Here is a 122,596-nt window from a genome sequence, read left to right on the forward strand (position 1 = left end):
ATTCTTGTGCTGAATCCAAGGGCTTTCTTTGTGCCTTGCAGCTGCCATTCCCGCAGCCTGGTTGTGTCAGATGCGGGGTCATCTTCTTTAGATTCAGTATCTCTCTTGGGAGCACTGCAAAGGATATTGTTAGAGGGCTTATTCCTTCACCCGCTTACTTCCCTGGTCCTTCTCACATGAACAGAGAGCAACAATGCCCGAAGTCCAAAGGTGCAAACAATTCAATGTTTATTGGGGTGAACTTCCAGCAAGCATGATTCCAGTTTCCTTCCTTAGTGTCCCCCTTCCCAGCTCTGACACCACAGAGCCTTACACCTGTGTCCCAGTTCCCATTCCCCCCCTTAGCAAAACATGATTCCAATTTCCCCACCCCCATTCCCCCCCTTACTTCCTGATTGATTGCAGACTATATAGTAAAACTTGAGTTCTGCTTAGCTATACCTTAACCAAACATTTTTCTGAAATTTAACTAACCAATCCTAACATGATCATGTAACATGATTATGTAACCAATTATATCCCACCACCTTAATTAGTTTATACCCAGCAAAATTAATTATACAGCAGACAGAAACAATCACAGAACCAGACAGAGACCATGCAAATAAACAATAGCAAAATGGGAACTATAATGACAAAACAATACAGAAGTGAGGATTTCACAACTACATCTATAAAGACATTAGGGTTTCCCAGCTGTGTCTATTGATAAGTGAGTTCTTACCGAAAAGAAAACTATCAAACTAAACTTCCTTTCACATCCTTTAGGCTCTTCCCTTTCTCTGGAGGTGATAGATCAGATCACCCTTCTAACAGCCCCAGATTGTCTTATTTCAGTGTGACTAGTCTGGAATGTGAGGATGTGACCATACACTTCCTAGCTTACAGATATACGTCCTGTTTTCAGCATCAGCTATCAGGTGGAAGATCCTCATGGACAATGTGACAAATCTGACCATGCAGCTGTGAAGTGACACTTGCTGGGAGAGCTGCGTTGACAGCGTAAGGCCAGAGAGGTTCCAAGTGACTGAGGTTTACAATGCCCTGATGGAACTGGCACAGTTGAGTAAATCCAAAGCCAGAATCCGACCTGAGGCACAAAGCCTGGCAAACTAGATCACTACCTTCAAATTTCTGCTCTCAGTTGTGGTTTGCCACAATATCCTGTTCCAAGTAAACATTGTAAACAAGGCATTACAAACTCAGTCAATGGCCATCGCGACCGCTAATACTTTGATGAGAAGCTGCCTTGATTTCATTGTGGCCTACAGAGACACTGGATTTGAAGATGCCATCACTGCTGCAAAATAAATGGTGGAGAACTTAGGAGTTGGGTCTGTCTTCAAGGAAACTCGTATTCATCGGAGGAAGAGACAGTTTGGTTATGAGGGCGGAGATGAGGTGATGGGAAGCCTGGAAGAAAAAATCAAGAGGGAATTTTTTTGCTTGCTTGCTGACACCCAGGCATCACTGTGGACAGCTCAATGAAAAGCCTCTGCAACACCAGTCAGAAAAGCAAAGCTAGGACGTGTTAAGGCTGCCTAAGGAATGAGTTGGAAATACTGAAAATGTCAATATAGAAATCCTTGATTCACATCCCCGGGAGATCACGTTGAGGTTTAGCTACCCTCTCTCAAATCAATGGGGTGCAGAAACTGAAGTGATTCAGATACAGGCAAGAAAAGCGGTAAGAAGGAGGGAAAGATTTGTGTGTGAGAGGAGAGTGCAGAGACTGGGACCCATTTAGTTGAGAGAAGGGACAGAATAGAGATGTATAAAATAGGACTAGCGTGGAAAAGGAAGATCAGACACTCTGGTTTACCCTAGTTCATAATACAAGAACAAGCAGACAGTCACTGAAACTCAGATTTTTTTTTTAAATACACACACACACACACGCTACAATAATCTATCACAAAATACAATGTAATTCAAAATCTTAAGGAACAGCCAGTTAAATGGAGAATGAGGACAGCCACACTTTGTTAAAAAGGAAAACAGAGAATTAGGAATATAATGAACTCTCATATTTCAGAAAACAAGCCAAACTAGAAGTGAAAAGGGCTAACACACAACTTACACTATGCACAGATTAGTCCATAAGTGTCTCCTCGAGCAGTGGCTCTCAACCTTTCCAGACGACTGTACCCCTTTCAGGAATCTGATTTGTCTTACATACCCCACGTTTCACTTCACTTAAAACCTACTTGCTTATAATATCAGACATAAAAATATAAAAAAAAGTTTCACAGCCACACTATTACTGACAAATTGCTGACTTTCTCATAAATCAATTGGACTATAAATACTGTACTTACATTTCGGTGTACAGTACATAGAGCAGTATAAACAAGTCATTGTCTGTATGAAATTTTAGTTTGTACTGACTTTGCTAGTGCTTTTTATGTAGACTGTTGTAAAACTAGGCAAATAGCTAGATGAATCGTCGTACCTCCTGGAAGACCTCTGCCTACCCCCAGGGGTACATGTACTCCTGGTTGAGAACCACTGTATTAGAGAGCTTTTTGCACCATCTTCTGAAACACCTGGTGCTGAACAGTCAGAGAGAGGACACTGGACCAGACGGACCACTGGTCCGATGTGGTATGGCAATTCACATGCCCCTACCTTTCTCAACTTCAAATGCAGGTTTCTTCTAATGCTATGCAAAGATGTAAAAAAAAGAGTGAAACTTTTTGTAAAAATACATAAACAGAAGACTCACAGTTTTATGACTTCTTGGGTTTATGCCTTGGCTTCTGTTACTGGGCAATGTAACCAACTTTGTGCAGTGCTTGGAAAAATCCTCTGTCCCTCCCAAATGCCAAACTTTCTTCTCTATAACAGAGCAAAGCGTATGTATTGCAGAAGATGGATGATTCTTGGCAGAGCTGAACATTAGAGTGTATCAAAATCAGGCAGGAAGCTTAGAAAAACCTGAAGGGAAAGCCGCTGTGCTACTACTAGAGGCAAGTACTAGGAGATATTGAAGGAGGTTACTGCCTGCTGGGGGAGCATGCAGCTAAGGCTTTGCCTTTATTCTTTGCTAGTTCAACAAATGGATTATGCTGAAACCAGCCATGGTCCTTCCTGGCAGTGACCTAGGAAGGGTTTCTTGTGATAACAAGAGATCTACCCCAGTGACTGGTTTGCTCTTCAGAACGACTCCAATCCCTGTTTTCTCTCCTCTCATCACACTTCCAAGATAAATTGTAAAGGATCTTCACTTCCCAGACATTAAATTAAATTTTCTAAATGGGTAGTTTCTTTAAAATAACCATGCAAAGCCTACTGAAGGGGTGGCAAACTATTGGTCAAGATGCAGACATTTTTTTTCTTGATCTCTAGATCCCAACACTCTGAGAGTGAATGCAGGTGTAGAGGTTCCACGCCCCAGTCTCCCTCCTGAATCTGTGTTTCCTTTGGGTATAAACTTTGACAAGTAAGGTCTTGTCTACATGAAAGACTGTTCTTCCTTAAATTCCCTTCTCTTGTCCCCCCTCGCCCACCCCAGACACAGATTAAAAAAATCCCAAAGAGGAAAAGTTGTACTCAATATTGATCAACCTACCCTCTGTTCAGACTAAGAATTGAGCATCTGTCCTTGGAAGTGAAGACCCTCTTGTTGCAGCTGCACAGGCTTCTGTGTCTTCCAATTCTATGCCTGGACTGCAAACTTGGAATCCTCTGGACAAGTTCATATAGCTCTGTCTACAGACAGACCATGCAGAGCGGTGATCTTTGTCAATGCTTGGACAGGCTTTCAAGGAATACCCAAGCTGTTGCAGGTAGTGGAGTGAGTTGCTCCTGTTGGGGGCACACTTCTTCTGGTGCTAGGAGCCTGTGCTTCTGGAGGTGCTGTCCTTTAATAGTGCTCATGGCCATTAAATCCTTAGCACATATCTCAAAAACAGGTGGCTGTTATTCCCGGAGTCCTGGCCATACTTCTGTTTAGGCAGAGTTCTGATGACCCAAATTCCTCCTATGTCTCACTGGCAGTGATGGGATTTGCTTCCTGGGCTAAATGAAGGTGTTGCCTCAGACTTGGATACAACTGCCTCCTCGGTGTGTTGAGCCCTGGTCTGCCCTCCCTGGCACAAACCCAAGGCAGGTTATATGTAGCTCAAATATCCCTTAACTGGAGAGCTGCAGACACACAGTCCCTGAAGTGACACTGCAGTGATGTCCTGGGGAAGTCTGTGCAGAACCGAACAGCTTCTGGACAACCTCCTCTGAGTGGTTCCCCAGTTGCATACAGGTCTCTTCAGGGCTCAATTCTCACTGGCTCTGCCTGGGCACTGCTGCTGCCTCAGTGGACAGGTGGCATAGAAGATGACCGGGACTTGCTTTGGGTTCATGCTGCAGAATACACACGTGTAAATCTGAGTTCTTGAGTGAGGTCACAGGGCATCTCCTAGCCTTGCCCAAGCAGAACATTTGGGTGGGGCGGGGGAGAGAAAGAATATGCCATTGCGGTGTGGCTCACAGATAACCTTTAGGCTTTTTGTCCTGCATTGCACCCCTGTGCACCAACGATTCCCATGTGCTCTGGTCTAGAAACCCATTGCAAAAGGTGTTAAGATGAAAGCTGCTACCTAAGATCTTAATTGTAACTCCAAGTCTTAACAATCTCTCTTCTCTCCCCCTCCCCCTCGTTTTTAAGCCCAGTGATGGGTGAAATGGCAGCTGTTGCCAACCTAGGTCCTATGCCAAGAGCACCACAATCATCCAGCACTGGCAGGAATAACCAGTGGCAAGAATCGGTGAGCCTGGCACAGCGTGAGCATGTTCAGAGGATGTAGGCTTCTGGTGTCACAAGGGGACTTCTCTCCCTCCAAGAAGAGGGACAGGCTTCTGAATTAAGAAGTCCTTTGCCCTATATCGAAGAACATGGGATTTCACATGAAATCCATTCTCTGCCTCTCTCCACCACCAGTGGCGGATTAATGATTTTGCCGCCCCTAGGCCCAGAAATAATTGCCGCCCGCAGCTCACCTCCACTCCACCTCCTCCCCTGAGCGCACCTCTGGGTCCTGCTTCTCCCCGCTCCCTGCCAGTGCTTGTGCACGAAACAGGTTCACAAAGGGGGGGAACGCAGCGTGCTCAAGAGAGGACGCGGGGCTGGGGCGGGGATTTAGGGAAGGGGACCAATAGGGGCAGAGAGGGGGTGGGGAAGGGGTGGAGTTGGGGCGGGGCTGGGCCGGGGGCAGAGGGTGCAAACCGGCACTGGGGGAAGCAGCCTCTGGCTGCTATTATAAATTTGCCGTCCTAGGCCTTGTTGGCTCAGGCGTTAACACGCCGCTGTCCACCACACTCTTCTACCCTTGCCAAATAAAGGCAGATGGTGGCTGATGCTCCAAGTGGCTTGCTGAAAAGTAAAAAGAAGGGACCTGTAGGCTTCAGTAATGGAGGGGGGTTTTTTGGTGGGGGTGGAGGGGAATGAAGACTATAGACTGGAAAAACATAAGTTCTATGTAATATTTACTTATAACCAAGGAAACTTTGTCTTCATATTACAGTAAAGCCAGAGCTCCAGCTGAGATTAGAGCCCACTGAGCTGGGCTCTTTACCAATAAGTAAGGAGGCAATCCCTTCCCTGAAGCTACTCAGTTTGTCTCACTATGATAAAATACTTTCCTGGTCTTTCTCCTTTTTATATGCAGCATGACCTGTTGGGATGGGGTGAGAACAGTGGTACATGGCTGTCAGTCAAAGCTCACCCCCCCGAAGTGTCCTGCTCAAGGCCTTAGAACTACTTTCCTGAGATTCCTGAAACACAAACCAAAAGCCTGTCTCTGACTGAGAAGCAATTTTTCAGTTAGAAGAAACTGAATCCTCTGTTGCATGGGTGTCTTCCTGTTTAGTGTCCAAATGGTTTATCCCAATCCCGATCCTTCCGTACTGGGAGATGAGCGCACAGAGAGGCTGGTGTCATTTGCTCGGAGAGTGGAAGGGGAGTCGTATGAACAAGCAAACAGCAGGGTAAGTGGTGTTATCTCTGCTACCAGAGCTCCAGAGAGTACAGACCAAACACAGATCTTACTGTATTGGTGACGGCTTAGGCTTGTGTCAAGTCCTCCTCCACTGATCCAGCCCTAATTAGAGTCCTAGTTCGATGAGGCTGCCAGCACTCATACTTAGGCCTGCTCAGTACCATCCAGGTGACACAGTAGCAAAAAACCTCAATTACCACCCCAGTGCCCTTGAACTGGTGATAGCAACAAGGGAGCACTCTGCCAAAAAAGTGTACAAAAATGGCTTCCAGAGTTCCTTAAACCCTATGGCTTGAGCTCAATCTGAAATAGAGCTGTCCTGAGAGCCATGAATGACCAGAGGGTCCCAAAAAAAATGCAAGCTAGTATGTCACAAGGCTTTTTTTAGGGAATGGGGAAGTGAGTGGAAAGCATGTGTCCTTCTCGCTTAGTATCTGCATATGTTCACAGCAAGCAAACTCTCTTCCTGTAGTGCCAGACTTCAATGTCTGCTTTCCTCGCATGCAGTAAAGAATGGATGTTGAAACCTAATTCTTATACCTTAACACAAATAAGAGGCTTTTTTTTTGGTTGCCCTTGCAGGGAATCCATATAGTATCTGACCTTGACTCTCCTTCATTGCAGAATTTAGGGTTGGGACAGCTTCTGTACATGCACAGCATATTGGTAGGGGTTTCTTTAAGCAATCTCATAGACTCATAGATCTTAAAGTCAGAAGGGACCATTACGATCATCTAGTCTGACCTCCTGCACAATGCAGGCCACAGAATCTCACCCACCCTGTCTAATCTACAGGTTCTTTTCCTTTCTCCTCTGTTTCCTTAAATCGGGAGGAATACCACCATCTGCTAACTGAGAAGATCCATGAAATCCACAGACACATATGGGAAGTGCAAGAGAACAGGCTGCTGGGGCAGCAAGGACTTGGTATATTGCCAGCTCCGCAGCAGCAAGGACCTGGCATGGGTCAGCCATAACAAGAATATCTGCTAGTAAGAACAATATGGGTCTTTTGATGTTTCTCGACATATTACAGGGAGTCTAACCAGTTCTCCATACCACCAGAAACTAACATGACTGTCATACATCTGTTGCTAGTTCTAAGCCTAAATAAGACAATAACAGTAGTGCTCATCAAGTGAGATGAGTCTCCTTGCTTGACCTTATTAAATCAGCCTGCTAGCCTGGTAGGATACTTTCACCACTTGTATTCAGGTAGCACCAAGAAGCCCCATTCAGGATTTGGGTGGATCCTACTGTGCTAGAAGCTGTTCAAAGTATGAGACTAGATATGTCACTTCTGGACATCTAAACCATATGCCCTAATTCTTTGGATACCTCTTACTTAAGAGCATTCTGGTATTGGCTGAGAAGAAATGTCCATAAATGAGCACTGATCGTATTGTCTCTCATTCTAGGTCCAATAAAGAACTAGGTCATTGGTGGGGGGGAAAAACTGGTTTGACAAGCCCTTCTGATATATGGGGGGTGTGCTCTTGACAGTACCCAAATAACTTACAACAGAACTAGAACATGGGGAGACCATATCTTATCCATGTTGATGCTGTACCTGATGATTCTGCTCCCTAGCCAGCTGCACAATAAAACTGTATTGTGCCCATAATAAATGAATCCCCAAAGTCTCTGCTATCTGGCTGCCCCTTAAATGTTTCTATATTATACAAGACTAAAGTATCTCCCTGGATCTCTGTCTGAATACTGTGCCGTATGCTTTAAATGGACCCTTGTTAACTCTGGTAATATGAGTGAGGATAATCTACTTAAAATCTGTTCCCCTGCCTGGTAGTGGAGATGGCTTTAAGAACTCTGTATTTCTGTATCCTTGGTAAAACTTGGTTAAAATCCATCTTCAATAGTGGGTAACATTTCCATTCCTCTATTTAAGTATAAATGCAGAATAACATGGCTTAAACTGTATTGTACCTGTTAGTGGCTTCTTATCCATGAGTTTACCCTAATCTTTGACCTAGATATCTGAAGATGCCACCCTTTCAGTAATCCACATGGCTTGACCTGCGTTCCCTCTAGGGGGCCAACCTAGCTTCTATATCAGACACTCTGTCCTTGACATGATGACTCACCTTCTGGATCTGCTGGTGACATAAGCATAGCCTTTGAGTAGCCTTTTCTGAACTGCCTCTCTAGTCTTCCCAAGTGAGCTTTTAGCATCTGGAGCCTAAGGCTCCTTGGTAATGGCATGTAGGAAGCCTAATAGTGCATGGAACCTGCCCATTCAACTCCATAGTATTTGACCATTCTGGCTACTGTAAGAAAGGGGTGTATCCTCCTGTACCAAACTGGAGGGTTTAACTGTGTCTAGCAAAGTTGTTGGCAAATGAGCAGTTTTCCTCCAAGAACTTCTAACTATTCTTTTTGTAATAGGCTTTGTGGAGAGCTGACTGGCACTTCTGGCAGATCCCAACCTCCAGGAAGAACTGTCCGGACTATCATCATCCAAGCTGCCTCGTCTGGACAAGATTAACAAGTGACTACAATTTCTTGGTGTACACTTGGCATGATGGATTCAGATTTTTAAATGCAAAGTAAGAGTCTAACATACTCTGCTTCCCTAGAAGTTTATTTTAATAACTCTTTAATGCTCTTTGACTCTGAACAGCTTGGCAGGCTTCCCCCCACCCACCCACCCCCTTTTTTTTTAAAGGTTTAGGTGACTAGAAATGTGTCCAGGGAAACCTGGATCTGAATCTCTTCTGAATTAAATAGGTGTAACTCCCCTGACTTCAGTGAGTTACATCAATATTGTACTTCTGGTGTAAACTAGAAGAAAACTGCACCAGCACCTCTGGATGTCTCCAGATAACTGCTGTTCCCAGAACCTTTCATTTAAATAATCCCCAAACAACTTCCTGTTACCATTGATGAGGTTCTAGGGTTCTGATTGTAAAATCTTTCCCCTTTGTCTTACCACATACCACCACTCCATTCAGGATGCAACAACCTTGAGACTGTTTTGCTAAGCCCAGGTTCAGAAACTAGCAAAACCCAAAGGTGACTAGAGCAGACACATATGGCCTGCCTCTTAATTTTACTGCCTGAAGAACCAACCACTTGGAAAAGGGGAGAGAAGAGAAACCTTTCACTACCCCCACAGACCGTCTAATATTTTTTCAGCTGGGCTCAAAGTTTAGATCTAAACTTCTGCTCTGGCATTGGCTTGGGATCCAGTCCCACCACCTCTAGCCACCTACATAGGCTCTTAGCCCTGGTCTACACTAGGACTTTAGGTCGAATTTAGCAGCATTAAATCGATGTAAACCTGCACCCGTCCACACGATGAAGCCCTTTATTTCGACTTAAAGGGCTCTTAAAATCGATTTCCTTACTCCACCCCTGACAAGTGGATTAGCGCTTAAATCGGACTTGCCGGGTCGAATTTGGGATACTGTGGACACAATTCGACGGTATTGGCCTCCGGGAGCTATCCCAGAGTGCTCCATTTTGACCGCTCTGGACAGCACTCTCAACTCAGATGCACTGGCCAGGTAGACAGGAAAAGAACCGCGAACTTTTGAATCTCATTTCCTGTTTGGCCAGCGTGGCAAGCTGCAGGTGACCATGCAGAGCTCATCAGCAGAGGTGACCATGATGGAGTCTCAGAATCGCAAAAGAGCTCCAGCATGGACCGAACGGAAGGTACGGGATCTGATCGCTGTATGGGGAGAGGAATCCGTGCTATCAGAACTCCGTTCCAGTTTTCGAAATGCCAAAACCTTTGTCAAAATCTCCCAGGGCATGAAGGACAGAGGCCATAACAGGGACCCGAAGCAGTGCCGCGTGAAACTGAAGGAGCTGAGGCAAGCCTACCAGAAAACCAGAGAGGCAAATGGCCGCTCCGGGTCAGAGCCCCAAACATGCCGCTTCTATGATGAGCTGCATGCCATTTTAGGGGGTTCAGCCACCATTACCCCAGCCGTGTTGTTTGACTCCTTCAATGGAGATGGAGGCAATACGGAAGCAGGTTTTGGGGACGAAGAAGATGATGATGATGACGAGGTTGTAGATAGCTCACAGCAAGCAAGCGGAGAAACCGGTTTTCCCGACAGCCAGGAACTGTTTCTCACCCTGGACCTGGAGCCAGTACCCCCCGAACCCACCCAAGGCTGCCTCCTGGACCCAGCAGGCGGAGAAGGGACCTCCGGTGAGTGTACCTTTTAAAATACTATACATGGTTTAAAAGCAAGCATGTGAAAGGATTACTTTGCCCTGGCATTTGCGGCTCTCCTGGATATACTCCCAAAGCCTTTGCAAAAGGTTTCTGGGGAGGGCAGACTTATTGCGTCCTTCATGGTAGGACACTTTACCACTCCAGGCCAGTAACACGTACTCGGGAATCATTGTACAACAAAGCATTGCAGTGTATGTTTGCTGGCATTCAAGCAACATCCGTTCGTGTGTTATCCTCAGGAGAGTGAGATATAATCCATGGTCACCTGGTTGAAATAGGGTGCTTTTCTTCAGGGGACACTCAGAGGAGCCCATTCCTGCTGGGCTGTTTGCCTGTGGCTGAACAGAAATGTTCCCCGCTGTTAGCCACAGGGAGGGGGGAGGGTTGAGGGGGTAGCCACGCGGTGGGGGGAGGCAAAATGCGACCTTGTAACGAAAGCACATGTGCTATGTATGTAATGTTAACAGCAAGGTTTACCCTGAAAGATTGTAGCCAGTGTTTTATAAAATGTGTCTTTTTAAATACCGCTGTCCCTTTTCTTTTCTCCACCAGCTGCATGTGTTTCAATGATCACAGGATCTTCTCCTTCCCAGAGGCTAGTGAAGATTAGAAAGAAAAAAAAACGCACTCGAGATGAAATGTTCTCCGAGCTCATGCTGTCCTCCCACACTGATAGAGCACAGACGAATGCGTGGAGGCAAATAATGTCAGACTGCAGGAAAGCACAAAATGACCAGGAGGAGAGGTGGCGGGCTGAAGAGAGTAAGTGGCGGGCTGAAGAGAGGGCTGAAGCTCGAATGTGGCGGCAGCGTGATGAGAGGAGGCAGGATTCAATGCTGAGGCTGCTGGAGGACCAAACCAGTATGCTCCAGTGTATGGTTGAGCTGCAGCAAAGGCAGCTGGAGCACAGACTGCCACTACAGCCCCTGTGTAACCAACCGCCCTCCTCCCCAAGTTCCATAGCCTCCACACCCAGACGCCCAAGAACGCGGTGGGGGGGCCACCGGCCAACCAGCCACTCCGCCACAGAGGATTGCCCAAAAAAAAGAAGGCTGTCATTCAATAAATTTTAAAGTTGTAAACTTTTAAAGTGCTGTGCTTAAAGTGCTGTGTGGCATTTTCCTTCCCTCCTCCACCACCCCTCCTGGGCTACCTTGGTAGTCATCCCCCTATTTGTGTGATGAATGAATAAAGAATGCATGAATGTGAAGCAACAATGACTTTATTGCCTCTGCAAGCGGTGATCAAAGGGAGGAGGGGAGGGTGGTTAGCTTACAGGGAAGTAGAGTGAACCAAGGGGCGGGGGGTTTCATCAAGGAGAAACAAAGAGAACTTTCACACCGTAGCCTGGCCAGTCATGAAACTGGTTTTCAAAGCCTCTCTGATGCGTACCGCACCCTCCTGTGCTCTTCTAACCGCCCTGGTGTCTGGCTGCGCGTAACCAGCAGCCAGGCGATTTGCCTCAACCTCCCACCCCACCATAAACGTCTCCCCCTTACTCTCACAGATACTGTGGAGCACACAGCAAGCAGTAATAACAGTGGGAATATTGGTTTCGCTGAGGTCTAAGCGAGTCAGTAAACTGCGCCAGCGCGCCTTTAAACGTCCAAATGCACATTCTACCACCATTCTGCACTTGCTCAGCCTGTAGTTGAACAGCTCCTGACTGCTGTCCAGGCTGCCTGTGTATGGCTTCATGAGCCATGGCATTAAGGGGTAGGCTGGGTCCCCAAGGATACATATAGGCATTTCAACATCACCAACAGTTATTTTCTGGTCTGGGAATAAAGTCCTTTCTTGAAGCTTTTGAAACAGACCAGAGTTCCTGAAGATGCGAGCGTCATGTACCTTTCCCGGCCATCCCACGTTGATGTTGGTGAAACGTCCCTTATGATCCACCAGAGCTTGCAGCACTATTGAAAAGTACCCCTTGCGGTTTATGTACTCGCCGGCTTGGTGCTCCGGTGCCAAGATAGGGATATGGGTTCCGTCTATGGCCCCACCACAGTTAGGGAATCCCATTGCAGCAAAGCCATCCACTATGACCTGCACATTTCCCAGGGTCACTACCCTTGATATCAGCAGATCTTTGATTGCGTGGGCTACTTGCATCACAGCAGCCCCCACAGTAGATTTGCCCACTCCAAATTGATTCCCAACTGACCGGTAGCTGTCTGGCGTTGCAAGCTTCCACAGGGCTATCGCCACTCGCTTCTCAACTGTGAGGGCTGCTCTCATCTTGGTATTCATGCGCTTCAGGGCAGGGGAAAGCAAGTCACAAAGTTCCATGAAAGTGCCCTTACGCATGCGAAAGTTTCGCAGCCACTGGGAATCGTCCCAGACCTGCAACACTATGCGGTCCCACCAGTCTGCACTTGTTTCCCGAGCCCAGAATCGGCGTTCCACAGCATGAACCTGCCCCATTAGCACCATTATGCATGCATTGGCAGGGCCCATGCTTTCAGAGAAATCTGTGTCCATGTCCTGATCACTCACGTGACCGCGCTGACGTCGCCTCCTCGCCCGGTAGCGCTTTGCCAGGTTCTGGTGCTGCATATACTGCTGGATAATGTGTGTGGTGTTTAATGTGCTCCTAATTGCCAAAGTGAGCTGAGCGGACTCCATGCTTGCCTTGGTATGGCGTCCGCACAGAAAAAAGGCTGCGGAATGATTGTCTGCCGTTGCTCTGACGGAGGGAGGGGCGACTGACGACACGGCTTACAGGGTTGGCTTCAGGGGGCTAAAATCCACAAAGGGGGTGGCTTTACATCAAGGAGTAGTTCAGGCAGGACTTCACGGAGGGTTCCAATAAGAAATGGTGCACCTAAGTTATTGTTCTTATTGGAACAAGGAGGTTAGCCTGGCCTCTGATTGATACATGGCTAGATTTACCTCGCTGCACCTTCTCTGTGAGTGACTGCAGTGTGACCTAGAAGAATGAGTCCCCTAGACAGGGGAGAAGGCAAATGAGTACAAAACAAATCTGGTCTATTTTTTGTTTTGATCCACTCCATCTATCTTTTACATCTTTGGCTGGCAGCAGACGGTGCAGAAGGACTGCAAGCCATCCACATCTCATGGCTGCTCGGCAGAAGATGGTACAGTACGACTGCTAGCCATCCTCATCTCTTGCCTGCCCGGCAGAAGATGGCCCAGTACGATTGCTAGCCATCCTCATCTCTTGCCTGCCCGGCAGAAGATGGTACAATACGATTGCTAGCCATCGTCATCTCTTGCCTGCCCGGCAGAAGATGGTACAATACGACTGCTAGCAATCCGTATTGCCTGCCTGCTCACCATTAGACGGTTCAATACGACTGACTGCAGGACTAAAGAGAATGACCTGGTCAAGTCACCAAAAATTTAGTCCCTGCACCCATGTCTGCCCAGGCGCTCCTGATCGACCTCACACAGGCGACCAGGAACACCTCGGACATGACGAGGACGGCTACCAGTCGTACTGTACCATCTGCTGCCAGAAGGCAATGGGTTGCTGCTACTGTGTAGCAATGCCGTACCGCGTCTGCCAGCACCCAGGAGACATACGGTGACGGTTACCTGAGCGGGCTCCATGCTTGCGGTGGTATGGCGTCCGCACAGGTAACTCAGGAAAAAAGGCGCGAAACGATTGTCTGCCCTTGCCTTCACGGAGGGAGGGAGGGAACGGGGGCCGGACAATATGTACCCAGAACCACCCGCGACAATGTTTTAGCCCAATCAGAGTGCTCCATTGTGACTGCTCTGGACAGCACTCTCAACTCAGATGCACGATTGTTTGCCATTGCTCTGACGCAGGGAGGGGCGACTGAGGACACGGCTTACAGGGTTGACTTCACGGAGGGTTCCAATAAGAAATGGTACACCTAAGTTATTGTTCTTATTGGAACAAGGAGGTTAGCGTGGCCTCTGATTGATACATGGCTAGATTTACCTCGCTGCACCTTCTCTGTGAGTGACTGCAGTGTGACCTAGAGGAATGAGTCCCCTAGACAGGGGAGGAGGCAAATGAGTACAAAACAAATCTGGTCTATTTCTTGTTTTGATCCACTCCATCTATCTTTTACATCTTTGGCTGGCAGCAGACGGTGCAGAAGGACATATTGCCTGCCTGCTCACCATAAGACGGTTCAATAGGACTGACTGCCAGACTTAAGAGAATGACCTGGTCAAGTCACTAAAAATTTAGTCCCTGCGCCCATGTCTGCCCAGGCGCTCCTGATCGACCTCACACAGGCGACCAGGAGTACCTCGGACATGACGAGGACGGCTACCAGTTGTATTGTACCGTCTGCTGCCACAAGGCAATGGGTTGCTGCTACTGTGTAGCAATGCTGTACCGCGTCTGCCAACACCCAGGAGACATATGGTGACGGTTACCTGAGCGGGCTCCATGCTTGCGGTGGTATGGCGTCCGCACAGGTAACTCAGGAAAAAAGGCGCGAAATGATTGTCTGCCCTTGCTTTCACGGAGGGAGGGAGGGAGGGAAGGGGGGACTGACGATATGTACCCAGAACCACCCGCGACAATGTTTCAGCCCCATCACGCATTGGGATCTCAACCCAGAATTCCAATGGGCAGCGGAGACTGCGGGAACTGTGGGATAGCTACCCACAGTGCAACGCTCCGGAAGTCGACTCTAGCCTCGGTACTGTGGAAGCACTCCCCCGAGTTAATGCACTTAATGAACTTCTGTGGGGACACACACACTCGAATATATAAAACCGATTTCTAAAAAACCGACTTCTATAAATTCGACCTTATTTGGTAGTGTAGACATACCCTTAGGGTGATGTGTGGTATAACTGCTTAATGCACTGCTGGAATGTACTCAGAAATGTGACTAACAGCTGACATGTACTCTCATACCCTAGAGTAGTATGGTTCGCTGCTTAGGCCAAGCAAAGTGGGAAGGCATGTGGGGTCAAGTGCTGCCCCCCGCAGTCTTCTGCTTGGCTGCTGGGGAGAGGCACAGTAGGAGAAGCGCAGGTAACTTTGGTAGAGGCAGGGAGAGCATGGTGGTCCTGAGGCTGTGTGCAGGGTGGGGGGTGCTTGGGAAGGAGCTGGGAGCAGAGGAGCTGCCTGGAGGAACAGGGGGCTCCAGCTGGGCCCAGAGGCATGAGCTTCCTGCTTCTGTGGCCACAGCCCACCAGGAGCCAATGAGGAATTGGGTGCCCTGGCCTAGGGAGGTGGGGCTGGAAGCTTCTCCCAGAGGAGACACATGGGCTGGTCACATATCCTCCCCTTTACATTGTGCCCTCCTAGGATCAAGAGATGTAGGCAAACCATAGATACTCAAGTCAACTTCAACAGTGTGTGAAACTAATTAATTCAGAGCAGATCAGCTTTGCAATAAGGAGTAACTCGCCCCCCTCCTTTTTGTCCAGCTACAGCTGTCCCTGGTAGGCTGTGGAACTGGAGTATTAGCAACAGGATGCAAGGTGGGGGGAACCTACTTAATTTCTGGCAGATGTTGCCAGTCTCTACTAATTGGAAAATAGTAAAAGCAAAACACTCCAACTTAAAGGGGGTAGAAACCACCTAAGCTTGATTTGTTTGTAGAAATAAATGGGCTACCAACATCTCTTCTCCCCCTCCCCCATCCACCCCCCCCCATTCCATTAATGAAATGGTAACAGTGTGCTATGTCACTTCTACAGTGGGGATTTTCTTTATTAGGAAAAAAGGCCAGTCTCAAATTGTCATTAGGTAACCCCCAGATCACTTAAGGTTTCCCTGATTTGAAGCTGAGTTCAGCAAGACTATAATAAGAATTAATGCTGCACTTTGCATGCATGCCCACTAAAGGGTTTGAAGGAGTAGCTGGGGTGAGATGGACAGATGTCTCAGATGTTCTCCAGTGCCTGTTTTTTTTTTCAAATATATATTTAGCTATTACAGTGGTGGTGGGGGACCCCTCAAAATACAAGGCAGCATAACTCGGCCAGAAACACATGCAGACTCAGAGTACCTGAAACAATAGCTCTGAGGTGTAAACTGCTCATTCATTTCAGTGACTCCAATGATATCCTTCAATGTCAGACTGGTTAATTATTTTACTGTTTTAGCAAATGAAGGGCAAAGGTGGGATTATAAAAATCTATTTAAATCTGTGGTCCCCAACTGTGAGGACAACTCCTTTCCTGCAAAGAAAATTCAAACGACAAGCTGTTACAGATAACTGTAAAAACTTCAGATGTGTAGGACTTTCATAAGCGGGGAGCACCATCTTAGCCACTATGGATGTAGAAGCCCTCTACACCAACATTCCACACAAAGATGGACTACAAGCCGTCAGGAACAGTATACCCGATAATGTCACGGCAAACCTGGTTGCTGAACTTTGTGACTTTGTCCTCACCTATAACTATTTCACATGTGGGGACAATGTATACCTTCAAATCAGCAGCACTGCTATGGGTACCCGCATGGCCCCACAGTATGCCAACATTTTTATGGCTGACTTAGAACAACGCTTCCTAAGTTCTCGTCCCCAGTGCCCCTACTCTACTTGTGCTACATTGATGACATCTTCATCATCTGGACCCATGGAAAAGAAGCCCTTGAGGAATTCCACCATGATTTCAACAATTTCCATCCCACCATCAACCTCAGCCTGGACCAGTCCACACAAGAGATCATTTCCCGGACACTACAGTGCTAATAAGCGATGGTCACATAAACACCACCCTATACCGGAAACCTACTGACCGCTATTCCTACCTACATGCCTGCAGCTTTCATCCAGACCACACCACACGATCCATTGTCTACGGCCAAGCTCTACGATACAACCGCATTTGCTCCAACCCCTCACACAGAGACAAACACCTACAAGATCTCTATCAAGCGTTCTTACAACTACAATACCCACCTGCTGAAGAAGTGAAAAAACAGAATGACAGAGCCAGAAGAGTACCCAGAAGTTACCTGCTACAGGACAGGCCCAACAAAGAAAATAACAGAACGCCACTAGCCATCACCTTCAGCCCCCAACTAAAACTTCTCCAACACATCATCAAGGATCTACAACCTATCCCGAAGGATGAACCATCACTCTCACCGATCTTGGGAGACAGACCAGTCCTTGCATACAGACAGCCCCCGAACCTGAAGCAAATACTCACCAGCAACCACACACCACACAACAGAACCACTAACCCAGGAACCTATCCTTGCAACAAAGCCTGTTGCCAACTGTGTCCACATATCTATTCAGGGGACACCATCATAGGGCCTAATCACATCAGCCACACTATCAGAGGCTCATTCACCTGCACATCTACCAATGTGATATATGCCATCATGTGCCAGCAATGCCGCTCTGCCATGTACATTGGCCAAACTGGACAGTCTCTACATAAAAGAATAAATGGACACAAATCAGATGTCAAGAATTATAACATTCAAAAACCAGTAGGAGAACACTTCAATCTCTCTGGTCGCTCGCTTACAGACCTAAAGGTGGCAATTCTTCAACAAAAAAACTTCAAAAACAGACTCCAAGGAGAGACTGCTGAATTGGAATTAATTTGCAAACTGGATACAATTAACTTAGGCTTGAATAAAGACTGGTCATTACACAAAGTAAAACTATTTCCCCATGTTTATTTCTCCCTCCTCCCCCACTGTTCCTCAGATGTTCTTGTCAACTGCTGGAAATGGCCCACCTTGATTATCACTACAAAAGGTCCCGTCGTCCCCCCCCCCCCCCCCCGGCTGGTAATAGCTCACCTTACCTGATCACTGTCGTTACAGTGTGTATGGTAACACCCATTGTTTCATGTTCTCTGTGTATATAAATCTCCCCACTGTATTTTCCACTGAATGCATCTGGCGAAGTGAGCTGTATGTACCTCACAAAAGCTTATGCTTAAATACATTTGTTTGTCTCTAAGGTGCCACAAGTCCTCCTTTTCCTTTTGCGGATACAGACTAACACGGCTGCTACTCTGAGACCTGTCTTCCTGCAAAGGCTCAATTTTTAAGAGTCAGGACAGGAACTACAGCACTGAGGATGGCTACCACTCTTCTCTGACAGAAAGTTACCCCAATAACCTGCCATCTTCCTATATTTTATGACTGGCTGTATCTCAAGAAAACCAGTGTGCATTAAGGGTGTGCACAGTCCCCAAGTGCTGAGAGAAACAAACAAAAGCCAGGACCAAAAAAGAAGTTGCACTAGGGCCCCCCCCCCAGTGTTCAAAATTCATGACTCATGCTCATCCAAAATCAAGAACTTGGCTTTAAAAATCTTGAGATTATGTAAAATAATTGGGTGTTTTTTATTCGCCTTCTGCTTTTTGAGTCTTCAGGCTGCAGGGGGGTGGTCACAGTGTGACGCTTTCTCCACACTCCCTCTTACTTTAAGGCGGAAACCATCAAACAGCCGCCTGGCTGCAGGCGCTGGGGCTTCAGGAAAAACAGAATTAGCCTGAGAGCGGGCACCAGGACTAGCCCGGCCCCTGGCACGGGAGAGCACCGGGCAGGGTTTCCCGTGGGCTCCAGGGCAGGAGCGATCGCGGCCGGAGGTTCGCGCCTGCCTGCCTGCCTCCCTCCCTCCCTCCCGCGCAGGCCCGCCCCGCCGATGCGAATAGACGGAAGGAGGCTCGGCCTAAGGCACCTCCCCCCACCTAGAGCTGTAGGGAGAATGACGCAGCCGGAAGGACGGACCACGCCTCGGGAGCCACCTGCCTCAGGGGCGGGGCTGTAACCCCCCTCCCCACCCCGTGGCCGCCTTCTGCCAAGCTAATGGGCGCTGCGAACTACAACTCCCAGAATGCCTCGCGGCGGGAGCCGGCGGTTCAGCAATCTCTCCGGGGATTGGCCGGGAGGAAGGGGCCAATAGGCGTTTCTGGTACATGGGGGATGGTGAAGCTAACGCCCTCATGGCTGGCGTGTGACGCCGTGTCGGGGGCGGGTCAGCGAAGGCACCATGTGCCTGATGGCGGCGTCCAGCTGTTAGCCGGGCCGGGTGGGAGCCATGGAGCAGGAGAGGGGCGAGGTGAGCTGAGCTGAGCCGAGCCGAGCCGCGGGGGCCGGACACCGGCCCTAGGAGGGGCAGAGAGATGCTGCAGCCTCCGATCCCTTTGCCTGCCCCGGGACCCGGCCCCCGGACACGGTAGCTCCGGCCTCCCCCGTCTCGCTGCGGGGCTGGCCAGGCAGGCGCTGCCCTGCGGGGCTCCGGGGGCCTTGCGCTGCGGCAGGGTGGGGCTCACCCAGCGTTACAGCGGCGAGGTGCTTTGGGTGAGAAGCCGCCATTCAGAGCCTGCTCCGCCCCGGGGAGGGGCTGGGGAGCCCGTCCCGCCCCCTTTGCGGCCCCCGGCCCGAGGGACCTCGGCCAGCCCGCCCGCCGCAGGGGCTTGGCAGGGATGTGGGCAGCCAGGGAAGGATCCTTCGCAGGGGGTCCCCTGAATTCTGTTCGTAAAAGGGCCTGGTTTGTGGGGCGGTAACGGGCCCCCACCTGCCCGCGGGTAGATCAGGCTCCTTCCGTTGAGGTAACGCAGTCAGTGGTGCCCGGCTCCGGCGTGGGGTGTAGCCGCTGAGCCCCTGGACTTCTTCGCTGCCGGCTTCTGGCTCTGCCCCGTGCCCAGGGCCGTGTGAACAATCTCCTGTTTTCCTGCCACCGCCTCTGCGGGAAACTGTTCAGGTTCGATGGGAGCAGCTGGAAGCTCCCTGTTTTTTAATGGGAGTTGGATCTGCTTACGTACACCAGGACCGAGTCTGTGTCACTGTGCCCCAGCATGTGTCTGGCCGCTCTTGTTTTGAGGCGGGAGGAAGTGGGAAAGCAATATGGAGTGCAGGGATTGAAGGGTGTCTCTTGCCCTAAAAGCTTATGCTACTGCTTTAGCGCCTGGCAGCAATAGAGGACTGGTGGTCTTGAAGTCACCAGTCAGCCTCCAGTGCGACTATTGCTGATCCTACCTTGCTGTGTGCCTCTGTGAACTGATCTCTCCTTATACCTCTACTGTGGCCCTCCTCTCCATCCTTCTGCCACCCCCCACTTTCTGCACTTCTGTGACTATGAATTCTTTTTCTGTGGGAACGCTGAGTCTGATGGGTAAAACATAAAAGAGAACTCACTAAGGGGGTGGGAGTCCTCTTCCCCTCCTCCCCCCACATCCCAAGTGAGTGGGACACACCTGCTCTTGAGTCTGCTAGATAGAATCTTTAGCAGCCACACCAGGTTTCCCCTCCCTAAGCCTTGTGGGACAACCCTGCTGTGCTGAGGCCAGGCTTACTGCATAAGGGTATGTTGAAAATCTTGGGTCTGAAGCATTATTCTCTCCGCTAGCTGACTCCCTTCTGCCGCAAGACGCCATCCTTGAAGCGGATGGAGGAGGAGGACGAGGAGGATGAAGATGATGACGATGACTTGGACTTGTTTGGGGGTTATGATAGCTTCCGGGGTTACAACAGCAGCATGGGCAGTGACAGCAGCTCCTGCCTGGACGAGTCTAGTGATAATGATGTGGCAGATCGTGAAGCTGGGGAGCTGCCCACCTCCCCTCTGCCGCTACATCCACCCACTACAGGCCGATTGATGGAAGACAGCGGCTCCGAGCCAGGTACTATATGCTCTACATACCATAAAGAGGCACAATAGCTAATTAGAAACAGATGTGGACCCATTTGAAAGCAGTACAGCAGTACAGTGCTTCAGGATATGCGTGGTGGTTTAGCTTAATACACATGCCCTGGGAGTGGAACTGCCCAGTGATTGTGTTCTATGCTCTGAGTTCTGTCAAGAGGCTCTCGGGGTTCTGCTGGGGTTAGTCAAGTTAGCTACGCTTTCTGGCGCTGTAACATTGCTGGCCTGAGCTTAGCCCTTGCAGGGTTAATGCCATACCCCCAGCTCTCATTCTGAGTATCTTCCTCTCCCCCAGCTGTGTGTGAAATGTGTGGGATCGTGGGCACAAGGGAAGCTTTCTTTTCGAAGACCAAACGCTTCTGCAGCGTCTCCTGCTCCAGGAGCTACTCCTCAAACTCCAAGAAAGCCAGCATCCTGGCAAGGCTGCAGGTGAGTGACACCCACCCGGTGGTCTCTGGAATCAAAGTGGGACTCGCCTGTAGGGGGAAAGTGTCAACAAGACCATGCTTGCTGGAGGCTTATTGGTACCTCCCTCCCTTCCTTGAGGGACACAAGGGTCCCGCTCTCTACATGGGTGGGAAAAGATGGGGAGGGCAGAACTGCACGGTATCCATGGTGGTTCTGGCTCTTCATGGCCCCGTGAGTGTAGAAGAATGTCATGACCTCTGAAGTCCTTCAGCCAGAGATAGGGAGGTGAGTCTGCACCTTGCCTTCAGGGATACATTATCCCTGTGCCTCTGGATCCCAACCTCATCTTCTTTTTATGCTTCCCCAGGGCAAACCACCTACAAAGAAGGCTAAAGTTCTGCACAAGGCTGCATGGTCTGCCAAAATTGGGGCATTCCTCCATTCCCAGGGGACAGGTCAACTGGCAGATGGAACGCTGACAGGCCAAGATGGTAAGTGCAGGTGGGTGTGGAGAAGAAGGAGCTGGACATTAGACAGGCTGTGTTCTGCATCGTCTTCAGAACCAGCTGACCCTGACACTCTTCTCTTGTGTCCTCCTGCAGCCCTTGTCCTGGGCTTTGACTGGGGAAAGTACCTGCAGGACCATGGTTACAAGGCTGCCCCCGTCAGCTGCTTCAAACACGTGAGTTCTCCTTATTTTCTATGCCTTTCTGCTTGTGTGCAGTGTGTCATGTTACCTGGGCTTATTGGCTTCTTCCTGTGTGCATGAGATGAGTGAGGAAGAGGTGTGGAAGCCACATGGTATAGAAGAGTTGGATATCAGATTCTGTCTCTGCCTCCTGACAGGGGGGGAGTCTGAGCCTTGCTGGTCATGCCGGAATCCTGTGGTGGGAGCATGCTCCGTCCCCAGGAGGAAAATAGGCAGGGATCTTGATGTTACCTGAGATAGAAATGTCATTGAATGACATCAGGGAGGGAGGTGGGACTCTGTCCTCCCGAGTTGTGCTGGAAGGAACCCCAAACTCTTTAGAAATAGAAACCCTGTCTGTCTGTCTTCTCCCCACCACCCCCACTTGAGCTGTGGGTGGTTCTTCGCACAGTGCCTCTAGTTTTTCTGGTATTACTTTGTTCTTCTCACTCCACGGTGATGTCATGGACTAGAGGAAATGGCTGTGCTAGCTGCCATGCTGTCCCCTAGCACACACCACATCCAGACACCACACTACTTGCAGTGCACCAAGGCCACGGCCATCTGGATTAGCTTGCTTTGAGCGAAGCTAACAGCCACTGGTTCCCTGCTATGCCAGTCTACATCAAGACAGGGCCATTGTGGGTGGAGCTTGCCTGTTCTCTTAGCCCCGCTGATGCCAATTGTCCTCTCAATAACTATCCCCATCACGCTTGTCATTGCCTGTGTGATCCACATTCTGCGGCGTAAAACTCTAGTTGGCTGGAATCCACCTGCCCATACAAGTAGCATCACACACCCCCTTACCACGGAGCTCTGTATTCTCACAGCGAGCAACATCATCTGCTTCTGCAACCCAACTGGTTCTACTGCCAGCATGTCTTGGAGGAGACCATCTTACAAGGTTGCTGCCACAGGCCTGAGGCTGATGTGTGGTCTCTGATGCCTGTCTGGGGAGAGGAAGAGGTCTCTGGCCAGCTCAGCCTGGTTTAGTGTATAACTTGGCAACTGAGTTCAGACTGGCCGAGGTGGACATCGCTTGGAGTGTCAGATGGTGCTGTGAGGAGATGGAGGCAGGGAAGATCTAGTAGGATAAGGTTCAGAACACCCTTCCACTCTGCCTGATTTGCTACTAACTAGCATGGAGGCACGTGCAGTGCTTTGTTGAGGGGACTCTAAGAAGGACAGTAGATCCATGGCCTAGCAGGACAAGGAGCTGGACTGAAGCTGCTGGTTGCATTGCCAGCTTTCCACAATGCCAGCTTTCAAGAACCCTGGATCCGGAGAAGACCGCCAAGCTGAGTTGGCAGGACAAGGAATCAGGAGATATGGGGCCCTGTACAGCAGCAGGTATGCACCTTCTTACTGTTTTATGTACTGATTGGGGAAGGGGGGAGGCTGATTTCACAGGGGTGGGGAAAGGGTCTTCTGGATGCTGTTAGTGTATGTAAAAAGGGCAGTTATGACCTTGCATGAGGGTGGAAATACCCATTTTTTTTCCCCCTTCCCTTATTCTAGCAGGGGCCAGTCTCCACTCACATGCCTCTGCAGCTCTTGCCAAATCCCTCATCAGCTCAGCTGTTTTGGTTGCTCTGTCACCTCCCAGACGCTCTACCTGTTTGTGCCCCTCCTTCCTTTTGCCTCATAGGCCTCCGTTCCCAGTCAAGGTGGAGACGCCTGCACAGTGCCTGGCTGAGCCACACTGTGTGGCTGGACTCAACTTGGCAGATCCTTGGGGAGAGAAGGGGAGATTGCAATGTAAAAAGTCTAAAAACAAGAGACTCTAATTGCAGGAAACTACTGGCTGGGCACAATGGCCACAACATTCATGTGACATCATATCCGTCTGCCCCATTTGCAGTGCAGGCTGCTGAACCAGATTGGTGCCTCTATTTACCTGCAGCCTCCCATCAGTCTGCCTTGCTGTTAAAAACCTGGAAAACACTCGGGCATATTTTACTGGCAGAGGTAAGCAAGCAAAAATACAGCCCATGGGTTTGGGATACAGTAATTGCATGGCCTATTCCCAACTGTCTGACAATAAAATCCTCTACATTTATCAGACACCAGCTAGTCTTGGCCCTTGGCTTTTCCCACACCTGGAACATTTTATTTGGAAAATCTCCGAGCAGGTCCTCCAGTCTTGCCATCAAGTATTAGGGCAAGATAGTTTCCCTTCTCCCCCACAAAAGCTCTCACAAAGCTTGGTCCCCTCTCATCTGTGTGAACCACTACTCCAAACTTACCAGCTTTCTCCCTTGCTCTTTAAAATGGCTTATTTCCCTTGACGGGAGTCCCGTCGAGAGATGGTTTGCAGGATCCTTTATGGCCCACAATAAGGATGCTCACAAACATGCCCAGGATCCTTTTTGTCCCACAGTAAGGATGGCACACAACATGTGCTGACAGACATGCCCTGATTGAGTTAAACTAGTGCAAGCCCCATGCGTGGACACCCATTACTTTAAAACTGGCTATCTGTAAGCCAGGGTTATATGGATTTTAGGAGTGTCAACACAGAATTGCACTGAAATAACTGAAGGTGCAATTTAAGCCAATTCAGTTAAACTGGTGCAATTTTGTGTGTAGGCCAGAGATCTAAGTCACCTTTCCTAATTCAGTTAGGATCATTCCTGGCTTTTCTCCCTCTATCGTATTAAGTAGCATCTTCACCCACCCTTAGTCCTAACAGTGGTGTGTGAATACCAATGCCATGTCCTTGCCATCTCTAGTTCCTTCCTGCAAGATACTTTCTTCTTGGACTAGAGTTTGAAACTGAAGTGAAATTATCAATTTTATCATATTGGATGTGCTGTTGCTTTGGCTGTTAACTCTCTCTCTCTCTCTTTATTTCAGTGACCATTGCACCAGTATAGACCTCCCAGAGCAACCTGGGGGGAAGCTGATCAGATCCACTGTGGTGAAAAGGTTCACAGACCTTGGGGACCAGGAGAAGAGCAGACAAGACCTGTTCCTGAACGTGTGCCAGGGTTCTGAATTCATGTATGAGTTTGAGAAGGTGGTTAAAATGAGAGACAAGGGAAGGTTCTGCCAGGAGGACAAGAAAATGAAGCAGAACTCTTTGTGGAATGAGACGTGCAAATGGAAGAGATGGTTCCTAAAGAAAATACCAAATAAACAGTGCTCGGGAGAAAATGGCTGCTATCTTGATGCAACATTAGGCCTCCTGGCCAAGGCTACAGTGTAAATGTGGCTCCAACAAATCACCCACTGTGATCTGTTGCACTGTGCTGTTATGTCTTGATCTTGCAGCTGGCCTATAGCCTTTCATGTTTAATAAAAATCTTCCTGGATAAGAGAGCCTCTGGCTGACTTAGTTCCCCTCCTCGTCTTTAAGTGTAAGTGTAATACTGCACTGAATTATTCCTCTGTACAGTTCCCTCCCCACACCACATCGCTCACCCAAGTGGGAGCTATATACATGCATACAAACAAGGATGTGCTACCTCCACTCCAGCGTTGCATAACCTCTCTTAATTGCAGCAATTGGCTCATCAGTACCCCCCCCAGTGCCTTCTGCCATAAACTTCCACACTGTACACGTGAAGGGCCTCCATCTGTCACCCTTACATTGACAAGTACCTGCACTGACACCAATGGGGCTACTACCTGTGAAAGCTGCTAACCAAGGTGGCAGAGCTGAGCCCTAAGCTCAGGCAGTAATGACTGTAGATCACCTCTGCCACTGAGGGAGAAACTGAACCCCAGTGCAGCAGAGTCCAAGTGCAGAAACTGAATTCCTACCATCCATTAACACTTTGAAGGTGGGTGAATAGAGAGCTTCTATCTCGTACTTCACCCCTTGCATGCAGTACTAATATGAATAACAGCTTCAAATGCAGCAGTGTGCCTGGTCAGCTGCCTGTAGATTCTGCATCTTTGCTACATTGTTCACAGAAGTCACCTCGCTTAGTTTCACATATGTTATGCAGTAAACAGATGTTATAATTGCTATGCTTGTCCCTGTGCTGTCATTGGGTATCTCTGCCTTGCTCTCAGCGCCCCCCCCCCAAAAAAAAAAACAACCCCCCCCCCCAAAAAAAACTCATTCTACCACCTTCCTGCTAAATATATAGCTAAAATGGTATCCTCTGCGTGGGTGTGGTTAGGAGGTGGTTTTGTTAGCCATGGTAAAAATGGCTAGGCACTTAGAATCACAGTGGGGGTGGAGACACCATTCATGTCAATATTTTATTATGGGAATAATTCTCCCTCCCTCTGGTCCATTCTTAAGCTCTAGAATTTTTCCATATTGTGGCATCATGTGCTTTGGGTGGTCTTCCTGTGTACGTGTTCAGATACCTGCTATGCTGCTCCCCTGGGGCTGGTGTCACCATGGGCCAGTGCTCCTCCGACGTACTTGTGGGAGAAGAAGGGCCACGTGATAGCTCCGAAACAATTTGGAAATTGTAATCAAGTCCTTCAGTGATTTCTGGCACATTGGCCACCTTGCTCACGCACCCCTATAACACTGTACTGCCATGCATGCAGCCCATGAAATAGCAACTGTGATAGTAGCCCCTACTGTGGTCTTCGTGACCTCAAACTGGTGTCCAGCTGCATGGTAATTGTCTGGGGTAGCCAGCTTCCATGGAGCAATTGCCTCTTTTTTCTCATGGTGATTAGCACTCTTGTCCTAATGGACTGGCACTGCAGGGTCACAGCTCACCAGCAGTATGGAAAACTCTTCTTTCTCATTCTGAAAATATGCAGTCCCTGCTGCTTGGCCCAGAGCCAGAGAACAACTTGGTGTCATCAGTCTTGTTATGGTCTGGGCGCTAAAGCCATCTTTAGATTTCAAAGTCGGAAGAGTTCAGAGCTTACTGTTTCGGGCTGTGTGAAGACTTACGAAGGCAATTGTGCCTCATTATGCTCAGTTCATGTTGTCATAGTTTCTCTTTACAGCCCTAAGGGCCAGAAAGAACTGGTTTAAATGAAAGCATAGATTGTGAAGCACAGCTCTGTGAGCAAGAGGCAGATTGTGTCGCAAAATATGTGCAGGCTGGATCATAATTACCATTCTCTTCTCTCCTCTCCCGTCATCTCTGCCCCAATCTTGCAGGTGCCGCTGTTTGAGCAGTGGGAGGACGTGATGAAAGGGATGAAGGTGGAGGTGTTGAATAGCGATGCTGTGCTCCCCAGCCGGGTGTACTGGATTGCCTCTGTCATCCAGATTGCAGGTAGGTCTCTTGAGAGGCTTATCAGGAACGACAGGGATTGGCGATAATTGAGGGATGTTTATCAGATCTAAATCTATCTGGCCTGGCCATATGACACTTTAATGGGGCTACGGGAGCCATCCAGGCAGTGAGTGCCGCACCCCCTGCCCTGCCCGCAGCCAGCCCCGTCTCCAGCCAGCCCTGCACCCCCCTTCCCTGCCTGCAGCCAGCCCCTACCTCCAGTCAGCCCCTGCTCTGTTTCCAGCCAGCCCCACACCTCCTTGCCTCCTGCCAACCCCGCACCCTCCTGTCTCCAGCCAGCTCCGCACCCCCTGCCCTGCCCGCAGCCAGCCCTGCACCCCCTGCCTCCAGCTAGCCCTGCCCTACGCCCCTGTCTGCAGCTGGCCCCACGTCCAGTGGTGCCCTGCAGTTCCCAGGGCAGTAACCCTGCACACCTGCTTCAATGAGGGGGGCAGGGAGCAGCTGGGACCCACACATGTGCACACCCTAGGGTGACCAGACAGCGAGTGTGAAAAATCAGGACAGGGGGTGGGGGGTAATAGGAGCCTATATAAGAAAAAGACCCCAAAATCGGGACTGTCCCTATAAAATCGGGACATCTGGTCACCCTAGCACACCCCCAGGGAGTGGCGGGGACCCACACATATGAAACAGAGCTCATTTCTAGTTCAGGCCCATCTTTTTAAAAAAGAACTTTAGGCAGGATTAACATACATCCGTATTTTCCCAGACAGGTCAGGCTTTTTGGTTCTTAAATGGCCGTCTGGGAGGAATTTTTAAAATTTAATCTCCTGGGAAAATACGGACATATGGTAACCCTGTTGGTACAAAAAATACATACTGGGGCACATCCCTTAAATCAGAACTTTTTATAGGGAACTGGTTATTAAGATTTTTGGCAGCTCATCACTGCATCCAGGGGTCTTTGAAAGGGGGAAATGCCAGGAGGGAGAAGAGTTGTTTAGGAGCAATAGATGGAACCTAAACAAGGTAAACCGGCAGGTCTCGTGGAAGGACTTTGTGTTGCTGAGCTCCATTCGTTTTCCAAGGGAAGGGGTGGAAGGTCCTTTCACTTGAGTCACTTGAAGCTAATTTTCATGGAGCACTGGAGAATGTATTGTAGGGAACAAAGTAACCAGAGCAGAGAAAAGATTTAATGCATCTCTTCCCTCTCTTCTTGTCTCCGGCAGGATACAGAGCACTGTTGCGGTACGAAGGCTTTGAGAATGACTCCAGCCATGACTTCTGGTGCAACCTGGGCACAGTGGACATTCACCCCATTGGCTGGTGTGCCATCAACAGCAAAATCCTGGTACCCCCACAGAGTGAGTGCCTGTCGGGTGTCATGCTGTGAGAGGAGATGCCAGTGTTTAATTCCACATATAGCAGTCTTGGTTTCTCTCCTAGCTCCGTCTCACAGTGTCATGTTCGTAATGCTTGGGAATGCAGATCCGCTGCTGTCTTCTGTTATAAAGTGTCCATTTCTCTTGGTCCTCAGAAAGCAACTTCTTGCATTGCTCTCTCTCTCTGCAACTCCCTCTGGTTGACTAGGAGTGGTGCTGGAGGGTGATGGGAGGAATTGTGTCTATCCATCCTCAACTGGAAGGATCACGAAGGGTGCTGGTAAAAGAGCAGAATTCTGGCGTGTGGGGGTGTTCTTTAAATGCTGTTTACATAGTTTGAAATTGACATGTCTTGACTTACACATCTTACTCAGTTGCTTTCCATTTCCACAGCCTATCCCAGCCTTCTCCCTAGGCCCATATTACCTTGGAACAATTTACCAAGGCTCAGGGTGGCTTCTCCATCCCTGATCATCTTTAAATCAAGACTGGATGTTTTTCTAAACTATCTCCTTTAGGAATTATTTTGGGGAAGTTCTATGGCCTGTCTTATGCATGAGGTCAGATTAGAGCAGAGGTTCTCAGCCAGGGGTACGCATACCCCTGGGGGTACACAGAGGTCTTCCAGAGGGGTACATCAACTCATCTAGATATTTGCCTGTTTTACAACAGGCTACATAAAAAGCACTAGCAAAGTCAGTACAAACTAAAAATTTCATACAGACAATCACTTTTTTATAATGCTCTATAGACTGTACACTGAAATGTAAGTACAATATTTATATTCCAATTCATTTATTTTATAATTATATGGTAAAAAGTCAGCAATTTGTCAGTACTAGTGTGGCTGTGACACTTTTGTATTTTTATGTCCGATTTTGTAAGCAAGTTTTTAAGTGAGGTGAAACTTGGGGTACATGAGAAAAATCAGACTCCTGAAAAGGGGTAGTCTGGAAAGGTTGAGAACCACTGGACTAAAGGATCATAATGGTCTCTTCTTGGCTTTGGAATCTATACCGCCTCATGTCCCAATTCAGGCCCTGCTCTGGCAGTCATATCAGCATGGGCAGCCTCTTGCTCCCAAATGGAGCCCCTTTGAAATTAGTGGGGCCCTGCATGGGTGCACAGGTCCATGTGTGTCAATCCAATTGCAGGATTGGGATCTTAGTTTGTAAGTTTTCCAAGGCACAGATCATGTCTTCTAGCTCAGTATCCCACCTCCAACAGACCCTTGGGTTGAAGGGATTTCCTTTTATCTATTCTAAATTTGGTGCCTTTTAATTTTCATGAAGTGCCCCTTGGTTCTTGTGTTAGGGGCTGACTGACCTCCTCTGTACCAGCCACTATTTTAAATAGCACTCTGCTGCCATTTTGTTCTATATTTGTACACCTAACACAATGGGATCCTGATCTGTAACTGGGGCTCCTTGGTGCAAAGATAACAGAAAGAATATTAATGAATTTTCTTCTACTTTCTGTGCCAAATGGTGGCAAAGCTCCGCGAGCTTATCAGAAACCTGACATTCTGCTGGTACATAGCTGCAGTGTGGCTGTGAGTGTGTGAGAGTGAAAGACTAGTGATCATTGGTGTATCTGAATGGGAAGAACATCTTGAATTTAGACCGGCAATTCCTGGAAAGGAGGAAGGGGTCAAATGCATTGTTAACTTTGTGCCCTCATGAAGGTGCAATGGGCAAGTAACATGAGCTGTTATTCTCTGTTTCTGTACAGCCATCCACGCCAAGTACACAGACTGGAGGGGGTACCTCATGAAAAGGCTGGTGGGAGCAAGGACCATCCCTGTGGATTTCCACATCAAGGTAAAGGGGAAGGACAAGTGAAAGGTTCTACCATCCATCCAGCTCACAGATGGAGACACAGCACTGTGGGAGGAGTCTCTCTCTCTTGGTTCAAGCTCTGTTTACCTCTCCTGTTGCTCATTGGCACTGGGAGGGAGAACCAGTATAGTGCAGGGTGGGGGAGGGCATTTTCCTTTAAGGCCTGCTGACACACCTGGAAAGTAGGACAGAATGCTCCTTTGGCAATGTGGGTTCCTTTGACCCAGTCAGCCTGACTGCTTCTCTTTCAGGGCTTAAAAGGATGTTCTTAAACAGTTGAGGCCCAAAATATTGGTGAGGGTTTTGTTTTCCTTTGTGCGCACGCACACAAGTAAATCCTGCTATTCAATGTGAATTGTTTTATTTCAATGAATGAGCTGTTTGTTTTGAATAGAAACATTCTTCTTCACTTTTGGAAGCCCAGCAACACGCTGGGGAATGAGAGAGAGACAAAACTGACGAGACTAGCGTCACTGGCTCTCCTGAAATGCACACAGTCAGTAGCACTGGGTGTGAAAAGATCTTGACAGGCAGGTTTTTTAAATAATCGGAAGGGGTGTTAGTAGATGTGACTCCAGTCAGAGTTGAGCGAGAAGGCAGGCTCCCCCTGCTGGCACGTTTTGAAAAGTTTCTTTCTAAATTTCTGATGGGGAAAATAATACCATGAAATGGCTGGCAGAAAAAGAACTTGACGGGATTCACTTATCTGCAGGATCCAGGGTAGTCAGGGACATTGAACTGGAGACACTGAACTAGAGTCTCCCATGGTTTGAGGCAATTATAATGAAGCTGTTTGTTCATGGGATAATCTGTCAGACCCACTGAGCCGTGGTGGAGACAAGCTCTGGGGAGAGTTGGCAGTGAAGTGCTAAAGAGAGACTGGAATGTTACCGTGTCCAAGGCTTTCCCAGACACAAATATACTTACTCCTCATGCCCAAGTCTGGAGAAAACCTTCTACAAGGCACATGTGGGGTTGTGTCCCCACAGAGATGTTGCTAATGTGCATTTTGCCACATGGCATTAGATCTCACTGCACTCTGAGACCCTGGGCTCTGATAGACCAAGGTGACAGGTACTTTACAGATGCCTTTGAACGTTCTCAAGGATAGGTTGGGTTGGGCCTGATCAAAATTTGGGAGTCCCCCCAAGGAAAAGTGAGGGTGATGCGGGTGACTCAGCGCAGAGTCTCTTAGTCAGTCTGTACAAGTGCTCCAGGATAGTGGTGGGGTTGGAGGGTGTTGCTGGAGGTTCAGTCTTTCTAGGAAGTGTGAAACAAAGGGCCTGATCCCACTCCCCTTGAAGTCAACTGAGAGACTCCAATAAGTTTGTGACCAGAGGTAGCTATGGAAGACCTTATGGCCACTTTCACCAGAAGTGAGGTGTGAGCCCCATGCACTGGCCCAGTTTGGGCTGGAGGCGTTACATTCTGCCAAACTATAATTATAACAGGGATTTCACTAGGACTGGTTATTCAGCCCTTCTTATCTCCAGTTGTGCAGTGGCACGGTTGTTACCCGGGGTTCTTTCAACCCAAAGCTCTCGGTAACTTTTACTCTGTGCGAGGTGGTGTCAGGAAATATATCAGGGGAGACACGGCCGTCCAACCGATAGATGGCTGGCACAAACAGGACAGCACCAGAGTGCCTTTACTTAAAGCTAAACTTTACTTAGTCTCAAGCACTTATACACATGTCTGCAACAGGTTAGTAGAACACCCCCAACCCTTGATAATTACCAAAGCTGAGTGTGGCTCTCGAGTGGCACAACGGCGCCCGTCTGCTAGCGGGGAACACAAAATGCATCCAGAGGGAGAGTCCAGTCCTGAAGAGTCCCCCTACCTCAAACTTTTTCCCCTTATTTATACATTAGTAATAGAATGACATATCCCTTAAAGCAAACTTTTAAGTAAGCAGTTTCAATGGTCAAGCGAGAGGTTCCTTCTGATTATCGATGAACCAGGTGTGGGTTTTTCCAGAGTTTGCAGCCTTGAGGCCCCAATAGACATTCCTGGGGCACATCCTGCTCTTCTAAGATGCACGTATCAGCAACTTCAACACAATTCTTATCAGGAAGGATGCGGGGTCAAGCTGCCCTTTCTGTGGCACCCAAAAAACCCCCTCCCCTCCTGCCTTGGTTGAACGGAGACTGCTGAGTGGCCAATTTACAGCCTGCTGACTTGGCTGCTTTTAGCAGAAAGCCATAGTGGTTTTAGGCACTTTACTGCTTTGCCAAAGTCTCCCTGTACATGGTCTTAGAATGGCTGCTGTGTTCCTCCCTCGAGGTGTCTGTTCCTCCCAGCGCTGACGTGCAGCCAAGTGATCAGCGTGCATGTGGAGAGAGTCGTGTTGTGTAAAGCGTTTGGGGATGAAGGGATCTGAGAGATCCTGTTTGTTTGTTGTCCTTGCAGATGGCAGAAAACATGAAGTACCCATTCCGTCAGGGCATGCGGGTGGAGGTAGTGGACAAGACCCACGTGTCTCGGACGCGCATGGCAGTAGTGGACACAGTGATTGGTGGCCGGCTGAGGCTCCTCTATGAGGATGGGGATAGCGATGATGACTTCTGGTGCCATATGTGGAGCACTCTGATCCACCCAGTGGGCTGGTCACGTAGGGTGGGTCACAACATCAAGAAGACAGGTACAAATCCATGTGGCCTTTCCCGGAACTCTCCCAGCCTGCTGTCGATTGGTTGGTCCCAGAGAGACACTGACACAAGATTAGAGTTGACCCGAGTCCTGGGTTCTCATGGAATGGTTCTGATTCTGACAAGGCCATTCCGTGTCTTGCAAGCTGGGCCAGCTGTCGTAATCACATCACCTGCTTCTAGCGTAGCAGACCAGTGGTTCTGTCTGGCCGTGTAACCTACCCTCTGATATCCATTATGAGATGTTGCAAAGGCCGAACAACGCAGTATAATGCACCTGGCCAATTAAACTCTGCTGCATGTCAGTGGTACAAGTGTGATTTCTTATTCGACTCCCCAAGAGGCAGTCAGTTTCTCCCCCTGAAGTGTGAGTACACTGTACCTTTATGTTAGCCTGCATAGTTACAGATGTTATTAATGGCTATACATTTATTGAGCCTTATGTGGCAAAGCTTGCTGGCCCCTTTAAGAGCATGTGACATTAGGTCATCTCTTTCTGGGGCTTGGCCCTTGAAGGAGAGGAATTTGTGGGCAATACAGTTCCCCAGGGGAGTCCAGGGACCAAGAGGCATCATATGTCCTTGGACTACTCTTCCCATCAGTTCCTAGAATTCTTCTCATTATTATTAAGAGGCAGCCTAGCAGCACCCACTCCTAAAGGGGCCAGCATGCTTTGTTGTGCTTTAAAAAAGAAATCCAGGTTCAGCTTAGGTGTCCTTCCCTTTCTTCTGCTGAGCCCCCAGAGCACATCTCTGCCTGGTTTCCATATATTGTGTATAGAAGTTTATATCCGTGATAAATCTACCATCCTTTGAGTTCAAGGGACCCTTTATTCCCATAATACAGGACATGGTAATACAAAGGGACTGATCCATTTTCCCTTTGTAATTTTGAACATCCCCTTCCAGCCCCCTCTGACTAGCTGGTGCCTTCCTGTTTCTTATCGCTGCTGACCTCCAATCAGATGGTGACTTAGCAGGACTCCCCCTCTGTCACAGTAGATGTCTCATTTCTGCTTCTCTTCCTTGTTTCCCTCCTCTGGCAGAAGAAAAGCGCAGTGACATGGCAAACCATCCCACCTTCCGGAAGATCTACTGTGACGCTGTCCCCTACCTCTTCAAGAAGGTAGGAGAGCTCAGCCCTCGCGCCTTGAGACTGCCATGGCAAAGAAGGGATGAGGGGGGAAGCTTTGCCAGGAGACGGTGGGACCCATCCCGCACTTCGGCACGGCTCTTTGGACTCTAACCCATGTAGATGCTGAGCTCTCTTCTCCCTTGCACCAGCGGAGGAGTGTCTGGCCCACAGAACTCTGCATAGTGGGCTTGTTCGGGGCTGGAATGAGGGGGTTCACTTGCCCTGAGGCTTTGCTTGCTGTGGGGGCTTGGAGCTGGAATGGGGGATGTTTGAGGATGGGGTGGGGGATGTGGTCAGGAGCAGGAGAGGATGTTTGCTCATTCAAGGTCAGGGTGGAGGGACTCAAGGATGCAGACAGGACTAGGGGCTCGGGTGGGGAGTAGCTGAGAGGCTTGAATGGGGGGAGGGCTTGCGCAGGGGTCGGGGGGGGAGGTGTTCCTGCACTTAGATCGGGTGGTGGATGCACAGTAGTCTTCAGCCAAGGGTGGAAGGGGATGCTGACACGAGGCTGGGCTGGACTGAGGGAGCTCAGGTAAGAGGCCTGTGTGCTACAGAGGCTGGGCTGGAAGGAAGGGCTTGCTCCATGGGAGGCTGGGAGGCTTGTTGGCTCTGGGTGGGGGATGGCATTGGCATGGCTGGCTCTTCTGATTGATTGATTGATTTATGGGAGTTTCTCTTTGTTCCATTGGGCTTAGTTTGCCTCTGGTTTTGAATCACATTAGCGCCCCCCTCCCCCTCCAATCGTGTTTCAGTCCTTTGGTTTTCTGCTTTAGGGCAACCTTTCCTTTCCCTTCCCTTCCCCTTCTTCCACCCTGCTGTGCCCCGCCGTGTCTTTGAATCCCCTCTGCACTCAGAGACGGGCCGTGGTCCTGACGGTGACGCCCAGCTTGTCTTTTCCCTGCGGTCTGTTTCAGGTGCGGGCTGTTTACGCTGCGGGTGGCTGGTTCGAGGAAGGCATGAAATTGGAAGCTATTGACCCCCTGAATCTGGGCAACATCTGCGTGGCTACTGTGTGCAAGGTAACCTGGGCTGACGGGGGACAGAGTCGAAGCCTATGACATCCGAGCTTCTGCTCAGCATCCTTAGAGAGCAGGACGAGGTAGGGGGCCTGTCGGGGGCTTGTGAGAGAGGAGGCAGGGCTCTTGTTTTGGGAGGGCTCTGAGGGAGTGAGGCAGCAGGGAAGGAGGTTGGGGTGCTTGTTCAGGGGCCAGCAGGCTGCCCGCAGCTTCAGCAGCTGGGGCACTCAAGGCTGGGGTCAGTTTACAGATGTGTATATGCTGCCTGAGGACAGGTGTGCTTGCCTGCAGCAGGTTGAGTTCCTTGCCAATGCAGCACGTGTGCTATGCTCTTCTCCCACATCCTCTGCCCCTGGATAATCGGAAGGGAGGATCTGCTTTCCCAGAAGACCTCAGCAGCTCCTGGAGGGTGTCAGCGCGGCATACAGAGCGTGGCTTTGAGGAGTAAAGGGATGCAGGGAGTGTTAGGGGAAGCGCTGTGTGTGTTCATACATTCTGCATGGCCTGGCTTCCCAGTCTTGCTTTCTCTCCCCTCACTGCTCGCTCCCTGTGAAGCGCCTTGCATCACTTGGCAGGGCGCTGGGCGATATGATCCCAGGGAGCCTTTTCCTTCTCTAGACTCTAGTCCACTTTGCATAACTTGAGAGGCAGCATCACCGTGGGCTTCCAGTTCTCTCCCAGAAAATCATCGGCTCCCCGTACAACCCGAAGGGGGGGACTTGAAGCAAAAGGCTGACTAGAGATTACAGGAGGGCTCTTTATTTGTCCAGAAAATGTTCCCCTGAAGCCGTGTCTGGCGCGATCCATTTTGAGGGATTGGAACTGGTGGGAACGAATAGGCGACTTTGTTAGCCCTGGCATCATGTGCGCCTGCTATATTTGATAGGCTAAGCAGGGTCGGGCCTGGTTGGTGATTGGATGGGGACACCCAAGGCACAGCAGGGAGTGGTGGTGGTGAGTCAGTGGGTTGTGCTGTTCCCTCTTGAGTCAGTAGTGAACCAGTGACCCAACACTGCCTCGAGGGGGCTCTGTACTGCTGGAGGCACTGTCCTTTGAGATGGAAAACTGAGTTCCTGACCATTTAAGGTTATGGCACTTTTCCCAAGAGTATTGACATCAGCCCTGTGTGCCTGTCAAATTCCATTCCAGGTCACTGAGTCCTGTTGACTAAAACTCCTGCTGCAGTTTCAGCTGGAGAAGCTACCACTCCCCCATCTGTGATACAACATTGGAGTGTATTGCTGTGCATTGTTTAGCACCTACCATGCTCCACCCCAGAGGTGGCTGCATTTCACGAGTGGGGGCATGATCCTCTGATAGACAAACCATAGAGGTCTTGGGGATCTTTCAGAATGAAAGTCTTTAGAGCAAGCTAAGCTGCTCCTCTCATGCTCTCCCCCTCTGTTGTCAGGTCCTGCTGGATGGTTATCTCATGATTGGCATTGATGGGGCAGCATCTGCAGATGGCTCTGATTGGTTCTGTTACCATGCTTCCTCACATGCCATCTTCCCTGTCAACTTCTGCCAGATGAACAACATCGACCTGACCCCTCCAAAAGGTGAGACTCTGAAACCTCCCACCCTGAACTCTAAGGTCACTGGGCTACACATCTCCTAGGGGCACATGATGACACAATTGTGGCTCGGACTGACCAAAATTGTGGGGCCCAGGCCTGCTTGCTTCTTTTTTGAAGAGTCAAGGTTGGTGAGGTTGCAACAGCTGATCCATTCGAACTGGCCTTACTCCCACGCCTTGCTCCAAAGAATGTTTGGTATTTGATGGCTCCTAATCTGAAATAAAATGGAAGTGTGGTCTGAATTTGCTTTCTCTGTCACTGCCAGCGGATTCTAGACCCCCTGGGTTGTCTGATCCAGAAAATGGGGGTCTCCTCCTGCTTTCAACACTGCCCTTGACGTTCCTGGTGGCAGGAGAGAGATCATGCCTAGTAATGTGTTTTAAAGTCCATTTCCTCCTGCATGTGGTTATTGACAGGGGCTGTTCAATTTCAGCTGAGTCCCTGTTGGATAGTTTGTCCACGTCTCAAACCTATTGCACCGCTTGATGCTGTTCCCAATCTGCGCTCAGCAAAGGAGTCCCGGACTGCTGTGCAGTGGCAGAGCGGTGCAGTTCCTCTTATCTTCCTTTGAGCTGCATCCTGGAAGTGCCAGGAGGCTAGTTGTGGAGCCTTGTGAGCTGCTGCTTCTTCCTTGCACTCTCTCTCTTTCTCCCGGCTCTTATGCTCTGTGACCTTTCTACTTTTGCAGGGTATGATGCAAAGAATTTCAATTGGGCAAGTTACCTGGAAAAGACCAAATCAAAAGCTGTGCCAGTGCGGCTCTTCAACATGGTGAGTACCGGCTGGGAGGGGGGCAAGGCAGACACACCAGCTTGGACCCAGCATGCAGGGAGGAGCAAACACACCATGGGAGTTTCTGAGCTGGGCTGTTCTGTGCTCGCGGCTGAAACTATTGGGGCATGCCTGGGAGGTTTCACTGCCGTCAGTGGATGTGTCCTGAGTTCTTTCCCGTGGGCTCCATGAGTAAAGCACTTGGTGGCTGGTGATGAAGGGGTGCTGTCTTTCTCTGAATTTCATAATGGAATGGGCTTTTGATTAGGGTAACTTGCATTTCTTTAAAGCCCACACGGATCTCCAAGCTCGTCGCAGATTGTCCATACAGGGATCAGCCTCCGCACTGAAATGCAGCCCTCTCTGGGAGGGGGAGGCAGGAGTCATTCCACACCAGCAAAATGGCATGATGGTGTCATGGGATAGTGCCACACCTGTCTCACTTCCTCAGTCCCCATGCCTATGCTGGCTCGCTGGGCTCAGTCAGACGTCCTTTGAACCCTGCAAAGCTGTACTCCCCGGTTTAGCATCTGGCCTCTCTGTGGTCAGGCTGAGCTTCGCTGGGGAACGGCGGGGCTTGTGGGCTTTGGGCCTGTTTATATGGGGGTAGCTGAAGTCCCCCGTCGGTATCATGATATGCACTTTGGTGAGAGAAACCAAAGAGGCATCATTGTGCTCTGTCTCCTTTTCTTGAGCTACAGGCATAACCACACTGGTGTATTTGCTTTAGGACTTGGGATTGGCCTGGATGTAACTGGGTTGGGTTTTTCCTCTTCCCAGGACTGTCCAAACCATGGCTTCAAGGCGGGCATGAAGCTGGAAGCAGTGGATTTGATGGAGCCCCGACTCATCTGCGTGGCCACCGTAAAGCGTGTGGTCCACCGCCTCCTCAGCATCCACTTTGATGGCTGGGACAGCGAGTATGACCAGTGGGTGGACTGTGAGTCACCAGATATCTATGCTGTAGGCTGGTGTGAGCTGACGGGTTACCAGCTGCAGCCACCAGTGGCCCCAGGTTGGTGAACGCTGATTGGTTCCTCTGCCCCGATCGTGGTGATGCTGAATTTGGTGGCAGGTTTCTGACCCATTGCTTTGCATGTCCTGCTCTTCTGTGACTTGTGGGGAAGAGAAACCATCTCCCTAGTCCCACATGGACTCCATGTGCCCCTCACGCCCTCTCTCAGCCTGGCTCACTCGCTGACCAGAGGAACCAGATCTGCGTGGTGAGGAGAGAAGACCGGCAGTTTGAGGTGGATTTTAGTCTCTCCTGTCTTCTGTCCCATCAACCAATGGGGGATTGCTCCTGCTGAAATGGGGCATCACACGAGCACTTCCATGCCCCCCTCTAGCTGTACTCTCCTTCTTTCCTTCAAGTACAGTCTTACCCCACCCAATCTTGAAGCAGGTGCAGCTCTGCCCCCCCTCCCTTTCCCAGGCCCTGTGATGTTCTGATGCCCTCAATCTCTAGGATAAGGGGGAACCTCACATGAATGTCACTCCTCTCTTCAACTAGTAGGGGCTGCCACTGCTACACTTCAGATCCCGTCCTTCCATCCCAGAATTGCTAGCTTCATCCCTGCCCTACCCCATCTTCCCTGGTGTACCACTGCGCCCCCAGCTATGCCCAGCCTGTCATGCTCACCCTCACATCCGTACACTTAGCAGCACCACTATACCCAGCTCTTCCCTCTGCTTTTGTGGCAGGCTGGCTCAGGGAGAGGGAGTGGGCTGGTGGATGTGGGTCTTGTATCTGCCTTGTAACATGGCATCCCAGTTATCTGCTGGTGATGGAGCTCAGCTTTCATTTTCCTCTTGTCTTGGTGACAGAGCCTACGACGCCAGTGAAGATCAAGGAGGTGCCGAAGAAGAAGAAGAAACCCTATGGAAAGAAAAGTGAGTGAGAGTTTGATTAGCCCTGCCTCCACATCACCCTTCTTTTCCCCCATTGGCTGGAAACTGTTAAAAAATCCCTCTCAGGTGTGACTAACCGCAGGCAGGAGAGGGGCCTTTTCTGACTCTGGGTACACTTGGTCCAGTGTGTGTTTATAGCTTCATTATTACTCTTTGCATCTCGTCATGCTGCTCTTGCTGAGGAGAGACATGGGCACTGTGTGGGGGGAGGCTGCTAGGCTGTGTCGGTTGGCTGCAATCTAGACTAGGACTGCCTGCCTCTGAGAACGCTTCCAGGTGACTGACACGTTCATCGGCAACGTGCAGCTTCCCCGTTGTCTGTGGATATGATGGAGAGCCCGGCCTGGGTAGCTGGAATCAGTCCATGATGTGAGCTTCTAACAGTTAGTGTTAGGGGATGAGAATGGTTATGGTGATGATCAAGAAGCTAATGGGCTCAGACCATGTTGTTGCTGTGTGTGTGTGTGTGTGAGAGAGACAGAGAACCTAAAATCCACAACCCCACTGTGCTAGGTGCTGTACAAACATAGTAAATGACATTTCCTCTCTCACAGAGCTTATGGTCTAAAAGGCCATAATGCCCTAACTAACAAAATTATACAGACACCAAATACAGGGTCACCCTGCCAGTTTTTCAGGATCTAGGCCCTGAGGATTAAGCAAAGCACTTAACTGAGCTCAGTGGGCCTACTCAGGTACTTATGTGCTTTGCTGAACCACAGCCTTAATGTGTAAGAACTGGCAGCTTGATATTTAGGATGATGGGAAGAGAGGTGGTTATAGCCATCTTCCACTGCCTCTCTTTGGAGTGGGGGGAGTTAACCCCTGCAGAGGCTCCCCACCACTTCAGAGCGAGATGCCACCAGCAACTTGGGAGCGTGTCTGATTGGGAGAAATATCGTGACCTTGCAGCTGATCAGAATGTGTTTTGCTGTTCAAGTGTGCTTAGCCCTGCCCCGTGAAGCTTCTGCCCTGGAAGGTTGAACGCAGTGTTTAGTAAAAGGACAGATTTCCCCAACACTCTTTATTCTTCTTTGTTAAGGGAAAAAGATGTCTGCCAAAACCCGGTCCCTCAAGCAGGCAGCCAAGAAACCAGCTGGCCCAAAAGCAAAGCGAGAAGCAAAAGCTGCAAGCAAGGCCTTACAGGAGCCAGCACCTGATGAGAGTAAGGAGAGGGAGTCACTCCAGCCTGCAGCCCCTCTCCTACATGCTGGGTGCCATTAGCAATCCTGCGGCCTGCTCCCCTTCCTAGCAGACGTGGCATGGGGTCCCTATGGTCTGGGCTGGGGAGACAGCACAGCCAAGACTTAACTGTCTCTTCCGCAGAAAAGGTTCTGGGGGTTTGCATAACGCCATGGCAGTGAAAGCCAAGGGTTCGCGCAGCCCCAGCATACACAGAGCTGCCTCTAAACAAAGGAATTGACTGCTGCCAAATGCAGTGAGCAGCTGTATGTGAGACATGCCTTGCTGCTGAGTCCCGTATCAGCAGGTCCCAGTGGGGATGCGTTTCTGACTGTGTGAGTGAGTGAGAATTTCTCCACAGAGAAAGGTCCCAGAATGACACAGCTGCTTCTGGAGGCTGACTTGCCCTGTTTAGTCCCAGAACAGGTATAGCACCCACAGCATAGGCTTCCCCTGACCTGGAGGGATAAGATGGGAGGTCACTCTGTGTTCTGCTCCCTTCTTGTTCTCTGCTGAGGCTGCCAGTAAGAGGGGCCAATTGGGCTGGTATTTGTATGTGATGTGGGCACCTGCTCGTTGGGAAATGGGACTGATGGGACCCCCAAAGCATTTGTCACTGGGTGTCCATATGAACAGAGTGGGCCCCATGGAGCTGTTGACACCAACTGTTAATGAAGCTTTCTGGGTGGACTGATTTATCCTCTTTCTGTCTCTCAATAGTTATCACTGTGCAAGTAAAAGAGGAAACTATCGACCCGTCAGCAGTGGAATTCGCAGCCCCAGAGCTTCCCATTCTGATAAGCAGCATAAAGCAGGAGGTAGAGGACTAATCTCTGATCCCTCAGGTGGGATCTCCTGGCCTTGAGCAAGGATGTGCACTGCACTCTGGGGAAGCCCCAAGTAAAGCTGTGCAGGAGACAAGAAGGGGTGTCGTTCCTTTGGGCTGGGCACTCCCAAAATGTCACAAAACTCCCCTTTATCCTCGCAAAAGAACAGTCCCCAGTGTCTGCAAGCTCCATTTTGGGGTTTTTTTTTTAAACCCCAGGTCACAGCTTCCAGAAAAGGCACCAAACTTTGAAAGCAATATGGCTCATGGCTGATGGGCTGGAGTCTGAGGGTGGATTCCTGAGTCTGGGAAATCCTATTAGCCCACAGACATGACTCTTTCTGAGCTCTGTAGGAAGCTGCTGCTGCAGTGTGGAGAATGACAGCATTTCAGGCAGGTGTCTGGAGCCTGCGATCTGTGATCTGAGAAGCATTGAAATTGCAGAACCACAACCACTGTATGCGGTCTCAGGGAGAGCAAGTAAGTCAGGAACATGGCTGCTGTCGCTAGGGGAACAACCAGGATGTGCTCATCCCTCTCTCTCATCCTCTCTGTGACATGGACCTGGAACCAAAGAGGGCTCTAGAGAGCAGCTGGGAAATGGAGGAGATAGAAAACAAGTTACAGGAAGGAATTTCTCTCTTGGTTTTACTCATAAATTAATTTTTTCACCTGCTGTGAGATGAGCTAAATCTTATCCAGCCCAGACAAAGACAGTAGGGTATTTATGTTGGCTCTTTCCCCCCTCCAAGACGCACAATGCTGCTGGATTATTATTATTTTTTTATAATCCCAGAGTAAATTCCACCAATGAAATGTACCATAATGCTCTGTAAATAAAATGTAATAGAAGGTCAAAGACTCGTCTGTTGGATTCGGAAACGACAAAATGCCTGCTCCGATCAAGAGGTGAGAGGGGAAGTCTGAACACGAAAGCAGTAAGGAGGGTGTGGTTGTGGTGGTTGTATTCTAGCCCTCATGTACCCACCTCTGCTTGTTTGTAAGATCTGCAAAGAGCAAGTGCCAGCTGCTAGCAACATGGCACAGTCGGGGAGGCTCCTTGTCAGCCGCTGTGGTAGAATTGCTTTCTAGGACTCTGAAAGGGTCCCCTAAGTCAAGTCCTCAATCATGGCAACGTGAAGGATGTGCATGTACACCCAGCAAATGGAGCCGCCAGCTAGGATGGAGTGTGTGCAGGGGAGGTGAATTTTGCCGGGCACCAGTTGGCACAGAACTGTTTGTTCCTGCGGCTTTAATCTCTCCCCCTCCCATGCTGAGCTCTGACTTTCATACAAGTCGATGGTCAGGTGGGCAGTAATAGATCTTCTAGCTCCTTTGTCCAGCGAATTTTTTTCAGGGGGCTCTGGCTCTTTCCTTAAGCTGTCAACTAACTTTCAACCCCCATATTTATATAACTGCTTTCCTGGAAATTGTTCCTAATTTGAATAAAATACTTTTCATGTAAAAAAAATTCTGCGTTTCCCCGATGTGTTGGGAAACCCAAACACAGCAGCACTGGGCTAGTGCGTAAGAATGGGCCAGTGAAGGCCAATTTCACTTTTGTTTGACCATCTAGTTTGATGAGTGAAATGCAAAAGGCAGAAACTCTGTCGGCGGTGATTAACATGCTACCTTTTAAACATTCTTTTATTTTTAATCCTCTGAAGGTGTCCGTGATACAGGTAAGAACTGTGTTTGCTCTCATGTCATTTAAGTATATGATACAGGAGAATAAGATAGTGGAGAATACTGTTTCAACATGATTTTCACTTCCACTTAGAGTCCTTGGATGCTCTTGAATCATCTCTAAGGTTCCCTTTTCTGCTCTGGGGGCAGGGCATTTTGGAGTGTTTTGCTCTTCCTTTTGCCCTCACAAGCTGGCTGTCTGCTACAGGAAGCAATGGTAGGAATGGCAGGACCCTGCATCCTGACTTAGGCCCTGCCTACACTAGACAGAGAGGTTGTGACTGAAAGACATTTTCAAAACATGACCTATTTCCCAAGTCGAGACAGGGCCTTTAGTGCAAGAAAAGGGTTCTGAATCCCCCCTCCCACCATTGGAAAGGGTGCCAGGCATGGCAGATGTATTTTATTGGTCATGCTGCATTCAGGCACCAGCCTCTCATACTGTAATGGACAAATATGCTGGATTGAGCACTTCTTGTTGGGGCTGCAGAGGTGTTAAACTCCAGCCCCAGGGGAAGTGTATTATTGAGGTTTGTTTTTCCTCTGAACTGGAATATTAGCTGTGAGCAAAGGGACTGGAGCAAGCCCTCTGGGATAACACACCTGCCATTTCTCCTCACAGCAATTCAGAGAGCCCATGCAGCATGTGATACTGAAGGGACATGACTCTTTGAAGTGCTGGGGAATGACAAGGCCAGTCCTTTCCTGCCACTCTCTTGCAGTATGATACATCCATATGGTGTAGGCCAGGGGTGGGCAAACTTTTTGGCCTGAGGGCCACATCGTGTTTCGGAAATTGTATGGAGGGCTGGTTAGGGGAGGCTGTGCTGGACTGTGCCGCCGCCCCCTATCTGCCCCCCCCCTTGCGTCTCGCCCCCTGACGGCTCCCCTCTGGGACTCCTGCCCCATCCAACCCCCCCTGTTCCCTGATGGCCCCCCCAGGACCCCTACCCCATCCACACACACAGCCCCGCTCCCTGTCCCCTGACCGCCCCCGGAACCCCTGCCCCTGACTGCTCCCTGCTGCCCCATCCAACCTCCCCTCCTTCCTGACTGCCCCCCTGGACCACTGCCCCATCCAACGACCCCTTCTCCCTGTCCCCTGACTGCCCCCAGAACCCCTGCCCTTGACTGTCCCCCACCGGCCCCATCCAACCCCCCCTCTCCTTTCTGACTGCCCCTCCGGGACCCCTGCCCCCATTCAACACCCCCCCCATTCCCCACCCTCTGACCGCCCTGACCCCATCCACATCCCTTCCCCCTGACCACCAACCCCAAACTCCCCTGCCCTCTATCCAACCCCCCCCGCTCCCTGCCCCCTTACCGCACAGCACAGAGCACTGGTGGCTGGCAGCGCTACAGCCACGCTGCCCAGAGCGGTGCGCCGGTGGAGTGTAGTAAATTGCTCTCCGAAACTGCGACCAGCAGCACCGTCCTGCACGGAGCCGTTTAATACACGACGCGCTGAGGCTGCGGGGGAGGGGGAACAGCCTCCCAGGCCAGGAGCTCAGGGGCCGGGTGTGGCCCGCGGGCCGTAGTTTGCCCGCCTCTGGTGTAGGCTCTTAGCATTCTGTTGCTGTAAGCGAACTAGAGAATGAGCGCGCGTGCACACACACACACACAGCCTCAAGTCACTTACACAAACAGATGTGAAAAGAAAAGGGGTACTTGTGGCACCTTAGAGACTAACCAATTTATTTGAGCATAAGCTTTTGTGAGCTACAGCTCACTTCATCGGATGCATGCAGTGGAAAGTTTAGAAGATTAGGCTTGAATAGAGACTGGGAGTGGGTTAGTCTGGGAATAGAGACTGGGAGTTTGTGTGTGGGGGGGGGGGGGGTGAGAAAACCTGGATTTGTGCTGGAAATGGCCCAACTTGATTATCATACACATTGTAAGGAGAGTGATCACTTTAGATAAGCTATTGCCAGCAGGAGAGTGGGGTGGGAGGAGGTATTTTTTCATGCTTTGTGTGTATATAATAAGATCTTCTAAACTTTCCACAGTATGCATCCGATGAAGTGAGCTGTAGCTCACGAAAGCTTATGCTCAAATAAATTGGTTAGTCTCTAAGGTGCCACAAGTACTCCTTTTCTTTTTGTGAATACAGACTAACATGGCTGTTACTCTGAAACAGATGTGAAACGCTTTTGCTGTCCTGAGCAGCCCTCTGCCTCTTCCCTGTCTGGGGGAGTAGCCCTGTGATTCTTGCATGGCAAAAGGCAAACCGAGATAGCTAAGGAAGGGCATGTCTACATTACCCACTGGATCAATGGGCAGCGATCGATCCAGCGAGGGTCGATTTATCGCGTCTAGTCTAGACGCGATAAATCAACTGCCGCGCGCTCTCCGGTCGACTCCGGTTCTCCACCAGAGACTCCGCAAGCGGAGTCGATGGGGGAGCATCAACGGTCGATTTACTGCAGTGAAGACACCACGGTAAGTAGATCTAAGTACGCCGACTTCAGCTACGTTCTTCACGTAGCTGAAGTTGCGTAACTTAAATCGATTCCTCCCGTCCCCCCCAGGGTAGACCAGGCCGAAGTTTAGGTCCCTGCAGAATTCCTTGTAACCGATCAACACTTTCTCCAGTTCCCTAGAACATTTCAGTCTGCACGAACAAAGTCTAGAGGTCAAATTCTCAGCCGGTGTAAATCAGCATAACTCAAGGCCAGCTACACCAATATAAACCAACCAAAGGTCTGGCCCTAGGTGTTGAAACGATACATGAAACTTGGGGATGAGTTTGCTATTGCAAAGAATTGTGGGTAACTGACACCACCACCCCCCCACAGGAAACTAGATGGCACCAATCCTTAAAAGTCACTGCTTTTAAGTGTGTTTTGAAATGGGAGGGGGCAGAAGGGGAGGCGCTGAATATGTCCAACTGCTGCCTGCACTGGAAAGGATCAGTGATATCTATATCATGGATAAATGTAGCTTCTCCAACAGCGTGTAGCTAGCCACACTGGCTACAGAAAGAAGAGGAGGACTTGTGGCACCTTAGAGACTAACCAATTGATTTGAGCATAAGCTTTCGTGAGCTACAGCTCACTTCGGATGAAGTGAGCTGTAGCTCACGAAAGCTTATGCTCAAATCAATTGGTTAGTCTCTAAGGTGCCACAAGTCCTCCTTTTCTTTTTGCGAATACAGACTAACACTGCTGCTACTCTGAAAATTGGCTACAGAGCCTTTCTTCCTGAAGGGGCAGCAGAGAGCATTGCCACCTCGCTCAATGTAGACCAGGCACCAGCTAGTGTGCTGTGAGGGGGACCTACACACTGCAGTGTGGCTTCCTCTTTTCTGGAGAGAGGGGAGATTCTGCAGCCCCTTCATGTAAAATAAAATAGGGGCTTTTCTGAACAAAAATAAATAATACACTCAGTACAGTAGCCCCCTGTGCTGTTTATTTTGAGGTTTAGATCCATAAATGTTCTGTTTGCTGCCGATGTTTGTATTAATGACGCAGACCTGCAGGGTAGCAGTGTGAGGGGGAGATTTGGGGACTTGGGCAGGGAGACAGTTGGAGCTGTTGACACCTGGGAAGGTGCAGGGGGCGGTCGGGGATTTGCTGGACTTTTCTTCTGAAACCTTCAGCAGTGGAACAGCTAGCAATGTTGGCATTTCAACAGTCATCTCAAGGTTTGAGACCTGACTCTCCATTGAGATCAATGGGGTGTGTTTTACCCCCCAAAGCTATTGTTCCAGGGTTTCTGCAGACTCACAAAGTCAATACTGCATGTGTTACGCTTGGTTTGTGTTTCCAGTGTTACCTGCTCAACCAGGCGGGCTAGAAATGTATTGGTTTTGACTGAAAGCTCCAATTCTGCAGCAAGGGCTGGCCACTGAATCAGAGATGACATGAAACCCTGTCTGTGGACAGCTGATTGTTCCCCCACCACTAAAAATCAGCCACCTCTGGGGTGAAACATAATGCACAGTAGCACTACGCGGCGCTTTAGGGCAGGAAGAGAACAGTAACACGTTCCCCTGAAACTGCAAGAGGAACTTAGGGAGGCAAAATGGAACTGTTCAAGCTACAATTTGGCACAGAAGCGGGAGGGTGGGAGGGGATGCTCCCTCATTGAAAAGCACCATAGGATTGTCAGAAGGAACTCCCACATCTGCTTTTTCCTCTCAATGCGATTTCCTCTTTGAATTCCCTCCCCCTGCAACACACACTACACACATACATCCCTTCCAGCCCCCACCCTGCCAGAACCCCGGAGCTCAATCTCCCATAGCTGCGGTCAATGGAATTGCTCCTTTCTGCTGGGCAATGGAAATCTCACTGCAATGTGGATAAAAGCCCGTTAAAGCTTCTCTCTCACTAAGCTGCTTCCTACTAGCTGGTCAAGTGCCTCCACAGCCACCTGCTGCTGATAGACACTTTAGCCACTGCAATGTGGCCACTTCCTCCTTATGCTTTGCTCTTCTTGGCGCCTCTGGCTTGGGCTTTTCCTGACCTCTTTTCCTTGCTGGGATTTCTTTCTGTTTTGATTTTGGCCTTGACTTTGTCTGGATGGGCCCTTCTGGATTTCTCCATACCCCAGCCTGGGCAGCTTTTGAAGACAGCAGAAAGCTTGATCTTCTGCCCGCGGACTTCTGCAGGGGACCCACAGGTGGCTCCCACACGCAGGTTCAGTTTGTCAATCCATCTGAAAACGGGGCAAGAGACAGAGGAAGGAGACGAGAAAAACTCCAGGTGGACTTAGCAAATTACGGGCACAAATGGCTGTGCTGACAAACCAGGGCATTTGCTCTCTGTTAACAAGTTCAAAGGGAGTTTGGGGCGGGCTTGACCACCCTGGAGAGTGACGCCCTCTGAGTTCCCCTGGAACGGGGACAGCTCAGGCAGGGCACTTCAGTCTCCCCACATGTGCAAACAGTTTGGAAAGTTTTAACACCCCAAAAAGGCAGTTGTGTAGAGTAAGAATCACAGCTGCAGTCACCCCAGCCAGGACATATTTCAGGGGTTCTGAATCCTCAGACTTCAGGGTATAAGGTGAGCAGCAACTGAGGTCGTGAAGAAATACATGCCAGGCTACAGCCCAATGAGGCGCATTATGTGCCATTTACACCTCCCTTGGAAGCATCAAGCGTTGGGAATTGGGTGAGACAGGCAACCAGAGGACCTATGGTCTTTTCTGATCTGCCAGTTCCTTTGCTTTTCCTCTTTGCCCTCATTTGCCCATATGCCTCAGTAATACTGTGGAGCGCTCCCCTCTAGGCAGGAGGGCCCAGATCCTCAATGGTATTTAGGCACCTAAGTCCCATGGATTTCAATGTTCCCATGGATTAGCCTCCCTGCTAAGACTGGCAGCAAGGTTGCAAATTGGTGCCTGTTGCAATGATATTTTCAGTGGCGTGAACACCTCCCTAGCAGGAACTGAGCAGAGATCCACACCCTCCTATCAGTCAGACCCAGCCAGGCTGCTGGACCTAAACAGTGACTCACCTGCGCAGTGGGAGGAGCTGGCAGTCGCAGTGGAAGGGGATGTCTCTCAGGTTGATGACCTCCAGCCCTGTGAAGCTGCACAAGTCAGGCACGTTATGCATGTTGTTGTTGTCCAGGTACAGACTCTTCATCCTGGGACCCAGTCCAGCAAAGGCCCTTGAGGAAAGCTGCAAATGATGAGATGGGGCTGATGAGTCAAAGGAAAACAGCCGTGGATGATTTTAATAGGCAGTTAAATATCTGCATGCACTTTCTGATTGTGTGTGTGTGTTAAATAACTCTCATTGGTTCCTGTCTCTACTGTGAATGGGGCTTGTGTTACTGTCACTTTGTATCAATACTTCCCAGCAGGCAGTTCAGTTTGATGACATAATTTGTGACAAAGGAAGAGCAGGAGCTCATTGTGAGAGAAGCAAATACTTTCACAGTTACTGTGTAAAGTGAGTTCTCTGTCTTTATTGGTTAATGTAATTGTGGTACTGAATATTTAGTGCTAAATATTAATTCCCTTAAATAGCTCTGTAAGCTTTTACCTCCTTCACATATTGAAATGTTGCACTTTGTGTCTCTTAAGTAACCTGCATCAGACTCAAGTTGGCAGTGTCCTATCTAATTTTACATTATGTTCTGGACTGTAAACTCTTTGGAGCAGGGAATTTCACCTGTTCTGTGTTTGAAAGTGCAGGGTAAATGTACGGTGTTATATAAATATGTGCAATTTTTAATAGCTATATTTAACATCCTTTTCAATTTGATATTTTGTTCTTTTTGGCAACTGGATGTGTTACGCTTAGTATAGCTTTTCACTTTGACTCAGGTGTTCCTTTAACTAATGGCAAGACACTGAACTGAGCAGATTGTAGGGGCTTTTTCAGTCCCTGGTTAGCTGATTGTCATCTTATTTTTTATCTCAGTTTAAACAGCACCAGTCCAACAAAGCATGTAAGCATGTGCTTAACTTTAAGCATATGAGCAGTGCCATTTTCAAGGCTGCTACTCGTGTTTAAGTGCTTAGTTGGGTCAGAGCCGTAGAGTACGTGCTTTCTACTTGCAAGACTTTGTGGATCCAATTCCCCGTTTTAATTTAATCCCTGTGGCAGAGATTGTCAGCCTCTGTGACAATCACAAAGGGAAAAGCCCACTCCACTTTCCCACCTCTGGTTTTCAGGTTTGGTTCAGTCTCTCGTGCTCAGGATGGTCTCTAGATTCCAGGAGCACCTCAGTGACCATCATTCCTGCAGCACTTCCTTTGAGAGGCTGTGAAAACCAGCACGGAGGATTCTGGGGTCATGCATGAAGTGGGATTCGGTACAAGTAGCTGAACAAGGGTTTCATGCTATGGAAAACTAATGAGACCCCTTTACTTTACATAACCAGTTTCGGTTTCATTTTGGGGACCCCAGGATGTACCCAAATTTCCATTGAAAGGGAAAGAAGAATTTGGCAGGGACGTGTTCCACTTTCTTCTCTACAAGCAAGAGAAACTCTGGGCTCTGCGCTGGCCTCGTTCTGGGTTTTGTGCGTAAAACCGATCAGGATGGTTGAATGGCCAGGCAATCTCCCTGGACCCAAGTTTGGTGCTCTCCTTCCCCAGGGCTGGGAGTTGCTGTGAAAGCAATGTGGGAGGCCCCGGATGCAGCCTTGTTGAGCCTGAAAGGAGCCTTGGCTGGCAGGAGGATGGTGGCAGTTTGGGGTGCTTGAGAGGAGAGAGAAACAGGTGAGTAGCAGACGGGAATCCCTCAGAATTGCTCTTCACAGGACAAGAAGAAATATTGACAAATTGGAGGAAAGAGAAATATCAGTTATTAGGACCCTGGGGGGAGGAGCTTAGGGCACGATCTACAGCCCATTGAAAGAAACAGGAATCTTTCTATTGACTATCAATTTCTATTGGCTTTGGATCAAGCCCTTAATGAGGACAGATTAAAGAAACAAAGAGCCCGTAACCTGGCTGGGCAATGATGTGGGGGAGATCTGGCACCTGTGAAAGGTGCAATTGCCAAGGAGGGGGAGAGAGGGACTGTTTAGGGCAGGCTGAGGGGGCATAATCACTAGGAGTAACAGGATGAAACTGAACAAAGGTGCAATTCAGGCTAAATATCGGGAAGCTTTTCTTCCAAGAGAGGTCTGAGGCTGAGCAATCGTCTCCCAAGGGAAGTGGTGCAAGCCCCAGTGTTGGGGCCATTGCCTTGGGTTGGAAACCCCTTCATTTGGTCCAGACGAAACACTGGATCATGCTACAGGGAAGCTCTCTGCAGTGGGAACAGGGAGGAGAGGTGACTGAACAGTAACTTGTATAGTAGGATTCAGCTTTAGCAGGCTGGGGCACTCGCCCATCTCCCTCCCTCCTTCCCTCCCTCTCACCTGTTCTAGCCCCATATTATCCAGATACAGGTGCAGCAGGGACCTGGCTACTGGGAGGAAGGCTCCATCCCCAATATACTGGATGGGATTCTTGGACAGCTTCAGCTCAGTAAGGGCAGGCAAACCCCGGAGGGACCTGGTGGGCACTTCCTGCAAAAGGTTCTCATCCAGGTGCAGCTTCTCTAGCATCTTGGCGGGGCTCAGGGCTCTGGGGGACACACGAGTGATGCGGTTCCCACTCAGGTAGACCCAGCGTAGCTGCCCTGTCCCAGCCAGGTCATCGTCTGACAGCTGGCTGATGGAGTTATGCTGCAAGTGGAGGGAGAAGAGGTTGGGCAGGCGGCTGAAGGCCCCGGTGGGCATCTGAGTGAACCTGTTATGGTCCAGGTACAAGTAGCTGAGCTGGGGGGCCCCATCAAAGGCATCAGCATCTATGGCAGCGATGTTGTTGTTAGACAGGTAGAGGTAGACCAGCTTCTTTAAGCCCTGGAAGGCACCCAGCTGCAGTTCTGTGATTTTGCAGTTTTGCAGGTGGAGTGAGACCAGCTCCTTCAAGCCAGGGAAGGATCCCTTGGGTATGGAGCGGAACTCATTTTGGCGCAGGTCCAGGAGCTGGGTGTTGCCAGGGAACCCCTTGGGGATCTTCCGGAGGCCTCTGTTCTCGCAGTTGCTGTGTTGGAAATCAGGGGAGCAGGCGCAGCCTTTTGGACACCTCGTCTTAGCATCTCCCTCTGGCTCCCTCCTGCGGGTGGCTGGGCTGGGGAGCTGCTCCTCGTCTGGGGCATGGCCCCCACATTTCATATCAATGGACCTCAGCGACTCCAGCTGCTCACCCCTGAAGGCACCAGGACCTGCACATGGCACATCGGCCTGGATCCTCGCTTTCTCCATCCACTCTTTGAAGGGCCGCATGTAGCAAGTGCAAACTATGGGGTTCCCTGTTAAGTTGATTTTCTTCAGGTGGGCGGCTTCTGTCAGCGGCTGCAGCACCTGCAGCTGGTTGTTGTGGAGGTCGACTGTGTGCAGCAGGGGGCTCTTCACGAAGGCTTTGTGTGAGACATCCTGCAGGGCCATGTTGTCCAAGAACAGCTGCTTCAGTGAAGCCATCTCAATGGCCTCCTCGCTGATGTAGGTGACAGGGTTGTGTCCCAGGTCCAGCCGTGTGGTATCTGACAGCCTCGACAGGGCTTCTGTGGGCAGGGACTGCAGTTCGTTGTGGTCCAGGCTCAACCTCCTCAGGGTAGGCAACCCAGCAAAGGCCTCCGTGGCTATGACATGAAGTGCATTATGGGACAGGCGGAGCCACTTGATCAGCTGCAGACCCTGGAAGACCATATCCGGCAGGTAGACCAGGAAGTTCTCGCCAAGGTTGAGGAAGTTGAGGAAGCCCAGTTGGCTGAAAGCCCCTGGCTTTATCTCTTCTATGCGGTTCTTCTCCAGGATGAGCTGCTGAAGAGAAGACAGCCCATCCAGGGACTCCTGGTAGATGAAGGCTATACTGTTGGAAGCCAGGTTGAGGTAAATCAGTCGTCCTAGTCCCCTGAAAGCTCCTTCCTCAATACTCTCCACATTGCATCGCTGCAGGTTTAAGTGGGTGAGGTATGGGATAGGGAGGAAAGCTCCTCCAGGGATGACTTTTATGTTGTTGCCCCAGAGATCCAGTTTTTGGGTGACCTGTTGATTACACAAGCATCAGTCACTGAAGATGGAATCCACAACCTCTCCTAGCCTTCTGCAGCAGAGTGACTGGCTGTCCCTGTCCTCCCTGCAGTCGTTATCGCTGTGATCTGGCCAGATCTCACAAGCAGGCTTATGCCTGGTCAGTACTTAGAAGAGACACTTCCCAGAGGACCTCCAGTCTGCTGCAGAAAGCTGTGTTGGGGTCTCAATAGTGACTGTTTGTCCTGCTGAACCAGGCTTCCTGCGGCGCGGCAATCGCTAGCATCCTGCGTGAGCCGTAGTTCAGTACGGACTCAGAGGGGACAGTGCCTCCTACCCCAGCACCACCTTCCTGCAGCCATCTGGGTTCCCCTTGTTCCCTTATTTCACCACCTGGCTCTGCTTTAGCTTTTAAGGTCTGTAACAATCACCACCTCGTAGGGGCCTGACTGTGTATTGCCCAGAAAATATTGTAACGGTTTTTTTGTCTTGATAAGATGAGTTATTTTTATGCTGTTGTTCGGTAGAAGAGCTGACCCTGGGCAGACCAGCTCATCTTGCAAACTGCCCTGCAGGTGGCTCGACCCCCACCCCACCCCCTTCAGATTTTCACAGCGACGGCATTGAAAGGCTGTGAGGTTACTGCACAGATCTTTTGGGAACCCAGATATCTGCACGAGGTGAACCACACCGGCCTGCGTCTTGTCCCGCCTCCTCTCCCCTGTCCTGCAGCGGCCTGTGTGGCTCCGTGCTGTGCCGGGAGAGAGCGGCTCAGGCTGGCTGCCCTGATGCCCCGGGGGTGAGGAGCGTTGCGACAGGCCGCGACGGTGGTGGCAGCGGCGGGAAGTGTGTGTGGAGGTGGGGGGGGGGGGGCAGTGTAAGGGCACTTCGTGCTGTGTTTGCCTCTGTCTCCTCCCTGCCCTCGCTGTGCCCAGTGACTGACCTGTGGGACGGTGATGGGCACCTCCGTCAGGTTCTTGTTCAGGCACGTGACGTGGTGCTTTATGTTATCGCAGATGCAGATCCGTGGGCAGCGCTCGGCAGCCGCTCTCCTGGCTTGGAAGAGAGCTGACACCAGGAGGAGGCCCAGGGAACCCCACATCCTGGAAAGCAGCTACAGGTGAGAGAGAGAAAGGGAAGAGGCACCCCAATCAGACAGAGACGTGCATTCCCACAGTGCTTCTCGTCCCCATGGACCCTAAATGCTCCGCAGGCTGCGTCCCTTGGGATTGAGGGGGATTGTGGCAGCTGTTTCACGGTGCATTGCAGTGCTACAGCCCCTTTGAGAGACAGGGAAGGGGATAGTGTAACGAAGGGAAAGTGCAGTGGGAAGTTTAGATTACTTAGGTATGAACCTAGTTTTAAACATGTGAGTTGTCCCATTGAACTCAATGGGAGCTGGATTAATTCTGTTTCCATTCTTGAACTCAAGGGGTTGGGGCTACTCCTCACATGCTTAAAGCTAAACACATGCTTACATGCTTCACTGGATCAGGGCTTTAGAGGGCAGAGCAACATCAGCTAAATCACCAGTACCTCCTCCTGCAACACTTGGACTTTCCTTGGAGGTTTCCTTTCCAAGTACGGACCAGGTCCAACCTGCTTCAGTTTGTGAGATCAGATATAATCTCACTCCAAGGCAGAGTGGCTAAAGGACAACACCGGTGCTGCCAGAAAAGGAGTGGAGAGCATTCTGCAGACACAAGAGCATGTGCTAATGTGAATGTGACAACACGCATTACTGTTGCCATATACCCCAAGAGAAGGAGGGTACCGTAGGGCGCTGCGGTAACTCGTCGCCATTCTGAGCCAATCACCCTAGCAATAGCGCTGCTCCAGTGCATCCTTGCTTGTACCGCAACTTCCAGTTGGTAGCTGAGTGCTTTAGAAATGCTAATTAGCTTAGCCTCACACCACGCCTGGTAGGCAGATCTGTAATGTCTCCTCATTTTACAGAGGGGTAACATCAACATCATCATCATCATTATTTATTTTATTTTATTTTTTTTTTTTTATTTTCAAGTGCCCCAAAGGTGCAAGGTACTTCCCCATAACAAGTAAAAGGCATGATCCCTGCTCCAGCGAGTTTGACATCTGTATTGGAGAGGACACACCAAGGGAGGGATCAGAAGAAGGCAACAACGGGAGGTGAACATGTCAGGAGGACAAGGTTTTCCATAATAAGATCAGGTGGTTTGGAAGTGAGGTCTGGACCCATCTGGATGGCTCATCCAAGCTGATTCTGTGTTTGGTTTGTTACTTCCACCTTGTTTCCCCATAGACTTTCTGGCAGAGGTGGGTTCTTAGGAAAGGCTTGGATGAGGTGAAAGGAGGTGAGCTTGGCGACTGTGTCGTGGGGGGTGCCCCAGTCATAAGGGTCAGCAGGGAAGAAGTAATGGGGATGGAGGTGTTTGTGAGAGGCTGGCTGCACTGGCAAAGCAGGTTGGATGTGGAAGTGGGAAATGCGGGAGGAGACCATGTCTGAGAGGCCGGGCTTAGGAGCAAAGACAAGAAGTTTGTATTTGATGTTCAGGGTGGTGGGAAGCCAGTGAAGTGACTCAGTGGGAGGTGATGTGATTGGAGCAATTAGCGAGAGAGAGGTGGTTTTGGCAGCAGCATTTTCAGATGGATCAGAAGTGGTCACGGTTGATTGACCGAAGAGGGCTGAGGACAAGTGACTTGATCCTCAGGGCAGAAAGGAAAGTGCTGTGTATTTGAAATATTGTGATGGAATGAGTGACAGGAATAAGTAATGGCCTGGATATTTGGGGAGAAGGAGAGACAGGAGCCACAGCTGTCATCCAGGTTATGGGCCAGGATGATGCAAGAGATGGTGGTTGTGTCAGCTGTAACCTGGAACAAAGTCAGTGAAGATGTTTGGCAGGGGAGACAGTAAAGCTTGTTTTGGGCCATGCTGAACTTGAATTGACCATGAACTGCCCAAGAGGAGCTGTTGGAGAGTCAATGAGAGAGCGGTCCACAGCAGAAAACTATATCTGAAAGTCATCAGCACACAGGTGACAGCTAAACCTCTGCAAACAGATGAGGTCACCCAGTGATGGGATAGAGAGGGCAAAGAGGAGAGGACCCAAGATGAAGTGCTAGGGAACGTCCATAGAGAAGTGGGAAAGGAGGGGGGAAGAGCCACCAGAGATGCAGAAGGAGAACCAAGCGAGGTGAGAGTCACAGGTCGATGGCAGCAGAAAGGTCAAGGAGGATGAGGATGGAGGATAGGCTTGAGATAAAGCCAGGAAGAAGCCACTAGAGACGTTGGAGAGATGAGAAGTAAGGCCTGGAAAGGTTTAAATGACTCTCCTGTGGTCACAGAGTCAGTGGCAGAGCAGCCCAATGACCCAGGGGCCTCACTCCTGGCCCTGAGCCTGCCCAGAGCCCCGTCCATCCTGCCGGGGTAACGCAGGACAGGAAGAAGCCAAGGCTTCATGAGGCAGTGAATCCGCTCTGAGTGCTGGAGACGTGGCACGCCCTGGGCCGAGGCCTTCGAGCTGCTGTTTTAGCGAATTAGTGTAAGCTAAGAATGTGGCTAGAAGCAAAATGGGCAGCGTTAGCAAAGGCTCTTTGAATGGTCAGTGGAGTGGCAAAAATGTATGTGGGAGAATCCAGAGCTGGGGGAGGGGGTGGGGGGAATCTCACGGGCGAGAATAGCAAATATCAGCGTTCACAGCTCCATCTGCAGCAGGGCTCCCACCATTGCAAACCCCAGTGGAGCTGAGCTGAGCGTAGACCAGGCCCATGCTGGTGAATCTCTTGAGCCAGGGTCAGTGCTGGCTTTCCATCCACTGTTATGTTAACGCACTTCCCTTCTGCCCTTCTGTGTCAATCCTGTGCCCCCACAAACAGCGCTGCTGAGCCTGTCCTCCAGCACGCCGGGCTATTCCACGCCTGGGGATCCCACTTACTCTGCTAACGTGCCTCACTCCTGGCCTGCAGCATCGCCTGTCCTGGGCCCCACATGGCACTGCCCCTCCTGCAACAGCCCCAGCTATCCCAGCCCTGGGCACCACACAGCCCTGCTGGCTCACCTCAGCGCTGAGCAGCGGCACCCATCCCAAACTCCACTCACACACACAGGGAGTGCGATCCTCGTTTGCTGCACCCCTGGCATATCCCAGTCCTGGGCCCTGCCAATACAGCTCAGTCCTGACCTGCAGCCTTCCCGGTCACTGAATGCCCACGTCTCTCCTGAGCAGGGAGCGCTCAGCATGCTGCTTGTGCAGTGTGGACAAACCCCCAGGACCAGGAGCTGCATTAAGGTCCTTGAAATCATTTGGGCTTAATATGTGAAAGTGCGCTGCTGTCACAGCAGTGAGAGGCAGCAACCCAGCCTCGTCTTCCCCCTGCCCAAGCCCCCAACAACTTACCCAGCTGCTTCCTCCTGTTTGCACAAGGCAGATCCTTCCCCAGGAAAGCAGGGCTAGGGTGACACAAAACCGAGGAAAGTGAAGATGGGAATGGCAAAGAAGAAGGGACTGAAATCCTTTCACCCAGCAGCTACCAGAGTCCTGTGAATTCTCCTGGTGGGAGTGGGTGGGTGTGGTTTACTTTACTCACAGAAATGAGAGCTGAATGGAGTGTTGTGTTGCTTTCCCAGCCCGGCTTATGCTCACACAGAGCTGCGGGGGGGAGGAACAGTCGGGGGGGAAGAAGCAAAACTAAAGTGAAGCGCAGCCTTTGGGAAAGCAGCAACTAAGCAGATGCATCCCTCTGTACTTACTGGGAAAGCCTTTGGTAGAGGAAGGGCTGTGGAATTTAAACCCCTTGTCTTGAATGGTTTCAGAGTAGCAGTGGTGTTAGACTGTATTCGCAAAAAGAAAAGGAGTACTAGTGGCACCTTTGAGACTAACCAATTTATTTGAGCATAAGCTTTCGTGAGCTACAGCTCACTTCATCGGATGCATTCCACTGAATGCATCTGATGAAGTGAGCTGTAGCTCACGAAAGCTCATGCTCAAATAAATTGGTTAGTCTCTAAGGTGCCACTAGTACTCCTTTTCTTCTTGTCTTGAATGTCACCATGCCACTAAAGGTAATATCTGTGTTAGAGCTAGACTGACTCCCTTCTCCCATTCCCCTCCTCACCCCTCTCTGTGTATACGTGTGTGCAGACAAATGATACCTAATCTAAAATATAGACATTACATGAAAATAAATAAAAACCCACTGCTCACTAATCCAGCATGAGGGTTCACCTCTGAAATGCACATCGATTAAATATTAGCAGCTTCCATTATAACTAACTTAGCCATTTTGTGTACATGTATATATTTGTATTACTATAGACTTAATGCTTTCTTATGTATATAATGCTTTCTTTTAAGTCTATAGTAATACAAATTACTGGTATGTGCTGAGTGACAGTGGCTGTAGGAAACAGGTTTCTGAATGTCCTGACTGTTGTGCATTTAAAATCTAACCCTAATGCTGAGTTCATTTATTTTATTAAAGGAAGTGTTTGTGTCTGTGTGTGTGTGTGGTGTTTTTGCTTTGCAGAGAGAGTTGGGAGGATGGATGGGTAGTTTTGCCCCACTGCTTTCTTTCACGACGGGAGTTTCAGCTTCTCTGACATGTGATGGTGTCGTCTATGGAATCTGTGCGAGGACCCTCTGCCTAGCGAGAGCTTAGGAACATAACTCTGCCATCTTTTTTTGTTTCTTTCTTTTAAATCTTCCAGGGCCCTGATCCAGTGACTTGCTGCGAAACTGATATTGTCTGATTCCAGTGGAAGTTGCTTGTTCTCTGCACTTCTCGGGAACAGGCCATTACTTTGCAGAGTTTTAGCTGTCACCCCATTGTGCTGCTCAGACTCCTGCCAGTCAGGTACAATGCCCTGGATTATTCAGTTGGTGGAGAATTTGCATTTAAGCCTTTTTCAGAAAAATGTTGAAATGTAATTTTCATAAAGGAAAATGCTGATTTCTCACCAGCAAATGTCTAGGCTGTTTAAGTCCCTGATCCTCCTTAATGGATGCATTAGCACATACCCCTGTGCCGTTATGGCGTCACATTGACGTCAGTGGGATTCTGTGTGGGTGCAGGAGTCCCCAGAGACAATGGAATCCCACATCGAGAGGCAGGGCTAGTGCATCTATTTGCAGGATCAGGGGTCTACTTCTGGTGCCCCACCCTAGTCTGTCTGAATGAACATCAGCACTGGGTCTTCTGGACCGGACTCTGGTTCCTAGGCTTGTGTGAGTGAGGACTTGCTGGAGGGGAGATGCTTCAACTCTCCAGGTAGGCGCCTTGCTCAATGCGCCCCATGAGTTTTGTAAGGAGAGTGAGGATGGCAAACATGTAGCTGTGGTCACCTGAAAGGGGGGCTGTCTTTCTAACAGGAGCGCAAAGTACTGCTCTGTGGGGATCATTAAAACATTCAGGTGACCACAGCGTGCAGAGCCAGATGTTGTGATCATCGGCAATAGAACTCCCGGCTCCGGCAGCGCAGACCTCTCTGCCTGCGGATCAGAAGGCGGCCATACCACTATGTCAGGGCCTGATACTGCTCCCATCTGGGCCCAGTGAGGGCAGGGCTGGGCTCTGGGTCACGAGCTGGACCAGCTAGTGGGCCACATTGTTGCACGTCTTCCTCACCTGAGTGGTCCCACTGACTCAGATGTGGCTGTTTGTGTAAGAGCTGCAGGAGCAGGCTCAATGTTTAGTGCCTGATTGCCCCGGAGATTTGGACTGTGCATGTTGTATTATTATTGTAGGGTTGCTCAGATCTTGGATCACGCTGGTTTGCAGCTGGGTACGGAGTTTTAATTGTCTTGCTGGGCCAGACTCCATCTGAGAGATCCTCGGGAAAGGATTGTCCTTGAACCAGTGCGCGGAATGGCTGAGCTAAAACTCTGCTCCTGTTTGAATTGAACAACAAAAAGCCGCGTTGCAGAGGGACAGGGGCAGAGACTGCCCTGGATACGTTCGGCAGCAAACGCTGGGCAGTGGGACACAGGAAAGAGAAACACAGGAAACTTGTTTTTAATGTAAATGTTATGTGTGCTGGGGAGAGGAGGGTGGAATTTTCCACTGTGCAGCGGAGTCTCTCCTTCCTGTGCACACAGCGGGGAGTGGGGTGAAGGGAGGAGGATTTCTGTGCAGGGAGGAGACACACAAGACTGTGGCCTTTTCTGTCCTCCTCACAGACCTCAGCCTTGGAGGGCCTGCCCCTCCTTGCTCTCCCAATGACACTGGCTTCTTTGTGTGGGTTGGATGGCTGCAGGAGCCAGCCGATGCTGTTGCTACTGCTCTTTGATCCAAGCAAAATAGGAGCGGCTTGTGCTAAACGTTAGGCCCGTGTCCTTCTAAGCGACACATGCCCCAGCCTACCTGCCCCTGTGACCTCTGCCCTACGGGAGTAGCCCTCACTTGGCAAGCCCTTTGGCTTTGCTAGGACTCCTTGTGTGAATGAGGCTGTTGCAGGATCATACCCTTTGTTCTGAAAAGGAAAGGTGGCCATCTTAAAGCTGGATTAAGCCCTCCTTTGAGAGTGGGGTGGCAGGGATGCCTTGCGATTGCGCAGCAGCTTAAAACCAGCTTTTGCGGGGGGACAGAATGACCGTTTAGGTCTCCGGTTTTGAGCCAGCCACAGGTCAGTAGAGCCTCAAACTTGCTGCTTTCCTGTGGCAGTTCAAGGGCCCTTGTGTGTGGAGGGCTCAGGTTAATTTCTAGTAGGACAGGGATCAAATCGGGCTGTCACCTTTTTGAAAGTTTGCTTCAGGACAATTCCATGATACAGACCGTATTAAGGGACCCAGAGGCTGCCTGTTCTCCAGCCCCCCTCACCACAACCGCCTAGAGACACCAGATTCCACAAGATGGGAATCCAAGTAATTTCCTGCCTGAATTATTGCAGATGCTGACTCCAGCACAGTCGTCTCATCTGTGTGCACTTCACCAGGTAGATGTACCGTCACAAATACAGTTCCAGAAAGGGAAGCATCTGTTCTGCAGTGTCAAGCAGGGAGCAAACCAAGCCAGTCAGCTAAACAGATGTCAGATTGGAAAAAATAAGCTCCATCTACAACCTGTCTGCCTGTGATACCAAACTGAGATGCCATTTGCAGGAGATTGCGGAAACCTTCATCATGTGATTCTCTTGCCTCTGATACGAAATTGTGAACAACGCTGTTGACAGTCAAATGATCATTATGAGGCTTCAGCGCGCACACCCTCTTGAGATGATGGGGGCAGCTGATATTTCTCTCAGGCCTGATGTCAGGAAGGCACTGCTGCCTCAGTTCATATCCAGTCTGACTTCACTTTTTAAGCTTAGGTTCTACAGCACATGATGTAACCTCCAGGGGAAGGTACCAGTTTGTGAAGCTGCTATGAGCCAGACCGGAGATTTTGGAAACCGCATTTCACGCAAAGCCTCAACAAACTCAGACGTGCTCCCAGCAGGAGAAAACGCCAGAGGCAAGGAGTTGGCTAGGGACATCTCTCTGCTCCCCCGTGCCCACAAGTTTCACGATATGGACAAAGAGCCAAAACTTTTGGACTTGGTGGGACATCACAGGAGCTCTGTGCCTACTGGGGTGTGGCCATTTCAGGCTTTATAGACGGGGACCAGCACCTTGGTTTTCACTTGGCAGAGCACTGGCTGCCAGTGCAGGGATCAGAGCTCAGGCGTAATATGCTCCTGCCAGTCTGCCCTGCCTCACCAGTAGGCCAGTCAAATTTGGCACCACCAAAGGTACCAGATGGCCTGAAGACCATCACTGACCTTGAGAGGTTAGCCCCAGGGAGAGCACAGCAGCAGCAGTCCAGCCTGGAGGTAGCAGAGGCCTGGATGGCGAGGCTCAGCGATGAGAAGAGAGGATGCTATCTCTTGGGCTGGTGGAAGCCGGCCCGGAATATGCTTTCGGAATCAGCCACGAACCCGGTTTGGTGTGATCTGCACAGGCCAGCTAACCACATTCTCGTTTGCTCCAGGGGCAAGTGAAGGAGCCAGGTTAGAAAATGGTTTCCAAACCTGGCTCGTTTCCTAATGCAGAGAGGGACAAAAGGCCTGAAGGAGGGCCGGGCAGGTTCAGGTGTTTCAAACACTGATGCATGCAGGGTTCCAAACTTTGTGGCTATATATATATATATTTTTTTTTTTGGTGCCTCTACTTTCTCCAGCTCATCTGTGTCCTTTCTCCCTGCAGACAATAGGAGGAAACAACTCATGTCCTAGCACCGCTTCCTCCGTCAGGTTATGTGACTTGTTGGATGCATTTGAGCTGAAAGGGGGAAGAGTCACCAGGACAATCGCTCCACAGCGTATGGGGTGTTTGGAGAAGGGCTAAAGCACTGGAGCTGCGCAGCAAATACCCCCCAGCAGAGCTGCCTCTGAGGACAGGTAAGGGAGATGGAAAGCGCCAGCGATGTTGAGTGTCTTCGTCAGTGAAGGGGTAGGGGGAGCCCCGTGGAGGCAGGGCAGAGCTGATGAGAAATGCTTTGCATTTGGAAATAGCTGCTGCAAATGGGTTATTTTGCTAAACGCAGAGCAAGCACTTCTGGCAGAAAGCAAGCGAAATCGGAGGCTAGATGGGAGCACAAATGTGCAGCCCCAGAGGAACCTGTTCCTACACCATCAGTAATCACTTACAGATGAGCCTGGAGCTCCACAGAGGAACAGAACTGCCCCATAGAGCTGCCAGTAACATAGGAGACAATCAACTCAGAACAAGCAACAGACTCACGCCCAGAGAGGGGGTGGGGGAGAGACACATCCTGGGTCTAATGCGGAGGCCCAGTGGGAGTTTCCCAGGTAGAATGGCTACAGGATCAGGCTCCCAGGTTAAAGAGAGAAAGCAGATGGGGAGAGAGCCACATGCTGGGGAAGAGTGAAAGAGACAACATCTGGAGGAGGAAGAGGGGATTGGTAGGAGGGAGTCATGCTCAGCAGAGGTAGACGGGGAGAGGTGCTGGGTGGCGACATGCAGAGTGTGGAGAGGGGGAGAGTGCACAGACTCCCGCTGATGGGCAAGGTGCAGAGCGATGAGAGCCAGAGGATTAGCCTGTTTAGAGCTGGCTGTGCCCTATGGGCAGAACAGGGACATCTTCGGGGCCGTGAAACGTTGAGCACCTCTGTGCGCGTGGCTGTAGTGGAGGGTGGGGCCACACTCTGGCTGGCCGTGGCCTCAGTGCCCCCCGGGCCCGTGTTTCTCAGACGGACACGCTGGTCTCCTCGTCCCAGGGAGCTGCACGCAGGGTCACCAGCGCAGAATAGGAAGGGGGTATTGTTTTTTTCTTTTTTCATCGTGTCCCCAGCCTGGCCCCTAGGACTGAGCAAACAGCCTCCGCTCATCACGTGGCAGATTCAGCAGCAGCCAGTGCCAGGAGTGATGGCTGAGCCTCGGGTGGAGAAGGGCTGGCGAGTGAGAGAGAGAGTAACTAGCCACTCCTTTTTTCCCGCTTGCTTTGAGCTTGTCAGGGCAGAGGGCTGCTACACATTAACTCCACCACCCCACTTCTGTTACCAAGACAGACAGAGAGGGCAGCGAGATTCCACGGGACAGGGCAGAACGCTCCAGGTGCCCAAGCAGCAGTTACAGTCTATTGAAACGGAAAGAGGGGGTTGCCCTGCACCAGCTAAGGAAGAGGGGGGAGTTCTCCCTCTGATATAGCGGGGGGGGGGGTAGCTCTGCGTCCCCCTATACTTTAACCCCTGCACCCAAGTGGCACAATCATCACTCTGGCTAAGGGCTGTCTGCAGTCAAGAACGGTGGCTTCTTTTAGGAATGAGCTTTTCATTCTACACTAAATAAAACAGAACATAACAGGAAAAGAACAAGCTGTGATGGGTGGTTTGCACCATCATAAAGTCTGGTGGGTTTGAGGGCCTTCCTGCAAAGCACAGGGCATGTATCAAACGGGGCCTGGGTCTCAGTGATGCTGGTGTGAGTCCAGAGTAACTCCACGGATGTTGGTGGCATAACTGCAAACTGGTGTAACTAACACCAGAATCTGGCACATGGGGCACCGCAGCCGTGTTTAGGAATCTGGATGTCCTTGGTGTGCATATAGAGACCCATTGGAGGGTGTGAGATGAGCATCCTAGGGCATCAGTTTCCCATCGGTTCAAGCAGCTAAATCCAGTGATGAGTAAAGGGCTGCTGGGGAGGGGAGGAGAGATGATCTCAGACACCCCGTTCTTGGAGGATTATATTGCTGATGCCCGGGGGTGGTTAGTGGTGCAGGGAGAGAAGTGATTTGATCAGGAACATCATCCTGAGGTCCCCTGTTTGTTTCCCCTCGCAGGAACCTCCAGCTCCAGTGGGTTCAGGTTACAGCTCCGACCATGATAATGGTTCTACCAGCTCCTCCCTCAGCACCCTGGGCGTTGCTCTGCTCTCCCTGCCATGCCCACCAGGGCGAGGGATTCTGCCAGTCAGGACTGCGCCGGCAGTGCAGAATCCACCCCCTCTGCTCCAGCGGCACCGACTCTGCAGGGCCCAGCAGGGCAGAGCCTGGCGGCAGCTGGGACATGGAGCTATCCAGCCAGAAGGGGCCATGTTCCAGTGTAGACTCCCCTGACTGTAGCCACCCTTAACCAAGGAAATCGGGGCGGGGGAGACCGCAGGGCTGCGTTTCCTGCCGGTCAGATTGCCGAGTCAGTGTTTTTCTAGAAGTCAATTTTGTCATGAGTGAACAAAAGGAGGAAGCCCAGGCTCTCGGCCGTTCCTGTTTGCTCCCTCGGCTTTGGGCTACACAAACTTGATTCAGGAGGAGACGGGAGAGAGAGTGTCCCCCTGCCTTGGAGGAGAAGGAAAGGGAGCAAGACCAGGGCAGAGAGAACTGGGAGGAAAGCAACAGGAGCAGTCAGAGAGAGAGTGGGGGCCAGATCCTTTGGTGGTGTAAAGCCGTTGCCTTCCCGGTAGGAAGGTGGATTGACACCGCCTGAGTCTGTCGCCCTGGGAGCGGGAGGGAATCCAGAGGGAGAGGAGGAAGTAGAGCGGAATGGAAATCAGAGGGCAGAGGCACATGGAGGCAGAACGGGGTGAGAAGAGAATAAAAGAAGGCAGAACAGCGAAAGATAAAGCTACCCAACCGTAGAGCCGATCTGACTGTCTGTGCTCCTCTTTCACCATGTTGTCCTGTCGCCCTGGCAGGAAGGAGGATGTTGGTATGAACTGGTGAAAATCCATTGCCAGCCAAAGCCAGACCTGGTGATTATTCCAGACCACTTGAAGCCCTAGAAACCCTCCAAACTTTTGGAACAAAATATCATCAGAGGTGAGAAGCCTAATCCCCCGCTCTCCCAAAGTGGGAGCCCAGAGCAGTAAGTGTCGGCCACCGCGCTGATTTCTGGAGTGCCCCTGGTCTGCCCGACTCCGGGCAGCAGAAATGAAATTTGAGTCTCCTCTCTGGCACAGCAGTGTCCCCTGGGAGGGCTCAGGGCAACTGGGAGTCAACCCTGGATCTTCCTCATGGCAGGGTAGAAACCAGTTCGGGCATTGGGCCTGCTCTGGGTCAGGAGAGTAGGAATCAAAGCCAGGTCTGCTGAGTGGCACAGAGTTGATCCCTAGGGGCGGTGAGGTGACCAGCTTCTATTCAGAACATTTCAGGAGAAAATGACAGAGGAGGAGAACGACCAGGGTGTATTGGTTGATCACAGGGTGACTATGAGCCACCAGTGTGATGTGGCCGAGAAAAAGGCTAATGCAGTCCTAGGATGCATCAGACAAGGTATTTCTGGTAGAGACAGGGAAGTGTTACTGCCATTATACAAGGCACTGGTGAGACCTCACCTGGAATACTGTGTGCAGTTCTGGTCTCCCATGTTTAAGAAGGATGAATTCAAACTGGAACAGGTGCAGAGAAGAGCTACCAGGATGATCCGAGGAACAGAAAAGCTACCTTTTGAGAGGAGACTTAGAGCTTGGCTTGTTTAGCCTAACCAAATGAAAGCTGAGGGGAGATATGACTGCTCTCTATAAATACATCAGAGGGATACACACCACGGAGGGAGCGGAGTTATTTAAGTTAAGGGCCAATGCTGGCATAAGCATAAATGGATATAAACTGGCCATCAATAAGTTTAGGCTTGAAATTAGATGCAGGTTTCTAACAATCAGAGCAGTGACGTTCTGGAACAGCCTTCTGAGGGGAGCAGTGGAGGCAAAAAACCTAACTGGCTTCAACACCGAGCTTGATAAGTGTATGGAGGAATGGTATAATGAGCTTGCCTAGAATGGCATATGGCCCAGTTGCATCTGCCATTATAAATATCCCCAATGACCGGTGATGGGACGCTAGATGGGGAGGGCTCTGAGTTACTACAGAGAATTATTTCCTAGGTGTCTGGCTGGTGGGTCTTGCCCATATGCTCAGAGTCTAACTAATCACCATATTTGGGTTCAGGAAGGAATTTTCCCCCAGGTCAGATTGGCAGAGACCCTGTGGAGGTTTTCACCTTCCTCTGCAGAGTAATGATGGATTCTCTGTAACTTGAAGTCTTTAAATCATGATTTGAGGACTTCAGTAACTCAGCCAGAGGTTAAGGATCAGTCTATTACAGGAGTGAGTGGGGTGAGGTTCTGTGGCCTGCAATGTGCAGGAAGTCAGACTAGATGATCATGATGGTCCCTTCTGGCCTTAAAGTCTATGAGTCTTTGACACTATAGCAGCTGCTGACAAAGAACAGTGTGTCCTTAGACTGTGGCACTGGAAACATCTGGTTCTGGCCACGGTTGGAGGCAGGATACCAGACAGGATGGAGCAATGGTCTGATCTGGTTTCAGCAGTTCCTTTGTTCCTATGGGTCTGCCACATAGAAATGTAAGACTAGAAGGGAGCTTGAGAGGTCATCTAGTGCAGCCCCCTGCGCTGAGGCAGGACCCCCACAGGACATCGTCACATGCAGCTGGTAGCAGATGAGCCATGTCACTGGTTCTGAGAACTTCATTCTCTGCTAGCTCTTGGTAACAGAAGCGTATTAATAAAGTGGTGGGAATCCAGAGAAGATGATCTAAAATCCACAAAGGGGCTTCAGGAAATGACCTAAGAGAAGATTTAAAATAACAGTATTCCTGTAGCTCAGCCAAAGTGGAGTGAGATGACAAGCACGTAAACCATCAGTGGGGTAAAAACAAAAGGGCTAAGAACTGTTCAGATTGATTCAAAGGTTTATTAAACTTGGAGTGATAGGAGCACGTTGGCTACATTATATTACATCTCCTAACAGTGAGATCTGCTGGGCTGTGGAATAGTCCTCTGTGGACAGTGGGTAATTTAAGAGTGGTCTGGACAAATTCCCTGGAGAATATAGCATAGGGAAGGACAGTCTCAGGGAGGTGTGGACAAGATGTGATCTATCCTGTTCCCAGGCCTTTTACAATATGTATGCATCTGTTTCACTCGCTGCCTGCCTTGTCTTGCAAACAGAGACGCTATGTCGAGGCTCTGGATTATGGTCCTTGTTCTGCTGTGGATTCCAGTCATGGCCAACACACAGCTCCCAGGCAATGCTCAGTGCCCTGTGAACTGCTCCTGCTTCTTCTCCCAGTGGTTTGTCCGGTGCCCCAATGCCAGCTTATCCTCTCTTCCCCCTGGTATTCCCAATGCCACCGTGGAGCTCGACCTACAGCACAACCAGTTCAGCACCCTCTCAGCAGGCTTCTTCCCAGAGCTGGCTGAGATCAGCAGCATTTACCTTGGCAGCAGTGGCATCCACCGGATTGAGCCTGGGGCTTTTCAGGGGGTCAAGAATCTGTACCATCTCCACCTGGACAACAACCTCCTGGAGCAGGTCCCAGAGGGTGTCTTTGAGAATCTGACAAATCTGATCTTCCTGCACCTGGAGCACAATCAGATTGCTCACCTCCCGCCAGGTATTTCTGGATGGATAGGCCCCCAGCACCACTATGAGCCGGCTACCTGAGCAACCAGCATTACCAGCCCCATGCCTCTTTTCTACTAATCCCTGTCCCAAGCTGTCGGTCTCCTGAAGCCCCACACTGCTGAGAGAATGGGGGCCAGAACTGCCACAGACGGGTCCTGCATGTCCATGATATCAAGTCAGCACCTCCTTTTAGCCAGGGGAAAATGGGAGGGGTAACTCAGGGCTGGGGGAGCGGAGGGGCCTCATGATCAGAGATTATTGAAGCACAGAACATTTGATATTGGCTTGACCTGGATGGGTCTCTCTCTCTCTCTCTCAGGTGGGTTCTCTTCCCTGAAGCAGCTCAGTGTCCTGGATCTGAGTAACAACCTGCTGCTGGAGCTCTCTGAACAAGCCCTTCACGGCCTCCCGCGGCTGCGTCGGCTCTACCTGAGCGCGAACCATATTACCAATGTGTCCAGCAAAGCCCTCCCAGGCAGCCTGCGGGCCCTCAGCCTAGACGGGAACCAGCTGGCGAGCGTGCCTGCGGCCATCCGCACCTCTTCCACACTCTCCACTCTGCAGCTGAGTGGTAACCCCATCCGGAAGCTGACATCTCTCTCCTTTGGGAGGAGGCTTCGCTCCCTAAGGCAGCTGTTCCTGGACAGCCTGGCCCTGGAGAAGATCACCTCCTTGGCTTTCACCAGGCTCCGCTGGCTGGAGCTGCTGAGCCTGAGGAACAACAGCCTGGAGTCGCTCCCGCCTCTGTCCTCCCTGAGGTCGCTCTCCACTCTGTATCTGACTGGGAACAACTGGCGCTGTGACTGCAACCTGATCTGGCTCCGCACCTGGCAGAAGAAGGTGCTCCGGAAAGAACGCAGCCCCGTGGAATGCAGCTCTCCGGGGGCACTACAGGGACAGCTCCTGGTGGACATAGAGGTAATGGCCTGTGGTTCCAGAATACATGAAAGTGGTGGGCTGGGGCCGGGGCACACAGGATTTCCAGTCCAAGTCTCTTCCCCCTTCGGCCCAAGGGCTGGGAGCGCTGGGAAGGGAGCCATTGTTCATGGCACCAATACTTTAAAAGGGAGAGGGCCGATGTAACCAATGCCCTTGCAGATCTCACGGCAGGGTGAGGCCTGGCCAGTATGCGGATGGGACACGGACAGTTCCATGCGCTGCAGACAACAGACAGTTACTTAAATATGCCCCATTCCCCTGGGGAGCTGAAACTCGGTCCTTTAGCTTGAAAACACGGGCCCCTTCCGCAGAGTTGAAGATCTCCCCTGATTGCAGCTGATAGCAGCTCCGTGACCCTTGGGGCTGTGAGATAGCCACGGCCCCCACAGCACTGCCTGCTGGGAGGTAGTGCTTTTGGGTGGAGGGGCTGGGGAGGTCACAGAAAATCAGAAAGCTGTTGGGATGTGTGTTAATAGGTAGGCCTGGCATGGCATTCACATGTTTCAGTGGTTGGAGTGGGAGGGGAATCAGGAAGGTGCATACAGGATGGGTTTGGCAGCTGGTGAAGGGAAGAAAGAAGCAGATGCACGCTCTATTTACTGTGGTTTTTTGTCTTCATTTCCTCCCTTTCTCCTCTACTCAGACCCTCTCTCTCCCCCTCCTCTCTTTCTTGCTTCCCCCGCTCTCCCTAGCTCTTGTGGGGAGCAGCCGGGGCTGCTGGGTTAGGGTGTGGCCGCAGAGGCCATCATGCAGTGCAGAAGGCGCTGGGTGTCAGCGCTCGGAGCTGGACGCAGCTTATGGCCGGCTCTGGTTCCCACTTTATGTGAGGCGTGAATAAAAATAATAGAATTGTTCAAATACAAGTTCATGTTGGCTTAATGCAAAGACCAGCACAGCTCTTCCCTTCCTATCTCCCATTTCCTCTCTCTGCCACACCCTTCTTCATCCTGTCACATTCAGTCTCAGCCTGTCCCTCCCCTCACACCTCTCCTTCCGTGTCCTGCATCCGCTGTTCACCTGAAGTGCAGGGGAGGTGGACAGCACACAGACACCTCTCCTGGTATCTGCCTCTGCCTGGGGGAAGCTGGGCCACAGCCGTTCAACCTGCTGTCAGCTTTCCCAGCTCAGTTGGCTGGTGGTCTCCTCAGGGGACCAGAGTTGTTTCCAGAAACAGGACAAAATGCCACTGGCAGGTTGGGACAGGCCCTGGAAACTGAGCCAGTCCTGGTTCCGAGACATGTGGTCACCCAAAAACAGAGCCACACTGACATTCTTGCCCATAAAAGACCCCCGGACTGATTGTGTAAGAGGTATTAGCTTATATCAGAGGGGTAGCTGTGTTAGTCTGTATCCATAAAAACAACGAGGAGTCTGGTGGCACCTTAAAGACTAACAGATTTATTTGTTAGTCACTCCATGCATCTGAAGAAGTGGGGTTTTTTACCCACGAAATCTTATGCCCAAATAAATCTGTTAGTCTTTAAGGTGCCACCAGACTCCTCGTTGTTTTTGCGGTATTAGCTTGGTGTCCTGGGACAATTCTAACCTGGGTAATTTATATCCTTCCAGTCTCACCAATCCCCCCACTACAGTTTTAATTGGATCAGGCATTCTCCACTTCCTGTCCTAAACCCCTCAAAATAATCTCCCACCCCTGTCTGGGATTGAGGTGCAGGATGGCTGGGCTGTTCCCTCCCAGAAGCCTCTGCCTGTCAGTGGGGAGGAGTTATCCCTGCTGGTGCTTCATCCAGGCCTTAAAGAAACAGAAGAGACGATTCTCTCTCATGTGAGTTTTTTTCCCCCCTTGCCCAGTTACAGAAGCTGACTTGCCCGCCGTTTGGGACGGACTCCACCACCCTCAGCCCCTCTGAGAACATGAATACACTCACGGCCATTGCTCTGTCCAGAGACATACCTCTCCCACGGGCTGCTACCACAGCCAGCACCACGACCTCCACCACCCTGACCACCACAAGGAGGCTCCCCAGCTCCACCATGCACTCAGCTACCTCCCTTCACCGTGTGCTGGATAGGTGGGACCCATGCTTGGCAGACCACATCAGCAGCGTCAGCATCAGGACGAAGGGCGACACTTCCCTGGTGGTTGCCTGGGCTTTCTCGGGTGACCACGACCAATTTGAGGTGCGGTACACGGCTGGCCAGGATGAGCAGGTGCTGCGGGTGGCGGGAGGGTTGGCCGAGGTGACGCTCCACGATCTCCGCACGGGGACTGAGTACAGAGTCTGCGTCATCCCCCAGAATGAGAATCTGCTGGAGTGCCAGGCCCCTGCCGCCCGGCAGTGCAAAGCAGAGCGCACTGCCGGCCTTCCTAGTGATGCACAGCCCGTGCACGCCCCACTTGGCCACAGTCACTCGGCCGTGGGCTTCGGTGTTGCCGTCGCTCTCCTAGCACTCGCAGCACTGGCCCTGGCCGTCACCTACAGGCTGCGGACACGGCCGATCCAATTCCAGCGCTACTATGATGAAGATGGGTCACCCCGTCATCGCAGGAGCAGCAACCAAGCCAAGATGACCACAGACCCAGTTGACGAGAGCATGGAGGATGAGGACTGGCACAGTTATGTGACAGCTGCCAGTCGGTGGCCAGAGGAGAAAGTAGACGGCACCATGTCTGCCCCACCCAGGCTCACATCCACACCCACGTATGTGACTCTGTGATTCTAACTGCTCCCTGGCATCCCACGGCTGAGCAGAAATTGCCCAGTGAGGTCTGCCACTCACCCATAGAGCCCCAAGGAGTAAACCGGACAGTTCTGTATCCGCCCCTTGTGACTGACATGGACAATAAAGCAGAGCCATAGAAAACTGAGATGGGAAAAGCCTGTGGCTTAGGGCCCCTTTTATCCAACCCAGTCCATGCCCCCCGCAGAGACTCTCCAGGGAGGGTCGTGCACAGCCTCTTGCCTCACATAAATAGTTTTGAGAAGCGGGATCTCCATTGCGGCACCCCTGTGATTCACAAAGCCTTTCACAGCCAGGGGTGATATAGAAAGGCAGGGTTGGTGACTGGTTTCCATTTGACAGGCAACCTCTACATGGCTAGGGGGTTGCTATTTATAGCAAAGCTGGACTGGAAATCTCAGGAGAACATGCTTTTGGAGTCAGTTCCTCCTCCCTGGGGATTGTTCGCAGCTTCTGCCACCCCCATCCCAAAAAAGCAGCTCTCTCTCTCGCTGTTTTGGCGTGTAGTTTTGCACCCGGGGGGGTGGGGTGGACATAAGAAGGACCCAGAGAAGGGGGAAGGCAGAAAAGATGTTTGCAGCTCAAGTTTGACCAGAGCTGAGGCCTAGTGAAGGCCAGGAGGGAGCCACAGGAGCAGAGAAGGAATTTGCACCAGTCCTGCCTAGCCCCTGTGAAAGGCTGGGGAGGGGAGCCGGGTGCTACGCGATGGGGGGAGCAAGGAAGGAATTGTGTTTCTGGTGCAGTACAGGGCTCAGGTCAGTTGGTGCGTCTAGACCCCTGACATCACGGAGGATGTGAATTCCAGGCCAAACAAGCCGTTCAAAGCTGACAGTCACTGTCCTTTGGTGGTAGCATTTAACCTTCCCACACACCCAGCCCCGCCGCTGTCTCGGTGCAGGTTTTTGAACGTTCCATTTTGTCCAAAATAAAGGTGGGGGTGGGGAGGCTTTAAATGCATTGCTTCCAAGCTAAAAAAAAAAAAAATCTTATTTTCCATTCTGTGCTTTGAAGGGTGCCCATGACCTGGGGCAAAGGCCCCTCTCTCACTCCGCACGAATGCCTTCTTTCAACCAAGGCGTCTTCCTAAAGCAGCTGGAGGGGCACGCAGAATGCTGGAAAATACTGACCTTGCTCTGCTCTCCTCTCTGCCAGCGCTGTTTGCACCCCCCCTTCCCGACCATTGGGCATTGGCCTGGCCCACACATTTCATTCTCACTCTTGAACAGCATTTGAGCCTCTTCCAGACTCTATGCCACTTCCGATTGCATTGGACTTGCCCCCGGCCCATGAAGTGTAGGAAGCTGTGGCATAATCTCCCAAGCAAAGTGGTGAAGGCCTTTCTAGCACATTTTATTTCCAAAGCACCTAAGCAACATTCTTCCTTCCTCCTGCCCACCTGCGCTGTGTCACTAACCCTTGACAAACGGGGAAAATGAGGCGGACGGTGAGTGGCTTGCTCAGTGCCACAAAGCAATTGGGTGTAGCACTCTGAAACCGTGTGGGGCAGACAGACAAGGTGTCATCTTATTTCATCTTTACTCTCCATTAATCTATAAACAAACAGGACAAAACCCTCATCATTCATCTCCCCTTTGTCTACAGGCAAAGTCCTGATCTTTTGCTACTAGCCACTCCCTCCTCCCTTCAGAAAGAAGTGATGTATCACCCACCTGGGCTCCTGGAGAGCACTGTGGCCTCAATGGTACACCTCTACCTTCCCTCTGTGGTATGCTTGGTTTGCTGGACTAATAAAGCACTCAGTAAAACCAGTTCATCCAGCTGTGTGGCTCGTCTGTTGTTAGATGAGCGGGGCGTAAGAACAGCTGCTTAGACAGAGTTTGGAACTGGTGAAGGGACACAGACACTCTCCACTCCAGGGCACCAGTTGGGGGCCAGCATGCATTGGTAGTGTCCAAAAGGCACAATTGGATGAGACTCAGCAGCAGCCTCAGGGGAGCGGGTGGCCGTAAGAACGGCCATAGGAGTCAGATCAATGCTCCGTCAAGCCCAGTAGCCTGTCTTCTGACAGCGGCTGGTGCCAGTTGCTTCGGAAGGAGCGAACAGACCAGGGCAATTTATCATCCCTTGTCGTCCAGTCCCAGCGTCTAGCGGTCAGAGATTTAGGGCCACCCAGAGCATGGAGTTGCATCCCTGCCCCTCTTGGCTAATAGCCATTGTGGGACCTAGAGTCCATGAACCTATCTAGTTTTTTTGAACCCAGTTATACTTTTGCCCTTCACAACATCCCTTGTCAACAACTGCCACAGGTCGACTGTGTGTTGTGTGAAATACTTTTTTGTTCATTTGAAACCTGCTGCCTATTAATTTCATTGGGTGACCCCGTGTTATGTGAAAGGGTAAATAACACTTTCTGCACACCAGTCGTGCCTTTACAGACCGCTATCACATCCGCACTCAGTCTTTTTCATCTCTCCTCTTATGGAAGCGGTTCCATACCAGCTTCGGTTGGTGAGAGGCGTTCAAGCATCTTGAAAGCTTCTCTCTCTCACCAACCAAAGCTGGTCCAATAAATGCTATGACCTCACCCACCCTGTCTTGCTAAAGTCCTGGGACTGGCTACAACACTGCATTCCATATTTAGTTGTCTGTCTTCACGTGCTGTAACTGAATAGGACTTTTGCCTTTATTTCTCAGTTCCCACCAGTACATTATCAACTTCTACCCTCTCCTCTTTACGAGGATATAGAGTAGCCACTTTAACAACTCCTCCCCCAAGGAATGTGGCTGCCCAAACCATCCGCTCCGCCGCACCTGTCAGCTTCCCCCAGCCCTTAATTTTAAAACTCTATGACATTAATTTTACATGCCAGCAATATGGTGCCATTCGTGTTTAGCTGGAGCCCAGCCTTCCAGCATAGGAAGATGCTGCTCCAATGACCGAGTAGCCATGTTCAAATAAACCTGTGCCAGCAGCCTGTTAGCCTTAGCCACAGGCCATGGAGGCTGAACTCCCTGATATCTGGACTCTGTCTCAGGCTCACGGACAGGGGAGGCAACATGTGGAGAACTCCTAGAGCCTTAGCCGAGAATTAACCTAGAATTCCTCTTGCTTCTCTGAGAAAATACCAGGCACCTCCCCTCGGTCCTGCACCAGGGTGAGTTGTGGCTGCCTCAAGCCAGGGGAGGACAGACCGCTTGCAGGGAGATGTAATAGCTCTAGTCTAGTAGGAAATAAAGATCATTCAATTTCTCACTCTCCCCCTTCTGCATTTGACACCCAGAGCCCAAATATATTGACCTACAGGCCCCACTGCCAGACACCTGTATTTTCTGAGGCTCGCTGCAGGGGGAGGGGTGGGTTTGATGGGGTGAGAGTGGAGAGGCTCCTTGCCCCCCTTGGCAGACTGTGCTGCTCATCAGCAATCAAATTACAGCCACTCCCCTCAGAGGCAGCAGTGCTTTTCAGGCCAAGATGGTCCCTTATCAGCAGTGCTAGAAGTGAAGAGGCTCCTTGCCCCCCTTTCCATGGCAAAGATTTCTGGCAAAACTCCCATAACTGCACTACTGTGAGTAATAAGGTGACTGGGGAGCAGGGAAGAAGGTTGGAGAATGAGCTGAGTAAACTTTAAACTAGGACATCTCCTTCTCTCCTTTACTACCCCCATGAACCAGGAACCCATCCATACCCTTTCCCCAAACTTCAATGTGCGTATGTAGGGTGAGGTGGAGTGCCAGTCAACAGGAAAAATTCAGACCTGCAGTGTCATTTGTGGGTGCAGAACCCTCACCCATATTTTAACATGCTTAGAGACCCTCAGCTAATTCTTGGCACTGAAGCTGCTAAGTTTGCAGTTCCTAGCCCTGAGATGATCTGCCAGGAAAGTATTCCAGGCCCCAGGTGCCGATCCCCTTCTTTCTTTACTGCTCCCCTTGGGGTGAGTGCTGAACATGGACCCCCCTCCAGGATTCAGCTGATTCTACTCATTTCTAAACCAAGCCTATTTTAATTGGGAAGTGGGGGTAGGGGAAGGCAGGCAGGCTATGGCAATATCACAATGAACAGGCAAAGACCACCAGGGCCAGCCCTACCGGAGGAAGCTCCACTCTAGCACAGCAAGGGATTAGCAGATTAAAATACAGATGGGCCACACAGGACCCCTCTCCCAGTTAGATTAGGAATACGAGAGCAGTGGGGAGCATCCCCCTCTCCCAAGCCTGGAGCAGCAGGAGGCAGCTGGGCAATTTGATAACCCTGGAGAAGCAACACTACTGCTGCAATTTCCAGGTGCATGGCCCAGGGCAGCAGGAGATGGAAGCCACAGCACCATGCAAAAGCCCGGCTTGGTTCAGCTGCTGCTGCTGCAGAGAAAGCCCCTGTCCAGCACCCTCTGCAAGACGGTAGCTTGGGCACAACCCCTTCCAGCAGCGTTGCGTTTAATGGGGCCCTCTTTCCAATTCATGGAGAGCAATGAAGAGCCCCAGGAGGACTAGTTCTGGCACAGCTGCCTGCCCATTGGAAGAGGGGCCTTCAATTAAAAAATGGAAAAACAAAGTAAAAAAATATCAGCAGGATTCCTCCGAGTTTGTTAAAGCAGAAGGGAGGACGGACATCCCTGTGAGAGACGGACAGCATGTTTCCATGGGTGCTGACATCCTCGCCCGCCAGCTGGCTAAGAGCTCTCGCCGATAAAAGTCCTAGGAGGGGGAAGGGGCAGAGTCGCGGTTCTACTACAGCTGGTGGAGGGTTTGCAGCAGCATGTGGCGGGCAAAGGAGCAGGAATCCAAAGCACGGTTGGGTCTGTAGAGAGAGGGGAGAAGACAAAAAGTTCATTTAAAAGCTGCCCCCTGACTGCACTTTGACTCACTGAATGCCAGTTCTCCATGAGTTCAGGGACTCACTGGCACAGTACGGTGCCAGGAACTCAAGAGTCAGCTGGCTGGAGTATTTACCTGAAAGGGATTTCATTCTTATTCAGAGACAGGGTCAGACGAGGTATAGGAATCGCTGCACTGAATCAGCCTATTGCTCCGTCTAGGCCTGAATCCCACCTCAGGCAGTGGCCAAGGCTAGCTGGTTCAGAGGAAAATACCCCCCCCACACCCAGTGCAGTGAATTGTGTCACACTGTATTATGCAGGTGATCTACTGGTGCCCTGAAGCATGAGGATTGATTGGCCCAAGGTGATGTTTTCCTGAAGAACTTGAATCCAATACCACCAATGAAAAACATTCTGACCAGCTCCCTTCCCCCCGTGACAGAACAGCAATATGTGCCGTGCTCCATCTGAGGGAGAAGCGGGTTTCAAATGAAGCCGGAAATGTTGAAATCTGGGACTGAGCAGCATTTCCTTGTTGCTAAGCTGTGCACGTCGAGGTATTTGGTGAGAGACAGGACCCTGTTTTCTCTGCAATCCAATGGACCAAATTCTGCAGCACTGCTAATGGATTGCATCTCCATGCCCTACCCTTCATTCCCATCCTTCCTGCCCCCAACTGGTTCATTGCTGACGATGCTCGCTGATGTACAATTCATTACATGACTTTGGATTATGGATTTTTTCACTGTGTTCTCCAGCCAGCCCAGCCCTGCAGGCCTCAGCTATGATGTTATGTGTGGGGCTTAACTTGGAATCTCCTTTCCAGGTCTTGTGCACGAGACAGGAGGGATCTTGAACTAGTGAAGTGAACTGTATCCGAGTTCCCTGAACCTCTGCTGCTCAAGCCTGCACTTCTAAGGCTCCCCCTTCTCCTCAGCTGGATCCTACCTTGGGCTCCCTGCAGCCTGGTTCTACAGAATAGTGAAGGGTGCATACACTGTACATAATCAGTTTCCTCTTGTGGGGAAAGGAGCTGAGAGAGGCAGCCACAGACAAACCCCAGCAGAGCAGGGACACACAACAAAATGGTGGGAGCCTGACTGTAGCCAGCTAATGAAGTCTGCAGCAGCTGTGGGGGGTGGGAAATCAGAAATTCCGGGCAGAGAACCAGCCCTCAGCACCTCCATCTGAGATGATCAGAGCCACGGCATTCAGGCCCTTTGCAGAGTCAGATGGGCATCGCTTACACTCACTACACATTTTTTTTTTTTTTGAGGTTCTCTTACTCAACGATTGTAAAGCTAGAAACGATCTAAAAGGAAAAATTCTGTCACCCTGAGCAAGTTCTGTGGCCAATTCCTCACCCACAGAGTCCAGAGGGCGCTGGCTGCGGGCATTTATAACTTCTCCTACTGAGCAGTAATGGAGCTTGGAGACACAGTACGCGACATCTGCTTTGACCGAAGCAGCTCACAGGAACTTTGTAACTCCACAAGCCCATTACAAAAGAGCTGATAGTTTAACAAGGCCAGGAGAGCTGCTTGGATTCATGTACCATGGAAGCTCAGGCCAATGAGCTGAAGGGGCTTACTAGATTCCCAAAGGAAGCTGACCAAGGCTGTTACCTGAGCACTCCAATGAGCAAAAGTTGGCTCTGTAGTGAGCTGGACCAACCCGTTAATTTTGGACAGGAACAGGACAAGCTCCTCAGCATCTGAGCTCCAGGCAAACAGGGGACACAGATGACCTTGGATTACCAAGAGCTTTGGTGAAGCCCTTTGGACACACAAGGTTTGACTGCAGGAGCAGCTGAAGGAACATAGCAAATTACTAGAGAACCCTGCAAAGCTTTCAGCTGCATAGCTCCCGATTCCCTCTAACCCCCACAGCCGGGGCATGAGGTGTTAAGGCAGAGAAAGCAAGCCCTGAAGCAGCAAAAAAGTGCTCTCTTGCCATGTTGCACATCCCCCCCGTATTACCGCCCACCGTAGATTAGCATTGGGAAGGAAGCTTTCACTTGGACAATGGCATGACTTAACTGCTTGACTCTGCAGCTTTGGTACTAGCTTGTTTTTTCCTTTTGCTCTCACCATATGTTAAGACATTTCCTTTGCAAAAGTCACTAGGCTGTTTTATGATTTGACATTATATCACTGTAAGACACACACATTCCTCCCTCTAGCTTCTTCCCCTCCCCTCGCCACCTCCTCCTCTCCCCCCAGAAAAACCAGACTTCTTCTCTCCCCCATTCTTACACAAAGTTGTGCTGCAGCCAATGGCAAAACTCCTGACATCAATGGGGCCACGTTTTCACTCTGGAAGCGCCACCTATCTATACCAAGCCTGTCACTGAGGTACCCAAACATCTAGATCAGTGGTTCTCAACCCACAGCCCGCTTACAGCCCTATCAGCCCACAGCTGCAGCCCATGTGAGATCCTCAGGGCCATACAGTATGTACGTATGTATATAGTGTGGATGTGGCCACATAATACGGAGAGAGCTGCATATGCGGCCCACAAAGGTAAATCGGTGGAGAATCACTGATCTAAATGCAGCAAAATCATGGCTGCCACTGTGCTTGGTGCGCTATGGGCACAGCTCAGAGAGCAACACATAGGGTTAACTTCTGGCCCACAGCCTAAGAGAGGGGTGTACCCACATCCACATCCAGGGCAGAGCGTGCTGTGAATGAACTCCTCAGTGTACGCAGCCACCGGACACTGTCGAGTCAGAGATTAGGCTGGAGGAAGAGCCCGTTAATTGTGCACCTGACTCCACAGCAAATCACTAGAAGTGAATGTTACAAGGAGTCCCCAGCGTGGCCCATTGTCCAGGTCAGTTTTACTTAGACATGTTTTTGTCACAGCAGTAGCACAAGGCTGGCAGGTCTGGGATGGGAACACCTCTCCCTTGAACATTTCGTTTAAATAGTGCAGACGGGTCCAGTGATCTGGGGGCTTGGGGACAGCACAGTTCCCGCTCTTCTTTACTTGGGGAGGGGCTGCTTCAGAGCCAGAAAGGTGGTGAACAGAGCTACAGGTCAGGCTCTGGGGGAAGGGAAGAGAGCTAACAGACGGGACTGCTACGGCAGCTTGTTTATTACATCCTGCCCCCTTCAGCAGGAACTACTACCAGCCCCATTTCCTCATCCTTCCTTTGCGGACTGCAACAACAGCGCACAGCACATGTTTGCAGGAGAGATGTGAATAGCTCGCATAGTCTCTCCCCTTTAGGTCGGGAATCAGGAACTCGAGTTTTAGCCTGCCCCACCTCCCCCCCAAGTCTGCAATACTGCTACAGGAGCCAGGTTTGACCACCCTTTGGCAGCTTCGTATACAGCTACCTCTGCAGCTATAGCCATACTGTCCTTTGCAGGTGGAATGAGCCCCTGAACTGATCTGCAAGGCCAGCTGTCTCCACCTTCACATCTCTGCTGTGACAGCTAGAAGTCAACCAGTTAACTATCAGCCCTTCAGTTCAGCTATTAAGCAAGGCCAGCTATTTATAAGCGTGCACAACCTACAAAAGGCTGCGAAAGGGACACAAACTTTTAAGACAATGTCTTTCTATGCATTTGTATGGTGCCCAGCACAATGGGATCCTCATCTTCATGACAGCCTCCGAGTGTTTTGGGAATACACGCAATTAATACCGTGCCTGACCAATTTTAGCTTTACACCTGCCCAAAGTCTTAGCTTGATTATGGAATTTGTTTAAAAAGATGTCCACTGTTCAGTGCAGACTGAACATGATATAATCAGGTTAAGAAACTCACCAAACTCCCTGACATGGATCCTAACTGTGTGTTGATTTGGCAAGTCACAGCCTTTCTGACTCAGTTTCCCTCTCCACTAGTGAAGAGACATATCTACAGCAACAGAGTGCATGGGGACTCATTGGTTTGGTTTTTCTAAGTTCTATACAAACATTCAGTTTCCACTGTGCTTCCATGGTTGACTTGTTGGGAGTGGGCAGTGGGGGAAGCGGGAGAGAGAATAGCTCTGGAGACCAATGCCCTATCAATCTGTAACTTTGCCCCAGGGCTAAATTTAAGACTTTCCCTTTTAATGATTTTAAACAACATTTGCATAATTATTAGAAGGAAACTAAAGTTAAAACTGACTTAATCTAAGAAGCATTGCTTTTATCTGTGTTATAAGAAATATTTTTAGTATTAAAAGAGAATTTTAAAAAAAGGAACAAGGCTTAACATTTTCACTATTCATGATCTTTAGAGTTCTCTCCAAAGATAACAGACTTGTCAATTTCGTTTTCATTTCCCAGCTCTCCCGCCCTATCAACACTGCAGCGTTCATGCGCAGCTGCAGTGCATGGGAATTCAAGAAGTTTCCTTTGGAACTTGAAGTCATGAAAACTTTAACATTAATCTTGGACGTTACTTTTGTAACGGCCAAGATATACATTTGGGGCTAAATCTGATTCAGCAGTGTCCTTTTAACTCATTAAACTTGTGGCTGGAAACTAGATCCTAGTCTTCCTTTGGGCTGCCTCTGCATAAACGCCAGTTTTAAAACCAAGTTTAAGAAAGTCAGTTTCCCAGTTCATTCCTCGTGATCAGTGCTTCTTACCTTGTAAGCTTTGACTGTTGGACTAAGCAAGATAGGAACAGCTTTCCTTTAAGCTGTTCGCATTTTTATTCTAGAACCCCTGCCCACTAGAGGCAGGAAGGGAAGAGAATGTATTTTTCTTTTTAACTCAACCATATGCAGATGTATCTAACTTCCTGTAGAACAGGACTGCTTGGCAAGGTGCAATACTCACTTTGTCACGAAGGCCAGGAGAACTGGGGCCAGGGATTTGGGGAAATAATCCTGCTGGACCATATGGTTCAGGGTCATCAGAGGGCCATAGAGGCTTGGGACAGCCTTGATCTTTTCTTCACTCTGTCAGATGGGGAAGGACAGAAAAATCAGGAACATTGCGACTGCCACACCAAATGCAGTCATCCCTCCATCTAATCCAGCATGCTGTCTGACTGACCAACCCCTATAAAATGCAAGCAAACCTCCACAGCGCAACGCACGCAAAAAGGGAGAAGTCTGACTCCAGCTGAGACTCAGCTTCCGTGGTAAGTCATGGAAAGGACTAGTTCTGGAGATCATCTTAGTTTACATCACAATAGATGCTATGGTTATTCACACAGCTATCGAATTCTTTGCTGGAATTAGCCTTCCCCTCAGCAGCAATGGGGGAGAGCTGGCTCCTGTGTTATACACAGTGGGTTATTTAGGAGATGAGCAATCAACCCAAAGGGGAATGTCTCAAACAAAAGCATCACAAAGACTCCAGTTTGTTTCAATTATGGCTTGACAGTCTTGTGAGGTGCAAGAAATTTAGACAGAGCACATGCATGTTTCTTCCAGACCTTCCTCTGCACAGACACCCTGCCAGGACCCTTCCTTCAGCTGAGAAGGAAGCCGACAGTTCCTGCTAGATCCAAGGGGGCAGTTATTCCCTCTTGTATGCCCCTCTCTCACCCAAGCATGTTGTTTTCAGTCACTCCCAAAATTGATTCTAAGTTTAAAGCCAGAAGGGACCATTAGCTCTCCTAGTCCAACAACTCATTTATCACAGGCCACAGTATTTCACCCAATAGCCCCTGGATGGAGCCCAATAACTTAACTGGCTAAAGCGTGTCTCCCAGAAAGGCCAAGGGTCTTGATCGGAGGACACCAAGAGATGGAGTATCCACCAGTTCCCTTGGGAGTTTGACCTAATGGATAATCACCCTCACTGTTAAATTCAAACTAGAAACAAGGCGCACTGTCTGTCTCATTTCCAGCCACGGGTTCCTGTTAGCCTCTCATCACTGAATTTAAGAGCCCCTCCGTGCCCAGTGTTTTCTCCCTCCCTATCAAGGTACTTGTACATGTTTCAAGTCTCCTCTCCGTCTTCTTTTTGATAAGCTAGGATTGAGCTCTTCAAGTTTCTCAATATAAGACACTTTCTCCAGCCCTTGAATCATTTGTGGTTCTTTTCTGCACCCTCTCCAATTTTTAACACCCTTTTTAAAATGCTGGCACCAGAAGCATACGCAGTATTCCACGGACGGTCTCACCAATGCTGTATACACAAATAAAGTCACCTCCCTACCTCCGCTCCCCCATTGATACAGCAAGGATCACTCTAGCCCTTTTTGCCACAGCATTGCACTGGGAGCTCATGTTGAGTCGCGTGTCCACCACAACTCCTCTATCCTGTTCAGGATCACTGCTTTCCAGGATACAGAGTCTGCCCTGCATTCCCTGTTCCCGAGTGGATCCCTTTGCATTTGGTGCACTGAAAGTGTATTTTGTTTGTATGGCCCTAGCTATTGCTTCAAGTCTAGAGCAAAAAAAGTATGGAAACAGCCTCCCTCTCCACCCCAAACCTGAGCCACAGACACACATGGATCACAAGCAACAACTGGTCAGCCAAGAGAGAACTTGACTGTTGACACTGCTCCCCAATTCAATTCTCTACTTCAAAGCCCAGCCCCAAGAAAGTTCTACCCTCCAATTCACCTCAGCATATTCAGAGTGATTGCAATCTGATGCAGGATGGGAAAGAAAAAAACCTGTCCATGGAGCAGAAGACTAGAAAACTAGACTGGGCCTCGTGGGAGTCGGGGACCGAGGAAGAGAGAACAAAGAGTAGAACATCCAAAGGAAGTGTCTTAGTCCCTAACCCATGTCACAGCTGTGCATTTGCCCAGGTTCAGAGTCATCAGTGAGAACCCCAGAAAGCCACATGATTGAAAAGATGATGCAAGTTTTGTGGCTTTAGGGTATTCCAAGTATTTCTGCTGATTCGTCCAGACTCTTTATTTTCAGATGTTTCTAGTCCTTGAGGCTCCGAGATGCTTCAGATTGATCTATAACGGCAGAACAGCCAGATCACTGAAGCGCTACTCTGAGCTTGCCGATGGAGACAACTCCAATCCCCTTTTGGCTCAGCTCATGCTCTAGCCTACGTGCAGGTTCTAATGCGGTTAGCCAACTTGTTGCTGATTCTCAAACACAACAATCCTGCTAACAGGTTTTATTCTGTGCAGCCACATACTGGACGCTCCAGACATTAGCAAGGACACTGGATAGAATGAAACAAAGTTTCAGTCAGATGTCTTTCAGTTACTCTTGCTGTGGTCCTTTTAAAAACAGAAGAAGATGTGACTAAGTGGCCCTTTTGGATACCAGGGTGATGAATAGATATTTATGAGGCTACACCCAGGAGTCTGACAACAGGTAGCTCATAACACTATAAAAGCTTTGTCCAGCAGCAACCCAGTTTGTCTGTATGACCCTTCCTGCCTTATAGAGATATCTGATCTTGAAAATACAAGCTAGACCAAGTAGAACGGAATTGGGAACAGCTAATCCATGCCCTCCACCCTAATATAATCCCACTCTGGAATTTGTTATCCCTGCAGTTTTCTATTGTCGCTCGGCATTGGGCATACATCGGAGTCTTACTGTTGCCATGGAGACAGGAACATGATTACCCACAATCCAGCAAGCCTTAGCTTTTAAACCAGAAATGTAATCAGAACTCAGCCCACCTCACCCATCACAGCCCACTTTTAACTCCCTCCTGCCCTCTCACCTTGAGCAGACCCATGTGGATCAGTAGGCTGGTGATGAATGCATCAGAATTAAAGGTGGCGGAAATGAAGGCTTTTCTCATCAAGGCATCTAGAGAGAGAAATAAATGTGTGTCAAGGTGAAGTGCACCACGAGTTACTGTAGTGACTATTGTTCATTTCACTATTGGATTCAATTACATTCAGCTTATCTGAAGCTGCCTCAATCTCCAGTCTACTGCACCAGAATGCCACACAGATAGGGGGTTCAGTGCAGAATTTAGGTCGAGTTTGCCATTGAGTACACGAGGCCTTGACTATTATCAGCTGTTAGATGGACCATGGGAGGCCACACTCCTTTATATACCCCGTTTGTCTCTGCTGCCAGAGGTTACTGCAGGCCACCAGTGAGTTGAAAGAGATGAGGCAGAGAAAGAGAGCCAAGAAGTCACATGGAGTCCAGTCTTTAGTATGGGGGATGCAAAAAGGCCTAGAGAAGAACTATGGCCGAGGCCAGGAAGTGTTAATTGACCTCAGCCATAGACAATGCAAGGAATGGTCAACCTGGATGCGTTTGGGTAGCACAGAGCCTCACTCTCACTGTAATGGGTTTGACAGTTTGGCTGTGAGCTGGTCTCACTGACCTTTAAAATGACAAGAGCAACAGGCTCCCACAGGACTCTCATCCACTAGGTGTGCATCTGGTTTGGTTTCCAGTGAGGAGGTCTGTGGTTTTCAGAGTTCCACAAGATCAGCCAATTGTGGCTCAGACCCTCGCCCCACTTGGTAACTTCAGGAAAGCGGGGTGGCTGTGGTACCCTGTTCGACATTATCGATTTTTCCATCAGGGAGGGTCAGCCCTCCTTCAGAACACAGACGCCTCACCCTGAAGAAACCATCTCTTGACACTGCCAGACATGACCTGAACTTGCTAGGGAAGGCGAAGAGTATTCAGTTCCAGATGCACGTGCACACTAGTCACATCATGGATGCCAGCCACCCACAGGAGCAGAGGCAGAGATTAGCAGAGGCATGCGAGAGGAAGCTCAGCTGGCCATTTTGGTCATGCTGAACCTTGCAACAGCCTTCGATACAACTGACCACTGGTTGTTGTCTCAGTGACGAGGGACATTATTGGTGTGCACAGAACAGCCCTTTAGTGGTTTCTATCCTACTTACCCACCAGGAGTCTGTTAATGGCAATAGTGAATTGTGTAAAATCAGTATAACAGACTTTAAAGGGATGCCAGATGGAGGGGCCAAATCCTGAACCCCGTACACAGCTCCAATAAGCAGACTGCATGTAGGTGAATACGGCTGCTGGGGATTTCAGGAAGGAAGGCTGGAGAATTCCCCATCCTCAACCCCGGGGCAGTACACTGAGCATCTTCACATACTTTTTACAGCCACGACAGCAGCCTCAGGGCTACGGAAGCATCCACCACTTCTACAGGAGAGTTTTGCTCAGTGGATTCACACAGTCCACACCCCACCCAAATCTCTTCTCTACTATACTGTGCACCAGTGCTGTGCTCCACAGCATACAAAGGGTACATGGTCCCCCTGCACAGCCTCTGTACCCTGTCCCACACCTTTCCAGTTCCAGTCCTTTTGGAAAGAGACAGTAGATCTAAGACAGTTACTAGTAAAAAGAACACCAAATGGGTGCCCCCTATTTACAATATCCCCAGATATAAGAATAGAGAGGGCACTTTCTATTTACAGTTTCATTAATCTGTGGAACTCACTGACAGGATATTGAGGCCAAAAACAGCCCACCCTAATAAATTCCATCTCCCCCCACCAAAAAATGCCAGGAAGAGTAACACTCACAGCAATACTAATTAAGTTACAAGGGATATTGATCATCATGCTTTGGGGGCATAAACTGATCTGTTGAGGTTTCACACCCTCATTCCCCTCCAAAACAGCACTGCACAATCTGGCACACTACAGAGACAGAACTGTCTTCCTCTGGCTGCCGTGGGAGACCGAACTACCAAAAAATGGCATGGTCCAGGGAGGCCATCCCTGGGATCTCTTTAGAAGCCACCGTTGCAAGTTAGGCTTCTTCAGCCCACACCTTTGCATGGAGACACAGACTGCATCACCTGTTGTTTCATGCACTGCTGTTTTCACTGTGGTTTCATCTTTGAACACAGAAGAGATCTTCAAGAGAGCCATAACCACCTTCTCTGTATCAGATGTGTCTGTCTGTAAGAGACAAAAAGCAGGAGCCATTAAGTGCATCGCAGAGTGAGGGCAGAAGAGACGCGATTGCTACAGAAGCAGCAATGAGCAGTGCAACAATTGCCTCCAACTGGCTGGACATGACAGGAACTGTCGTGGCTGTATCAGGATGCACGTGGAGGCATAAGTCACGCCATGAAACACAGCTGCTGTGCAGGCACCATATCTGCTTCATAGACATGCAGCTTCAAGTTGAGTGTCTGCCTCCATTCTGTTCATTTGGACAATGGCAAGACCCTAATCCAGGTCATGAGACTCCAGGAAGAGATCACCTCTGGCAGGTAAACAATTTATCCCAACGCACACGGTACCAACCATGCCATCCGAAAGCCACACACACAGCAGCCACTGACCCACCTACCTGCTGAGCTATCAGAACAGAGCACTTGGGCCCTAGTCGTAGCAGTTTCTCTGGAGACGGGAAGGCGAGGAATGTGGCAACATCCACAGGAGGAGGAGGAGGAGACAGGGGAGTAGAGTCCTGAAACAGAGCAAGTCAGATTCCAGCTCATTCTGCAGAGCACCGGCAGACCTGTGGGTGCATGAGTGTGTAGGGAAGGGCGATGGACCTGGCACAGCGAGGGTGCCGCAGGTCGGTACTTCTCTGCACTGTCAGAGCTTGTGAAGGGGTGGAAAAAGTGAGCCCAGAACCGGAATGGCAGGGGGTGCTGCACTAGCTAAGCTGTGAGGAGAAAGCTTGTACAGAAAACACTGACTATCTGGCTCCAGGCAGGGCTGTCGTGGCTACAGAAAATAATGGAAGAAATAAGATTTTCCTGCTAATTTTCTTCAGATCACCACAGAACATTCCTGAGGTATTGTTCTCCCCCTCTCCTCTCTTACTCCACCCCTGCCCTGACACATCCGTTCAAAGGAGAGGTATGTGAACCCCCACTTGTTCACTACAAGTTCATAATAGCCTCCCCGCATTTCAAACCTCCTTCCCCTACTCCCAATAAGGGATTATAGGCTATCCCTCAAAGCACATTTACATGTGAGTCAAGAATCTTCTTAGAAGGCAACGATTCCTGTTCTCCCTGCCCCCTCTCCTGCAGCTGTTGTTGTTCCTCCTCTTCGTCCTCCCCTTCGTCATCTTCATCCTCTTCATCCTCCCCTTCGTCATCTTCATCCTCTTCATCCTCCCCTTCGTCATCACTAAGAAGGATTAAGAGGAGAGTTCACATGAAAAGCAGGCCTGCAATACAGACTTCCTGGTCATGCATTGGCACCTGGGAATCCTTCTCCAGGTCGTTACAAAATACAATAAGACCCTTCCAAGCCTTAAAACACTAAGCTGACCGGCAGCAAATCACTTCTAGGGCAGTGAGTGTGAGCCTATAGGGACTGCAATGGATTATGGAGCCTGGCATGTTTATGGAGCCTGTTCTAATCTGGCCCCAGACCAGCAGTGACAGATTGCCAAAGGGCTGCCCGATGGGAACCAGTGGGTGAAATGAAGGTGAGAGTCTCAGCCTAGGTCCTAGTGGACAGGTGTCCACAAAACACCAGAGCAGGCAAAAAGTGTGGGCAGAGAGTCAAGAGTAGAGCAAGCCATGAAGACTGTGCTCTCATCTCACCCTTATGGAGCTCCCTCCAGATGAAGGTGTGAAGGACACTGAGGGGGTGGGACTTGCATACATACTGGGGACAGAAATTTTCAGTCTCCAGTCCTGTTAATCCAACACCTCTGAGTAGTGCCAGACCCCATAAAAACAGGAACTCACATGAAACAGATGTAAAAGGCAGACAGCCAGAGCTTTGACATGAATGGGGAGCAGATCCCTGCCGTAGCCTTTTCTCTTGGCCTACCTCAGGGAGCCCAGCACATCTGCCATGTTGAAACCTTCAAGAATCTCCTGGAGCTGTTCACAGCCTTCTTCCCCCAGAGCATTACCTATGATGCAAGGAGAGAGAAAAGTCAGCTTTGGGGTGGGGAAGAGACAGACACTCACAGATCAGGTGCTGAATTTGTCACGAGAAAAACAAAGTTTAACTAGAATGGTCAACTAAGTCCATAAATCCAACCTCTGGCTGGAAGGATGGCTGCTTGATTCGCATTTCTATAAACACCTTTCACACAAAGCACTTTACAAACTGCTCGGACAGCAGACTTGTCATTAAAATATGTCAGCTGTTTACCAACTCAGACACCACACAAGGGTTTGAGACAAGAAGAACATTGCAGCATCTAATTGCAAGGGAAGTTTGAAGAAGGAAAAATGTAATTAACCAGAAGAGATTTGAGTCTTGGAGACTGAACTCCTTGTACATTTATACAGCTCCTTTCATCCTGGGTGATTCTGAAGCACTTCTCAAATTATATATCTATAATACCATAGAAATGCAGCCACCTCTGGAAGGGAAGGCAAGAACCAACACACGGAGCGGGAAACTGTGACCAAGCACATAGAAGCAGACCTTGATGCAAAACTAATAGCATCATGGGACCTTTAATACCAAGGCAGAGCAGACAGGACCTTGTTTATAAATTCTCATCCTAGAGACACATACAGACGTCTGGAACTCAGATGTATTCACTTCAGGAAGCAACAGGGATCAGCAGGCAGGGTTTGAACCTGTGGCTCAAGAGGTTTAAGTATAACCACTAAAGCCTTGGGGGAAGAGAGAAGAGCTTATTTGTCTAGTTGGTTCAGCTGCTCTCAGCAGCACCAATATTTTATACACACACACACTTCTGGCAGCAATACAGATATTTCAGTCCCACAGGCTTCTTCCCAATGGGTTCTAGAGTTTGTCACAGACTGGATAAGCTTTGATCGAATTTCATGCTCACGTACCATTGAGATCCAGTTTCTCCAACTCAGACTTGTCTTCAGTGGCCTCTGCAATAGTCAGGGCAGCATCTCGTTTGATTTCACAGAAGGACAAGTTCAGTTCCTGAGAAGCAGAGGAGAAGCTGCTTTACAGGAACGCTGTATGCATTCTCCATTGTAAACACCAGCTTCGCATGCTCAGAATTGTTTAAGGAATTCTCTCCTTTGGGGCTGGTCTCAGCACAGAGGGAATATATTTTTAAGTTATAAAAAGACTTGGAAGGGACTCAGGCAGTGAGCAAAGACTAAACATCGCTTGAAACATATTGAATGAGATGATCCCCGAGAAGGGATTTAACATTAAACAGCTGAAGGGAAGTTGTTCTGGAATGGATTATTTTGGTTTGACATCCTCCTCCCTTCACCTGTTATTTATCCTGGGATCCTTTGACCTGGGAGAAAGAATTGCTGTGTTTTACTTGAACAGGTGTATTCATGAACTAACCCCATGGTTTTTAAAATGTGGACTTCCAGTGGGAACAACACAGGCCTGAGCTACAGGTACTACTACAGAGTGGACAGAGTTTTTCAAACTCACAAGGCAAGTTGTTAACTCAACTCTCTGCACGAGATAACCTTGCGTAGCTAATATTGTCTCACTGTTTTCTTGCACTCGCCCATTGGTCTGTATCCATTTGTTGTCTCTTGTCTTCTATATAGATTGTAAGCTCCTTGAGACAAGGACCAATCTTTCTGTTCCGTGTTTGTACAGTGGTGAGGCCAAAGGAACCCTAGGCATGGACCAGAACCCAGAAGCGCTCTGGTAATACAAGTAAATAATAATGCAATGGCTGGAGTTAGAGGGACCCTCTTACCAAACATCTCACAGGTGACTGAGTAAGATACACCCTGGAAAAGGCTGACAGAAATGCTAGTACTGTAGGGACATTGAAATAGTAGGGTATGGTACTGGACAGGAATTGCAGTCAATACGGGGCCCATAGGTGCCAGGATAATACAAATATTAGTGAACTGGGGTCTCATCCAAGATGTGACACGGAGATACAGATACTGCATTTTATGAACATATTGTAGTGGTCACTCATCCTGTACCCCTCCTGATTTATGCTGTCCCATAGTTTAGAACAGTTGCTTCCAAACCCACCCAAGAACCTTGTTAGCAACTTGCAGAGTAGATGAGACAAGTGGCTTTAAATACAATGTTCAACCTTGGTCTGAACAGACCACCACTTAGCTCATGCTGGAGCACTGCCGGCTGTGAGGTATAGTTTCCACAGCTCTGCCTACTGCTGCTCTCAGAGATGTGAGCTGTAAAACTTGACAGGCCTGCACTTGGAAGAACCGTGTTTTAGGATTACAGGGTGGAGCAGGGGAATGGACATAGAACAAGGGAGGGGAAACATACAGGGTATTTTAGGAAGAGATTTGAAGATGGAGCAGCAGAATGTGATACCTTTAGTTTAGGGAGCCCCTCTTTGACTGCTTCAGCAATGGTGATGGCACCCTTTGAGCGTACCAGGCAGTCCCCAAAGTTGATCACTTCTACCTGTCGGAGAGTCTTCAGAGTCTGCAGAGAGTGAGAGTGTGCGCCCATAAAGACAGAAATTCAGGTGAGGGATAGAGGGAACGACCAACTCACTTGTACTCAAAGAGGAAAGAGCCTCTTCTCCCTTCCTGCTTCACTAGGACATTCAGCCCCAAAGCACTGAAAAAGGGGGGAGGGAGGAGAGATAGACACCCAATGCAACTGCTAGTAACTCACCCCTGCCATGGCCACAGCCCCCTTCTCTGTGAAGGTGTTGTCATTCAGATTGATAACCCGCAGCAACGGGTTGGCAGCAAAGGCCTGGGCCAGCGCTGTAATGCCAGGATGGTTGATTCCGTTCTGTGGCATATGGACCTCTTCCAGTGTCCCGATGAGCTAGATTCAGACATGATTAGCCATTAGAAAAAGACATTTCAACACAGGCAGAGACAACCACCATCCCACAGGATTACCTTACAAGTTGCTTCTCTGCCACCCACAGTGAGTCCACTGCATCTCCCACCAGAACCCCTACTATCCTTTTAACTGCTACAAATACACCTCTCCCACCCCAGCAGCTATGCCTCCAGTGACAAATCAAGATAGGACCAATGTTTTTATTTGGTGAGTCAGGGCTTAGAACAGGGGTGGTCAAACTTTTTGGCCTGAGGGCCACATCTGGTTGGGAAATTGTATGCATGAATGTAGGGCTGGGGCAGGCAGTTGGGGTGCGGGAGGGAGTGCGGTGTGCAGGAAGGGGATGCGGGGTGCAGGATCTGGCCCAACGCCGCTTACCTGGAGCAGGACTCTGGGGTGGCAGCGGCACACAGCGGGGCTAAGACAGGCTCCCTGTTTGCCCTGGCCCCGCACCGCTCCTGGAAACAGCCTGCACCATGTCCCTGTGGTGGGGGTGGGGCGTGGCCAGAGGGCTCTGTGCACTGCCCTTGCCTGCAGGTACCTCCCCCAAAACTCCCATTGGCCGCGATTCCCCATTCCCGGCCAATAGGAGCTCTGGGGGGCGGTGCCTGCAGGCAAGGGCAGTGCACAGAGCCCTCTGCCCCCACCCAGGGGCAGGAGGGACGTGGTGCTGGCCGCTTCTGGGAGTGTTGTCACAGGGGTGGCAATCCCGCAGGCTGGATTAGGATATTGTTTTCCTTCTGTTCTTTGGCCAGAGATTCTGAGCCTTGGGGCTATAACCCAGAATTGGCTCAAGAAGCTGCTTTCCAGGTCAAGGCACATGACCACTTGGCAGAATCAAAATCTTTTGCTTGTTTTAGTTCTGCTTCTGGCCCTTCTGGTCACAAAGGAAACCCTCCAAAATGGGAATCAGTGCAGTATGGCATATACAATATATAACATGAAAATAAGACTATAGCCCACACAAGTCTAAGTGCTTTGCTATATGGGGAAAAAAAAAAAACAACCTGTCATTGTTTTAGGGATTGCAGGCAGGTTTAGCACTGTTATATGTGCAGAATTCTCATTTATATAACGCCATTAGGTGTGTGTACAAAAATGTAAGACAGGCCTAGGAAGATACTTATATAGTATCCAAAGATAGAGAGTCTCGTTTATTTGTAGTTGTTAAACAGCCAGGATCATATCTACCCATTTATATGCAACAATACATAGATTGATGGGGTCACCAATAAGTGGATTCTGCAACACTATTGCTGGCACATTTGACAGCATACAAGATAATTAAAGTCAGAAGTGTGGAAAATATACATTCGAAAGACATGAGCCAGAGAAATAACAAGTTCCTACAACTCCTGTTGCCTTGGATGGGAGTTATCTGGTGAGCAGCTATGGTGGGTGGGAGCCAAGAAGGTACTTCAGCACTTAAGTCCAGGTTTTGGCACCACTGTGGTCCACAAGACTCCTGCTGAACCATATAGGTGCCTAAACTCACCCAGTGAATGTATTTTTCAGAGTCCCTCAGCACCTATGTTCCTATCTCTGGGCACACATGCTGCTGTCTCCCTCTAGGCAGACACATAACTCCTGCCTAAGCCCCCCGGTTCGTGAATCGCTCTGGAAGACAGGCATTTGGCTCCTAAAGTCAGGTGAAGGGCCTACCAGATCTGCTCCCATTCCAAGTCTGGAGGAGGTGGTACCCACCGTATAAAACTTTTAGCTCAGTGGTTAGAGCACTCGCCTAGGATGTGGGAGACCCCTGTTCAAATCCTCTTAGCTCACTGGTTACAGCTCTCTTTTAAGCAATATTCTGATACGGGGCTTCCTCAGTCTCTCCCATTGAAGCAGTTGCACTCTTGATAAATAATGGGAGAGTGATTGCAGCAGGGGGACTGGACCCAGGGTCTCCCACCTCCCAAGTGGGTGTCTAAACCACTGGACTACAGTCAGTCATTCTCACTCATGTACTTGCTCTCTCTGACCCAGTGACTGTTTAAGTACTTATCCACAGAGAGAACGGGCAACAGTGGGAATGACTCTATAGTCCAGTGGTCAGGACACCCACATGGGAGGCCCCGAGTTCAGTCCCCCTGCTCCTATCGTCCTCCCATTATTTATCCAGAGTGCAACAGCTTCAACAGGAGAGATGAGGGAGCCCTACATCAGAATACCCCCTAGCTCAGTGGTTAGAACACTCGGAGATGATTTAAACAGAGGTCTCCCATTTTGCTCCCTCTCTGGCAGGTCAGTGCTCTAACCCCCAAACTAACAATTATGAGGTGGGCCCAGCATCACCACCCTGTTTTGTGCAGCACAGGCATTTAACTCATTCTTGCAAGAAAACGCCTTAGATGCTTGTCTACAGGTAGCGAGTTCCCATTGACTGAATACTAAGCAGAGCTAGGCACCTCCCTGCAGCCTGGACTTAGGTGCCTATTTCTAAGACATGGGTAAGACTTAGCATATACCCCGCTTCTTGACATCTCCTGTTAGCTAGCTTAGGTGGCTGCTCACCCAGCATGCTGGCTTTGGTGGAACAAGGTAGGGGAGGTAATAGCTTTTATTGGGCCAACTTCTGCTGGTGAGAGAGACAAGCTTTCCTGCCACATGGAGCTCTTCAGGGCTGGGAAAGGTACTCCCAGCCTCACAGCAAAATGCAAGGGGGAACAGATAGTTTAGGGTAAGTAGTTAGCACATATTCTAAAGGGACCATTCAAGGTAGAGTGACCCATTAACACCTCTGCAGCCAGAGGACAAGAAGAGGGCATCAGTGGGTTGCAGATGGTTGTAATAAGCCACAAATCCAATGTCTGTTCAGTCCCTGATTTTTAGTGTCTAGCAGAGTAATGAGTTTAAGCTCCCAGACTCAACTTTTGAAAGTGCTGTACACCTTTGAGGATGAGGACTGATAGATCAGATATAGAGTGATTGTTTTGTGAAAAATGTTCACCTACAACTGATATGGTGTTTTTGTCTTATTTTCCTGTGAGAGTTCATTCGAGATCATAGTGATTGTCTGGTTTCACCCACATAGTTGTTATTGGGGCATTTAGTGCACTGGATGAGTTACACCACATGTTGGGATAGGCATGTGTAGGACCCCTTGAAAGGTGTGTTGTGGGGGGGGGGAAATGATCACTGTAGCAGTGGATATAGGTCTGCAGGTTTTGCATCTGTTGTTCTGGCAGGGTCTAGAGCTGCTCTGAGTTGGCGTAGTCGTGGTCTGTGGGGAGCTTGCTTCTGATGAGCTTGAGGGTGGTATTTGGAAGCCAGAGGAAGGGATTCAAGAAAAAAAGATTTCTTTCAGGATGGATCCCCATTGAGTATGGGTTGTAACTATCTGATGATAGTCCATAAGAGTTCCAGTGTGGGGCGATGGGTGACAACAAGCGGTGTGCAGTCAGAAGGGATTTTATTTCTGTATTGAAGCACATTCTCTTGGGCTATTTGGGTGGCCCAATCCAAGCTCCAATCTCCTTCTCTGGTGAAGTGTTGTTGTTTGGTGAAGGCAGTTTTGAGTGTATAAGTTGTATATCCCAGACTTCTTCCTCAGAGCACATTTTGTGGTATCTACAGCCAGGCACGCCGAGAACAGATTTCTAGGTGTGTTTGGGGTGGTTGCTGGATCTATTAAGTTAGGTTTGCTGATGTGCGGGTTTTTTGTATATGGTTGTCTGTAGGGTTGCATTGCTCAAGCTGATTAGCATCAACTTCCTGGATGTACGTACGTGTGTGTGTGAGAGAGATATACGGGGGGTGGTTGTTGAAGTTATGATGGAAATTTATGAGGGAGTTTAAGCCCTCTGTCCAGAGGATGAAAATATCAAAATATCTCATCAGCGGTTTCATGGTGCATTTACTTTTGTGGATCACGTTCTCAGGCACCTTGCTCTCCCCTTGTAGGGAGTCTAGGCAACTCATTCGGTTTTGTGGAATGCTGTGTTGTTCCTGTGACTTTCTAGGTGCAGTGACACTCAGTGTTGCGACACCTAGTCCCTTCATGGATACCACCCCTACTTAGTACTCATGGCTGAAAGAAACAGGACGAAGACAGACATTCTCTGCCTAGAAGAGCTTTCGGATGGCAGCCAGTCTCTCCCAGGATAACTTCACCCTTTAAGAATGTATATCAAATTTCCATGCACTGAATTTAAATCCTTATTTTTTGCCAGACCTGTATATAATCATTTTAAGTCTTTTTATCTGAAAAAGCACACGGTGTTCCGAGATCTGGCACAAAGAACTTAGGATATGGCGGTCACAGGAGGAAAGAGGGAGGCAATGTAAGGTTTGTTGGTGAGGAAACATGGAGACTCCTGGTCACTTAGTCCCCCAAAACTACCACAAGTCTAAACCAAATTCCAGTCTCATTCATTCTCGCTGGATAGAAAGGTGGGCATGGGACAGCCTGATTTCCATTGTCCAACCCAAATGCAGCACTAGCAGCTTGATCAGAACCAGGGCTAAGGGAAGAAATGAGACACCAGTTGGTAGTGCCCCCTGCAGGAGATTTGCGGGACATAGATAAAAGCTATGCCAGGGCCAGCTATCATAGCTATTAGAGATAGATCTACCTGGTCATCTGGATTTGGTCACCACCCCCTCCCAGGGCCAGATTATCTCCAGCTGCATCACTTGTTCTGTACAGTATTAAGTTACTCAAGCAATACATCACTTCACCTAACAGTTAGCAGATTATAGTGTGGAGTAGTCACTCATCCTGGAAACGAATCCCGTTTCTGTGCTCGGTCTTGTCCCATTATTCTCAGTTATGCCCCCTCTAACCAAGGCTTCTCCTTTTCTTGGTATTAACATCCTCAAATGGTTGACTGTTTCAGCAGCATACAGAGTGCTGTGGTAAAAATGAACTGAGGGCCAGTACCTTATGCACACCCTTCTCCTCAGTGCACATTTCTTTAGCATGTGTGTCTGGATACACACTGCTCCCCCATCACTACCAGAACCAGTGCCCACATACATCTGACACACCTATACCTCTTCTATGAGGAAGTCCTACTTTGGAGCTTACCCCAAATGCCTCAGCCAGTGCAGTAGCACCATCATTCTCCAGACGGTTCCTGCCAGCCACGAATACTTTCAAAGACAGAGGTTTCCCCACAGCACTTGATTTCCTGTGACACTCTTTCAGGGCAGCTGCCAAGATCTAGAGACAACATTAACAGCTTTACATTACTATAGCATCTCTCCTCCTGGAGGATTCCAGAAATGTTTTATGAATTGGATATATAGGAAGCATTTAGGACACCACTGAAGTGAAGCTGCTTCTAGTGTGGGACACAGGAACCATTCTACACCACCACAATTATGCAATATTAACAGTGTAGTCACACTTGAAACTATAGAGGGAATTTTACAGCACAAAAATACAACAGTCTAAACTCAAACTTGGGTAAACAACCCCTGGCTCTTTAGTGACCACGAATTGTCAAGGCCTTGGTTTTACACTTCAAAAGAACAGCCTCAGGCACTCGTTCAGACAGAAGAACATCAGAATTCTCTTGATGGGGGACTCTCCCGTCCAGGTATTGGGATAGGCCAACTCTGCTCATCTTGGACACTTCATGAGATCAGTCTGAAGTATGATAGTAATCAAGACAACAAACAAAGGGGGAGGTTGGAACCCAAGGTCCCCTGCACCCAGTCTTTATGAGATAACTAATGCAAGCGAGCTGGGACTGAGAAGTGTCACCTACCTTGCCTCCTCCAATGCCCATGCCACAGTTGTTCAGCTTGAGCTCCTGCAAAGTGAAGCAGGCAGGACTCTTCAGCAGTGCTTCAAAGCCACGCACGCCATCCGGCCCAAAGGCATTGTCACTCAGGTCCAGCTCCACCAGCTGGGAACCTGCAGTGATAAGGGCCTCCCCCAGGGCAGTCTGTGAGGAGACAAGGGATTTGGTTTTTAGTAACAGTTCCACAGGCCCATTTAGATCACTACCCAATGCTTCAGAAGAGCCCCCCCCGCATTATGCAGTGCTGCACGAGGGAGAGGGAATCTTTTCTGATAGCCAAGACAGTTAGTTTGGGCCCTGAAGCATGGGATTTAATTACTGTTAGTTGAATGTGCACAGCTCTAAGTATTAGATACCAGGAAGTTATCCAGGCCTTTTTAAAAGAAGGCAACAGGAGCCATACACATTTCAGTGACCTGCCCAAGCACCAAGTTTCACAGATCCAAATATATGCTATTTTAAGATTACAGAAGCCAACTCCTGATTCACCCCAAAATCATTCCAAGTTGCTGAGGGTATCCTTTTATTCTGGAGTCCTCGTTTCCTGCCCTGCCAATCAGATGGCCATACTGCTGATCCTCCTCCAGGGAAGAGCTGCTTTACTGATCAGACAGAAGGTGCTTATGCTATCGCTTCTTCCCATCATCCCAGAGGCTGAAGGAGAGGGAAAGCCATACATGCTCATGCTTTATCAGAGAGGTTATGTCTGTATTTGGGTCTCTGACAACACATGGATCCATGGAAAGGATGGACAGTTTTAAGTGTAAACATATGGAGCGAGAGGAGATTAGAGTAATCACAAATCTGAAACTTTAATCCCCAGTTCTCCCACTTACCAGAGCAAAAGGGATCTCAGACCTCAATCTCCCTGTGAACATGTCACTCCAGTGACACCTCTAAAAAGAGACAGATGGAAAGATATGACTGTCAAATATCAGAAGCACACACAAAGGTCCTCTAGCCCCCAGCACTTGACAGGGGACATGATATATTTACAATTTACACTTCTCTTGGGCCTGTCACCTAATTATGCCAAAGAGCTACACAAACTATATAATTCACTTCACTCACCAAGGAAACACAGTCATTTCTGGGGTAGAATTCATGGGCTGTTTAATAGTGCACATCAACAACACACAAGAACTGAGGACATAAGTGAAGATTACCATACCCAGTGAAAACTGAAGGATGCAGAATGAGAATTTCATCAGGATAGGGAGCCTAAACTTATGAGAAGGGCCATAGAAACCTCAGTGACCTCAAGCGGTCAAGGCTTCAGATTTAGGTTTCATTCAGAAGATAGCCTTTCCAGTGGCACAGTACCCACCACCTCAATGCTAGGCTAGAATACTGGATAAATAATTCAAGGGGTAGAAAATATTGTGGTGAACCTCCATCACCATTTCCTGCAGCACTCTGGGCTTTGCTCTGAAGTATCCTACCCAAGCAGGAGATCTGACTCTGCAAGATCTGATGAGATCACAGCCCGAAGTGGCCACACTGCATTACTGGAGCGCTCCCCTCTGATTTACAGAGGCTTACCCTGGTGCGAGTCCTCTCTCATGGCTTTCTTGTCTCAGCCACGGAGAGCTGCCAAAGGCTGAAATGCAGCATTTCAGCAAGTGCTACTCACAGGGCTGTTAAGCCAAGTTATGAGGTCCTGAGGGTTTGCCACCACTTATTCATACACAGGCCTAGTTTCCTGAGTCTATTCTTATATGCTGGTGCAACAAGGAATTTGAAGTTTGTATTGCTCCTGCAGGGACCTGTCCTGGGTCAGTGCTCAAAAACAGACAGGCCTTCAGCATCTCATCAATATATCCTCCCTTCCCCTTCAGTACTCTACTAAAAGATCTCACCTTGAGCTCAGCTTTCTTCTCCAAGGCTTTGGCAATGACCTTTGCTGCCTCCACACCCACGGTGTTGCCTTCCAGGCGCAGGGCTTCCAAGCCATCAAATTCCTCAATTTCCTTAGACACCTCTTTGGCTGCACAAAGCAAGCAGAGCCTTACTCTCCTCATTTCTAACCTAAGTCACCTTAGGTTCCATTCAAGGGCAGGTTGCAGAGTCTCTCTTTCCATCACTACTCATTATTCCCCAGCCTCTAGGTCTTTTGCCCGTAACTAATGTGGTTTTGCACTACCAAGGAAGGGCAAGGAAAGCATCGCCATGCAAACTAGTAGGAAAAGTCAGTCATGGGTTTGAGAACAACCTACTTCCAGGTGTGATTCAGGGATTTATTCCCCCACCCGCCACAGCAAGACAAAGACATCACTGCCCCAGCCAGTTCTTTATCCTAAAAAGAGATGTGCGGGAGAAAGAGCACCCCAGGCAAACAACAACAAGCCTGTCTAGGACTGAGACAGGAACTGAGGCACTATCCTAGGGCAAGGGGGATTGCGGAAGCAGGCAGGGGAGACTAACCAATCCCCCTGCATGGAGCTTGTAAAGTCTTGCTAGTGTCCCTGGGCATTTCAATCATTCCGAGTTTTACTAGGCTTCCTGAAGCATTTAGAGTAGGAGTAAAGTCTCTTGCCTCCCGCAATTTAAAGCGTCAGTGCGTGTATTAGAAGGACAAGAGTCACTCCCAGAACAAAATCAACACTTTTAAGTCAGGGAGAGCCAAAACCAGTTTCTCCAGTTGTAGCAGTGACACTGTGCTAGTGTGGTGGGGAGGGGTTGCTTCTCTATCAGAAGTCCCCATTTCTCAGATGGCTGACCCTTGTGTCCCCCTGCCACATTACATAGACTCTCACATACTGGAGTTAGCTGTGTCCAGACACCTTTAGTTAGGAAGAGGTTCATGACACACAGCTTTGGGATAGCACTGACATGTACCCAGGGGAAACACTGCCCCAACACAAGTGTTTTCTCTTACCATCTTCAGCAGTATTGAGTTTCAGGCTCTTGCCTTTGAAGCTCAGCTGCCCTCCGCCCACTTGGGCTTTGGCAAGTGACTCTGCTAGCTTAGTAATGTCCTCAGACGCCATTTTCTCCACTTCACCAACCTCCAAGAACTGTTGATTTAAAGGGAGTACACTGTCAAGATAAAAACAAACAACAAAAAATTTTGACTTGAAGAAACACAGTTTTAATCTGTATTACAAATAGCATCTCAGGTTATCAACACTGATTTTTTAGAAATCTAGCTGACTGAGCTATTAAAAAAACCCAAACAGTAACAATCATGACAGTGAGACTAGATTGGTCAGTTTCAGATTCTGAAAGCTGTTGCAGGGAAAGGTTTAGATTTTAATCTAGTCATTACTGCTAATCAACACAACTGAACTGGGCACCTGAACTACCTGACAACATCCCATAAGATATGACTCTGCAATACTGTTAGAACTGCAAAATAGTATTCCTTTCTCCCCAAAATCATGGCCTTTAAACACAAGCCATGATCCAGTCCTGCAAGTTTCCCCTCCTCTGCAAGCTGAGCCAGCGTAAACACAACTGTTTTTCCTTTTCATTTAAATCCTGGCTGGTACTCACTTGTCAGCATAGTACTAGAATCAGATTTGGTTACTGAATGGCACAGAGACAGTATGGGTGCAGGACACAAGAGCAAGTACAGTGTACATTTTTATTTACCCAGTATTTTACCCAGTCTAGTTGTAACTGTAACAAGCAAAGGGGTTTTCCACCTCTTTCCCTGACAGACTGTTCCACAGCCTGACACATCTGGTAAATTTTGCAGACAGTGCAAGATTTCCCTTTGGTTGGTTCATTCTTCTGATCCTGGTTGGAAATGTAAAGCACTCGGTAATTACACACCATGTTTTAGTGGATTCTCAGGCCACCCATTAACCAAAGCTGAGCTAAATGATCTCAGAAGCTTCTCTCTCTCAGGCTATGGCTACACTACAGCAGCTACCGTGGTGCAGCTGCACTGTAGCCGTGCTGCTTTCGCACCTCTGGTGAAGATGCTCTAAAAGCCGATGGGTCCTGCCTCCCTGAGAGGCGGTACCTATGTCAGTGAGAGAAGCTCTCCCACCAACATAACGCAGTCCACATGGGCGTTTCGGGTGATATAATTAATCTCAGGTGTGGATTATTCACACCCCAGAGCGACGCAAGTGACACTGAAGTAATTTGCAGGGCAGACATAGCAGCACTAACAGAAGTTGAGCTGCGAGTAGATATTACCTCGCCCCCCCCCCACCCATCCCGCCTCTCTAATATCCTGGGACCGACAGGGCAACAACAACACAGGTAGCTGTTTGTCCATCTGTCCGCTATGTCGGGCACTTCAACCCCCTGATCGTTCCTCCCGCTGCTCTCCGCCCAGCGCTGCCCATCGCGCGGCGGCTCGTGGCTCCCCGGGGAGCCGGCCAGAGCACCGCCCACCGGGGGAGGATGTAACAGGGAGAGGCCGGGCTCGCGCCCCCTCGCTCTGTGACGCGACAGCCCTGCCTACGCAGCGCGCCGGGGCTCGCCCCCCGCAAGCCGCCCGGCCGGCTCGCGGAGCCCCGGGGAGGCGGCAGGCACAAGGGCAGGGCGGCTTAAGTTGTGCAACGCAGCGAGAGAGAGAGAAAGGAGCGGGGGTGCGGAGCCAGGGGCGCGCCTCCCGCAGCACACGGGACCCGCCGCACGGGGCGCCCCCCGCCCCGGGGCAGCAAGAGGTTGCCGGGCCGGGGGGGGGGCGGGGAACACACCCGCCCCCTCCCCCAGCAGCTGTTTACCTGGGGAAACCCCGCAGGCGCACCCGGCAGGGCAGGGACCGGCGGAGATCGGGCTGGAGACGCGTCAGGAGCCGCCCATCCCCCCCCAACCCCGTCAACTTCCGGCCGACCCTCCAATAAACAAGCGGCGCGGCCCCGGGCCCGCTCACCTGCGCGCGGTGCCGCCGTACGTGGGTCAGACGCGCCAGGCTCTGGCCCGTCACGCGGAGGACGATGGCGCAGGGGGAGGCGGAGGATTTCAAACCCGGCAGTTTCGTTTTCCCGGCTCTGATTCGCTCGCCCGGCCGCCGCAGCGGCGCGGGCGCCGGCCCTTCCCCGCGGGGCACGCTGGGAACTGTGGTTCCCCTGGAGACCCTGGCGAGGTTCGCCGCGCGCTCGGAAAGACTACGAGTCCCGTGGTGCCCCGCGCGGGGGCTCGCTGTGCCGCGAGGCGTACCGGGAATTGGAGTTCCACAAAAGAAGACCGAGGCCTTGCGGTGGGGGAGCTGTGCGTGTGGACTGTGGTTCCCAGGGTGCCTCGCGCACCGCCAGCGTTTCAAAGAGGTGTGGGGGGTAGGCGAGGATGGGTGCAGAGCTGGAGGTTAGAGGCCTGGCAAGCTGGGGCATGCGAGCGCTGCCAGGTTCTGGACTGCAGCCCCTAGACTAGAGAGTGGACCGAAATGGCAGAGTCAGCCTCTGTGCGGGCCCAGGGCCAGGAGGCAGTTTTTGTTCAAAGTTGGTAACAACTTTTTCTAAGCCCGTGTGAACCTGCTGCTTTCACACCTGGTGGTTGCTAACCCCGAGCTTTGATGTTCAGACCCTGCAGCTCACAACCAGGGCTGCCAGAGTTCACCAGAAACGTTTGGTATGCAAACAGCGCGTGCGTGAACTTGTCAGCGCAATCAAACGCTTCGATGTAATTAATGAGAGAGACGAGTGGTGAGGCAATATCTTTTATTGGACCAATGTCTGGTGGTGAGAGAGACCAGCATTCAAGCTAACACGGTGACCTGAAGAAGAGCACTGTGTAGTTCAAAAGCTTGTGTAAGCTTGAACGCTTGTCTCTCTCACCAACTGAGGTAGGTCCAATAAAAGATATTACCTCACTCACCTTATCTCTCTAATATCCTGGGACTGACTACAACAACATGACATAATTCCTTGTCAGTCTATTAAGACAGAAACGAGAAGTCAAACTTCATGGTTTAAACACTGCACCCTAATGTTCAACTTCTTATAGTATTTGGTTATTTGTATATCATAATATTATAAGTAAGTTAATCATAACTTATTTTTCCTGTAATATGTGAAATCATTTTCTCATTTTCTTGCACACTTTGTATGTGTTTTATAGTATATAATGCTTTGTAGTTAGAGCAGAATTAACACAGAAATGATGGTGACAACATTTTTTACAAACAGAGAGAGAAACGGTGGTTAGATGAGGTGATGTTTTATGACATATTGATTACGGTTGAGGGTAAACCATGGAACCAGTAGTAAGGCTCAAGAGATCCATACTGGTTTCCTACAGTCTCTACATTGCTTGTGAAGTATTAAGTAAAGAAGATGTGCATGAAGCAGGTGAACAGGGATTGTGTAGAATAAGGGAGGCAACAGCCATTAGAAAGAAACTACAAGATGTCAAATACAGAGAGGCCATTGACAGAATTGTGTCCATCTGGCAGAACTGAGTAGTGTACTCATGGGGGATTTTTGTGCCACTGCGCACGCACAAAATTTCTTGTCCGGCGCAGAAATTTTTTTTTCTGCACAGAATATACATTGTCTGAGATGTGCTGCTGTTCCGCCTTTTGCCCACCAGAGGCTGCTGTGGCACCAGAACAGCCAGCAGCGGCTGACCAGCAGTAACAGCCAGCAGCCGGCTGCATTCATTACAGCACTCTGACCATGGAGCCAGGTTAGGAAGCACAGGATGTGGGAGGACAGACAGAGCGGGGCACATGGGACTGCTGGGGAGGTCACAGACTGGGGTGAGGGCACAGGAGCTCGTGGGGTAACAGCATTGAGCCACGGGCTGAATGGGACGGGCGCTGTAGGGACACACGGGGACAGATGTGCCTGATTGAATGGGAGAGGCTAGGGGTCAATCAGGGTCTGCATGGGGAAGCTCCCTGATGTGGAATGGAAAAAGGGATAAAGGGAATTTGGATGCAGACATCTTAGTTTTCTTAGGAACAGAGCAAGAGTCAGGCTAAATCTAACTCTAATAACGCGAGACTTTAAGGCAGGGCTTGGGCAAGTGGAAAGCGAGTGGGAAAACTGAAAGGGATGCTGTTTTGACCTTGTGTTAGATAAGAATGGAACGCAGACTGTAGCAGGAACTGCTGAGAAAAGTAAGATATCAGGAAGGAATATGTATAAACAAGACGCAGCAGTTGATCATTATTGTATGTAACAAAAGGAATAAATGCTTGCCCTAATTGTTTATTGGGTGGAGACCTGCCTAGGAAGGGGGAATCCCTGTCCGTGTGCACTCTCCCCCTTGCAATTGCTTGAGAATAAACCTGTCTCTGACTTGTTGCAAACAACCTAAGAGTGAAGACTGTGTTTTTCTTCCACACTAACATCCTCCCCCCCACACACACACCAAAAAAACAGTTCCATACTTCTCCTATCCACACCCAACAACCTTCCAGGTTCACTCCCAGGCTCCTTTCCTCTCCCTCAGCTCCGCTGTTACCTCTGACTCCCCTAAGTCTTTGCATTGCTTCTGAGTGATGTGGGAATATGTTTCTGTATTGTATTTTAAATGAATTACTTAAAGTTCTGTATTAATATTCCTAGTAAGGAATCTATTTGTAAAAAAAAAGAATCCTGAATTTTGTTGTCTATTATTAGAAATGTATTTGCTGACAGGTATTTTGAAATAAATTACCAAAATAATTGAAACTGGTGTGATTATATTGTGTTATTTTAACAAATAAAATTGCAGAATTTTAAAATATTGTGTGCTGAATTTTTAACTTTTTGGCGCAGAATTCCCCCAGGAGTACACGTGTCAAAGAAATTGCTATGCCCAATACACTGACAAAGGCAAAAATCCAAAGGTTATAGAAAGCAAGACCATCTCAACTGATGTATCACGTGTGGCAAGCTCTAGTGATCCCAGTAAAGACACCAGTGTCTGCAAAAGAAGACAGTCCAGTTCTGTGACATATATGGACTGGAGATGCTGCGTGTTCAAGAAATTCCCGCAAGAGAACTTTGTTTTCAAGAGATCATGTGAGAAGTTAAAACAAGTGGACCCTGATCAGAGCCCAAGAGTGGCTTAATAGCATAGGAAAGAAAGGAGGTGGAACTGAAGGCACCACCAAGACTCTCTCAGCACTCAGCAGATCGGCCTTGTCCTACAACTAGAGAGCCCATATTGCAGCAGACACCAGAACCATGTTTCATGTTGGCTTGGATAACCAGCTTATTCACAGTGAGTCAAGAAAGGCCAGGAAGCAACGTGACAATAAAGAGGGGATGCCCTTTTACAAACCCTTCAAAGGGTTAAGGTTTTCTCTGGGGATGTACCACCCACTTCATTGCAAAATATTGCAACAAAAGATCTGGCTGCTGAAGCCATACAAGACACACTGTTGAATGTAAATATCCTGGGAAAAGTGCAATTGGACAATTTTATGGAGAAACAGCTTATGACACATACTTGTGGTCATCAGAAGCTGTACTACCAACAGGTGGCGCTCTTTTCTTCCACATAGAGAGAGCTCATTAGTAGGCACTAGTTTGGAGACAGGTCCACTGTCCAAATTCAGTACTTCCTCTTCCAAATACAATGTTTTGGAAACAAGAGAACAAAGGTCTGTTGCCATAGCTCACGTCATTGCCACCAATACCAGCAGACTGCATGGAGGCAGTATTCTGTGGCTGCACAGGGTGCAGAAATCAGCAATGCAGCTACAAAACAGCATGACTTATTTGTATAGAAGCATGCAAATGTAGAGCACTGGAACAAAGTTGTGTCGATGTACCTGCACCTTAGTGCTTAAGGACACTATTATCAAATAGGTAATGTGTCACAGTAAGTGACCAAATAAGATATTTTTAATTCAATCTCCACTGTGTTCCAGGGTTTCTTGAAATAGTACAACATTAACATGTGCTTAACTTGTGTGCATTAAAATGTTAATTCAGTTAAAATAAGTGAAAATAAGTGAAAATAAAATAAGTGAAAATATTTTCTTCACAAGTATTTTCAGATTGTGTTGTATTTCTGAGAGAAAATCAATTTGTATACTTTTATTTCAAGTTGCTTATGCTCAAGTTATAAAAGCCAGCTAAACGTGCTCTTTCACGGTTGTATAACATATTAAAATATTTCTGATACCTCTTGCAAATAAGAAATTGAAATTCAATAGCTTTATAAAAATGTTGTGCATATTTTTGATTACTTTTACTATGGTCCTACAGCCCATTAAGATCCAACTTTGTTCTCTTTTTAGATGCCTTTATACACAACATACAGCTTTCTAACAACCGTATTTGGATTCAGCACACCCTAATTATCTTAAAAAGACTTGTTACCAACTTTAAACAAATAATGTTTGTAATGGGGTCAGTCAGGATAAGTTGAGGCCCCTCAAGAGACTATCCCAAGGGGCAGTGACATACCTTTTACAGTTAACTTTTCTGAAAATCTTAGTCTATGTTATTCAGTGTCAACTTGTCTGTCACTGAAGCTGTATGTGCTGTGACCTTCTACTCCACCCCAGGTCCCAAATGCCCCTTGAGGTAGAAGGACAGATTGCTTGGATCATCAAAGGCCCCCAAACCCATGAACTCCTCTTGAACCTTGTGTATTAGTATAGTGTGCAGGTTCCCAAATGATTTTGTTCCTTGCTTGCTACCAGCCTATGCCATGCACAAGTACTCAGAAATCCCTTGTGGTGGTTCCATGGTTTCCATTAGGTCTGCTTTGTACTTAATACAGAAAGAATCAAGGCAATGGTTTACAGGCTTTCCAGATATCTGGAGGAAAGATGTGCATTGGTAACTGATTCAGTCTGCTTTTGTGGAAGTTGAGATATTATGAACAAGATTGCAAACATGACTTATGCAACTGCTAGTGAATATACAGTTGCCAGCCCTCCTGATATTTCCAGGATCATCTCAGTTTTGTTAGATCGGTGGTTCTCAGCCTTTCCAAACTTCTGTACCCCTTTCAGGGGTCTGATTTGTCTTTCTATCCCCCCAAGTTTCACCTCACTTAAAAAATACTTGCTTACAAAATCAGACATAAAAATACAAAATTATTACAGCACACTATTGCTGAAAAATTGCTTACTTTCTCATTTTTACCATATAATAACAAAATAAATCCATTGGAATATAAGTATTGTACTTACATTTCAGTGTATAGTACATAAAGCAGTATAAACAAGTTATTGTCTGTATGAAATTTTAGTTTGTACAGACTTCGCTAGTGCTTTTTATGTAGCCTGTTGTAAAACTAGGCAACTATCTAGCTGAGTTGATGTACCTCCCTGAAAGACCTCTGAGTACCCCTAGGGATACATTTCAGAGTAGCATCCGTGTTAGTCTGTATCCGAAAAAAGAAAAGGAGTACTTGTGGCACCTTAGAGACTAACAAACTTATTTGAGCATAACCTTTTGTGAGCTACAGCTCACTTCATCGGATGTATGCCTAGGAATACAATTACCCCTGGTTGAGAACCACTGTGTTAGATGATCCCATGTCCCACAAGCAGTAGGGCTTGCAATAACCAATAACTTTCTCCCAATAACTTTCATGCCTTGCAAAATGTTACTACGTTGAGATGCATAATGATAATCTTGTGATAGGTGATGACCGTCCAATGAAAAGTCATCATATTGCATCATACATAAAAATATCAAGCTCAGGATGAATTAATGTGTCCCAGGTGAAAAACTCCAGTGTGTGATACCCTACTGTAGGTGACCCCCTACTCTGTGAATTTTCACTAAATTGTCATTTAAATAATATTATCTTTATAGATTTCCCTTGTCTTATATTTTGCTGTCACACTTGCCTAATGGGAAAGATGGGCATCCTAGGAAGTGTTAGAGATTCTATGTCATGATTAAAAAATACATGCTTTTGGACTGTGACTGTATATATTTGTGTGATATTTTCCCCTGTCAATAGAGCTCAATAAAACAAAAGTCATGAACTGTAGGACAATGTAAGCTATGCAACAAGCTACTCCCTGGTGGAACAAGCTTAGCATAGCTCCTCTTGTCTTGGTCCAATAGGGACACAGCTGATGCCTACTGACAGTGACCTGGATGCATTTCAAATTACAGCTGGAGCAATCTGTACTGTACAATGAATCCAGCCGTTGGTTATGAAGACTTTAAAGGGTTGAGTTTGTTCTACTGGTTGGCCCTGGGGCACAACAAGGACACTTGTAATTTTCAGAAATGTAACAAGTAACTTAAGTAGTCTTGACAGAATTCAATTTTTATTTGTTTGTAATTTTGACATAATATCAATATTTATTTTAAAGTATTTTTTCCATTTTTATCAATGTAAATGTTCACAGTTGTGCAAAATTATGGGTTTTAAGCATTTTTCCCAATTGTTATCAATTTAAATTTTCAAAGTTGTGGGAGATTATGGGGGTCAGACACTGTGTGTGTGTGTGTGTGGTGGTCAGATGGTAATTATTTAATGGCAGATTCAAAAAGATAAAGCTTTATAACGCCTGAAACACAAATTATGGACATCACATGTCAAAACATACAAAGTAAATAGTCTTAAATCAAACTCTAATAAGTTTTCAAACAGCATTTTTCTTACTTTGCCTAGCTGTAAACATTCATTACAATTGATGGAAATATTTTTCATCGTTTTTTGTGCATGCAGTGAAATCAATGTTTACCAGCATTTATTGATAAAAATCTAATCCTTCCAAGCCTAAATATAAAGCTATTTCTGGAATAAATTTTGCCCTAGTTCAGTATTGCCAACACCAACCTTTAAAACATCTTCAGTCAGATCCCAAATTGTCATGTGATTGACTTTAAAATAATGAGACTTTTAAAAAATAAAAAATATTTCATTTTTAATTGCCTTCTGGATTTTGGGTCTTTAGGGTCAGGCTTTTAAGCTTTCCTCTGCATCAGTGAGGGTTAGAAACTTACCTGTTGGTTTTTTTTTTAAATGAAAGCTGATATTCAAGGCCAGATTTAGGGGCAAGCGACCCAGGTGACCACTTGGGGTGCCGGGCTTCAGGGGCACCAGGCTTGGGGTGCTATTTTTGTTGTGAGTAGCAAAAGGGAAAATAGAATGTTTGAAGTAAATGTTTCACATATTCAGTATGTGGATTCATTTTTCACAAACATTCTAGAATGTTCTGGACCTTTGTAGAATCTCGTGGCAGCTTCCAGACTTTCTGAGAACTACATTTTCTTGGAACATCCTAGAATGTTGTCAGCCATGCCCTTATGGGTATATAAGAGGCGGACTGTCACCCTTCAGTCAGTGAGATATAAAAGGGAAGTGAAGTGAGAGCCAGCTGCCATATGTTGAACATTGTTTTATTATGTAATTGTGAAAGTGTACTTGTGTTTTAAGATTTAAAGAATGTAAGTAGCGACTAATAAGGGATATATTTAATGAGACGCCAGAGATACCTATCAAACTGGTGCTCTGAAGCAACATAAAAAGTCACCCAGCCATTTTACGGCCTACTCCAAATGGATGGAGGTTGAGTCCAGGCTCAAGCTGAATAAATGCATAGATACAGAAAACCAGCTCATTATTAATGTAGAAGCACAGCACTGGAGGAATGTGCTTGAGTGTCTGATCTTAATTACCCTCTTCCTTGCAAATAATTTGGCTTTCCGGGGCTCGTCAGATAAGTTGTGCACTGAACATAAATATGTGCACTGAAATATGACAGTGTCATTCATGAGCACCTAGTTCATAATGAAGCTATGGACCATTACTGCAGCAAAACAATTCAAAATGAATTGATTGACATGGCAAGGAAGGTGCTTGATAACATATTGATGGCAAAGCAAAGTACTAAACCGTAATAATAGACTGCATTCCCGACATTAGTCACAGTGAAAAGATGTCATTTACAGTAAGATTGGTTGACAACAAAGATGTATCCAAGTAAAGGAACACTTTATCTGTTTACGGTCTGTGAACAACTCTACTGGATAAAGCTTAACAGAACTCTTTATGAACATTTTGAATGAGAAGTAAATAAAGCTTCAGGACTGTCATGGCCAAGGCTACAACAAGAGTAGAGACATGAAGGGAAGAAACAGTGGCGTCAGGAAAGGATCCTTGCACTGAATCCAAAAGCTTTCTTTGTTCCTTGTGGCTGCCATTCCCTCAACCTGGTTGTGTCAGATGCAGTATCATCTTCTTTAGATTCAGTATCTCTCTTTGGAGTACCGCAAAGGATCTACGTCCTGTTTTCAGCATCAACTATTAGGAGGAAGATCCTCACGGACAATGTTACAAATCTGACCGTGAAGCTGCTAAGTTACACATGCAGAGAGAGCTGCATTGACAGCGTAAGACCAGTGAGGTACTAAGTGATTGAGGTTTACGACTCCCTAATGGAACAGGCACAGTTAAGTAAAGCCAAAGCCGGAATCTGACATGAGGTGCAAAGCCTGGCAAACTTGATCACTGACTTTAAATTTCTGGTCTCAGTTGTGGTTTGGCACAATATCCTGTTCCAAGTAAACATTGTAGGCAAGGCATTACAAACTCAATCAATAGAAATCACAACCACTAATACTTTGATGAGAAGCTGCCTTGATTTTGTTGTGGTCTACAGAGACACTGATGTGAAGATGTCATCACTACTGCAAAAGAAATGGCAGAAAACTTAGGAGTTGAGCCTGTCTTCAAGGAAACTTGTACTCACTGGAAGAAGAGACAATTTGTTACGAGGGCAGAGATGAGGTGATGGGAAGCTCGGAAGAAAATTCAAGAGGGAGCTTTTTTGCTCCCTCATTGACACTGCTTGAGTGTCCATCACAGAAAGGTTTGGACAAATGAAGCACCACAAAAAGACCTGGGGGAGGGAGGGTTGTATGACCTTAATAGGCTGCCAGCAGACAGGAAAACACTGTGGAACATTTATGTAGATCTTCACCAGACGCTGACACATGGGACTGTTTGGACATCAATGATAAAGACCTCTATGTCAAATTGGACAACATCCGTGACATTTTGCCAAATGGCAAGCACTCTCCACTCCAAGTTCTGCAATTTATTCATGATGCAGAGCTGAAGGACACTTTTCCTAATGTATGGATAGCTTTGAGGATTCTGCTCACACTGCGGGTCACAGTCATGAGCGGTGAGCGCAGCTTTTCAAAGTTCAGGATCATTCAAACGTATCTTTGACAATGGCTGACGAGAGACTGACATCACTTGCTATTTCATTGCTTGAAAATGCTATTGGCCAATCTTTGGATCTCTCTGACTCTGTGCTTCTGTTCGCGAGGGCAAAAGCGAGAAAAGTGACCTTTTGAACTAAAGGACATGGGTTAATGTTCTAAGGCTATCACCTACTGTAACACTATTTAATACTGATCCACCCAGTGTTGGTGCACAGTTCAATTTCTTGATGTTAGTACATTTCAATTGTTCTTAAAATTAAAAAGTTTCTATAAGCTTAGAGGAAATACATTTGTTATTTGTTTGTATATGGCATGAATAAATACAGATTCACAGATTCTAGTGTGCAAATTTATTGTCTTATATGACATGGATAAATCATGCATCAAAGTCGTGAAATGGGCTACAAATGCAATAAAGGTAAGGTATTCAAAAGTTTATGAAATAAAGTGTGGGGGGGTGCCAAAGATACTCCTCACCTGGGGTGCCATTTAGTCCAGGGCCAGCTCTGCTGATATTCCTACATAACCAAACAACTTCAAGATCTGAGGCTTTAAGAAAAACAATGAATATCATAAGACCCATGATAAAAATCACAAGAATTGGCACTGCTGCATGAACTTGCTAGGCTCCAGAGAGCCATACTCATGTCGGAGCAGTGTAAGCAAAGGCCTGGTATAGTCACAATTTTTATACCAGTTGAACTGTTTTGATTAGGGGTGAAATATTTCTGCCAAAATTGTTAAATTGGTACTGTTATGCTAGAGAGTATTGGCAGTTACTAGCAAATGTGTAACTAGCGATTTCATTTAAGCTGATGGGCCTACTAGCTGCTTTTCATTCTGTCTCAATGGAAGACGCAATTAAGCTCCTTTATGGAGTAGGTATAGCTGAAAAATTAGAAGTCACGACCCAAAGCATTGGCCACCTGGAAGGCTTGAACAAGAGCTAACTCAGGGAAAATAATAAGGGTTTCCCTGGGAACTGATGGAAAATGCAGGGAATAGGTGTAAACCTAACTGTTCCCCAATGCAGCTGGCACTCTGTTGTCATGATATGTACCCAAAAGCTTGCATGTAATATTTCACTGGAAATCTAATAACTACTGATCATTGAAATTCTTGCATGATGTATGCATGATAAACCCACAAAGGACGGTATAGATATGTGCAGCAAATATGTTCTTAAAATATATTTGGCAAGCAGTGCCTCAGCCAAACCTGCTCCAGAAAAAAAAAAAAGTGTGGCTCCACCTGCTTGAATGGATCTCCCATGTAAATTAGGCAAGGTGTGACCAAAGACAAAGACAAACACATTTACATGCAAGATAAACAAACCAACAGGCGAGCAAGTGGGGAAAGATGAATATTTAACTATCTGGATGGAGGATGGAGACTGCACCCCCAGGAAGCCTTCCTGCCTCTTGAAGCAGAATCAATGAACTTTGGGAAGACAGCCTGGTGTCTATACCCCCGCAGGAAAGAGAAGCTTTGGCCGGGCTTACTTTTCAGAGAATACATTTCAAAGGTTTACTGGACTATCAAAAGAAAGGAGAGAGAATCCCATAGTTATCCATGACTGAGCAGATACAAGAGGCTAGAGCTCTTGTACATCTGAGAAAAGTGGACCCTTCAACCAAGAGTGTTGACGTCTCTGGGAACTGAGTTTAGGTGAGAAACCTGCTTAGGCAAGGATTGTAACTTGCTGAAGTTAAGTTTCAGTCTTAGAAGTGTATTTTTACTTTTGTTTGCTTGTAGCCATTTCTATCTTTACTCCTTATACTTGGTAGCACTAGGTATGACTTTTGTTTAATAAACTTGTTTTACTATAAACCAATTCAATGCACTGATTGAAAGGAAGGGTGCATTAAGCCCTGTTAAGCTAACAGGCTGCAGTGTATTGTGTTTTTAAAGGACCAACAAACTTAATAACTTCTGTGAGTGTTCAGTGAAGAGAGCTAGGCAGTGCAGCGAGACATCTCTAGGGAACTCGGGAGTTGGGGTTCACTGTTTGTTACCTGTTAGGCAAGGTTTGGACTAGCAGAGTCCTGGAGTTTGCTGGAAAGGCAGACAAGCTGGTGTTTCTGGGAGTTGACACAGCTTAGCTGTAGCAAAATCTCATTTGCTGAGGCTGAAGGGGGAACACAAAATTACTTACCTTTCCATAAGTGTTGTTCTTCAAACTGTGTTGCACATGTCCATTCCATTGTAGGTATGTATGGGGCAGGTTGTAGAAGGGACAGGTGCAACACATCTTGAAGAACAATTATGGAAAGGTAGGTAACCACTTTCGACAGGTATTTTGGATGAGATTCATGGGTGGCAGGTATAATAGGACAGGGGAGGCAGACCTGGTGCTGCTGCTGCTGGACCCCTGGTTGTGGGGTTTGGGGGGGTGGAAGTTTTTGCTTTATTATGCCCCATGCAGGTTCCAGGGTGGCTGAGGAGGCAGTATTTGCTATTCAGCTTCCTGGATTCATCAGTAATCTCCCTGGACTCCAGGGATGTTACTGATGGAACCAGGAAGCTGAGTAGCAAATACCACATCAGCAGCAGCCCCGGAACCTGCATGGGGCATATCAAAAGCTTCTTCAGGCAAGAGTGAGAGGCAACTGCATGTGAGGAGAGACAGGGGTTTTCCCAGGGCTGTTGCTGCAGCCAAAGCCTTTAGGAAGGAGAAGAGAGCAAGGGGTGTTGTTGCTCGGCGAAGTCTGTGCTGTGGTGTATCCCTGCCTATCATATAGGCAGACCAGGGTTCAACTCCCTGACAGGGAGTGCAATGCCTTTTGAATGGGGAGAAAGAAATGCCTGGCCCAGCCAGCATATTCTTCACCTCCTCCTTCTATTTTTAAAAAGGGCTCCAGAAGTGATTCTGGCAATTACAAGCTGGTAAGCCTGACTTCAGAACCAGGCAAACAGGTTGAAACTATAATAAAGAACAAAATTTTCAGACACATAGATGAACGTAATTTGTTGGGGAAGAGTCAACATGGTTTTTGTAAAAGGAAATCATGCCTCACCAATCTACCAGAATTCTTTGAGGGGGTCAACAAGCATGTGGCCAAGGGGGATCCAGTGGATATATTGTATTTAGATATAATGTACACCAAAGGCTCTTAAGCAAAGTACACTGTCATGGATAAGAGGAAAGGTCCTCTCATGGATTGGTAACTGGTTAAAAGATAGGAAACAAAGGGTAGGTATAAATGGTCAGTTTTCAGAATGGAGAGAGGTAAATAGAGGTGTCCCCTAGGGGTCTGTACTGGGACCAGTCCTATTCAACATATTCATAAATGACCTGGAAAGAGGGATAAACATGAGGTGGCAAAATTTGCAGATGACACAAAGCTACCCAAGATAGTTAAGTTCCAGGCAGACTGCGAAGAGCTACAAAAAGATCTCTCAGAACTGGGTGACTGGGCAACAAAATGGCAGATGAAATTCAATGTTGATAAATGCAAAGTAATGCACATTGGAAAAATAATCCCAACTATACATATAAAATGATGGGGTCGAAGTTAGCTGCTACAACTCAAAAAAGAGATCTTAGAGTCACTGTGAATAGTTCTCTGAAAACATCCACTCAATGTGCAACGACAGTCAAAAAAGAGAACAGAATGTTGGGAATCATTAAGGGATAGAAAATAAGACAGAAAATATCATATTGCCTCTATATAAATCCATGGTACTCCCACATCTTGAATACTAGGTGCAGATGTGGTCACCCCATCTCAAAAAAGATATATTGGAATTGGAAGAGGTTCAGAAAAGGGCAACAAAAATGATAGGGGTATGGAATGGCTGCCATATGAGGAGAGATGAATAAAACTGCGACTTTTCAGCTTGGAAAATAGATGACTAAGGGGGGATATGATAGAGGTCTATAAAATCATGATTGATGTGGAGAAAGTAAATAAGGAAGTGTTATTTACTCCTCATAATACAAGAACCAGGGGTCACCAAATGAAATTAATAGGCAGCAGATTTAAAACAAACGAAAGGAAGTATTGTTTCACACAGTACACAGTCAACCTGTGGAACTCTTTGCCAGAGGATGTTGTGAAGGCCAAGACTGTAACAGGGTTAAAAAAATAACTAGATAAATTAATGGAGGATAGGTCCTTCAATGGCTGTTAGCCAGAATGGACAGGGATGGTGTCCCTAGCCTCTGTTTGCCAGAAGCTGGGAATGGGCGACAGGGGATGGATCACTTGATGATTAACTGTTCTGTTTATTCCTCTGGGGCACCTGGCACTGGCCACTGTTGGAAGACAGGATACTGGCCTGGATGGACCTTTGGTTTGACCCAGTATGGCTGTTCTTATGTTCTAATGAAGGGTCTATGGGCCTGAGAAGCTGTGGCCCTCAAGAGGCGCTTTGAAAGCCAAACGGGCCTTGGGTGAGTTTGTGATGGCATGACTTTGAGGAGTGTGTGAATTACGGAAGTAGAAGGGTAGAAAGAAAGGGTTGTGAGAGGAAGGTGAGGGAAAGGTCCCAGGCAGGTGTTGTCAGAGGAGCTGTGTAGCCCCCAAAGGTAGCCTGCTGAGAGGCTTTTCCCTGCAGCGGCTTGGGGTCTAGGGAGGGGAGGCACGGCACGGCTGTGGCTGACTCAGGGCACCTCCAGGTCAGGGAGTGGAGGCTGAGGGGCAGGGGGGGCGCTCAGGCCTCCGATCAGCGTGAGACTCCTTTGGCCGAAGTGGAGGGGCACTCGGGACTCCTCCAGACAGCGGGGGACTTGTGGCCCTGGCCACAGGGGAGGGACAAGGGGTCTCAGGACTCTGGTTGCGGGGTGAGCGAAAGAGGCAGAGCCAGGGGCTAGCCTCCCCTAAGGGGGGCTCCATTCGCCACCCATGGTGAGGTTGAAGGAAAACCTGGTCCCTAAAGAAAATTGTATAGGGAGGCTCTGATACTAAAGCTTGCATCTCCTGTACTCTCCTGGCTGAGGTTATAGCAACCAAGAAAGCCACCTTTGTAGAGAGGCATAATACAGAACAAGTTGCTAGTGGCTCAAACAGGGGGCACATCTGCTTTGCTAGAACTAAATTTAAACTTCACTGTGGAACTAGGCTGGGAACCTGTGGGTATAATCTGAGCAAACCCTTGAGAAATCTGATGGAGACAGGGTTTGAAAAAAGCTGATTTGTTATCCTTGGAAGGGTGAAAAGCTGGATAGCCGTCAAATGGACTCTGATGGAGCTAAGAGCTAACCCTTGTCGTTTAAAACAAAAGACAGTCTAAGATTTGGGAAATCGGAAATTGAGCTGGGGGAACACCTCTTTGTATGGCCCAAACAGAGAATCTCTTCCATCTAGCAAGCTAAGTAGATTTAGTTGAAGGTTTCCTACTATTTAGCAGAACTTCCTGCACCCACTTAGAGCAAACTCGTTTCAAGGCTGTTGGCTGTGAAGCATGCATGCTGTCACATGGAGGGCCTGGAGGTTGAAATGAAGGAGGCGGCTGTGGCCCTGGAAGATCACATCCACATCTCTCAGGAATAACAGTGGACATTGACCGATAGTAGGAGTAGAGTCAAAACGCAGTGTTGACAGGGCCATGCTGGGGCTATTAGAATAAAGTGAGCAGAATCTGCTTGAATTTGGACATGACTTTGGGCAAGAAAGGAACTGGAGGGAAGGCATACAGCAGGCCTTTAGACCGAGATAGGAGGAAAGCATCTCTCAGTGAAACCAGACTGTGACCTGCTCAGGAACAAAAAAGGTCATATTTTTCATTTCTTCTTGTTGCAAACAGGCCCACTTGGGGAGTTCCCCACTGCTGGAAAAAGGACCTGGACACATCTGGGCAAAGAGATCACTCATGATGACCTGCGAGCAACCTGCTCAGGCGGTCTCCCAGAGAGTTTTGAACTCCTGGAAGATAAGCAGCTCTCAGATTGACGGAACTGGTGATGCAGAAATTCCAAAGGAGGATCAACGCCTGGCATAACTTTGACAAATGCCTCCCTTTTACATAGAACATGGTTGCTGTGCTGTCTGTGAGTACCAATAAATTCTGCCCCTTGATATATAGAAGGAGTGCCATGCAAGCTAAATGGTCGGCCGGAAGCTCCGTGATATTTAAGACTTAGGCCTTGTCTACACTACAGAGTTTTGTTGAAAAGAGGCAGCTTTTCCTCGACACAACAGTGGAGGTGTACACACTCCAATGGAACTTTTGGTGACAAAATAAAACCACCTCGACGAGAGGCATAGAGCTTTTTGGGGCAAAGTTATATGGACAAAGTATCAGTGTAGACACCGCGCTTGGTTTAGTCGCTGTAAATGGCCTCCAGGAGATGTCCCACAATGCCCATCCTGACTGCTCTGGTCAGCAGTTAGAACTCCTCTGCCCTGCAGCCAGGTAAACATGCTGAAAAGCAGTACTGTGAATTGATAGTGAGATCCATTCACCGTGATTCTGAGAAACTTTCTGTGGCTCTGGTGAATCACCATGCGAAAATAAGTGTCCTTGAAGCTGAGAGCAGCATACCAGTCCCTGGGATCTAAGGAAGGGATAATAGATGCTAGAGCGACCATCCAGAATTTTGTTTTCTTTAGGAACTTGTTTAGCTGTCTTAGATCTAAAATAGGTTTTAAAATCCCCTGCCTTCCCCACCACATACTTTTGCCTTTGGGATTAGGAAGAAATAGGAATAAAATCCCTTCCCTCTGAATGACACGGGAACTTCCTGTGTGGCTGTCATGAGGAGGAGAGACTGGACCTCCTGAAGTAGCATGGTTTTGTGAGAGTGGTCCCTGAAGAGGGATGGAGAAGGGGATTGGGAAGGGAGGATAGAAATAAATTAAAGAGTGTATCCCTATTCCACTGTGCTTAAGACCCATTGATCCATGATGATGCAGGTCCAAGCACTTAGGAAGTGGTTGGCAAAAATTGTGGTGTGAAAGATGGTACTCTGGTCAGTGGTAGACTGCTCACAATGATTGTTTAGAGGATCCAGTTTGTCTAGTTGCAGAAGAGGTGGGAGGAGAAGAAGGCTGCCTCTTGTAACTTCTGCTCCTCTCTTTGGATGGGTCCTGGCTTTGTGGCAAGAAGGGCTGAAACCCTTGGGACTGCCATGGATGGAACAGCTTTCTTTTTGCCACCGGTGTATAAATCCCCAGGGACTTAAGGGTCACCCTTGAATCCTTAAGGCTCTGAAGCCTCTTCTGTGTCTTATCAGAAAAGAGTTAGTGGCCTTCAAATGGGAGGTCTTGAAAGGTTTGCTGCACCACCGGGGGAAGACCTGACACCTGCAGCCAAGATGAACACCGTATAGTGATGGCAGAAGCCATAGCTTGAGCCATAGAGTCTGCCGCATCTGGGCTCACTTGCAATGCTGTTTTTGCAACTAATTTGCCATTCTCCACCACAGCAGTGAACTCCTGCTTTGCCTCATCAGGAAGCTTGACTTTGAACTTCAGGATATTATCCCACAGGCTGAAGTCTTATCGACTCAGCAGAGCCTGCTGGTTTGTGATCCTAAGCTATAAACCTCCTGTGGAATAAAGCTTCCTGCTGAATAGGTGTATCTTTTTTTATTCTTTTCCTTTCAGGGTAGAGGCCTGATGTCCCTGCCTCTCTTTTTCATTTGCAGCAGTGACTACTAGGGAGCCTAGAGGAGGGTGGTTATAGACGTGTTCAAATCCTTGTGAAGGGACATAATGTCTTCTCTCCACCCTTTTAGCAATGGGAGGAAGGGAAGATTTGCCATAAACCCTTGACAGATTCCTGGATAGCCTCATTAACAGGGGGAGCTACCCTAGAGGATCCTGCTGAGGCTAAAATGTCAATGAGCCTGCGTGACCTTACCTGCACCTCTTCTGGTTAGATAGCCAGAGCTGCAGCCACTCTCCTCAACAAGTCTTCATGAGCTTTGAAATCATCAGGAGGGGGAAAAGTAGGTACCGCCTCATCAGGTGACGAAGAAGAAGAGGCAAAGGGTTATTGAGGAGCTCCATCCTCCAATTCCTCCACAGGTGAGTCCTCAGCATGCTATTCCCCCTGCACGGTACCGGTCCCTGTACTGGGGGAGGGAAGACAGTGACATTGCTGCAGATGCTCCTGGTGCCTAGTCAATGTATAAGGGCAGGAAGGGAGTGTAGAGGCTTTAGAATGTGGAGGGAAGCCCCAAGGCCCCAAAAGGGCCATTGATATGGAGATGGGACCCAGTTATATGCAGGCCTTTGGTCCTTACAGTGCTGAGGCTGTGGCCGGTACCACAGTGGTCTGGTGCCCCACTGGGGCTACTGGGCATTCAGATCAGGACACATATGATCCGACCTTGGGGTCTGATGTGGAGTCTGTTTCTCAGACCATAGTGGAGCTGACCCTATTGGTACTGGGGAGATTGGCTCTGAGTTTGGAGATGGCGGTTCTGGTGAGATCATCACTGGCTTCCCTCTAGGTGGAACCCTACGGAGAGGAGCATAGGTGCTAGAACTAGGAGCATAGGTGCTGTCACGCCCCCTGTCTTGAAGTCGTTTCTATCATATAGAGGGTTTACAGTTTGGTTCAATGGCTCTCAGCACCCCCATTATACAAATTGTTCCAGCACCCCTGGAGAGGAGCCACAACAATAGAAGCCACCGAATGGTGCTCTGGGGCTAGAGCTGGGACCATGGGGACATGCACTTCCAATCCCATTACTGGTTGAGATTTCTCAACAGTAGGGGAAGCTGGCACTGACAGGTTAAGCAACTCTCTGGCTGCCTCAAAAGCTTCAGGTGTAGACAGCACCAGAAAGGGCTCCTGAGTCTGCAATACCAAAAGGTGCACACTGGTCCTTCAGGATTGGTATCACTGGACCCTTCCTGGACTCCCAAGTCAGCAATCCCCACTGGTTTATGGACTGTGTCTAGGAGTGCCTCTTCTTTGAGTGCACTTCTGAGACATCGCCTCTGCTTGGTGCCTTCACTGTAGACTTCAAAGCCCCGGTACTGAGTCTATGGGAGACTTAATGTTGTCTTGTCTTAGGTACTGGCAATGAGGATCTGCCTCTGGATTCAATCAGAACAGGAGGAGCACTCCTAGATGATTTGGACTTGCTCAGTACCCATTCCGAGCAGGTTCCTATGGCAGGTGAAGCACAGACATCACAAGCGGGTACTTGAGTCTGCCAGCCCCATCCTTTTTCAATCAGGGTTTGAACCCCCTATAAATGTCACATTTGTCACTCACATATGCCTCTCCCAAACAGTTAAGGCAGCTGGAGTGTTGGTTGCTCACTGGCATAGATTTGTTACATGAGCGACAGGCCTTGAAGCCAGGAAAACGATGCATTAGTCTGGTACCGAGACCGGTACCCAGCCGCTAACTGATAGTGCCGCTCTAGAAAATTACTATCCTTAACTTATTCTTATATCTAAATAGTACAAACACATTACACTAGACTGAAAAGTAACTCTGCGGGTACTAGATACACTGAAAGAGGGAAGACTTGCCGATACAAAGATTGGAGCTCCAACAAAGCAAGGAATTGAGGGGATCTGGGGCAGCATAGCCCTTTATACCTCTAGCAGTTGTATGAGGCACCAGAGGACACTGACGCTGCCCCAACAGGTACCGCTCAGGAAAAAATCTGCAAGAACTGTGCATGAGGTGTGCACATACCTACAGTGTAATGGACATGTGCAATCACTCGATGAAGAACTCACAGTTCTGGGAACCCCAGCAAATTGTCACAATGGGTCATCGATTGAATTTTAGCCATATGAATGAGAAGTAAAAAACAACCAGAAAGTCAGGATCATATAGCAAGAGAAGCATTGGTAATGTGGTCCTAAGAGGAAGCCAGGAGAGAGAGGGCTTATTTTGGACAGAATGCTGGCTGGAAAAGCAGGCTTGGAAATTGTGAGCAAGGAAACTGCCTACTGTTGTTTGATCTTACTGTGTTGAGGGGAACAAGATTTTGTGAACATTCTTATAGAACTGTGTCTACATTAGGGATGGGGGTAGGAGGCTGTACCACTTGAACTGTACTGTTATAGATTGAGCAGTACAACCTTTGTGTGTATAGATAATGCCTGAATAGCCTTCCCTGATGACTGCTGGTGGTAGAATCTTGGGGTTAACCAATGGGGAAAGATGATTTGGCCAAGTTGGAGCAGTACACATTAGGGCATGTCACTGTTGAATACACCTTGCTGTTACAGGCAAGGGTTGTTAGGGGAACAAGTTAGGACACCCACAGATTGCAGTTGGGTATTTCCATCTTGAAACTGAACATTCTTGTATGAAAAATTTAGTCCTTATTGACAACCTAGTGCATGGGCAGCTGGAGGATGAGTTTAAACTAGATTAATTATTAGGCTGGAGGTCCTTTTCTTTCGTATGCGTCGCAGGTCAATATCTAGATTGTTCAACCATCTTAACGCTGCAACATCAAGGGCAGCAAGGTGTTGCAGTCCACCCTCCAATCTTCTAATTGTGCACTCCTCCACCACATGTGTGGCCATTTGCATCGCTACCCCACGGTCACACTGTGAAGATTGGACTAAGCCAAATTTCTGCATTGTGGCAGCCACTCTGGCTGTTCCAGTCAGCAGTCTGTGAAGCCTAGTCCAAGATCTGCACCACAGGTTGCAAACAGGGGGCTATAAGTTGGGGCTTCTGAAATTCATCAGCGTGCCTGTCTCTCTATCCCAGAGTTGCTGCCACTCTGTGAGGACATAGCTGTTGGCCTTGATATGCTGTTGTTCATCCAAGATTGGCACTGGCCATGATGCGTGGATGGCCACCGCAAAAGGATGTTACAAAGTTAGTTGTGCCAAGTCAGCAGGAACTTCAGGTGTAGGTGTTTTCTTCTGGAAGTGGGCAGATCTTCTTCTGTGTTGCTTATTTGTGCTTATTGGGACCATTGTCAGCCTTGTGTGCAGCAGGTTGTTTTCATCCACCATTGTCCTCTGTGCAGTTTTAAGGGTGATGGCATCTTGGCAAAGTTTTGGGGGAGCTATATGAGCCAACTTATAAATTAGATGTTAATGTGTGGCTAAGACAGCCAATAATGATATAGGTGGCTGTGTTCATCTCTGAATCAACGAGCTGTATAGCCAACTTCTGCCCCAAACTGCTGCACAATATTCCGCTGGAGCAAATACCAGCACCAGGAGGTACTGAGGTTCGTAAAACATTTGCTTTTGCTCCCCAGAAGGTTCCTGCTAGCTTCTGGATCAAGACAGTGCAGATCTTTAAGTGTTCTAGATAGAACAGGTATCAGTGTGGTCCAGTTTGACTCCTAAATAAGTGACAACTGATTGGAAAGGGAGTGGACAATCCACAACACAGACTGTAAGGGGTTGATTAGCCAGGTAATTGTTCAGATAGAAGGTTGTGGCCACTGTCTCAGTCTCAATGTCAGTCTCCCGAGAGGCAGGCAGTGAGTTGGGAGTACTCCCAACTACTCCCAACTGGCTAAGAACTGTGCACAGTCTTTTAGTGTTTAGGCCCTTAACCCTGCCTCCTTAACCCCACCCTGTCCCTCTTGTTGTCTTACCCACCTGTTATGTCTTGTCTTTTCAGAATTGGTCCGAAGAGAAACATCTGCCACTAAACAATATTGTTGGGGGGAGACAACGACAGCAGATTAAGCCCCCATCCTGGAATTGGATCCAAATGGAGTTAACTGAAGATAGAGGTGCTCCACATGGATGCAGGGTTCTGCCTGCATGGAGCTTTATGTGGGATCAGGGCCTAAACTGGAAATATGTATGGATTTGAAAAAGCAGTAAAAATTATTTTACAGTTGATATTTCTAGCAACAGACAATCAGTCCCCAGCAGAAGCCAATTAGAAGTTTGAAAGTAACTGAAATTGGATATGTTGCTTGTGTCTTTTGTACTGAGATAAAGAGTTTAAGAGTGTAGTGTAAAGCAGAGGTTCTAAACCTTTTTCTTTCTGAGGCCCCCTCCAACATGCTGTAAAAACTCTGTGGTCCACCTGTGCCACAATAACTGATTTTATGCATATAAAAGTCAGGGCTGGCATTAAGGGGTAGCAAGCAGGGCAATTGCCTGGGGCCCCATGCCACAGGGGCCCCCACGAAGCTACATTGCTCAGGCTTCAGCTTTAGCCCCAAGTGGTGGGGCTCAGGGACCTGGACTTCAGCCCCAGGTGAGGGGGCTTCAGCTTTCTACCCTGGGCCCCAGTGAATCTAATGCTGGCCCTGCTTGGAGGCTCCCCTGAAATCTGCTCGAGGACCCCAGACCCCTGGTTGAGAACTACTGGTGTAAAGAACAATCCCAAAGCAGAGTGGGATGAACTAGGTAATTGCCATCTCTAATTTTCATGGCCCTCATCCTGCAAGCCATTTAGGCACCTGCAGTTGCTTAACTTAATGCATGTGATAGTCACATTGCTCACAGATAGTGATGGTCTTTTTAGGTGGCATATTCTAACTGCTGACTTCAATGTGATGCCTTATTTGCATAAAGTTACTCAAGTGTGTATGCAAAGATTCCAGGCCTGTGTTATTGT

The 122,596-nt window shown here is 48.9% G+C and overlaps 4 protein-coding genes, 2 long non-coding RNA genes and 1 pseudogene across 12 annotated transcripts; 4 read left to right on the forward strand and 3 right to left on the reverse strand.

The window, feature by feature from the left end:
• Window positions 1-392: 392 nt before the first annotated feature.
• On the reverse strand, window positions 393-18,709 carry LOC141980442 (uncharacterized). Of its 2 annotated transcripts, XR_012637561.1 has the most exons (4): window positions 17,938-18,709; window positions 3,572-4,359; window positions 2,726-2,838; window positions 393-1,413 (listed from the first exon to the last, which is right to left on the reverse strand). It is a non-coding gene; the product is annotated as an uncharacterized LOC141980442 (long non-coding RNA). The 2 variants fall into 2 exon arrangements; XR_012637562.1 differs by lacking the exon at window positions 17,938-18,709 and having other exon boundaries at window positions 3,572-4,909.
• Window positions 9,428-11,163, forward strand: LOC141986097 (uncharacterized; annotated as a pseudogene).
• Window positions 18,710-19,048: 339 nt separating the features above from the next.
• On the forward strand, window positions 19,049-42,729 carry L3MBTL2 (L3MBTL histone methyl-lysine binding protein 2). Of its 3 annotated transcripts, none has more exons than XM_074941676.1 (17): window positions 19,049-19,202; window positions 20,493-20,766; window positions 21,085-21,218; window positions 21,565-21,688; window positions 21,800-21,879; window positions 26,969-27,086; window positions 28,277-28,411; window positions 30,161-30,249; window positions 32,677-32,908; window positions 33,961-34,040; window positions 34,964-35,068; window positions 36,477-36,624; window positions 37,331-37,413; window positions 38,194-38,428; window positions 39,241-39,306; window positions 40,367-40,489; window positions 41,227-42,729. In XM_074941676.1, the coding sequence occupies exons 1-17, from the start codon at window positions 19,182-19,184 to the stop codon at window positions 41,334-41,336; spliced, it is 2,157 nt and encodes a 718-aa protein (XP_074797777.1). In that variant the 5' UTR covers window positions 19,049-19,181; the 3' UTR covers window positions 41,337-42,729. The 3 variants fall into 3 exon arrangements, with proteins under 3 accessions (XP_074797777.1, XP_074797778.1, XP_074797779.1); XM_074941677.1 differs by having other exon boundaries at window positions 33,964-34,040; XM_074941678.1 differs by lacking the exon at window positions 19,049-19,202 and adding an exon at window positions 19,546-19,847.
• On the forward strand, window positions 22,410-25,436 carry LOC141980444 (uncharacterized). Of its 3 annotated transcripts, none has more exons than XR_012637563.1 (3): window positions 22,410-23,235; window positions 23,534-23,853; window positions 24,742-25,436. It is a non-coding gene; the product is annotated as an uncharacterized LOC141980444 (long non-coding RNA). The 3 variants fall into 3 exon arrangements; XR_012637564.1 differs by having other exon boundaries at window positions 23,679-23,853; XR_012637565.1 differs by having other exon boundaries at window positions 23,747-23,853.
• A 4,533-nt stretch (window positions 42,730-47,262) lies between the features above and the next one.
• CHADL (chondroadherin like) lies at window positions 47,263-57,085 on the reverse strand. The gene is made up of 5 exons (XM_074950252.1): window positions 56,880-57,085; window positions 53,444-53,614; window positions 50,842-52,515; window positions 48,478-48,644; window positions 47,263-47,677 (listed from the first exon to the last, which is right to left on the reverse strand). Exons 2-5 carry the CDS (start codon window positions 53,600-53,602, stop codon window positions 47,440-47,442), a joined length of 2,238 nt encoding a protein of 745 aa, XP_074806353.1. The 5' UTR covers window positions 53,603-53,614; window positions 56,880-57,085; the 3' UTR covers window positions 47,263-47,439.
• Window positions 57,086-58,263: 1,178 nt separating this feature from the next.
• On the forward strand, window positions 58,264-73,090 carry LOC141980446 (uncharacterized). Its single transcript, XM_074941679.1, has 7 exons — window positions 58,264-58,335; window positions 61,662-61,855; window positions 63,760-63,784; window positions 64,611-64,734; window positions 66,886-67,331; window positions 67,662-68,260; window positions 70,094-73,090. Exons 5-7 carry the CDS (start codon window positions 66,893-66,895, stop codon window positions 70,958-70,960), a joined length of 1,905 nt encoding a protein of 634 aa, XP_074797780.1. The 5' UTR covers window positions 58,264-58,335; window positions 61,662-61,855; window positions 63,760-63,784; window positions 64,611-64,734; window positions 66,886-66,892; the 3' UTR covers window positions 70,961-73,090.
• On the reverse strand, window positions 72,238-101,047 carry RANGAP1 (Ran GTPase activating protein 1). 2 transcript variants are annotated; one of them, XM_074941680.1, is made up of 16 exons: window positions 100,915-101,047; window positions 98,959-99,119; window positions 97,940-98,067; window positions 96,917-96,976; window positions 96,045-96,224; window positions 95,360-95,494; window positions 90,151-90,309; window positions 89,842-89,955; window positions 88,392-88,491; window positions 87,403-87,487; window positions 86,586-86,748; window positions 85,955-86,074; window positions 85,455-85,557; window positions 83,367-83,455; window positions 80,547-80,668; window positions 72,238-75,743 (listed from the first exon to the last, which is right to left on the reverse strand). In XM_074941680.1, the coding sequence occupies exons 2-16, from the start codon at window positions 99,068-99,070 to the stop codon at window positions 75,674-75,676; spliced, it is 1,740 nt and encodes a 579-aa protein (XP_074797781.1). In that variant the 5' UTR covers window positions 99,071-99,119; window positions 100,915-101,047; the 3' UTR covers window positions 72,238-75,673. The 2 variants fall into 2 exon arrangements, with proteins under 2 accessions (XP_074797781.1, XP_074797782.1); XM_074941681.1 differs by lacking the exon at window positions 100,915-101,047 and adding an exon at window positions 100,766-100,873.
• Between the last annotated feature and the right edge of the window lie 21,549 nt (window positions 101,048-122,596).

The sequence above is a fragment of the Natator depressus genome, chromosome 1, assembly GCF_965152275.1.
Source record: "Natator depressus isolate rNatDep1 chromosome 1, rNatDep2.hap1, whole genome shotgun sequence".
NCBI classification, from domain to species: Eukaryota; Metazoa; Chordata; order Testudines; family Cheloniidae; genus Natator; species Natator depressus.

Coding starts and splice junctions, on each gene's coding strand:
- L3MBTL2 (XM_074941676.1), top strand. CDS start 19,182: ATGGAGCAGGAGAGGGGCGAG. Junction 19,203..20,492: donor TGGAGCAGGAGAGGGGCGAG/GTGAGCTGAGCT, acceptor TCTCTCCGCTAG/CTGACTCCCTTCTGCCGCAA. Junction 34,041..34,963: donor TCCCCTACCTCTTCAAGAAG/GTAGGAGAGCTC, acceptor GGTCTGTTTCAG/GTGCGGGCTGTTTACGCTGC.
- CHADL (XM_074950252.1), bottom strand. CDS start 53,602: ATGTGGGGTTCCCTGGGCCTCCTCCTGGTGTCAGCTCTCTTCCAAGCC. Junction 52,516..53,443: donor TGCCCATCACCGTCCCACAG/GTCAGTCACTGG, acceptor TGTAATCAACAG/GTCACCCAAAAACTGGATCT. Junction 47,678..48,477: donor CAGCTCCTCCCACTGCGCAG/GTGAGTCACTGT, acceptor CCCCGTTTTCAG/ATGGATTGACAAACTGAACC.
- LOC141980446 (XM_074941679.1), top strand. CDS start 66,893: ATGTCGAGGCTCTGGATTATGGTCCTTGTTCTGCTGTGGATTCCAGTC. Junction 67,332..67,661: donor GATTGCTCACCTCCCGCCAG/GTATTTCTGGAT, acceptor TCTCTCTCTCAG/GTGGGTTCTCTTCCCTGAAG. Junction 68,261..70,093: donor AGCTCCTGGTGGACATAGAG/GTAATGGCCTGT, acceptor CCCCTTGCCCAG/TTACAGAAGCTGACTTGCCC.
- RANGAP1 (XM_074941680.1), bottom strand. CDS start 99,070: ATGGCGTCTGAGGACATTACTAAGCTAGCAGAGTCACTTGCCAAAGCC. Junction 98,068..98,958: donor ACTCAATACTGCTGAAGATG/GTAAGAGAAAAC, acceptor TGCTTTGTGCAG/CCAAAGAGGTGTCTAAGGAA. Junction 85,558..85,954: donor CTGTTCTGATAGCTCAGCAG/GTAGGTGGGTCA, acceptor TGTCTCTTACAG/ACAGACACATCTGATACAGA.